Here is a 141,698-nt window from a genome sequence, read left to right on the forward strand (position 1 = left end):
TTCCGCGCCCCCTCCGCGGAGGCTGGGGAGGGCCGGGGGGGGCCGGGGGGCCGCCCCCTCCCACCATTGCTCCGCCCGAGAGCCCCTGCCCTGCGCCTCAAAGGCGCGCAGCGCCCCGCGCAGCGCAAAGCCAGCCGCCTCGCCTCCCTCGGCGCTTCCCGGCCGCTTCCCGCCTGGGGGAATTATTTCTTATCTTTTTTTTTTTTTTTTTTTTTTTGGCCTTTTCTGGTCTTTTGTCTTTTATTATTATTATTTGTTTGTTTGTTTGTTCGTGTGTTTGTCGTCGCCCTTAGTTTTGCTTCTTTTGCTTTGTCCCGGGACGCGCAAGCCGGCCGCCCTCTCCCCCGCGGCAACCAGCGCGCAGCCCGGCTCCGTCCCTTCCCCGCTGCCCAGCGAGGGGACGGCGGCGATGAACCTCAACTTCACCTCGCCCGTGCACCCCGTCTCCGCGCCCCGGCCCACCTCCTTCTTCATCGAGGACATCCTGCTGCACAAGCCCAAACCCTTGCGGGAGGTGCCCCCCGAGCACTTCCCCGGCTCCTTGGCCTCCCGCGTCCCCCTCTTGGACTATGGGTACCCCCTGATGCCCACCCCGACCCTGCTGGCTCCTCACCCGCACCCTGCCCTGCACAAGCCGGAGCATCACCACCACCACCCCTATTTCCTCACCGCCTCGGGTAAGTGCGGCGCTGGGCAGGGGGCACCCACCGAGCTCTGCCGTCGAGCCGGGTGGGAACGGAGCTCCCGGCCCCGGGAGCAGCGGGGACAAGAGGCACAGGGCTCCGGATCCGTCCCTATCCTTCTGAGGGGCTCCGCTCCGGATCCGTCCCCATCCCGCTGCCCGACGGTTTCGGGGAGCCCCGGGCTTCGTTAGCGGGGAGAGGAGCCCCCGGCGCTGCCGCTTTTCGTTCCCTCGTTTAGCCGAGATCCGGAGCTCAGCGACCCCAGGATCTCCTGCCTGTTCGTTTTTTAGTTTTTCAATTATTTCTTTAGTTTTGGAGAGATAACATTTTATTTTTTCCCCCCTCGCATCGCCCACTCCGGATGGAGACCGGGCTTCGCTTTTCCACCTCCGACAGCACCGCTGGGGCCGTTCCGGGGCTGGGAGATGCTGGGATATACTGGGATATGCTGGGAGAGACTGGGGGCAGCCCCTTCCCGAAGCCGGTTCCCCGTTGGGGATGGAGAGACCCCGGCGAAGTTTTTTGGCCGGGCAGCCGGAGTCGCGCAGCGGAGTGGCCGCGGAGCAGCGCTCTGCCCCTGCCCGCCCCCAACCCGGCCTTTTTCAGGGCTCCCCCTCCTTGCCCTGGGTGCTTTTCGTTTGGGTTTAATCTCACGGAGGGCTCCCGTCCTCCTGCCCCGCTCTCTGCGCCGGAGAGGCTGCGGGCTGAGCAGGAGCGATGCGCTCGGCTAGGCAGAGCAAAAATAAAAAGAGAAACAACAATAACAACAAAAATAAAATTAAAAAAATAATAATAAAAAGCAGTGAAACGACCCCAGAAAACGAAATGTCGATAGCCGGGTGGGGACGAGGCTCGGGGAAAGCCGCCCCCCAGCCTCCGCTGCCCTCCGGGGATGGCTCGGGCTGGCCGGCCGCAGCCCGGGTGTCCGCCGCGTGTCCCCCCAGGAGTGCCGGTGCCGGCCCTGTTCCAGCCCCACGCCGCCCCCGAGCTGCCCGGGAAGCACTGCCGCCGCCGCAAAGCCCGCACCGTCTTCTCCGACTCGCAGCTCTCCGGCCTGGAGAAGCGCTTCGAGATCCAGCGCTACCTCTCCACGCCCGAGCGGGTGGAGCTGGCCACGGCTCTCAGCCTCTCCGAGACCCAGGTACGGGGAGGCAGCAGCCTCCGGCGAGGCTGGCACCTCTCCCTTCCCCCCCTGCAGCCTCCCCGTTTCGTTTTTTATTTTATTCTCTCTTTTCCACGCTTATTTTGAATTTTTGTTTATTTTTATTTTTAAATGCTCCTCGCGCTCTCCTCCCCCAGGTGAAAACCTGGTTCCAGAACCGGCGGATGAAGCACAAAAAGCAGCTGCGGAAAACCCAAGACGACCCCAAAGGGGCTGGGGGCGAGGAGAGCCGGGGGCAGAGCTCCCCCGAGCCCGAGCTGCCCGAGGGGGCCGGCGCCGAGCCCCGCAAGGGCCCCCCCGGCCCCTTCCTGCTGCAGGACCCCGAGGACGAGGTGGACATCCTGGAGGAGGGGGACCTCCTGGCCGCCCCCCACCGCCTCTAGGGCCGGCTTCGCCCAGCCCCGACCCCACAAATCGCCCCTCACCCCCCAGCCTCCAGTAGTGCCGGAGCCCAGGGGGATGGAGGGAGGGTGTTCCTGGATGGAGGAGGTGATTTGGGGAGGGGGGGACATACAGCACGACCCCTGCCCGCAGGGGTGAAGGCAGCGGGGGGCTCTGCGGAGCCTCCACCTACCCCCAGCGCCGCCCCAAACCTCAGCCTGGCGGGGAGAAAAAAAAAATTAAAAAGCAACTTTCCATTTAATTTTTCCTTTCCCTTGGAAATATCGGACTTTTCCCCGTTCCCTGACTTTTCCTCGGTTTTCCAAGGAAAAAACGAGGGTACCGGGAGCGGCGGCCGGGGGTACCGCCCCCGGCCCCATAGGACCTCGCCGCCTCCCTCCGGAGCGCTGTGGGTCGGGTTTGGGTCCGGGCAGAGCTTCCAGGGAAGGCGTTTTGCTGGCCAAAAGAATTGTAGAAACGCCCTGCCGGGATCCAGGTAAGCCAAAAGTTACCCTCGCTTTCCTTCCGAGCCGGGGAAGGGGAAGAGGGGAGCAGCAGAAATAGCTCGGACCCACCAGGGCTGCTCCCAGCTAGCAAGAAATATCCTGCAGCTCGGAAGAGGCACCGGCAGAGTGATTTCTTCATGGCTCCCAGGTGTGAACCACCTGCAGGATCTTTTTTTCCCCTCCAAGAGCCCCGGACCTGGCTCTAGGTTCTGCTCCTTTCCCCGCCTGCACCTGCCCCACCGCCTCCCCGGGCTCCGCACTGCAGTCACCACCCGTGCTCGCTTTGCCTTTACCTTTCTGCCAGGGGAATGGTTTTAATTTCCAGGTAATTCACGGATTTTTTAATTTTTTCCTCCCTTGGGGTGAGCTGCCGGCCGGCGAAAGCGCCCCGCTCCTCCTGGGGCTTCCCTCGGCACAAACTCGGGTGCGCTCCGTCGGGCTCTCATTAAGTTATTATTTTTTTTCTTTTCTTTTCTTTTTATTTTTTTTCTCTCTTTTTCTTTCTTTCTTTCCTTTTTTTTTTTTTTTTTTTTTTTTTTTTTAATTTAATTATTTATTTTTATTTTTTTTTTCTTTCTTTTTAAATGGGAATTAGACTTGGTTGGCCGGTGTCGCTAGCACCTTTCAGGGTATTTTGGATCACGGGACATGCGGTTTTGTGAGGGAAAATGCGTCCCTGTTTAATATATAAAATACAGACGACTGAAACGTGTATGTTTCCTTCCTTTCCACGGGTTTCCCTTTATGCTTTTTACATGTAAAATAATAAAGATAAGACGTTGCGGGAGGGGAAAACACCCAAACATCTATGCAGGAAATAGCTTGCTGTCTTTTACGTTTATTTATATTTATAAGTACCTCCAGGACAGACAATTTCATTAAAAACAAACAAACAAAAACCTCTCCACATCTCGGCTCTCGCCTGCCCCGGCCGCAGGCAGGGAGGTGATGGGGAAGGACTGGAAAACCTCGCCATCCGGCACAGCGCTAAAAAAAACCCTAAACCTCCCCAAATGTCAGGTGTTTTGCTCGTTTTGCTCTGTGCTGGTTGCCAACCTCACCTGGAGCGGGTGTTTAATTAGGAGTTATTCGAAGTAAGCTAAAAGAGGAGCCCTGCGGTGACATTTATGTGACGGATCTCTCCTGGCCACCTTTGGGTGCCGCGGTGCGGTGCTGGCCTTCCTGCAGCTCGCATCCATTATTCGGGTGGATTTGCCTCTGGTTACGGGGTCGGGCAGCAAAGTGTTCGGAAAAACACAAGAGGAATTCCTTCAGGTTAGTGAGGAAGAATGTTAGGAGTGGAGTACAGGATCATTAAAAAAAATTGCAACTGAGTGAAAAGGGAGCCTACAAATCCTGCTTCTGTACGTGTGCAGTTCCTTTTATTTGTGAAATGTTCACTCTGTTATTGATGAAGACATTATGAGCCATATTAAGAACATGTAAAACCCTCTGATGGGGAAAGAACACAAAGAAAAAAGGCAGGAGGAGGTTAAGCACAAGGAGTGAAGTTTCGGGGCACGCACACGCAACGCTGACTTCGTCCTTTGTGCGTTTACACCGCGCTTTTGCAAGGCACCCGGGGGATGTGGAGCGAGCGGGGTGGCACCCCGGGCGCTGCCGGGTTGTGTCCCCCCAGCCAGGTCCGAGGGGACAAAGGGTTCTGTGTGAGCGAGGGTGACCCCACTGCGCCGAGCTGAACCCCAAAACCAGTGCTTGCTGCCATCACGGTGGCAGAGCCAAGGTGATTTTGCCCGCAGGGGGCTGTGCCCTTACAAAACCTCCTGGCACTCAGGTGCCTGGCAGCCCCTGTCCCCTGGCTGTGCCCGGTGTATGAGGAAGGGTCAGGATACGACCCCGGCGCTGCTCCAGTCTCTGCTGCCTCTGCCCTGCAGCGACGGGAACTCGCTTCCCGATGCGTTGATGCTGATCAAAAGACAATGTATTAATCCCCAAACGCCCCCCTGTCTTCCCCACCCTAGGCTAACATTTAAAACAAGTGTGTTTAAAACCAAAGCTGCTCGTAACAAATACACACACAACAACCCGACCCCAGAGAAGCCCCTGTCCCAGCCTGGGCGCTGCAGTGATGAGCTCCTTGCGGATAACGGGAGAAAGTTTTGGGAACAGGCTGCTCAGCCCAGAAATCTGGGTGCAGACAGGGGCTAAACAGGGCTGAGGCAGAGGAAGGAAATCATCACCACCCCAAACAGCCCCGTCCTTAGGAGCCAGCTCCTTCCAGGCTGGGATGCAACCCCTGCGACAGGAGGCTGCAGCCTCTGAACTGTTTGGTGAAGCTTTTGGGGAGAGGTTATCGTGTATTCGGAGAGTAGAGGTGGTCCTGGGAAAAAGGCAGGGAGGGGGAAGTATTTTGTTTGTTTATTCCTGAGATTTGCTCTTAGAATACTGAAATGAGCTTTTGTTCCCTGGTCCTGCCTTATCCAGTGAGAGCTGCTGACTTTTTCCTGCTCTGCCTTTGCTGCTCTGCCCAAGAAGCTTGAGGAGTGGGAGAGAGATTGTTTGCAGCTGGATTTATTATTATTATTTTATAACTATTACATCTTTGCTCGGGAATTGCTGTGTGGAAAAGCCTTGCAGGAAAAAAATGGTCTTGGTGGATTTCCTATTTTTCAAGATACCCACCGAAGCCTTGATTTTGATATTTTGATTAAGGATTCTTCTGTGTGCTTTTTGAAATGAAATTGTTTCCTGTTAATTTAATTTACACTTAAGTGGTTAATGTTTGTGGCTGTTTTCATTAAATAAAGTGTAGATTGCTCTATTAAATCTTCCCATGAACTTTTGATTTCTGTTTTTATTTTGAGCATTTTCCCCCCTGTTGTTCTTAACGTTTTAACTTTTTTTTTTGGGGGGGACTGGAAAGCTGTTCCAACCCTGTTATTTTTTTCTTTTCCTTCCTTGTAAGCTGTAGGGGCAACTGTATAGCAAATCATTTGCAAAGTCTTGCTATGAAACAAATGTGTGGTTTCACCCCTGAACGTACTGCTGCTTGTCACTTGGTGTGGGTGTAAAAAACCCATGGCCATGCCTAGCAAGTGATCCAGGCGTTGTGTGAGCTGTGTAAAATTCTTTTTACATCTTCCTCTCGTTGCTTCTCTGCTGGCTAATGGATGCAGTGATTTCTTTCCATCGGCTAGCAGGAGTGAAGTTTCTGCAGGTGGGCCACGAGGAGGAGCAGAGGACGGGGTGGCTGCGAACGTGAGTGCTGCAGCCTCCCAAACTGATGACTTTGTTCTTCCTCTCTAGTCACAGTAACAAACAGCCTCACCCTAATTAACTGCAAACTCCCACTTGGATGGTCTTGCTCAGCTTGAGAAGTGGCTTATTTCTGTCTTAGATTTATCTTCTTTCTATACCATAATAAGCTTAGACGGAACACTTGCAGCTCAGTTGCTAGCAGTGCCATGGGGTGCACTTGGTGATAAAGGCAGGTGGATGCAGAGGGTATGGTTAGGAGAAGAAAGGGTGACCCCACAGCAGACTGCAGTGCCTCTTCAACCTGGCAGTGCACAGTCTTTCAAGGAAGAAGTTGGCTTTAACTCGTGGTAACGAGGTCGCTCTGTGACAGGTTTGTGAAATGCCAGGAGCAAAGGCAAGCTGCCCAAACGCTGCGCTGCTCTTGGTTCAGCTATTGCTGAGCCCACTCACCTTGCTTTCCTGAAGACTCCATATTCTCCACCGCTGTGCATCGTGTTGGCTTTGCTGCGACTGCTGGAACAAACCCTTAAGTGCTCCTAGTGACACACAGAAAGCCAGCACTGTGGCATTACCTGCAGCTGCCCGCTCTGCGCTCACGATTATGCAAAGCTCTTGCTGAGCTGCTGGATGCTTCTTTAGCATCTGCTCTATCCAGGTTTTTGGCTCAGCATCGCTTCTGTTCGAGGCAGGCTGTTGTGTAAGGCAGGCTGCTTTAACTCACCCTTGCCAGCTGTCACTGGTGGAGATTCACTGCATTTACCTGTCACCGTGGTTTTGTGCATCCAGGGTCATTTCTCTTGCTGTGGAAACAGCCGCCAGAATCAGTCCTTCCTTCACACGCCTGCTCTGTCTCATGCAGGAGATCTCACAGGTTTGGGCCACGTGGAAAAGAAGACAAGGCACATTCTTTGTGCTATTATAATTTACTGCGGCATTGATCTCAAAACGCAGATGATCAGCGATCAGATGATTGGGTTGTGCCCCGTTCAGTCATTACAGCTTGTTGATGTCTTTTTGATGTACTCAGTGACTGCAGGGCTGGACACGCTCTTGTTTTACAGTCTTCACCTTTAACAGTTTGTCTTTAGTGCTGTATTGACAGGACATGGCTTATTTAATGCTTTAAATTGGTAAAACCTTTTTTTTTTTTTTTAAGAAATGCAGTGGTGGTGTTATTGTGGTGCTATTGCTCCTAAATAGAAAAATTCCCAGGTTTTTGACTGCTGAAGGTACCAGAGGATCACTTCTACTTGTCTTGCATCCCCGTCCTGATGTCTGGAACTCCTGAACCTCTGCCCCTTCCCTCCCCATGTTGTCCACGCTCCTGTTACAACAGGAGTTGTAAGAGCTGCACTCCTCTCTTTCCCCCTTTGCTGCAATGCTGCTGGTGGGGTCACGGAGGGAACTGGGCCTTGAAGGGAGTGATTTGTGCTCAGGCAGAGCATTCAGGGAGGGGAATGATGGAATTAGGAATCACCTTTTATTGTAACCTCCACCATGGCGTGATGTGCCCCAGTGAAAAGACCCAACACATATCAGAGACCTTGTTTTTTTTTTTTCTTTTTTCTTTTTTTTTTTTTTTTTTTTAGCAGGGTGACTGGTGATGTGCAATTTGGTGGTACCAAGGTGCCTCTGATTTGGTGGAGGAGTTACGAAAGCTTCAAATGCTGTTGCCTATCAGCACAAGGCGAGCCACACCTGCATGCCTCCCTGCCTTGAAAACATTATTTGCCTCTGCCTCTGTACTTCCCCCAGTCTAAAATTTTAAGGAATGGTGGCAAGTAGCAGGGGGCTGCCAAGTAAATGCTGAGAATTTCTGTTGTATGATGTATGCAAACACGTTTCTGCCCCTGTACAGGCAGCCTGTGCTCACGGCGAGCAACGCTGCGCTCTGTGAATAGCTGTGCTGCAGCCATGAGACTACAGCAGACAGGTTCTACTCCAACTAAATCTCTCCCTGAATACTTAATGCAAAATTCAAGGCCTATTTCTTATTTAAATTCCTCGCCTTCCTAATTTGAAAGACATTAAGTTTTGGCCTTTGCTTTTAAGCAGATGGATGCTCATCATTTACGTGTATGGTCCCTTTTTGTGCCACCATATCTGTTAGGTGCAGGAAGAATTTGCATTAGTATTGAGGTAGATCAAAAGATTTTCTTTGCACATATGCTGCAAATAATGTCCTTTCCTGGGGGAAAAAATACAGTCCTTTCCAAATGGGTTGTGAGATGGTTTAAAAAAAAAAAAAATCCCCCCCCCCCAACACAGCATCATATAAATATACATGGCTTGCAGTTTAGCATGGGTTTAGTATTTAAATGTTTCCTAAGAGTTCATTGTTTTATTTAAAAAACAAAAACCATACCACCCACCCACAAAGATCACCCTAATTTACGGGAGCTCTAAAAGGTAGTAGGATGACAGATAGGGAGGAAGGTGATCAATTAAGACATTAAGCATTTTGCACCACATGGACGCATCTGCATGGCAGCCAAATAATAAGGCCATCAGCTCATTTTCAGGGGGCTGTTGCCTACTTCAACTCAATCCTCAGATCAAAGAGAAAATGTCTGCTTGCATTTTCTAATCAGAAAAGGGATGCTAATTTAGGTTCCTTAATGTGTGGTGGTAAGAGACTTCTTCAATTAACTGAATTCTATAGCTCAGAAAATAAAAAAGGGGGATACAAAGGGAGTCAGGCTGGAAAGGCAGAAGTTCTCATTAAATCAAAGGTCCAATATTCATTACCTCCAGCATCTGGGGCTAAACACTAAACATGGAGATCATCAAAGGGGGTTTAATGGGTTAAATTGAGAATATAATCTAATTAAAATATTAGATACGAGTAAATAGCTCTTTGATATTCATCTGAAGGTTTCATTAAAATAGGTACTTGAGGTTTGTATTAAGGGGGGATTATCACTTTTAAGCAGAAACAACAAGTTGAGGTTCCCTAATCAGAAATGCTTCAAAGTGTTACCATTTAGTTTAAAAATAAATCCAGAAAAGCAGCAACTGGCATGGCATGGAAACATTTACCCTGTCTAGCTTGCTGGAGCATACTGCAGGCATGCACGTCCTGCAGAAAGGGGCCAAATGCTGATGTGTCCTGATCCCAAAGGGGAGGAGGAAGGAGGCTGAGCCAGAGGACAGTCCTGTTGCACAACAGATGTCTACTGCTGTACTGTGGAATCCAAAATATTTTCCTTGCAACCCAACCCAAGGCAATTCTTCTACCATGTTTCCCCCAAATATTACATACATCACAAAGTCTGATTCAGCAAAGCACCTCAGCATGTGTGGTGGGAAGCAACCACAGCATGAAGAGCTTCCTATCTCTTAGGTGGGTCAGGAGGGTTTTAAAGAAAGGAACGCGTCTTCTTCTGTAATGGAGAGATGTAATATGGTGAAACGTTAACCCAGAAATCTGTTAAATCTTACTCATTTCTATCTTTACCTTGAAAAGAAGATCTCAGTGCATCTAGAAAAAACCAAAGCCATATCGGAGATATTCTTTTATTCCCCACTTTGCCTTTAACTAATTCTCTCTCCTCCCATACAAACAGGACTTAATAAATCAGATAAAGCAATTACACATAATCACAAGTTTTTTTTTTTTTTTTTTTTTTAACCTATTTTCTAAGAGATTGTAGTGTTTTCTTCAAAATTCCCTCGCTGTGTTTTCTAATCACATTTCATATGTTGACTTATTTCATAATTTACTAACTTGAAGAAACAGAACCATCCTAAGAAACCCATCTGTTGGCTGTTATTTTTATAATTTAATCTGTTAAAAGCTGTTTCCTCTCAAACATGTATCTCTCAATTATCCTTAGTTACTCAATATATTTTCTAACTGCTTCTGGTTAATAACAGATCGTCTGTATGAACAGCCAGTTCTAGCTTCATATTTTCCTCTCCCAAATGAAGCTTCAAAATTTTGGTGTTGCTGTGACAATGATTCACTAACAGAGTAACAGCTGAATAATCAGAATTGTATCACTACCAACTGATGTGTTTGCACAGTTTTGTTCCCTTTCTTAGCAGCAATGGATTTGACTTTATTTCTGGATAATCTGCCGAAGTCTCCTCTGCACTTTAAAAAAGAGAAACATTGCTGGTATCATCAAATGAAAGTGGTGATTATTTTTAATGTTTTACAGATATGCTTGTATGTTTGACATATCTAAAAATGACCCAGCTCTGACAAGCCACTAGCTGATTAGACTCAAGGATGCAACTGCAACAGTTCATTTCAAGGAAAAAACAAAACAAACAAACAAACAAAAAAACAGCAGCAACAAAAAACAGAAAAGAGATGAGTACTTTTAAAATGCTACATATGTAAGTGTTTACGTTTTTAGAAATTAGATACAGTAGAACTGATCCTAAAATTGATTAAACTTAAGCCACTTTATATTTGAATGGAATGGTAAATCAATATGTGATGGTTATAGCTCATAATTAAACAGTTCCTATATTTTTGCTTTGAAGATATCCGTAATCATTTCAAACCACTTATAAGATATGAAGGGTTCTGAAAGCAGCTACAACTTGCTTCTCCTTCTCATGTCTGCTTTGTAAAGTTTCCAGAGATGCAATTTGAGGAAAACTGTCTCCTTTTAAAGTTGGTGGTGGAACTCTTTCCTCTTTCACCTCTTCATCTGATGGTTTTGCTGTGAAAGTCTTTGGTTTCGGAATCTTCTTAGCATATTCCAGTGCCTAAAAACATGAAGATTGCAGAAATTGTGATTAAGAGGAAACCTATCCTTCACTTCAAGAAAATTTGGATGTTTCTATGCTCAGTCAAGTCAGTAGTTCTTCTAATTCCTGATCTTGTTTCTGTCAGTGTTCAGTATTAGACGCCTCAGTGGCAACAGCAAGAAACCTTTCCAATGGGAAAAATAACCCACCTCAAGGAGATTTGCTTCCTGACACTTATCTCTGGAGGCCACCTGCCATACAGAAGCATAGCATTTTTTCTTTAAAAACAAAAAAGCAACACTGTCTACTAAGTCTCTAAACTTCATTAAAAAAAATATATCTCATTAAGCTCCTATTCCTAATCATACCTTGCAAGGTGTTACGTAGGTTAATGAGACAAAGATGGAAACTGAGCATTTTGATGACAAAATCTAAGGAACTGATGTATTGAAAGGTTTTGTTTCTTTATCGGGAACACCCTGTTTTTACCTGAGGTGTCTTTTGGTATCTGTGTTTCAGCCACGTACCTGGAGACATCTGTTAAGTCTCAAGTGGAAGTTGCATTATCTCATGTTGTTGGTGAAAGAGACAGACCAGGAAGTCTTCTGAAGGAATCCAAAGCCCTTTTAACATCTAAAGAATGCAGTTTCATCTCTTTGTGGTTTATATGCAATTTGAAAATGAATGCAAGTAACTGAGGAATGCAACTAATTGTAAACTCAAAAACTTTTTTCTCTGAGGCACGCAGTTCTCGTTTGTCACCTTGGAGAAATACCTAGTGTGCTTTCAGCACCAGGAGGGTGAGCTCCTGCAGAGCTGATCTGACAGAATATGTGGTATTTTCAGAGCTTTATTACTTCCTCCGGGACGCAAAAGGCACTCCCTTTGTTTGTTTATATATGCCATTGTCAAGTAGTCAGCTGTTGCTCATTTAGGTTATTTTTGAAGGCCAGTGAAGGCTAAAGTAATGTTATATGGGCTTGAAAATAAGGCCAATTACGGTAGCTATGCAACTGAAGTGAAAAGAGTTTGTGATTGAGACTGGCAGGCAGGTGGATAATAGACTAATAAGAGGTTATCTGTGGTCCATTGGAAGGGTGCACTGTGTAGTGGCATGGACTCTAACACCGATGTAATAGAGAATGTGCTGCACTGGGGAGTGTTCCTGCAGGGGTCCTGCTCTCCTTTATTCTTGCCCTTTTGCCAGGAAAACATCACTGGCTGGTTAAGCCAGGCTGAGTACTCATAGCTTGGGTGGAGTACTGCTCCACTTCCAATTGGTACATTCTCACGATGACCAAGGTGGATGCGTGGACTGAAGACTGGCAAAGAAATCAGCAGCTCTTGGCATACATCTACAGCAATAGAATAGATGCACAGAGCACCTGCTGAGATCCCATTAGAGTAGAAGTCCTTAGAATTAAAGGAAAATCAATGTAGATAATGTATTTCAGCATACTATGACTTAAATTTCCTGCTTTTCTTTTTCTTTGTGCAAAGTCCAGAATCACTCCTTGCATACATTTGACACGAACTCTAGTCTTACCTTCTGTCTTGACACTGAAGATATGACCTGGGGTTTTGTAGGTAACCTCTGAACCAAAGCAATGTTTTTCATGTTGTGTTCCTTTATTTGCTTTGCATATTCCTTTTGTTGCTTTAACTTCTCTTTCTGACAAAAGAAAAAAAGAGTATGGTTAACTACACATCTCAGTGATCCATCAATGAAACACTTTTTCCACTGGAGTCTTCCGTTTACTCCTCTGTTGCTGTTTAAGCTGGCTACACTACTGGTCATTCCTAAGCAGAACACAATGGGAAACCCTGATGAAAGGCACAGTTTTTTAAGTCATTCTTCATTTTAAAGAACTTTTTCTTGGACCCTATCAAGGATAGAGCTCAACAGAAATGCGTCAGTTCTGTTCTAAAATGGCTGTGCTAATTTTTGTCACCTTTTGGAGAGACTTCTAAAATCTCTGTGCTTACTTTTAGGGTCCTGAATGACAATGCTTCATTTGCTTATCTGATATTCTGCCTCTCTATGTTTCTAGCAATTCATGATGCTCTAATTCAGCAGTATGCTTTACCTTGCTTCAGTTATTAATGTCAGTGACTTCCTTTCAGTGCAATAATACCACGTTGGCATGCCAGGCTCCACAAGTGTTGTGGAGCTGCTAAAGTCACACAGTGCTCTGGGCTATGCACCGCTGTCCGTTTCAATTTGAGTTCTCTGATCTATCTCATTTATGGGAAGGCTGAAGAAATCACAAGAGCTTCTCAATATCATTTGTGCTTCCCGCTGTCCTACAATCTTTCTCTAAAGAATGCCATGTAAAGCAACTGTTGGCAGATTAACAGGGTCTCAAAGCATGCAGGATAGATTCTACAGCACTTTAGATATACAGCTGCTACCAGCAGAGAACAGGTGAAATTATACCAATTGTTCAGGTCCTTGTTCCAAACAATCCGTTTCCATTTCAACAAGGTAATACCTGGCATTTACTTACAGTCAGTAAAGTTTACCCAGCTATTTTCTTTTTGTGTTTACACTACTTACATCTTCTTTTTCTTCCACATTGAAGGGTAGGCAGTATTACTTTCTACACGGGGAATGACAATACAACATATTCATGTGAATGTATAATTTAATAACGTGCAGCTATCCCTGTTGAACTCTTTGAACTAATGCCTATTTTTAGGAGTTCAAAATCAGAGGGCTGAAACTATCCACAATACAGTTGTCTTTCCTTCTATTTCAATCTCCCCTTAGGATCTCAAGCTAGACCTAGAGGAAAGGACAGAGTACAGACAAACATGAGCTGCTTCTTAGTGATGATTTTTTTGCCATTCTCCCCTGCCTAAGCTCATGTTTGCACAACTGAAAAGCAGACTGTAGGATGGGCACCACTTACTTTTTCCTTGATGGCTTCATAGTCAGGTCCGAGGCCTCCAAGCTTCACATCCAAATTCATGTAAGCTTTTGAGCTATATGGCTGAAAAACACACCGTAGTGACAGACTTCCCTTTATATCATTTCATGGAGAGCATAATTAAAACCAGTCTTGTAGTGGACAACAAACATAAGAGCACAATTCAACTTACAGTCTCAGTTCTACCTCTGCCATGTCTCATTTCAAAGATTGTAAGTGACCAAAAAGATTGAGTTAATTGCAGAAATCAAATTACACTGTATTTCCTTTGAATCCAGATGGATAATTGCCAGTCATCCACATCACAAAGCAATACTTTTGCAGTCAAAAATGATCTTTTGAGAGCTTTAAACAGGTTATAGTGACCCAATTGACAGTTATCAGAATGAAATTCCGAAGAAACTATTATAAGAGAAACAGATAAAAGTAAATGATTTTGGCAGCTGCCCTGGTTTCAGCTGGGGTAGGAGTGAGAGGTGATCGAATGGCTGTGTGGTGCTTAGCTGACTGTTGAGTTAAACCACAACAGTGGCAAAAAAATAGGCAAATATTATTAGTAATAGTAACAGTTCTTTGTTCTCAAAACTGCAATGCAAAATTGTACACAGACAGATGCAAAATGTATGCCTTGCAGCACAGCTACAGCCTTACAAATGCATAGGTAAGACAGAAAATGAGTGATGGATGACACCATTTGAACCCTTTATGACCTTACAACAACTACAAAAAAACCAAATAACCTCAATACTTCCAGAATTTTAAAACAATGTTAAGAAGACTAGGTTAATTTTAAAAAAATGACTAAATTTTAAAAACTTGTGATGAGTATGACTGTATTTGTTTATTAGGAAAAGCTGGATCCCTCTGTGGGATATAAACAGTCCTATTCTCTGTGACATTTCTCACATGTGAAGTGTGAGAAAGCTACTGAAAATACAGGACAGAAACAATGGTTTGAACTCAGGGAAACAGAAAGGGAAGGAAATCTGCCCTTCAGTTACTATCATAATCCAGCTAATTCTTCTTAGGGGCATTCAGGCAGCAATACACAAACACCCTCCTAGATGAAGCACATGAGTAATTACTCCAGATTAGCTTGTCTGTCCTGAGACATGGAGCTAACTTCGTAAACATTTAATTTGTCATGGACACACAGGGATATCTCTATTCTCTTCCACTGCATCTGTGTTAACTGGTTACAGCATGAAATCTGGATACACATCAGAAACAGAAAGCACCAAGTTTTAACAAGGACCACAATGGGATTGTCAGCAGACCTGTAATAATGTTTATGCCGTTAGCTTTACAAATCCTCTAAGTTTGGTCTTGTTCAGTGTGATTCCCTAGGAAACCAAGAGATTTGAGTTGGATAGCAAATGAGCATGACCCAAGATAATGGTTTGCTCAGATCTGAAGCCTGGCTACCTGCTGTTTTATACAAACAGCTTTATTCCAAATCATTTTATCACTGGATACCTTAAAGGACAAAAACTGCTCTGTGTGTTCTTAGAGCTAATCAAGAATGAAAGTGACGTAGAGGTGGCAGTGAATTGCCTCGCTCTCTAGATTCAAATAATTTGGTAATAACAATATATCCCCATTCCTTTTTTTTTGAGTGAAGATCTTTGGTTTATCGAGAAAAAAATAACCAGAGGAGGAAGTAAAAAGGCAAAATTGCCCAATCTATGGCTACTTGATTACCTTCTTGTAGACTTTAGGCTGTTTTTGCTTTTCCATTTGCATGAGATATCCTTCAGAGTTGCTTCGGTTTATTTTTGCTTGATTTCCTTCACCTCTCTTTGGATCCACCTCTGAATCACTTTCGGCCTGTGGAATTACTGGTGGAAGTGGGCTGAACAAGTGCCTGTCATCAGCTAAGTGAGCTTCTTTCAGATGAGACATTTCTTGGTGATGTTGCTCTGTGGTTTGCGTAAGCTGGGAGGCTGTACAACAGGCTGCTGGTGACTGGGAAGGCCTCAAAAAAGAAAGAGGGAGAAGATCTATATTTATTTGTATACAGCTGATAGCTCTCCTAGTAGTCTGTACAAAGAATCACTGCTCATGGAATATAATGGGAACATGAAGGTGGACACATGGGCATTTCACAGGGACTGACTCTGCACCCAAGTGAACAGAAACCGTTTAATATGAATGGAAAAAACACAGATGGGGATATTTTCAGCCTGATGCAAAGCTAGCTTACATCAATGAAAACTGCCTTTAAAGGGCTTTGGATCAGGCCTGCTAAGTAGTGAAATAATTCTTTGTCTATTTGAAATAAAACCTTCATTTTTATCAAGGCAGGTGAATCTCTACAAAGCTGGTATTAGATTTTCATGCTCAACATGCCAACAGTGTCCAGCCTTTATTCCCAGCACATGCGCACAAAGACTTTCAGCTCCTACACTAACACAGGACACCTAGAATAACAATTGAATCTTACTGATTGTGCATGTGGCAATCCATGATGGTAAATGTGGACAACTTTTAAAGGCTGTGTGGTAAGCCAGAATTGGCACTAGAGTAACTCTGGATATTCACCCTGTAAGGCAAATTTTGATATAATTCTATGCAGTTATAGTTTAGGCACAATGCTCTTTGCTATTTTTTTTTTTTTTTTTTTAACTTCTAGTCTTTAAGGGAAACTTTCAGTCATAGAATTTTTTTTTGTGCAAGAGAGAATAGAGTATAGAATGGTCCTTTTCCAGTGATATATATATAAAAAATCAATGGTTTGAATGAATTTTAAGTTAGTAGTAATGTATAGTGGTAGGCTTGTTGCAGAAGAATTTTATCCTTTGGATTTTGGGACTAAAAAAAACATTTTCTTGTTCATCTCTAATTTATTTGGGTATTATAGCGTTACCATAACATTGTTTCAACACATATCCTTACCTTAAACTACTGACAGCATAGTTGTGATAACTTTTTTGTGCATAATTGTGCCTCTTGCAATCCTGAAGTGATATATGGTCCTTTACCAGTTCTTGAAAATTAGCATTAAAAGTAGATGAAATATTCCTCTGATTTGGATATGCTTGACCATTGGTACTGCCAACTCTTGGAAACAAATTTGCAGTATCATCCGTGTATAAATGTTGCTGGCCATGTGGAAGTCCATTTGGAGGTTGATGCTGGTATTTCTTGGTCTCCTTGCTGGTATATGCCGGTGACATAACCTCTGCTGGGTTACGTTTATGTGGTGTTGGATGAATAGGATAGGTAGGTGTGGTAAAATCCTGATTAACAGAATGTCTTTGATTTGGGAAGTTGATTAAGCAATTTTTGGAATTTGCTGCTGTATTAGTGTCAGGTCCGACAGAAAGACTGGGGCACAGCCATTTCTGCGGTGCACTGCTGTTGTCTTGCTCTGCTGCCTGTGTGGGAGCTGTCCGAAATTCTGACGTTGGGCGATGCCAAGGCTTTGGTTCTGCTAGTCTTCCTGCTGGCTGTTGGTTATCACTCCTTGAGAAAGCTCCCCCTTTGAGACTCTGGTTGGATTTTATTTTCTTTCTCTGGGACCACTTGTTTTGGTGATCCTAAAACAAGTTATCAAAAGCGGGGTGAATTTCAGTTGTTGCTATTTTGTATGTTCATTAAGATCAACAATATGCAAGCGTATAGGTAAGCTTGCCTGTTACAACACACAGCCCCACCTGAAAGGGATTACAGGAATGTTTTCTATGTCTGAATGAGTATCGGGATGGAAATTAATTTTAAAAGTTAACTCTTCACAGAGTGAAGTGTTAAAGGAAAAGCATCTGTTTCCTGAAGTCTACTATGGTATGGACAACAGTCTTATTTTGTGGCATTTGTTTCTGGATTTGGGATATGGGGTTTTTGAACAAAACATCTTCTGATGAAAGGGCCCTTAAAGAGACCTAGGTATGGTAAATTGTACTAAATTTCATGAAGAGATAGCTATGTGCACATTATTAGACTGGTCCACAGCAGAAAAAAAACACATGTGTCAATGATTTAAATGATTTCACTTCTAAACCAAGCACTCCTCCCTGTCCTGTGTCCTGAAAAAACATCCAAATAGTAAAGAAACAATTTAAAAATTTAAGCACACCAGGACTACTGGGTTCAGCTAAACAGACATACTCCAAATCTGGAGTTTATTCACTGCTTTCCAATTACAGCATCGGGTATGGCCCATTTTGAGGAAAGGCATGGCTTTCCGTCTAGGTAATATACAAATCCATTCTCAGTCCATTTAATCTTTGTCAGCACTAAAATCCTCCATTTCATCCTCCTGTCTCTCTAGGGTTCTTTTGTTAGCAACACTTGCAACCACTACATAGCATATGCACTCAGAATAACTACTTAATGGTAGGTATTAAATCCACGTATAGAGCAGCATGTTTTGGCGAAAGCTTTAGCACTGGGGAATCCTGACTCCTGGTGCCAAGATGATGATTTGTTAGCTCGACCTCTGCTGTAGCGATTAGTGTTCTGGCATACTGTGCCAGCGGTGGAAAGCATCCACTGCTGCCAAACTGACTCTAGGCCAATGTTTTCCCATTTAAATGGAACGAGCAGCTCAGTGAAATACCTCTCTCACTCTGTAATTCCATATTTAGAGCCCATCTCTTAAAATGAACAGCAGCATAAAATCTTGTTTGTAAAAGCACAGCTTCTATTCTTAAATGAATTTAAACCATCTGCTTGGATTACTTCAAGTACATTCGATACAAAGTCAGTAACCAGGTTTGCTAATAATAATTCCAGTTAGCCTGAAGTTCTCATTCTGAACTTCTTGTGTTTTGTTTTGTTTTGTTTTTTTTTCACCAGTGATGACAAACAGGTCTCTTTTATTGTTCCAGAGTACTCCATTACAATGGTTTGAAAGGCCGGCATAAAACAAATCTTCTGTGCAAGTGGAGGTCACTGCAACTTTTTCTACTTGTAATATTTTCTGTTTTATGGCAGCCCCTTAGTGTTCACTGGGATTTTTGGGGACAAGTAATGCAACAGCAGTTAAATTCTATCTCAGAATCCTCATGAATGAGGAAACATGACAATATACTAATTTGCTCTTTTACTTTATCAAACAAATAATGTCCTAAACAGATGTGACTCTTTAAGCTCATAATTTCTTGGGATTTGGAGATCTTTTTGATTTAAAATCATTCAGTATAGAAACCAGCATAGGCCTTAAATTTTTTGTGGTTATCTGCAGTTTTATACGTAAGGATTTATTGACAGTAATTGGCACTCTAGAAATAATCAGCTTGAAATATTCAAACTTTTACTTATATAATTCAATTATCATGTTCTATTGGAAAGGAACCTTGAGCTGCTGTGACTTCAGGTACCACTTGTCTTCAGGGTCCATTTTCACGTTCTGGAATGGTGGGACACTCTGAACTGGTTCCTCATCAGCAGTTTTAGTATCTGCAATCTAAAAAAAACAGAATGTTTATGGCCACACTTAAAGATAGCCCAGACATAGCAAGGATTTAAAAGTCCTGGGAAAGGATGAGAAATAATCTGACTCCCAGTAAAGCTCAAATGGTCCATTTAGGCATTATATAATAGATGGCAAGAAAATTAATGGCCAAAAGAACAAATGAAAAGGAAGGCAAAAAACATCAATAGCAGTGTGGTAGCAGGGAGTATTCCTTCTACTTTTAAGGAGAAGAGAGGAAAAGAAAATTGCAGGAAGCATGCGGCACAGAAATCTACTTGTAACTTTCAAATGCCTGGGCTCCTCAATTTATATGAAAGTCAGTGCATGTACCTAGTAAAAGATCAGCCAGACAATTGCCATTGTCCAGGCAATCAGCCAGTGCACCAAGATACTGGTGGGTAAACATACCGCAGCAAGGTCTTAAACAACACGGTCACGTGGAAGAAGATGGCAAAACACAGCAATGTTGGTAGGAAAGCACAAAGAGTAGCTACAGAAACAAAGAACAGCCAAAAGGGCAACACTATCAAACTGCTTTTGTAAAAGAGCAAGCCCAGAAACAAGAAGTGTATCTTCGTGTGGTCACAGCCATAGTAGCACCACGTCTGGAAACTGGATTTGAGCAATTAATTACTCAAGGGTGGCTGCTGGCTCTGCAGATTTCAAAGCCAAGAGATTCCCATATAGATATGGTAATAATGAAAAATTTTATTGAAGGCATCAAACTTTTTTTTCAATCTGGAAAGTTTCACAAAACAGAATGCTTTCTTACTTTTTATTTGTACTTGTGCTGTCTGAAATTATCCTGCTGTGTTCTCTAGGAGGTGTGATCTCAGTGAAGTGTGCAGTCCCACAATAAAGAGACAACTTTTATAGTTGTAGGGGCTTGCTTGTAGTAGGAGTGGCTGCAGAGTGATGCTGGCTAAAGCAGAAGTTGCACTGGCGAGGCGTTTGTGACTAAGGTCAGTAGTACTAATGGAAAACCATCATGGTGAAATCAGCGTGGAGGAAGTGTTAAAACCTTTCGGGGAGCTGAGACCCACATTTTTGGGGGCAAGAGATTGGGAGAAGAAGATAAAGGTAGGTAGGGTCCATTGCTGAGTTTTCAGGTGCCCTTGCTGCCCCAAATGACCATGCAGATTCTGTAGCTGTTGCTAGAAAAGGTAACAGACAAAGTTTCCTCGTAGGCTTCCTGATGTGGATAGATGCAGCTCTGCAGTCAGGAAGATGTTTTTGGTGGAACCAACTGACTCACTGCACTGATAGTTTACTGGGCAGGTAAAGCATACTTCTACATTATCTCTTTGAAAGAGGAACAGGACACAACCTCTGCCAGCATTTTTTGTGAACTATTCTATTAATACCAATCAAATTGAGAAAATGATCAAATGAAATTGCATTTTGAGCATCATAAGCTGTGTAATGCCTATTCTGTTAAATTGAGGCCCATAATTGCTTCTCTACTGAAAAGATACAACAAAGACAGCAATCATGGCATGTCATTATCCCAGACTAGAAAACCGGCCTTTGCAGTGAGGACTTCAAAGGCTTGTGGTTCTCGAATTGCATTTGGCTGCTATTGTTGAAGCGCAGGCAATCTTGATTAGGTGTTTACACTGAGGTAAGGCGCAGTGCACAGAGAGTCTGAGTGCCTTGGTCTAGAGCCATTAAAAAATTGTACATTATGTTCCTTGCTTTGAAGTAAGGGGCTTGTAGGTAGGAAAGCAACTCAGATTGAGTACAGCTGAGCTAGATTTGGCTGCTACTTCTCTCTCTTTCTCTCTCTCTCTCTCTCTCAAAGAAACTCATCATCGGGTTCTTAAAGAATCAGGCAACACTGCCAAGAACTTGATGCTTTATAAAATGCTATATAAATTAGTAAATATACAGATCGACACGCATTTATGGTATGTTTTGGTACATGCAGGCTGCTGTCTGTATGCACAGAGGTAACATCTGTAAATCTTTCAAGGATGAGGCTGCAGATATTTTACCTAATATTGTGCCAGCTGAATAAACTTGTGTGCAATGCACTTATTTCAGTGCCCACAACCATTTCATTACGACAGTACCTGACACCTAACAGTGACTGAATTGATAAAAAACAGCTTTACCAACCTGCAAAGCTCATAATAATCCAGTTTAGGAAAAAAAAACAAAACCAAACAGTTTCAGAACGTGTTTAATTGCTGCAGAAGAATATGTGTGGCTTGTTTGCATCCCTGCATACTTGCTGGCTTTGCACTTTTGATTGTTTTTCACATGAGGTGACTGGCCTAAGCGAGAAGACTTGACTGTTGAATTGAGCATCTCGAGTCTTGAGATGTTTGGATTTTCTTCTCTGTACTGAAAATTGTCTGAAGACATTTTTTAATTTTTTTTTTAATGGGCTTCCTGCCCTGAAGCCCTGATGGAGCCCTGTGTTTCACTGGAGCACTGTGAGTGAGACCCTCGGCAGTTTGTCTTCTACCCTGTGAAACCGTCTGTTGGATCCTAAGGCTTTGGGCCTCACTTCTCCTCCACTTCAATTGAAATGGAGAATAACCCAGCGGTGTTGCTGCTGTAAAGTAGGTATGAGTTATGTTGCCCTTTATAAAAATCCCTCTTAATTCACACCCGCAGCACAGATAGTATTTTTCCTCATCTCTCTCCAGGTTTCCCCTCTCAATCTCCCTGATGCTGTCAGACGTTCACCCTGGCACTGACTCCACGTGCACCAGTTTTGGGGCAGTGCCAGCCTTAACCTCTCCTCTCTTCCTCTCCTTTGCACCAGCACCAGCAAACTGAGGTGTGCTGGATGGCCACAAGACGGATGAGGGTTATGGGTGCTGCTAAAAACAATACTTCTGTCGTCACATCAGCCAAGGTATTTGCAGTAGAAGACAGAAGTACTGATGCTGTTACTCAAGGTGCTTCACAGGCAGTGCTGGGTTTGTTTTATCACCTGTACTCAACAAAAAGTGGAAGTTCCTTAAACCAGGCAGGTGGGTGGAAAGTGCAGCTTAAGCCTAATGGCTCCAGGAGTGGGGTTTGTTAAGCCTAGCAAGATAAAGGATGAGCACAGGCTGGAAATACCTGGCAAAGTAGGAAAAAACTTCCAGAGGGGAAAAAACATTTTAAGCCGAGACAATGTTGATAGAAGAGCAAACCAGAATTGAATGAATCTAGACTGGAAGCTGGGTTTAGAGGAGTGACGTTCTGAAAGCTTTTCAACAGAGGACAACATAGTAATGGATTTTAGGAAGACTTGGATATAGCCATGGGAAGAATTCTTCAGTGTGCCAGGGGGTAACAGCAGCGGATGGTTTTAGGGCTGCAGGGTGGTTGTTTAGCTCTCAGTCCTGGAGCATGTTCAAACGCTTGGTTTCTGTGAAGCTGATGGTGGTGTCTCTTATATCTTTTTGGAAGATCATGGTCAAAGGTCAGTTTTGGTCACCAAGTGGAGGGATGGATGTCCTCATTAAGACAAGGAGAGGTAAGGAATTCTTCCTATGTCTGTTCCTGGCAAATCCAGAGCTAGCTGACCGAAAATGCTGCTGCTGCTTCATCAACTTGTTGAGGAAAGAAGCACACCTTTTTCACATGTGCTGCCTGGCTCCTGCTGTGGTACAGCTCTGCTATCCCCCAGGCTCCCTCAGCAAGGTGATCTCAGAATACAGCCCTGATTTTAACAGTGCTTTTGTTGTTGTTGTTTGTTTGTTTTTATTTTACATCTCTTTCAATAATCTTTCAAATATCTTTCAGTCTACACAATGAATTCCCGATCCCTGGCTCCGATACTTAAATATGAAACACTTTGAGAATTCTCAAAGAGTAAACATAATCATATCAACACGGCTTTAATTAGTAGCCATCTACACTAATTATTTTTACCATCAACTAAATTATAACCGAAAAAAACAAGTGCTTTTAATAGCTCTGATAGAAAAGAGCTTGCCCACCGTTGCACTCATTGTAATGTAGTCAGCAGATGCCCTCTAGTGTTGTGTCAACTGTTCATTAGCCTTGGAAAATGTGGCACTCGAAACAGAAAGTCTCTGTAGTTTTGCAAGATAAGAATTATTTGTGCTATAACTTGTGGAGTGATTCAGTGACATCCACCTCGCCGTTATGCATAATGTACAGCAAGGAAAAGCAACAAACTCTTGTATAATGTTCATTAGGAGCTGTCATTACATTTCCACTTAGTCCTTAATGCAGGTTGTCTGACATTTCACAGTCAATCATCGGGCCAGGCACTCCAAATCCCCATGCTGCACATTCCCAGCATTTGCTGGCTGAGTTCAAATACAAGGTTTGGGCTGGCTGAGAAAGTATGAAGGGGGAAAGGGCTGGCTGACCACCCAAAACTTAACACCTCTTTCCTGGATACTCCCAGACGTGTGACCCTAAAGGACAGCATTAAGCACGGCCCTTGAAAGCAGTGTGACCACAGCATTTCTCAAGCTCAAATGTAACTTCACATACACGGTTTTGTTAGGATCAGCGAGGGTGGAAAAACACTGATGTAACTTTTTAAGCCAAACACCAAGGTTTCCTACTGCAGTTACATATGTAATTGTGATTATAATACGGAGCACAAACAGGTGAACCAGATTCTCATCAGAAATCTTATGTTATCGGGTGCATGATGGTCCCACACAAACCTGTAATATCATGCAGCTATTCTATTTTAACATTAGACCCCAGTTTATTCAGTCCTTGGTCTACACCAACTAGAAAACTTGTAGAAGTCACCCACCTGCTCTTGAAGAACTTCTCCTTGCTTTTTGCAGTGTAACTGAAGATATGAACTTTTCTTGTCAGTACGTAATCCCAAAGTCCGTTTATTTTTCTCCACGAAGTCTTTTTTTGCTCTTTGGGGTTGATTTTCTTGAATGTGAAGAGAAAAAGCACTGCTGTGTGCACTGGGACTATGTTTGAAATAACAGCCATCTGCAGATTCCTTCCCTCTGGTATGTAACCTAAAAGGCTCACTGCTGGTGAAGGCATCTGGTTCATGAAAGCTGAGTAATTCTGTACCAAACTCAGAGAATGAATCCTGCAACTTTGCCTCCAGTTGATTCTTTTCTTCTGGGGAGCCACTGGAATGGAGGTAAAATGAATCCTGTGAAAAGTCCACACTGCCTCCTCCAGCAACGTGATGTGGTTTTGCTGTCTCGGGAAATTCTGCCACCTCTTTTGTGTTCTTCCAGTTAGGATTATACCTTAGGTTGAAATATTTGTCTACAGGCTGCTGTTCCCTATTTAAAAAACAAACAAACAAACATAGAATGATTTATGTATACACTATAACTCCTACATTTTTCAGTGTGCAATTTGAGCCTACAAATGTTCTGCAAACATGGTCAATTGAAATAGTTCAGTGCATACATTATGACCATTTGTTGAATCAGGAGCAGAACAGTTTTATCAAACATGGTTGAGTAAAAAATTTAGGCAGGGCCTCCTTTTCATTTTTAATTTTTATTATCAGTGAATGATAAATTGGCCTGATGTTCAGATCACAGTGGAATACGGTAGAATAAGTACAAGTAGCACCAATTAAAAGATTTTTCAGGTATTAGAAGACATTTGTCACAATGCCAACAAAGATGGTCTGCCTTACAAATGACACAATCGATCCTGTTTACGATTTATATTCTTATCCAACAGAAGGAAAACCAACTGCCTGAGCCAAATACACACAAATTGGCTCCCGGGAGATGGGTGGTCAGTGGCAGGAATAAGGAGCATGGAAAAAAGCTTTTAACACTGTTTTTTCTTAACTGGACATGCAGTATAGTCCTGGTTTCTTGGACACTGGTAAAGAGCGAGCCTTTCAAAGGGACATTTACAGGTACCGAAAACAGCTGACCCTGCAGCCCCAATCAAAAGAAATGTACTGATCTTGCTGTATTTCTCTAAACTGTGGCATAGTTAATCATATTAATGTTTCCATAAATCATTTATCCTTTCTAAACTAGTTAAGTATATGCCTGTATTTCAAGTGTCTCCTAAGTCATAAAATAGTCTGTTTCTCTCACAATGCTTTTCATTTCTGTTCAGCATCAGTGCCATGGTACCCTGAATACTAGGGATTAGATGATTTACACCAGTGAAAACATTATTATTCGTAGTCGTCATACACCGCAGGTAAACAGAAATAGGTGACCATATTTCGAAATGAGTACAGAAATATGTGATATAATTGTAATGATTCAAATAACAGAGTATAATGCTAGAGAGTTCTATTGTGCTGAAATAAGTGCACAGCAGCTCAATTGTATTATGCAGGCCAGGTCACCGCGAGGGAACAAAATGAGTGTGAAGAGCTCCTTCATCTCTAATCATCTGCAGACAAAAAGTGCACCTTTTATTCCTCCCCCCAACTTGATATAAAGGTTAGATGGACTCTGTACTCATCAACAAAAGTGTTGTACGCAGACAACAGATGCAGCGTTTCCTCTTCAAATTCCGAGGTTAGTAATGGATGTAGAGAGGGGGTTTCATATGCATATGCTGTGATATTTGCTCCGGTTAATGGACTGTGTTTGAGTACTTACTAGGCTAAGTTCAAACAAAATAAAATCAAATTTCCATTTAATGAAGAGCCTCGCATTCAGCATAGTATTCAGTCAAAAAAATTACTAAAAATTAGAGCATGTTTCTAGTACAATTAACATCATTTGCACTCACAATAAAATGTTCAATAACTGGCCATTTTGCCTGTTGAGGAGGTGAATAAAAGCATGCTATTAATCATTTAGCCTTCATTTGTTTGCCATTTTATTTTAAGTAGACAATTAAATTGAAACTGCACATTATTATTACTTCAGGTTTAATTTAATCCCTTTAAATTTGAGAATTATTCCCAATTTATGCCGTGTTAAACCTTTTATGCATATGACAGCAAATTAAATTTTATTTATGTGCCAAGTTAATGCTTTCTAAATAATGTTTAAAGACAATGGTAACCTCTGCTTATTTTTTATTTTAGATTTATGCAGTTTTAAGGACAAAACTGTGGTTTTTTAACCCATCTGTTTTTGCCTGTAGGTTTCCTTACAGGCAGTGGCCTAGTTTGCTCAGTGCAGGTCTTTTTGCAGGGAATGAAAACGGTCAGTGCTTGTCCTTGGTGTCTTCCTGATCCCAGCTACAGAAATCTTCTTTCCTGTCTGTTACAGAGGCAAATAAATAGGCGTGTAGCATTTGCAACTGTACGTAGTGTCCAGTGTCCAGAGCCAGTATATGGGGAGGGTCTGTGAGTGATCTTTCTGTCCCATCTTAACCTCCTGCACTGGTGTTTTAGCCAACATGATAAACAGTTGAGGCTACGCTGGAAAAATGGGTATAATAATTATGAATGAGTGCAAGATGAAGCAGTAGTTTTGCATGTAGCTCAGTGCTTAGCTGTTCTTAACATCACTTTCGCAATCTAAGCTGGTCTTGAAGATGTAATATATATTCTGAGGGATGTAAGGCTTTAAAGTGTTAGAACTATTATACACTTCTATGAAAAGATTATGCCTTACCTTCCATTACTCTCTTTCTCTCGTTTTCCATTTGTATACTGATTTGTGTCATACTCAACTCCTTGTTCTCTTAAACTCGTCTCCTCCAAGCTGTCTTCTTCTTCTAAACTGTCACTCTCCACCTCATCAGCATACAGTCCTACCAGCTCTTCATTTTCATGAATTCGCTGCTGGAGTTCCAGCTGATACTGCCTCTCTTGAACAAGGCTTTCAGAATCAGACTCTTGGGAGTCAGGGTCAAAGCCCCCTTTGCTTACGGATGTCTTTTTCCAACGTGCAGGATGAAAATGTGGTTGTGTGATTACTCTCTGAGGAAAAGGTTTTTTACTCATGCCGTAGGTGCTTGGAGAAGAAACTGAAATATACTCCGTACCTGAAGAATTCATCCTGTGCTTTCCACTGATGGCATGCACCGACCCTGTATTTGGAAAACACGACAATAAGCTCAAAGAGGTTGTTTGCTCTATGATAAGGGTTATATTTGTTAAAAGGTGGTGTTGTGGGTAATATCATTGGCTGAAGCTCAGAACTTGATTTCCTACAGCTAAGACAATTCTTTACTCATATCTGTGACATGGATTTGCCTTCAAGCAATTAGAACCAAGGTCCCTACACTGCAAATCAATGTTTTAGTAAACCAACTTGCCTTCAACTGGTGCATTACTGGGAACAGAGCTAACCACGTAGGAAGCAGCTGATAAAAAGGAAAACAAACCTAAGGCAAGGCAACGAAACTTTGTCACCTTCAGATTTTATTTACCCCCTTTCTCCTCACCTCACCGGGCAGGCTGCCGGAGGGAGCGTGCGCCTGACGGGGAACGCGGTGCAAAGCCAGCGAGCCGTCCGGAATTAGATGATTTCACCTGGCTGCTTTTACATTTTCACAAGTCCCTTGCACCCCTGGATTCGTACAGGGCACCGTGACGGGGAAAGCCACCGTTTAGCCCAGAACAGCTCGCAGGTGAGCGAGAAATTTGCCTGCAACCGGCTGCGGCCCCGCCGCCGCCTGAGGCGAGGCCTTGCGGGCTGCCCCCTGGGCGCACCGGCCCCGGGCCCGACACCACGGACCCCTCCGGTCTCCCCCCGCCGTAGTGGGTTGGGCCGCGCCGTCGCCATGGTTACACAGGGGGACGCGGCGCCGCACGTACCAAGTGTCAGGCCGGAGAGGGGGGGACGCGCTGGACCGGTAAGGTGAGGGGAGAGGCCCTCAGCTACCGGGGCTCCGGTACCGGCAGCGGGGCAGAGCCCCGGGGCTGCCGCCGCTCCCCCAGCCCGGCCGTGGTGTCCCTGGCGGCCCTGCAGGCTGCAGGCCGGGTGGTTATCACAGGGTTTGAGCTCTCCCGGTGCTTCACGAGCCGCTCTTGGAGGCGGGAGCGTTCAAAACGCCGTCGTGGGCGGCGGGCGGTGCTGCTCGGCCCTCCTCCCCGACACCCGCACAGCACCAAAGTGGCAGGATTTGAGCCCAAATTCAGGGCAGATGACAGGCATGGAAGCCTTAGAGGGCTGGTACAGTGCCCAGCGAGGGCAGGTGGAAGCAAATACGCAGCTGAAGGTGGGTTTAGGCCTCCCCAGATGACACACAGGTTACACATGTTTTTAGGGGCCCCTATGTATGGATTATATAGATTTTAGGTACAATTTTCCACACGTTTAATACATTTAAAGGGGTTGTGCACACTTAAAACCGCTTCTTAACCCCCTGCAGGGTCCACAGGTGGCTGCCAGGTCTGGGCTGGAGAGAGCCGTGAGGCTGGGCAGCTGCCAGGGCCCTCGGTTTTATAGGAAACATTTGGGGTTACCGAGTCTGTTTGTCCATGAACACCTGCCATCACCACACAAACCCTACAAGCTGAGTTTACAAACACTTAGGGTGTTTTATATTTCCTTGTGGCTTGGCTGAATGGAAAGGAATTCAAATGGGATGGTTAAACCACTGTTGCAACAGGCTGTGGACTGGCAGTGTTGTGGTGATAGCTGTGTTAAACCCATGTCAAAAATGGGGACACTTTCCACATAAAAATGAAATTAGTTCCAGCATTCGTTTCAAGAGCATTTATTTAATCCAGTATTCAGAAAGAGTTTTCAGCGTTTTTCTCACTTGTGATGAGAAATAATCATCTTTTCCGAGAAAAATAAATACAGCTTTCTGCTGTAGAGGAATGCAAATTTCCTTTGTTTCAGAAAGTTGATCTTACGGTACAGAACCCCAGTATGAGGCTCCTGCAAAAGAAAAGATTTCTTGGCATTGCAGGGCTCTCTGCAGATGAAACATCGTGGCGATGCTCTCAGCTTGCTCCCTCACAGGCAAGTGTCATCCTCGTTGCATTTGGGGTGTCCCAAGTGAAACACTGTCCTTCCTCTTCACCTTTGCCAACCCCTCATTTGAAGACTTCCAAGGGGGACAACTGTTTAGCTTAATACCTTAGACATCAGGATGCTTTCCTGCTTGGTTTGCTAGAACTGGATGGCCAGGTCTGGCTGTCAGAATGAGTTCATAGAAGTCCCAGTTGGTTTGCATCTCCCAGGGTTTCCTCTTCAGCCCTGTGCTTGCAGAGCGGCAGAAGTGTTGCAGGAATATCTCCATATCCTGTGGTCCCCAGGACTAACTGCGTACTTCCTTGCAAGGACCCTAATAGCAATTAGGGTGGATTAATGACCCATAATTCTGGCAGTGGTCAATTAAATCCTCTGAGAGCTACAGCTAAATCAGAGTGTTCATTGCTCATAGGTTGATAGGAGTGCCAGTCCCATCTACCTGTCCTACTGTGTAGAGGAAAAGAGTCCAGACTGGCTCTGGGATTGAGGATAGTCGCTTGTACTCCTGCTCCCTGACATCATACTGATTTGTGAATGCTCTAAGATAAATATTAAAAAACAGTGGTGTTTCTGTGTGTTTGCCAGAAGGACCACGTTGCTATACATCTGTTTCCCTTCCACATGTAAAGAGTTTCTCAGCTATTGTGATGTTTTTCTCTCCTGGATTCTTCTGTGGTTTTTCCACATATCCTTCTGTTACGTACTGCACGTTGGACTTCTGATTGACAGCTGGAAGATAAACACACATTTATTACTGAAAGATAAATACACATTTATTACTCGTTTATTACTGATTTTACCAGCCTGAAATACGTGCTATTTCATCGTGTTATAAAACAATGAACGACCCAGCATATTCAGGACTGTTTAACAATAGTTGAATTCCCCGTATAAACCACTCATAGTATCTTTAATGGCATTTCAGTAGATTGAATTTAGAAACTAGATAAAACCATTGTGATTATCCAGTCTGAACTATCAAATGAAAAGCCATGATTTTATTTTTTTACGGTTCTGTATCAAAGGTGAAGCTATGATAGAGGTAACTATGAGGTGGAAGACTTCAGGTGATGAAAGCCTTGGCTTTACAATATTCAGGTTTAGAATGTCCAATTTGCAAATATCTCTGTACAAAAAAAAGGTGGACAGTGATTTGCTTCTGCAGTGGTTGGTACCAATGCTCTGACAGGAATTTAATTTATATCGGTTGAAACTTTTTACCTTGTTCGTTCTTCTCATGGCCTGGACTTTCTTCGTTAGATTTGGATTTATAACTCTCCAGCGTCTGCTCTGAATTATCATTTTCTGTGCAGAAAACAAATGTAATTAAACACTGAGACTTTTTCCATGACTCTTCCTCACTCTCTGCCTTGAGCATAACAATCCTAGTCTTTCAAAGAGAAGTTAGAAAATAAGAGTGCAATTATCCTGGTCGTTCACAAAAGAGATGCTTAAGAAAACAATTTAGTTATGTGACAACTTGTGGCGGCTGAAGCTTGGCCCCAGGCCATCAGCTGCAGGGACTCTTCAGCAGCTGTTTGCACCAAGCCACAGTCGCTGTCTCTAGAAGGGTGTTTAACCAGAGGGCTGGAGGAGCAGTGTCCTCAAAAAAAAAATATATAAAAAAAATAACAGCGTTATCAGTAACTCAGACAGTGCCATCACTCACCTCTCTTCCACACACCATGAGCTTTTTTCAGCTTCCTCATAAAAAGCACAACAATGATGAGCAACACGAAAATCAGAACAGCCACCAAGCTTGGCAGCAGGACATCCTTCTCCCTTTGGATGCCTTCGGATAGCAGATCTTGCTCTGGAAAAGAGGCAGATGTATGTTTGTGTTGTTAAAGAGCTTTCTGGGAGTTTCTGGTGATTAAAGCAAGAATGATGTCTCACGGACAAGGCCAGGTGAACATGGGGGGAGTGCAGATTTCACCTTACTGGCCTGAGTTTTAAGATATGAGGTTAATATTTTCCCTGGTGTATAAACAAGCAAAACTGTTTGAACTCAGAGAATTTGGTAAAATGTAGCTTTTTTTCTAGATGGTAGAAATGGTTGTGTTTCTGTGGTCTTTCCTCAAGATTGCAAGTTAGCATTACCCTGGTGTGCTGACACTAGGTTTGGAGGTGGATACCTGGTCAGAGGGAGTCAGCTTGATGTTAGAAAGCCTGTGGCATGTTTGGAAGTTGTCACTGAAGAGTATTTATGAGAGCTTACCAAAGGTGATGATGGAAATCTGAGTTATGTTTTCACTTGGGGGTGAGGCTTCTGTCCTGGGAAGTTCGTCTTCTGTGACTGTGCCATTGGATGCTGTGTCAGTGCCTGGAGAAAGAAAAAGAACAGTGTTTCTCTGAAGGGCAAAGGGATGCTTGAGAAATCTTTATTTTTCCAGCAGCTCTGAAGGGCAGGGCACCTGGTAATGCAACAGAAAGGCTTCTGGAGCCCTTGACTTAAAGCACCGTGCTCACTTCCTTGACACTGCATTTCTTTATAAGATAAAGACCACTTAAGCTTTACGAACATAAAATCCTTGGAGTACTTTACTGAATACTTCCAATTTTACAGACTCACAGGAACGTGAACTTTGAATCTTTGTTATCTTTTTAGGCTTTCCCTGCCCCTTAGTTCACTTGAAATACAAGAACATGCAGCTATCCTTTTTCTTAAAGCAGATTCTTTTCTTGTATTCATCTCAGATTATCTTTTGCTGTCCTAGCTCGCAGAAGTGCAGTCATCCAGTGTGAGAATCACTGTCCTGTGATTCACCACCCCACGTCTGATGCTGTAACGTACCGTTTGGGACATGGTGACTCGGGGCACCAGACAGTTCTTCCTCTCCTGCTGCAGCTGATGTTGCTTCGGGCCCTGCAGAAGCAGAGAGGTGAGCTCTGAGTTTCTTACACACATGGATAATATAATATATCTTTGTGTAATTTACTATGATTTGTAAGACCAAAAGGATAAGACACGCAGTGTTTGCCAAAACTTTACATTGATAAGAGATTCTCTTCCTTATCAGTTACGTAAGCACATCGTGCTGAAAGATTTATGCTCCCTCTCAATGTTAATAGAGCTGATTATCAACAGGATGTAGCCATTCTGTGAAGTTTGCAGACACTGATACAGCGCTTTTAAACAAATATAAACAAAGGGTTCATGCCTTTCTAAAACAGGCTGTTGACTTTTCACTGCTTGGCCTATAACACTAAGCAGGTGCCCACTTTGGTGGGTTTTGGTCAACCAGTTTGCACAGTGGAGCTCTTTATTCTTCTGTTGGAAACAGTTCTCCAGTACAATAAATTCAGTTTGCAGCCATTTATATGCACAGATAATCTTTGTTGCACAGTGCCACCTAGTGCAGCCACCCAGAGAAATCCCAGCTTCAGCTCATGCCGTGCTTTTCTGACACATCACGAGAACGCTTGGCCAGTCTGGCTGCTGCCAACCCTGATGTAATTCTGCATCTAACGAGAGAGTTTGTCTGCTTTTATGGCTGTAAAACAGAGGCTCTGCTCACAGGCAGGAACTGCTGTTTTATGTTGTGTGCAAGATGGTAATATAATGACATTCCTGGTGGCATTTCTGTCCTGGTTTGATAAATTCATGTGATTAAGTCCAAACTTACAAGTAGATGTGACAGCTGGCTGGAGGTTTTGCTGGGTTGTAGTTGATGCTGAGCTGAGAACTGCTGGATTCTCTGGTACTGCAGAAGGGATGGTTGGCTGGTCGGAGTCTAGAGGAAAATTCCCAAACACAAGATAAACATCACATGTCACACATTGCTGTTCAGCCCAATCCCAAATGAAAACTGCTGTGGTGTTCTTCGTGCCTGGGCTGTTTGGGTCCCCTGTCTTGAGCTGTGGTTAGATTTACAGTCCTCCCTTCCCACCTTCAGTTTCCCTGTCTGAATATATTTAGCACCGTGAAATGAGTAAAAAATGAAAGTAAAACTCATACCATTATGTTGTGGGTAGCTTGGGGAGAAGTCTGTACTGTCGTCAAGATCTGACTCTGTTGCAGTCGCTGGGGGGAAAAAAAAACAGAGCAGGTCTGAATGCTGAGCAAAATCTTCCTCAGTGCTGTTCTTTTGCAGCCCAAGCTCTACGGAAAGACACTGTACAGCATTTTCTGTGATGGATGCTGTGCTTATCTGACCTGTATATTAATTAGAGGAAGACAATACCTGCAGGCTGCTCATGCTCAGAGACGTGTGTAACCACCTCTTGTGCAGTTGATGCAGGATATGTGTTTGTCACTGAAAAAAAACAACAGTACAACTTTCAGAGCACTTTGTAAGCATTTGTAGAATCAAGCAATCTAACGAGGAGCGAAGTAAGAATAATTAGACCCATCCTAAAGACAAGTAAATGGGCAGAAGGCAAACTGCTCTGAGAATTAAAAGCAGCTTCAGTGTTAATTTGCTATGTTTACACCCTTCTAGCTTTCCATGTGGATGTATCTAAAACACAGAGGACATGGGAAGCTCAGAGCTTTTTGAGAACATACACTCTGCATTACCTTTAAAGCTCTAGGGCAAACACTACCAGAATTCTAGCAGCAGCACTGGGGAACTTAGCCCTGCTGCTCATCTGAGCTGCTATGGTTTAATTTTAATGATTTTTAAGGTAGTTAGGAAGCAGAGAAAAAAAAAAAAAAAGCAAACATCAACAAGTAAACCATAAAACCTTAGTTTGGAGTTCCTCATTTGCCCCAGATAGCCCTCTCATGTAAAAATAGATTTCACACACGGGGCAGTAGAGCACAGCGTTCAGCTTTGCACGCGTATCTGCATAACCACTTGCGTGCTAAAATGAGATAGCTGCTGCTCAGAGCGCTGCAGTACCTGTCCCAGGGAGGTCCTCAAAGCGGAAAGGCACAGCCAGCTTCTCTTCTTTTAATGCTTTGTGGTGAACGAGGCAGCTGGCTGTTGAATTGGGCCCGTAGGCGAGGACTGTCAGCGTGCTGGTCGTGGTCCATTTCTCCCCACTGGCTTCTAACTTGTGCGTGGTGTCACCTATACGCCCGTTGGAAGAACACATTTAAGTGCTTTCTAGTCAAGAGCAATTTAATGAAAAACCTTCCAGGCACAATCTGCATTACTTTGCTCTGCTAGAGCAGCGCACGATTGCTGGGCCCAAGTGGTTCATTGTGTAAATGGATTTACACGGGAGCCCAAAGACAGCAAGGTCACCTTTTCTTCCTCGGTGGCTGTTTAAGTGCAGCCCTCGCTGCACCTCCTGTGCTTAACCCTAACACTCTGCTCCATTTCATGACTCACAGGGGGAAGTTCCTCTGCAGCAGTGCTCACACACCCTGGAAGACTGCAGTGGGATGTCCCAACACCCACCAGCACTTCTGGTCCTTACTGAATGGAACAAATTGCTTAGCTGGGGCCAGAACCCTCAGAGGCAAGGTTTGTAGCATGACCGAGGGCTAAAAAAGTTCAGATTCTGCTTAGTGATAATCTGAGGGTGCTGAATTTGTGTCTCAATAGCTGTACATTTGTTACCCTAAGCATACGAAGTTGTTGAATTTTTATTGATGTGCAATATTTATGTTTGCAATAAACATTGATACAACTCCATTAAATCCTGTACGAGTCCTCCATCATCCCCACAGTACAGCTTTGACTTCCCGTTTTACAGCTGGGGGACATGAAGATTAATTGCTGGGCCATAACGAATTAGAGGCAGTCGTGTGACATGTCTGCTGCACTCCCCAGTCCTCTAGGTAACACTGACTTCCACTCACTAATATTGGATGGAACGATGAAGATGTATTTCATGTGACACAGAGAGACGTGTTTGAATAGCTCTGGTGGAGAGGGAGGTTTTTTTTTCAGATGTTTACCTTAAATGCCCACAGTGGCACAATAATCTCAACTGGCTGCTTCTACTGTAGAGGTTCTCTGGAAACAAACTAATGCTTTCTCTTGACCTGTTCCCTTGGTAACATCCTTGTTTCTTAAATGAAAGAAATTCCTTGTTTCCAAATTAGCCTTTACAGATAATTTATTGTATCACAGACCAGTATTTCTTAGCACTCTTTTCCACCCCTAGTGGGGTCACATGAGAACTCAAAAGGATCTCACAGTGTTTTTGCTAGAAAGGAAATAATCTTTAATTGTCAGCAACAGCTCAGTAATTACAGCTGGTTTGCCCCTGCTGAGCCCTGGTGGAACTGAGGTGTTGCCAGTAATTAAAATGTATTAGCTATTTTCTGATTAGTATAAATATTTGCAGGAAGTGATTAAAGCTGAGAATGGAAGGGGGGAGAAAGAGGTGTTAGTCAAAGGCAGTCACCTGCAAAAAAGGAAGGGCACATGCAGAAAGTTTGAGAGTTGCTGAATTAGGACAGTTATTTTTTCCCTCTCAAACATCATTTGCATCTGCTGCAAACGGGCTGGATGGTGAATCAGCACCTCTTCATGCAAATATCCCTTCATTTAGCCAACCACAAATTAAACCAATCAAGCAAACCCAGCGCAGGCCCTTTGTTGCTTAATTAAGTTCCCAGGTAGCTGTGGGACAGGAGGTGGAGGGCCAGGTAGCTCTCATTGCTATGATGTGCTCTAATGCCTGGCAGGTGGTTGTGCTATGGATCTGAAGGTGCAAGGAGGAGACAAAGGTAAGTGTAGGTTTTTATTGAACTAGCTGGAAAAATGCTTGGTTGGCTTTTTTTTGTATTTGCTTCAAACAATATACCTCATCAGCCCAGAAGTGAGATCCTTTCAAGTTTAAGGACACCCCTCTTTTAGAACAACAGGAAGAGAATATATATAAGCTTAGAGCTGACACATTGCTTCCCTAAACTCTGTGTATCTTTGGAGGGGGTGCTTCTCTAAGCCCTTACAGTCAGACACAGCCCAGCCCTTCCTAGAACACACGTGGAGTTGGAAAATCTGCTTTTTAAAAATCCACGTACTGCTCCAGAACAGCCTTCCCCCTACAACTGCAGATAGTGCTGGCTTTCACAGGGCTCATTTACCAGCCGTGCTGCTCCTCCTGAGTGCAGTTCCTCTAAGCATGGGGTGTTATACAGCTGCATTAATGCCTGTATATCTGACAGCTTGGATTCTCCCCCACCCCCCTGTTTTTTTTTTCCTCTGGTCTTGATTTCCAGCTTTACTCAGGCCAACCTGCTTTCCTGCTGTTTTCTTGAGCTCTTAGTTAATAATAATAAAAAAAAAAAAAGCTATCTTGGGGGGAAAAATGTTACAGGCTAAGCTTTGAGCATGTTGCTTGGTGATGGAAAAAATACAAATAAGTTTGTTAATATGTAAAAGAAAATACATCTGCATCTATGAGTATTTTCCTCACGTTGACAGGGACCTTTCCTCTCCAGTGTGCTACAGTTGCAGCTAATAAGGCAGGTATTATTAGAATGTGGCCTTTGAAGCAGCTATTTATATGGTACACAAGTTAAATTGAGCTGCCTAGAGGCTCCGTTCCCCCTCATCTGTGTCTACCTAGCTGTGCTCAGGTCTGTCATCGCTGCAGGGCTGTGTGGGCTGTGTTTCCTGAGTGCTGTTCGTGGTGTGCTAGGGAACTGCCTGGCTCTGAGCAGCTTAATGAGAGAAAGGCAGCACGTGTGCAGGTGAGCTGCTCAGCAGAGCTAAGGAAAAACCTGTACCAAACACAAAATGGGATTTGTCATGGCTTTGCTAACTGGCTGCCTACGTGGACGTGCAAATTGTGCCTCCAGAGTTCTGGTTTCATTTTATTTTGGTGTAATTTCACTCCAGGTTCTCAAAGGGTTTCGGTGCCAGGTGCTGTTGTTCTTGCACCAAATGTGAGCAGGTGAGATGAGCCATCCTGTGATCTCCCCTGCACAAGCATTTAGTGCTGGCTTTTCTCCAAACCTGTGCCACCAGGGTACCATTTTTAGATGTGCTCAAGGCTGATAAGAAGAAATTGGTTTATAACAGTCTCCATTCTTTTAACGCTTACCTGGAAGTTGTATCCCGTTATCCAACAGCCAGGTAATCTGGGGCCGTGGTTTACTTCCTCGTGTAGAGCAGGACAGCGTAATGCCTCTTTCTGTGTCTTGGGATGCTTCCAGTACCGGTTTAGAAGGAGCAGCTGCAGCAAGAAGGTTTGCAATCAGTTGTAGTAACTCTTTCTGCTCAGTTTTATGAATGGCTGCGTGCACTAATAACGCTACGTAGCGTTGTTGGGTAGGGCTGAGCTAACACTGAGATTACGCAGTGCTAAACACCGTACAGTTGTATGCAAAAATGCAGCCCTGGAGTTAGGGAGCTGGCTTTGTTGTTCTGCTCCTCCGGCACAAAACAAGGATGGGAACTTACCCAACACCTCAACAGTCGTCGTCTTGACTTTGAACGGGGTGCCGTAGTAGAAGCATTTGTAGACGCCTTCGTCGTGCACTGTTACATTAGACAGTCGGATGGATAACTCATCCTTTGAATAATGGATAAGCTTGTACCTCTGATCTCTTAAACCTGTAAAGAAAACACAACCCAGCATGCTATGCGTGTTGGTACATAAGAGGAAGACAGATAATCAAAGCAGTAGTGAGCGAGATCAGTTTTGTTTACTGCAGTTCTTTTTTTAGTCATCAACCTTGACATAAGTGAGCAGTTGTAGCAAAAAGTGTTTCTAGCTGGTGCTGCCCTGGCACAGAGGCAGCAGTAAACTGATGAATGGGGTATGTGCTGCCAGCAGGGAAAACTATTTTTTTTTCTTTTTAACTCGGTAAAGAAGTTCAGTTTGGCAAATGAAAAATCTCCTTCCAGTTGGCGTGTAAGTTGAGTGCAGGCCTTGGCTTTGACCTCTGCTTCTCTTTGATTTTATGCAGGTAATGTCCCCTATTTGCCTCAGTTTCCCCTCCATCAAAAGGAGTTACCACATTATTCGGTGTCTGGGTAGCAACACGATGTGGTTAGATCTATATCCATAGTAAGAAACAGAATTTCTGAGGTTTTTGTAGCTCAAGAGGGGGTAATGCAGAGGTGCAAGTGATTTCCCTCAAGTCACAGACCTGAAAGGTCAAACCCTCTTGTTTTGTTCCTTTTTATTTTTTTGATGGAGAGGAATCAGTGAAAAAGAAACAGTTTAGAGCTGCTTCCAAGCCTTCAAAAAAAAAAAAGAGGGTCTTCGTCCTGTGTTCCCAGGTATTACAGCAATTTGGGTTCCTTAAATATTTAGGTAAATACAAGCAAACATTGGGGTTCAAGGATGTGATCTGTGGTCAGAACACCAGCATGACCCATGAATACAGAACCTAGAGCAAAGGCGCATGAAGCGGTGACCGCTTTCCCTTCTCCATTCCTCAACCTTTAATTTGGCCTTGAAAAAATCCCTTCCCTCTTTGGGTGCATATTACGATGTATAAATGAACGCTATGGTCAGCCCACACCTCTTTATTTACTGCTTATTAATTGGCTGTTTCTTTTCTCCTATCCTTGTCTAATTAGCTAATTTTAATGAGACTGTCACCTAGATGTACTGTGCTCTGCTGTGCAGTCCTACTTCTCTTGACTTTCTGGTGTTGGCTTCATTCCTCCTGGGTGAATCTTGGGGACAAGCCAGCAAGTCACATGGACTTTTCCCACAATCACAGCACAGAAAGTAATGTTCTGCCTCTTGAACTGAACTGAAACTGGGGATGTGGATCAGTCATTAGAGAGAAAACTCTCAAAAAGTGTCTTCATTTTTTAGCTGAGCTCTTTTAAAATGTAATTTGGGAGAGTATCATAGCAGTGCTGTAATTTATGGTAATGATTAAATATTAAAGGATTTTGGTAATACCATGATGTAAGACATATACACAATGAGAGGGGAGGGAACTGATTCGTGAAATGGGTTTTGGAGAAGCAATGTGACAAAGGATCACAGTGACGATTCAAAATAAAAACTGAAGATGTCCCTACCTAGCGTGAAGCTTGGTTCCTGTCTAAAGGACAGTTTGCCTTTGTAAAAGGAAAGCACTGACTTGTCAAGTATCCAAATGGCTTGCAAACTCTTATCCTTGTGGTTGTTATATCATGCATCATGCTGAGACATAATCGTGGGATACTGATGCTGTGGGCTGAATCCTCAGGTAATTTAAGGCAGATACTGGTTTTGTCAGCTCAGCTTAGAGTCTGCACTATAGATACTAGTGGATATGTCCTAAATTGCTGTGTCAGCTCAGCAAAGCTTCAAGCATCAAAAGGGCTATGTCTGTTAAAGGATGGAGATGCTTAAAACTGGTATTGGAGATAACTGGTGGCGAGGGGAATTCATCCTTGGTCTTGGTTCTTGGGTACAAGACCTGACTAATGGACCACAACAAGAGTGAGGAACCCCTGCCATAGCCTGCTGTGATTCCTGGAAGCTTGGATATCCGCACCAGGCAGGTTATAATAAACAAGCAATACTTATTTGTGGTATTCTCTGTTTAGAAATGTTCACAACACTTGTGGGAAATGCTCGGGGGCTGGTTGGATGCAGATAACAGGACCCTGGAGCTGGGATTCCCAGAGTAACCAAAGAGGACGCTTGGCTCCTGCACTGTTTCAGTGGGAATTGGGTTCCTGTTATTTGGATAAATCCCCAAAGGCTTTAACAAGCGTGGATGCTGACTAGGTACTGTAAAAATGGGGAGGGCTAAGGCAGACCTCATCTTGCAGAGCTGTCAAGTTTGGATAAGAGAAAGATTTAGAAGGCATAGTGAGTGGAAGAGAACACAGTGACTGTAATTCTGGCTCTGTCAGCACGTAGTAAAAACTTTTGCTCTGTTATAAATGTTTCCCCTTGATGTGCTACATCTAATGCCCCCGGTGAGGGGGAGAGCACCCAGAGCTTTCAGGCAGGACCCCTCCCTGCCACTCTTGTAAAGCAGAGTGGGTTTTGTGCTGGCGGTAAACACAGCTCCTTGCTAAAAGCTGTAGTGCCAGACCACTCTTGTGGGGGTTTCCATTTCATGAACTTCCTGCCAGAAAGGGGCTGAGCGTAAAACCATCTCAAGCGGTTGGGTAGCAGGTGAGTCAAACTGGCCCTGGGTGGGAGCTGGAAAGCCCACCCCTAACTGACCCTCTGCTCCACACGGAAAGTGCCGCCTTCGGTTTTCACACTTACCCCACTTGGTGTCAAGAAAAATCGTAAACCCACGAGGGTTTAGCCACTGCCTGATGGAGCTGTTGCTACCCCCGAGGGTGCAGCTGAGATTTAGGTCCTCTCCTTCCTGCAGAGTTATGGTTTCACCGCCAGCTTCTGCGAAATCCCCTGCCAGACGAGAGGGGGGAAAAAAACAACCATTAGAACACGACAGTGAAGTGACAATGTTTTGCACTGAGCAATGTGTCAACTTTCCTTTTCTCAAGGTTTTTCTAGATGGGGAAAATTGCCAGTGTAATTGTACTGATTTAATTAAACCACAGTGACTGTGGTGACCTACCTAATGACTAGGTAAGGCTTGTGACCTTTACTGCCAGCGCAGCCAGGTGCAGTTATTCGATGTTAATCCACATGAATCAATGCAGAATTGATAGCACACCCAATTAATGCACATGTTCTCCCTGTAAAAATTAAATTTTATTCCACATTCCTTTCTGGAGCTGTTGAACGTGATTTGTAAGGGTGTGCAACGGAGTGGTAGCTGTGAGTGATTGGTATCTCTGAAAAGGTTTTTTTTTTCATTTGAATGCAATGCTGCAGCTGCTTTGAAGCTTCTTTTGCAGGCAGGGTACACAAACCTGGCCTGGCACAGGTTACTGAAATGAAATTTCACTTACTCCTCCCAGGTGATTTTGCAGACGGGCAGTAAAGTGCGTTTTTCTCTCCAGACATTCTGAGATATGTAATACACTTTGCGAAAATATTTGATGGCCCGGAATGAATTGCCTTCTCCAGAAAAAGCATGCCCTGGAGAAATTACTAAGAGCAGTGCCCTGGTCAGAGTTAAGTAAATAGGCAGTAAGAGGGTTTTATTTTTCATTCCTGTTTTGTGTGTTTTGACTTTATTTTCAGGTAGCTGCCTGCTGCAAGTTCCCGTTGCGTACACGCGCGCTGCAGTTTGGGGAAATGAATCTTCCTGGGCTTCAGGAAAGCTTTTCATTTTCTTAAAAACATTTTAAAATATAACAGAAAAGAAGCTATTTTGGGGCGTTTTTGCTACTAAAATCAGAGGAAGGATTTGTCTCTCTGTAAGAAAGGGGTTGCCCGTGGGTATCTATTGCTGTTGTTCACCTTTGACTTGAGTACACGGGACAATGTAGCCACCTTCACAGAGCACTTAGATTTGGGGGGGAAGGAAATCAAACTGAAAATGGCAGAAAAATTACAGCCTAGGAATAGATTTCTCCATTTCAAGGCTCTTTCTCCCTAGTGCCTCTGATTTGTATTTTTTTTTTTTTAATTCTACCTCTGCTTCTCTGCTGGTTTCTCAGGGTTCGTGCCAGTTGAAGGAGCTTGCAGAGGAGTGGTAGCAAAAAGGAGATTTCCTCGCGTAGGTTCCACTTGTGAAGACCTGTGTCACAGGAGCGTGCTGGTAAAGCAGCAAAGGGGGCCTTGCCTGTGGTTTTTCACACTGCTTTTCACAGTGGCTGTGTGGGGGCTGCTTCCTGCTGCTCGCAGCAGCGTGGGGTCTGTAAGTCGCACCTTTTGAGGTGAGAGAGGCAGGGCAGAGCAACGAAAAGATGGGGGGTGTTGCTTGCTATTTGCTTTTTTAAAGCAGAAAAGAGCAGCCCCCAGAGTGGAGCATACACGTAATTTCCATGTGAGACCACGGCTTCATGCAGACCATGACTCACAGGACAAATTTCTCTCCCTTACGGGGGGCAGCTTGACGTGGCTGTGGGCTTTGAGCCTCTGCACCCACCACAGTGTAAGCACGAGGGGTGCCAGCTCCAAAGGGGCAGTGTGGATCCCAGGTGCCCTGGGTACCTTGAAAAACTGGTCTGTGATGAACTACAGTGATACGTCCACCTTCTTAGCAGGACAGGCCAATAATTTCTTGCTGGAAATTGCAAGATACAAAGGAGCAGAACGGTGCAAGCCTCTGCTGCTCTGTTAGCCACCAGAAAATGCACACAGAAATTGTTGCAAGGATGTGCGCTCACTCAATCATTTCACAATTGTCTTTAAAACTGGAGTCTATAGAGACATCCTGTTTAATCAGTTATTTTTGACCTGTGGCCACAGATACGTGGCAGTCTGGGTTGGTTCTTGAGGTCCTGTGAATGATGGCTGAGAGCACCTAGCGTGGTCATCGCGCAGCAGTCTGACAATAGTGGGGAATTGGGGTTGGACACCCAGAAAGAGTGGGAGCTGCTGCTTTGCAGCAGGTTTAAAGGGCACTGTGAGCACTGTTTCAGCTAGGATATAATTAACGACCTGTTAAGGCCTGAGCTCTGTTAAATACCATCAGGGATCAGAAAATATCCTAAGCGTACTGTGTTAAAAAATGCGTTGTTGCTGTCTGGACTCTTAGATTCGATACGGCCTCTGTTAATGATACCTCGGTGTGTGAGATCACACCGAAGTGTCCACAATGCCACTGCTTTGGCTTCTGCTTTTGCCTTTAAGAAGGGAGAGAGACTAACTTTGGCCAGCACCAGGCTGGAGGATGCGTACCTCCTGCAAAGGGCAGGAATGACTCTTCTGAGGATCATGAGCTGTCAAAAGCTGTTTTGTCTCTTTCCTCACCTAAGTCTTTCCACATTTGACATGGTCAGATGTGAACCTCACGCTCTAGTGTATGAAAGAGGAGATTAGCAAAGCAGGTGTAAGATGCATCCTCTAGCAGGAGTGAGGAGACTGAGCATTTAAAGTGCTTTTCGTTTTCAGAGTACTTTGAGTGCTTTCTAAATTACCCCGGCTTGTTAGATTAGCCTCTTCTTAGAAAAATACCTGAACAAGGGCACGTACAGATATCCAAGCCATGGAAAGTAAGCTGCACATATTTAAGGGAGCCTCTCAATTTTTCAAGGCTTTGCCATCTCAGTGTGCTGCCAGCTGCTGGTAGGCGAATTGGTCTCACTGCTACAGGGTTTAGGATTCAGCTGGAATTCAGCACCCTGTCTGCTGCACCAGCTGCCTTTGGGAGCTGGGTGACAACACAACATCCTCAGTAAGAAAACACCAGCAGAGCTGCCTTGCGTGGTGTGCTGCAGCTCTGGGAACTGAATTCTCTAAGCTGGAGTGCTGTAAAGGTAGGAGCAGGTAAAAAAGAGCAGATTGCTTACCTTGTGTCAGGAGCAGAGCCACGATGTGGAGCGCCGTGGTGAAATTCATGTTGTGGTGGCAGTGCTGCCTGCGCAGACTTCCTCTCCCTGTCGGGGTGAGCAGCAGGTCTCTTTTCAGCACGGGGGGAACAGATTAACCATGACTTCATCACTGCCGGGGTCTCTGCCTCCTTTGCTTTTTTTTTCTGTTGTTCCACTCTTCTTCCCCCCCTTCTCACACGTTTCCTACGTGTCGGTGAAAGCTGAGCAATCGTTGACCTCATGGGGCCCTGAAATGAAGCTAGTGGGCGGCAGGAGTGGGGGCACTTCACCTTGCGCCCCTCCACCTCCATCTCATTCAACCTTTTTTGTGCAGGGGAGAGGGGAAGAGAGACACACAGAGGTAAAGATTAAAAGAAACACATGCCTGGGGTGATCCCACAGGGGCACCATTCAGGATTTAACTCCTGCCGATGGGGAGGCACCCAGGAACGCAGAGAATTTTTGGGTGCTGCTGGAGTGCAGGAACTGCAAGGCTGCTTGAAAACCCAGCAGTGCAGATTTAATCCTTGGAAAACCAGTCTCAAGTCACTCCATACCTTCTCCTGCTGTGTGCGCGGGATGTTTGCATTGCTCTGCTTGCAGGGAACGAGGAAGATGGGGAAGGTGATTTGCTGTGTGTGGTTTGTGGCTCTTTGGGGAGCGAAGAGCCTTGGGAGGTGACTTGCAGGTTCATTGCTGAGCATGGGGCAGGGCTGACTACATCAAGGGGTCCTAGAGAACCAGTGGCACTGGCCTGATTCCTTCTCAAGCAACCTGGGGCATAGCCAAGCTCTTTCCTGGGTGTACGATGTCCAGTATCACCACAAGACTCTGTTGGCAGAGCCTCTTTTCACGTTGTAGTTGTGTGCTGATTTACAAAACGGCCTCAGCACATCTTCCTCTGGCAGGTTTCTGTAGCTGCCCAACGTTGAGTGCAAAAGACTAATTCCCTTTATCTTTAATAAGATAGGAAATATGGTTTAAACCAGTATGCATTTGCAGGACATGAGTTTGAGTGAACTGGACAAAATGGTTAATTATAAACACATTCTGCTTTCCATCTTTAATTCATTAGAACCTATTTCCATTGAATTTTCAGGTGCGTGGAAGTGTCACTCCATTAGTCTATGCTTGATAAAATGTATGGCTTTTATGTTAATCATGATATAATCAGTTTTACCAGAAAACAGCTGTAGGCCATAAAATGTAATGTAATTAGCTGGTTTGAAAGGAAAGAGTCTCAGTAGTTGATTAAAAAAATCTGGATTTTTTTTAATCCAGTAATCAAGGAAGAAGATGTGTATTATGAAGGTAGATAATTCTTTTGTTTAAAAGGTGTGCTCCCAGTGCCACGAACCTGACAGTGAAATAACTTTTGGGGAAAAGCCATGAAGCAGGAGGGATGACACTGAAGCCGTCTGCCTCCAACCCAGAGGAAAAACCCTGTCCCTGTGCTGCAGGAGGAAACCGAGACTTGAGGGGGTTTTGTGCCATCTGCTGTCAAATCGATGAACTTCACCTTTAGTGAAGGGAGGAAAATAACTCGAGTTCCCTTCTCCTTCATTCTTCACCCCAGCAAAGTCCAAAACAAAGAGGAAAACTTAAATAGGAAGGGCCAGGCGTGGGAGCATGACATCTTTATTAAATCATCTATGAGGCATTTTTGTCTGACTTCAGAGAAATCCATTTAATGTAATAAGCAAATTAAAACGCAATGGTTGTTTTAACAGTTGTTAGCACTTGAAGGTGAGATTAAAAACAACCAACCCCTCAAAATAAAAAAAAAATACAGATGTCACAGGTAATTACAGCTATTTTTGGCAATACAATTATTGTTTTTTTTAACAGCAAACATTTTTCTCAAATAAATACAATCTGCTCACACTAAAAAAACATAATAAACAGAATGATACAATAGGTTTAAAATGGAAAAAAAAAAAGTATGCACTGATAACATCAAGTTTTAAGAACTGTCCACAGAGAGAAACTTCAGAAAATACATTTCAATAGGAAGAAATAGAAAGGAACTGGCTGTGTATTTTGTGATGTTGTGTGTATGGTTCCTGGATATTCCCCAGGGAATGAATTTTTGAGGAAGTGGTGAGAACGAGATAACAATTTAGTGATGCAACCAATCACACTTAGTTTTTTAATTCATTCACCGTTTTAAGCATGTTTGCTCCCACCATCTCTGCACATCTATTTTTGAAGTTCAAATAATTTCCCCTATATTTAAGCACTTCTGTGGTTTAACTATTAAACTTTCCTTTCTAAACAGTAGGTTTCTTATGGAATTTCAACGCACTTTAAGTTGTGAAGCATTGCAAACAAATTTCCAGCTCTGGGTTTTAATGAGATTTATCTAATTATGGCCTAACTCAGCTATTTAGCATTGCTCTTTTTGAAATGAGCATGAATATAATCAGACTCTCACCCCACTCTTATGCATTGCTCAGATCAGGACTGGGAGGGCTCAACCCCAAATTGATGTAGGACTCCCCTGTATTCCTTGTGAAGACAAAGGCAGGTGAGGGGTGGGAGCCTGTGGTAGGACCAGGCTTTGTGGGGCTTCATCCCAAGCCTGGGGAAATTAGGAGAAATCTTCCTGTTTGTGTCCCTGGGCTCCGGGTCAGGCATTCTTGAGGACCCAGAGGGAGAAGTCTCCAACCCCTTGTTCCCAGTTCAGCAGCTAAGTGGGAAGGCTGAGTGTGTCACAGTGTCCCAGGCAGCCCCTTCCCCGTCCTCTGACCCCTTCTCCCCAAGAGCTGTGGTGAGCACACAGGGAATGGTTACAACGCCAAAGTCCTTAAGATATTGTTACCCCAGGGACTCAAGGCTGTGGATACAAAATACTACACTGGGCAGTAGCGTTCTAGCATCTCTTGTAGCCTCTTTGTTTTGCAGAATTCCCTCTCATTGCCTTCACGAAGAACAATTCCTGCAGAATTATTTAAACAACCGCTTGTCTGGTGATGTAAATCATCATTTTCAGAGTAACATTGATACTAGAAGCTAACAACAGGAAGAAAGGAGGCTCTTAACATCAGCTGCCTATTCTTTCTGACGCTGTTCAGACTGAGTGAAAAGGGAAATATTTTTTTTTTCCCCCCCTGAGGTTATGACCTGCATCCTCAGTTTATGTAAAGAGGCAAAGCTCTGATTTGAGTATACAGGGTCAATTTACACTTGCTGAGAACCTGGCCCTGTGCTCAGACTATTCAAGCATTTAGCTGTAGCTACCACTGCACAAAATGTAAGGTAAGTTCATGAAACTTTAGACCTGGGATCTGTAGTAAGCTAGAAAGTTATCCACAGCAGAGTTCGAGTCAACGGGGTGGGACGAGCTGCGGTCTCCCCCCAGCTACTTCAGCACAGGGAGATATCAAGTCCAGGGGTACAGGCCCTTTGCAAAGACTTGGTCAAATCTGAGCTTGGTAAAATGTGCCAGTTCTGCCCCTCTGGCTGCTGAGTGCCATCCCATCAGCAATTGCTGTGCTAGAGTTTGATCCACGTCTTTTTCTAGTCCAACCTTTTAAGTTACAGTTTATGGAAATACTGGAAGAACAGTTTATTCTTGGCAGGTTTTCAGCTTTATTCCTTAATTGGTAAAAGAGGACAAATCTAGGAATTGCTGTTTGCCTTCTACGCCCTAGCTGAACTCTTAGGATCCGAAGCAGCTCACAGTTACGGTAAGAAGACTTGCACCCACTTCAGGCAGATCAAGCCTAACATTTTTCTGGGACAAAACCCTGAAGCGATGTTAAATATACATTAATGAGCAGCAGTGGAGTGGAAGTGAAGCAGCAACTGTTTTGTATTCTTAACATCTTAATTAAAAATTGAAAAGGAACATATTTCTTACTTTCCCCCCCCAGTAAGCCCTAGCAACATGAGAACACTTAACACAAAACACCTAGGAGAAATCCAAATGCTGGAAGAAAATAAAATTTTCTTTCTGAGACTTTTGACACCTGAAAAATCTAATGACAGGTAAGACTACAATTGTCAAAATACTTTCCCAAGCATCCAAAAATATATATTTTTAAGAAGAGAGTATTTTAACACATTCTACCTTCTAAAACAGAGTACTTTTTTCTGTATTACTCACTATACGCAAAGATCAGCTAGTACAATACTCAAATTGTGCATTCAGCTTTTGTTCCCTCTCTGTTTCATGCTTCTGTCAAAATAAGTTCTTTGTAATGTGGTTTATCTGCAATAGGACCTAAGTAGCCTCCGCTGTTTTGTATAGGTGATATTTGGCATCCCTACTCACATCTTCCTCACCCATAGCATGAAACAAAAGCCCACCTGGATAATCACACATGTATCAGTAACCAAATCAGTTTTTGTGTGATTGTCACCTATTTAATTTTAAAGAAACTCTTTGCAAATGTGCAGTGAGTAAGCAAGGAGGAAAACAAGCCAGAAGTGCTCTTCACAATGCCTGTACACAGCCAAGAATAGTTTAAATTATAGTTTAAGAACTAAAGTGACAGCAGCGTAACTGCACCGGAGCAGTTTCCTTCTGTCATCTCATAAGTTATCTCCCTGACTTTTTAGGATACATCCCTGGAATCATAATGCACTTATGAGTGGCCTACTGAGCATCACGTAGTCATAAATGTATAAATAACGGACTACTGGCATGGATCGTGACCATATTGCACAGGATGAGCTCTCTCCTGACTCAAAATCTGTACAGTGTTTTCTATACTTGCCCTGGCAAGCCCAAGATTGACTTGTTAAAGCCAGCCAAAAACAAACTTTAATCTGTCTATGACTAATATGCTTTTGCTAAAGCTGGCTGGTATAAACCCCTGTGCCATACAAACACTTTAAATAAGGATACTAATGCTTGCTGCAGGAGGAAACATGGACAGAAGAGGGGAACTCTAGGATGCCAGAATCTTTTCTGAACTGCCTTTGATGTTATTTTGGGAATATTCAGAATTATGCTCCAAACCAAGAAAGGAGTATGCCCAAATCCTTTTTTACCCTATTTACACACAATTTTGAGTACCTTCTCAAAGTTAGCCATACAAACGTCCGCAGGAAATTTTTGATTCAGGACAGAAGACTTAAGGTAATATTGGCTAAAAGAAACCTGGATAAAGAAACTGGATAAATAGCATCTTAATAGGACAAAGCATGCTGCTCCTAAATTTCAGTGTACTGTTTTTTCAGCTCTGCTTTGTCTTTACGACAGATGGCACTTAGGAGTTAATGAAAGGAAGGCAAGCTTGCAGTCAAGGCCAAATTTCAGTGCCGCCTTTTTGACTTTAGCATTACCCACTTAAGAAAGCTGCCTGCTGCAGAACCTTATCAGGGCTGACAGAAAACCTCAGGAGGAGCAGAAAACCACCGCTGTGTAAATGACCAGCACAAGAACCCGGTAGAAAAGGCAAAGCCCCTTTTCAGGGGATATAAATGACACAGACACTTTAGGCTGGCTCTGTGCACAAGAGTGGATTTCAATAATTTAAATAAAAAGGGGAATAAAAAACAAAACAGCCTTTCTACATCCTCCAGGTTTGATTGGAACAGGCTTATTTCATCTCTGCTTAAGAGCAACAGCTCCCAGTCGTTGTTCACAACGGTGCTGGCTTTTGATGTGCAAGCTTCATCTGTAAGTGATGTGAAATTCAGATCTTTCTTCTGCTGCAGATCAGTGTCAATCTTTGCATCCACAGTATGCACGAGCCTAACCCAGGGCTGAGATAGAGGAGAGGAACAATCTGATGCTGCCTGCAGAGGCAACGCTGACCTCTCATTTCCAGCTGGTGGTGATAGGCTTTGTGAACGGTGCTGAGAACTTGGGGGTTGTGAGCGAGGAGGGTGTCAACACGTGGTCCTGAGCAAGCCTGCTAATGCTTTGCAAAAAATAGCAACGAAAAAAAACCCAAACACATCCTGAATGCTCGCCTTTCACACGGTGCTAGTTGTTACTAGCAGGGTGCAGAAGGCAGTACATGGTACTGGTGTTAACAGAGCTCCATTCAAGGTGGGAAAACTTACCCGAGCAACTCACTGAACAGAGATTCCCTGCAGTGCAAGAGGTTCAATCTATATTTTAATATTTTTTCCTCCAAATCAGTCCCTTTTGCATTTGCCTAGTTGTATATGAGCATTTTTGCGTGACTCTGGCCGTGTAAGAGATATGCTAGACGAGCTGTTTGTGTGATCCACGTAACATGGTAGGACTACTCCACTGTCAATAAACACAAGAACGAAGAGACATTCTCGGACGCTTAGAAAGGCCGTGGGTTTTCCTATTCCTGTAGTAAGGTTTCTCTCCAGTTAAAGCCTCCAGTTGGTCCATGTGTGAGAGGGAGGATGGGGGGGTCTGTAAGCTGCCAAACACCTGTATCCCCTAGTTCTTCGCATGAACAAAACCCCAAGTAGGGAATCTGTGTGGAGAGAGAAGGAAATAAAGGCAATAAGCAGGGATTGAGCTGCACATGGAGCTCTTGTGCTCCTAAAGAGAGGCTCTTGTCTCTCTCTCCCTCTCCCCAAAGCCCGTTTGCAGGAGATGACTGTAGGATTCTGGCGTGACAGCCAGATTTCATGCAGAATTGTACACGTAAAACACTGGGGGAGATGGGTAATGGTTTTGTAAGGTAGCTTAAACACGTTCAGTTCAACCCAAAGGTGTTATGTTGGCTGGCGTGGACTCAAACCCCAAAGGCCAGTGCAGGTATGAAGGGGAAATATGGATGAGATTGTTTTTGGGGGTGCTCAGATCAGCTGTGAATATCCCAGAGTGTCCACAAGGCTGGCAGGTGCCAAAGCCATCTCCTTTTGCAGGGCTGGAGGAAAGGAATGAAGGCAGGAGACCCCATTATCATTTTCAGGCTTTTTTCCTGCCTGCTATCAGCTGTTTGGAGCGGAACGAGAAAGGGAAGGGCTGTAGGAAGGAGAAGTGCCCTGGTTGGGGTGCTTTTAGTACTGGATGGCACTCGGGGTGTTCTGTACAGCCCGGTACCTATGGGATTATAGCAGTGGCACCAGGTGCCAGCTGTAGGTGAGCATCGGATCCCCCGCTATCTGTTACAGAAGCGACACGTCAAGTTAAGCCCCTTTAACTGATCTGCTTTCCTCTCGTGACTTCTGAAGTGAGTGAAACCCAGTAACAGGCTGAACGATCAGCCGAGAGGAACAAAGCGTCCTCTGCCTGGTTAAGCAGATTGCAGGCTGCTTTCTCTCTTTTTAAAGCCAGTGAGCTTTACCCCTCGCTGGTAATTACCTTTCGGACCATCTGTACAAAGTCCTTGGAGTTCTGCGGCGAGAGCCCTTGGAGCTGGCAGGTACAGGCCTCCAGGGAGGACGCATGTGCCACTATCAGGATGTTATTCCCTGAAATACAGCGAGAAAAGCGTGCTGAGGTGGGAGAGGAAGCCAGCTTTAGGGACGGGTGCCCGAGATGCAGCTGACCATTTAAAAAATTTCCAAACAGGTTCAGTTCGTTATGTAAAAGCTCATTAAATTATGTGAATGTGGGAAAAGGCATGGTTTAATGACTTGTTTAGAGCATTTCTCAATTTTCAGGATAAGCTCTGTGCTACTGATTTTTAAAATGGCTTTCTGAGGAAAACAGGAATTGCAGTGAGACTCCACCTGTCCTGTCAAAAAGCACTTTTCTTCTATTTAAAAATTAGTTCTGATTAAGACAAGCACTTTAATCTCAGTTGCTGCTTTTTCACCCCATTTGCTTTAGATTTCCATTTCCAAGATCCTTTACGCCCGATGTTGCAGAGTGCTATCAAGGCTTGTGTGCAAACTATTAAAATGAAAGGTTTAGAATTTGGAAACGGATCAGCGAGATGAAATTAATGAGATCCCCAGAATTTTGGAACATCCTGTTCCCATGCTGTGAATGCAAAATAGGAGCTAGAGATTTTTTTATTCCACTGTTGCATTTGGAGAAACGTTCTGCAGTCTTCATGGGTTATATATTACAGAAGAATAGCACAGATAGGGGGTGGCAGATGCCCCATCTGATGCTGGTAACAGACAGCAGGGTGCCAATAGCTTATTTATTCCCTGGAAGAAGACTGTCTGCATTGTCTTGGTGTCTGAAAAATACTTCTGCTACTGAAGCTGAAGGAGCTTTCCTGTAGGCTGAGCTTATCTAAACTCAGCTCTGCCACACACAGTTTCACCTGGCGTTTCCAACCCCTCTGGGAGAGGGGATGGGAGATTTGGTTATGGGGTTTCACCTCCCTGAAGAGGGAAGGACTGGTGAGGAATATCAGCGTTCACATCCCGGGGAGCCTGTCTCGTTCTCATCCCCTCTGGAGCACTTACCTTTGCCTTTACATTCACTGATGATTTCTTTTGTTACTTGGTAGCTTCTACTTATGTACGTATCATAAGATTCAGAAACCACCAACTTGCTGACGGGAATATGAGGTCTGCGAGCAGAAAAACAAGAATGGTAAATTAGGAGAAGAGCTAAAGTTGTAAGTGCGAGTGATGATTCCTCTGAGCGTACGTCTGTATTTAGCTCTTCTAATTTCCCAGGTCCCCAGAGCTCAGTGTCAGGACCACTATGAGGCTTTTTAAACCTCCAGACCGAGATGTTTCCCTGTTTTCCAGTAAGATATTTTTGATTAGCGGGGAAATTAAGAAAATGCTTCCTCTCCTGTGGACAAGTCAGAGGAGGCAGTCTGTAATGTGCTGATTCCAAACGTGTTACTTTGGCAATGCCATGCAGCCATGGCAATAGCACTTTGCATTTACACACTAGATCAATAGATTTCAGGGTTCATCCACCCAAATAAAGGGAGTGAAGGGCAGGAGAACAAAATGTATGGTGCTGCCAGGGCTTGCAGCCTGATCGGAGGGTGGGCAGCAACACCCGTGGCTGCTTCAGGAGAGCCACAGTGCCTGGAGCAGGCAGATGCTGCCTCTCCTTGGTACTCGTGTGCTTTGATGCTGAAGGGCAGGGGCAAGCTGCTGCTTTGGCTGTCTGTAAAGCTGCATTGCTGGGAAATGCCTGGAATTAGCCGACCTCCTCCTGGGCCAGGGTGTTTAAGTGAATTGCCCGATGGGGCTCCAGCCAGTTGTTCCAGCTGAAGCAGGTTGATGTGTGCAGAGCAGCGCAGGATAGGAAGCAGAAAGCTGTATTTTCATGCCATGGTGCAGGGAAAAGACACATCTTTACCCTCCGTTCAGTGACCTGAGATGTGCACAGGTATCACCCGTGTGACAGGAGGAGAGAGCACCTGGAGGATGTCTCCTAATCCCCTACCTAAGCAGCTGACCACACACGAGCAGGCTCTTTCCTTATGCTGAGAATATTCCTTTGTGGAGCAGCCACGCTCCTGGTCCAGCTGCTGTGCTGAGCCTGAGCCACGTGAGAGCCTTTCAGGGCCAAACACAGCGCGAGGACCTCTGCTGAGATACCCTTGTGCTGGAATTTCAGCTGCAGACCAGAGGGATGTAACTCAAGTGGCTTCACGGTATAATTAGGCATGAAAAAAATCAGTTTTTTTTTTAACGTTTCAGCTGCTTGCTTCACTTGAATGTTCTTAAACAGCCGGGTGTGCTGGGACTACGGGAAACACCAGCGGTTCTGGTGATATCACAAACCACAAAAGCTGACACACAAAATGTTTGTCACCAAGCCCATTTCGGTGGAAGTCCCGTGTGTGTACGCTGTAAAGGTTTTGTTTTCACCCGAGACTGCTCAGCCTGTGATCAGACTCGTGCCAAAATAGAAAGGGCTGGTGTCTGCGAGAAGTCGTAGCGACACAGATATTTTGGTGGTGGAGGACTGGAAGCGTGCGACCTTTGGGGAGTTTCTTTTTTTTTTTGGGAGCTCTTCAAGCCTGGCTTGCATAAGTGAATCATAAATTTGAGAGTAGGAAGCCCGAATAGATCATCCTGTCTGTCCTTTACCACATGGCAATTTCTGCTGGGTTTTATTTAGCCTTTTTCGGTGCGGTTTACGGTAAAAAATGTAAAATGTGTGTGCTGGGCTGAGGGCAGCATGGCAGAGCGAGCTGGGGATGTGGCACCTCACCAGGCACCGGGACTGATCCGGCAGCCACAGGGCTGAGCAGCAGAGCTGCTGAGCACCAGGCAGGTCACCTCCACACTGCTGGAGCTGAGCAAATAATCTATATATTTCCCCGAGGAGAGATTGGTGGTCTTTACCCATTCACCATTCAAATGGTTTTTTAACCAGAAAGTAGAAATAATTGCTGAGGAGTGGTGAATCTTTTGTGTTCACCTCCTTGATATCAAATCTCTGAATTCTGATGATTCAGGAGACCCTGCATTCCCGGCAGATGTCAACATGCTCCCCAGGATGTTGCAAAATTTCCAGCTAAGATCCCTCACCAGGCTAATCAGGACGGACAAACAGACAAGCTTTTTCCCCTGGGGAAGGGCAGGGCAGGCGTTACGGAACCCATGATGTGATTTCAGCCCATAAACACGATGGTCAGTGAACTGAGTCAGCAAAACTAGTTCTGCTGTTTCCTCCAGACTCCAGATCAAGACAGCACAGCCTTACCCGGGTTCATCAAACTCCTAAGTGTTAGGAAAAGGGCTAAAAAAAAACAAACCAACAAACTTTGAGGATTTCCTGGGCATGTGAAAGGTGCACAGGAAGGAAGGAGGGCTGGAACGAGAGCCCCCATCATCAGCAATAAGCTGCACCTTGCCAGTGCCCTGGGGAATTTGGTTTATAATAAGGCATCCTCAGGTTGTGCTTAACACAGCAGCCTCCAGCCTGCTTTAAGTTCATTCTGGGAGCTCCAGCAGCTCTTCCAGGCACTGCTTAAATTTACAAATTCAGCAGAATGTTACTCTTTAAAACCAAATCCCAAATATCCATGGATAAATGGATATGTATCCACGTATCCACAGTGGATACAAGGGATAAACAAATCCCCAAAGCAATCCACCACCCCCTCACCCCCCTTTCTGCTACCTGTAGGTTGTATCAACGCTTAGAGTAGCTGCAGCTAAGTCCACAGGGGGTATCCAAGCAGGTAGTGTGTTCCCAGAGACCCACTTGGTCCATTCAAACAAGCCCGGCTCTATTCGGATTTTCAGGTTGTTCTCTTGTTGCATACCTGGAGGAGGGAGAGAAGAGACAGTGACAGCATCTGGGGAGGAAGGCAGTGAGACTTGGCAGCTTTAATACTTAAGTTTGGTTATAAATTATCTTTTCTTGCTAAGTAGTTTGTTTACAGTAGCTGTGGAAAGAGGAAGCAGTTGATCTATGCACTTGGCATACGATGCACAAAGGCGTGTAAACCTCTGGGCTGCAACTTCCACGCAGTAACCTAGGTGTGACTGCATTTTGGAGCCTTTTTTTACAACTGCCTCAATGCCAGGAGAGCTGATGCCCCACCACCATTTCCCTTCCCAGTTTGTGCAGTGCATTACTCCTACTCACGCAGCACCGAGCAGCTGCAGGAGCGCGGAGCTGGACGTGGCCCCTGCACACCCCTGGTTTCTGCAGGGGACACAAATCCCAACCTGGACCCACAGCTGGCGATGGGGCCATCAAACCACTTCAAGCACACCACTTCCCTACACGCCTGGCACACCACGCAATAAGAAAAGGGCTCCTTGCAGACGGGTGAAGTACACTCCCATGGAAATAATCCTCCCCCCGAATTACCATTTGCTCTGTTCCCCGTGCCAGGTTGCCTTTTATCTGGTTGGCAGTGGCTTTTCCCAGAAAGTGAGAAGAATGCAGCCTTTCCTGCTTGATGGGTCCTTACCTTTCAAGATGTTGTGTGCTGTCTGCACACACCGGAGGGACGGGGAGCTGTAGATGTAGTCTACAATGGTATTAGTTTCTAGCAAGGCTTCACCTGCAAGCAAGTTTTAACACCCATGAATAAAAACAGACAAATGGCACCGTAACAGCAGGGTGCAGGTATCTGCCACCCTGCAAGGAGCTAAAGAAGCTTCCCAGCTGCACTGCTCATGTTTTAGGAAGTGAGTGTACCCATGGTATTTTATTGCTTAACCAGTATAAAGAGAAAGCGCAGCAGCTTTTGCTCAGTTTGTCCCCTTACATTTAGCCAAAAAGCAAACAGTGCGCTGAGAAAAATAGTAGCGAGCTTGAATTTCATTTAGTTTCATCTCTAAGTCGTAAATCAGAATGATTCGACTTAATTCAGACCCAACTTAATTCAATTGGCTCGATTCTTTGCTGGTATAAATTACCGTTTCATTACACAGGTGGAAGATCACTGCAAATGAGATAAGAATCAACTCCACTAGTAGGGTTATTAATATTCTTGCAAAGCCTAAGGGAGCCAAATGAGAACGGGACTGCTGAGCATTGCACGGACTTGCAGTGAGTTATGTTTTTGTTCTGTTTGAAGAGGCAGGGCACAAAGGTGGGAGTGAGAAGGGGTTATTAACCTCGACTCCACGTGTTTAACGATGGCTCTAACCACGTCAGAAGGAGCTCGAAATCTCTTGAGAGAAGTGGGGCAATTTAGAAAGAGCGGCGCGTGCAGCAGCCTCCTGGCACGGGGATGCTGCTCATTTGCTTTGGTCGGAGGAGGAATTACGCTTCCAGCAGCCATCAAGGTCAAGTCCACGGTGCTGCAGTGGCAGCGGGTGCTTGCAGATGGCTGGTGGTGCCCGGGTCACGTACACGGCCGCGTGCTTGGCCCCGTGTAACAATAGCAGCAACGTGTGCTGTGATGGCTCCCAGATTCGCCTTCTGTTCCGTGCACGCTGCCAGCCCTGAAGCCACACGGCCCGGGGAGTGATCGTCCTGCAGCGCTGTGCGGTGATTTATTTTTGTTTAAAGAGCAAGGGGAGTTTTAGCTGCCCTAGTTTGAGTGTGACCAACGCGAAGGATTTGAATTTGGGAAGATGCTAAGTGCTGCTCGCTGAAGCTCACATCCTTTGAGGGGTTTCTTTAATCCCAGTGCTCAATATCTGCTCCTTCACTACTGAATAATTTTCTCTCTATACACAAACCAACAGGCTCAGGAGCCGGGGACAAGGATGGGGAATCGGGGACACAAAGGAAATAATTTGGACTGTGTTTTTGCCATATCTACCTGAAGCCAGAGAGGCTGCTAAAAGTATATTGGCTTAGCAAACGACAGATCAAAATTCAGATTGTCACAATCAAGGAAAGATATTCTGCACGGGGTGACCCTCTTGTTCAGAGCTGCTTTTAACAGTGGCATCAGCAGTAGCAGCATTTCCAGTGCAGCCCGTGTACAGGGCAGTAACAAACACCGTGGCCGTGATTTGATAGCATGGCCCAGATCTCCTGCTTTGTCTTCTCTTCAGCTGCAGCAGCTGAATCAGACAAGGTTTTCTTTGAAAGAGGGGACTTGCCAGGGGAGTTGAAGGGACTTTGCGGGTGTTCTTGAAACACCTCAATCCCGTTAGTTTGGGGCTCCTGATTCATTTTTTCCGCCTTGCACTTTCTCTTTCTTCGGCGGGGTGTGTGGGAGGAAGAGGGCAAAGCTTCCTGGGCAAACTCCCGTCGGCTGGGGACAACTTACCAACAAGCCTTGCCTGCATGCAGCCCAGCACGGTGATGGGCGCGTCTTTTTCATAATCCCTGAAACCGCCGCTTCTTTGAGGTAAGCTGTGAGGCATATTCAGGTTACTACGCATGTACCTTCCTGCGAGGGAGAGGTGAGAAGCAGTTGCTGGAATTATTAGATAAAAGAGAGGCAGAGAGCATCACGCCTCTTTCCACCCTCTGCCACCACAACATCTGCATATTTACAGCCACGGGCTGTCGAGCACTTTTTCCCATGCAGAGCTATCAAGAAGCTGGCAAAATTAAGTTAAGCAGATGTATCGGGTTAAAATCAGCAGAGAATGTTACTTATCCTTTAAAGTTAGCTTTAGGACAGGTCTTTAATCACCAGAAGCAAAATAATTTCCATCCCACACCAAATGAAACCCCTAATTTTATGCTCTTACGGGAGGCACAAACATCAGAGCTCTTCAGATGTAATTTGGAAAGAAGGCAGTTGTAAAATCATCCCTTTTTCCAAGAATGTTGGCTACAAGAAATTGGTGTTTCTCAACTAGAAAAAGGCTTTGTTGATAGATTTCCAGTCAGATCTAAAACCAATGGAGCCTGAAATTATGGTCTGTAGTTGTAGTCCAGAATTCAAGCATGTGTATGCGTGTTGAGGCTTGTGCCAGATTCAGCCTTCAGGACTTGCTTGCAGTCTTATTATCAGCTTGCAATCTCCAACTTATGCCCTGAAAGGCTTTCTGAGCCCTTTCCTAAATATCAGCAAACACAGTGCGTACTCCCTGGCTTTTGTTTCTGCTCCTGGCACAGCCCTACCAGTGCTCTAACACTCGAAGCACCACCTGAGGTCAGGAAACCACGGCTCCCATCCAGGCTTTGCCCTGGGCACTTGCCGTTCCCTTTCCTTTCCCTAAACCTGCAGCCTGAGAGACCCGCAGGAGCTGACTCACCTTTGGCATCAAAGCACTGTGACAACCAGTACTTCCCAAAAACGACATCCATTCTTTCCCCGTGTCTGCAGACGAAAAGGCAGCGCTTCTGAGGCCCTGGCTGGCTGCTTATTCTCAGCGGCTGGAAGAGAAATGACAGGATGTTTGACCTGCGTAAAAGTGCAAGTATTTTTCTGAGGTTTGGTTCACTAACAGCACTCAGGGCCAGACAGCCCTTGCTCTAAGCCTAGTGCAGATGCAGGTACAGGAAACTCTTCTGAAGTCGGTATTTAGGCTGTTAGAGAACTGCTAAAACAAGCAGAGGATGGGGCCCTGCCTCTCCCTGTGAAGAGCAGGTTTAGGGACGGCGATGTCTTCTGTGCTCGTGGTTTTTTGCACCATTCAAAAGCTCGTAGAGAACCGTAAGCTGAAACTTCCAAGGCAGGCAGCGAAAGGAGACAAGAGGATAAGTTTTTTGGGGAAAAAAAAGGGTTGCTGGAGGCTTGCCATAAAAAGCGTGTGATTTGTGTGTGCGTGTGGGTCCCTACCTGCACGTTCTGGCAGATGATGGTGAGTGGCCCCGTGTCCCCAGGCCCTTGGTCTTCCTGCGGCCTTCTCTCCAGAGCTCCGTCGCTGAAAGCTTGAAGGGACGGGGAAGATGTAGTATTCAGAATCGAGTAGGACCTGCCAAAAGCAGAAAGATGTTGGCATTGGGACTGCTTCATGCCCTCAGGCTGCAGCAAGGACATTCCTGCAAGCAAGATTGCTTTTTGGGGGCTATTTCCAAGGGTAAATAAAACTGGAACATCCCTCTTGGTACTCACAAGATACAGGCTGTGGGGTGGAAAGAATGGGTGTGCAGAATCCCTGGCTACCAGCTGAATGGCACCTCTTGTTTTGGCTGGGAGCAGGAAGGAAAATGCCCGTGCTTCACTGCTTAGGAGATACTGTCACAGCCCTGCCTGGCGTGCTGGGCACTTTTCAGGGTTCCAGCACACAAAATAGCTTGGGTTGTCTTGTAGGGATGTGGCACGTTCAGTCTGGGTGGTGGTTTCTGCATTTTTCAGTGCTGTCTATTCCATTTCCCATCTACAGTGGGAATTTGTTCTCCCCAGTGCTTCCTGGTAAATGCAGCCAGAGGGAGATAATAGATCCCATTCTCCTTCAAGATGCTTATCTAGTGATGCTCTCTGAGCAAAGCTCTCATGCCCAGACATTCAAGGACTTTGCCCAAGACCCTGGGGAGTAAACTGACAGGCAATTACAGAAGCTGCAGTGACCCTCTGCTGATTTGCATGCATCGTATGGGCTACATTTGCTTAGTCATTAAAAAAAACCTTGTCAGTTAATGTATATGGTCATTGGCTTTGACAGAAATAGTTGCCTTTGCTTGCACTTTGCAGTGCCTTAAAAATGTCAGAAGTTGCTTCCTGACTAGCACCTAGCTGGGATAAAATCTCCGAGGGGTTTTTCCTAGCTGTTAAAATAACACCCATGCCTCTACCGAAGGAACAAAAATAGGTCGTCTGCTTTTTCGTCGGTCCCTTCTCTGGTGGAATTTGAGTGCAAGGATGAGACTGAGGTACCGGCTGTTCGGTTGGGTGGCGATGCTGCATGGGGGAGCAGGAGGTGGGTGCCAGCCCCATCCAACAGCGAGGAGCAGCCCCCTGTACTCTTTCAGACCCAATCCTCTAGGGTTGAGGTTCTTATAAATGTGGTTGTTTTATATTCACAGTGTTCCCAGCAAGAGCTGAGCTTGCTGCAAGGAAGGGTTCCTCTCCGGGAGCTCGCTGCCCAGCTGCAGGCAGAGCAACGGGGTCAGGGCAGCAAACCCCTGTGGGTTATGCAGGGAGCAGCTCCAAGGTGTAACGGGGGTGGTAGGTCTTGAAGAGGAGTTAAATACAGGCAGGAGATCTTTGTGGATAAGCTGAGGGAAATATTACCAGGTGCTGGGGTGAGAAATCCAGTCTAACCCTCCTCCTTGGAGCCTGTCCATCTGAAAGATTGTGGGGAGCACAACCAGACCTTTATCCCTGTGTGAAGTGGTCAGCCTGGGGCGCGGGTGCGACCAGCTGCGCGGAGATGCATCCTCCCCGACCCAGCCACTCGAATATCTCTGCGTGAGAAGGATCTGGGTTTCTTCCCGACGTTGTTACTGCACAAAGTGGATCCTGAGCCTGAGCTCTTTGTCTTCATTTCCGCTTCGCTGCTTCCAGCCCCCTCCTGTCTCAGCTCTTTTCTCCTTTCTCCACGTGACGGTCTTCTAAGGACACTGGCTGGGAGATTATGAAGGATCTGTTTGGCTACCTGTCTTCCCTTTACCCTGAGGAGCTGCTGCACAATTTCTGAGACTTAATTTCTCTCTAAGCCCTTACCAAAAGGCCGTGGATGCTGTGCTATTTATTTATAGATGCTAGGATTCACTGCAAATGGTGACGAGGCAAAGGCTGTGCCTGGAGGAGAGCCACCAGCCTGACTCCAGTGGTATCTCCTTGATGCTGCTGGAGAAGAGGAACCACTGAAGCTGTTTCAGCTTAGTCATCTTCTCAGGCTAGGTCATTGCTCGGGAGCTTTTCCCAAAGGCTCGTGGTTCCTCCGCTTGGCAAAGAGACAACAACATCTTCTGTCTTCTGCACGGGGCAAGGGAGGCACCGGGCCTTCCCGGCTCTCAGCAACACGCCGTGTCCTGGAGAAAAGGATCTCTGAAGAGTGGAGGTGCTGGAGCAGAGGATGGAGAGAGGCTGTATCATGGCACAACACTGCCAGCCCTCAGCTGTGCAAAGACCCCTCTGCCTTGCCACTCGGTGCTGCCTGGGGGAGAGGGGTCCCCAGGGAAAACGAACGGGAAGGAGACAGAGTGGGGAAAAACCTCCCGAGGCACAAATACAGCTTGAAAAATTTGGGCTCTTTTTCCTCCCCCCTGTTCCTTGCACCAAGCCTGATTTCTCAGGCTTATTAAAGGGGCAAGGAATAGCTCTGGCCTCTCTCGGGGAGCTGAAATAGCCTGCTGTGTAATATCTGTAGTGCTTCTAGCCATTTGGGGGTGGAGGAGGTGACTATTTCTGGCTTTGCTGGTAATGGAAAAACAGCGCAGGGAATCGTGGCAGGTTTTAGCTTTTGGGTAGCGCTGGGTCCGCAGATACAAAGATAGCAGGCTTCCTTCAGCCACATGCCTTTAAATGTGCAAGAGACCCGTGGTGTTGTGTGCTTGGTTTTCGTGGCTTCTGTGGGGCCGGTCGATGTGTGTGCCTTCGCTGGGCTTCCCACTTCCTCTGGGCTCCATGTGTTGAGGGTGGAGAATTTCTTCTTTTGACTTGGTAGCCCACTAATTCACGGGCATGGAAAGCAGCTTAGAACATATTCAACGGTTTGCTGGGGAGGTTTGATTTATAAATATATATATATAAATATACTCTACAGACTGGATCCGTAGTTCAGATTCATTCCCAGTTGCTTCAACCCACCAGTAGCTTCTGCTGCTACCGGGAGAATTTTTCCAGCTTGATATCATACAAGGGAAAAAGCATTTTGTTTCTAGCACACCTATGGCCAGGTCCCCTCCTAGGCTCAGTCGGAACAGATCTAGTGTCATTGGTACAAATTTAGCCAGCTTCACCCCAAAGGAGAGTCTAGTGCTGGCTTCAGAAGGCTATTTTTCACTTGCAGGACTCCGAACTAGCAGCAGAGCAGCCACCAAGTGTCACAGACTCTCAGGTCCTAAGATTTAGAGCAAACCAGTTCAGCTTTCCAAATGAGCACCTTCAGTTCATGCTTTTTGCTTTCTGAAGCTGTCTTATCATGGAAAAAAAGAAAGGAACAGGAAATCAGCTGTTCTTTTTGCATAACCTCATAGCTAAAGCTGGACCTGAAAGCACTGCTCGGTGCCTTAACATCGCCCTTCCTGCAGGGGTTACCCGGACTTAGGATCTGGGTTGCATTGTGTGGGACACTAAAGCAATTTGTCTTCCATTCTTTTCCAAGCAATAGCACTGATCAGAGACCAAATGTTTCCCCTCATTGTCCCTAGCAGCTCCAATCTCTGGCATGAGCAGAAAGCACACCAGGAAGTGCCACAGCCAGCAGAGAAGTGCACTTTAGGTGTGTGGAAAACCCTTGGGGTCTGCAGAACAGAAGTGATTCCACTCCGATTTTAGAAGCCAGGGAAAAAATTCAGCCCTGGAGTCTCTCAAGACCCAACCAGGTTTCATGAGCAGAGCCCTTTCTGCCCGATTAAAAGGCTCGCCAGGCTTGTCTCCTGGTGATGGCAGCCTGTTGGTCTGCAGCCGAGGTCCAGCCCTTACTGCAGGGCAGGGATGGCGTTTTGTTCTGTGAGGTGCAAGGTCTGTGCTGGGCAGAGCTCCTGAGGCACCACTTGGACATCAGCCATAAAACCACGTCCTGCAGAGGCCAGGATTCAGCTTCTGCATCCTTTGAGTAGTGCAACAGGGAAACCTTTCTCAGGAGAAATGATCAAAAGCCAGTCAGGTGCTGGCAACCTTACTTTGCTGTATGCAAGATTTGATCAAACATCCCAGAATAGCACTTTGCCTGTCATTTCTCCTGCGTGGTACAAGCTGCAGCCCGGAGTGAGCTGTGTTTCCGTGATGAGCTCAATAATGCGTGATTTTCACTTGAAGAATGCAGTCTCTTGTGCCTAGGAGGGAAAGCTCAATGGCTCTTCTTTCTTTCTTTCTCCCTCTGCAGGGATGAAGCTGGATGTGGCTGTGTGCACAGGAGCAGCACAAACCAGCCGCAGCATCCTCGGTGCCAACTGGATCCCATCTCCCCCACCACAGCAGCTCCCCTGCAGCCCCGGTGAGTACTGCCACGCTTTCTTTCACGTCTATGAAATGAAGGTGCTTGTGCCCCGTTCTTCTCCTACCAAGAGGATCCTGCTGTGAATGCCTTGGCCTGGGCGTCAGTGGGGCTTAGGTTGTCCTTGGCTCGCTCTATTGTTTTGACCAAATGACATTCTGTAACCTAATATTCCCCGCGGGAAGCTGTTGTGTAAAACGAGGCTGTTTCCGGGTATGTAATAACGTTTTTGATAAATGCGCCGTATTGCATGCTCCTGTTCCTGATTTATAGTCCTTAGTGGTGATCAGGGAAGGGGCATTTCCTTTCTTTGCTTGCCTGGAGACAAAGCGGTCCTGGAGGTACAAAATGTTTGGCTTTCCTTTTAGTCGCTGCTGCAATAATAGTTCTTTCCCATGCTAAGTCTCTAGGCCTCAAAACCCTTCCAGGTACTGTTAGAAGAAAAGCAAAATCCACGAGAGCAGGGTGCCTCGCTATTTGTGGACCTGAGGCTATTCTGGCTGGCAAACTTTAGGGGAAGAAAGGACAATTTTGCTGGATTGCAGATGGGAGGGTCTGGATTAAGTCCTGCCTTCAAACAAACTTGCTGATTGTCTGGTTGTGGCAAGAGGGGCAAACGAGCGACCTCTTGCTATGCTTGTCCCTGCCTGGCAGTTTTCTGGGTTGGGTAGGATTTGGGGTTAAAGCAGGACTGGTTTGTAGAAGGGCAGTGGTTGTGGCAGCCACATCTGGAGGCCAGCCTGCAAGCTACAATTGCCCCGTGTCTGCTTGCCATCTGCCCTTCACCACGACGCGTGTTAAGCCTGATGAGACACAGACAAAGGCTGCACGTCAGATTTGCTCTTTTGTTTCCTGCATTTTGCTTGGTTTGAAGAGTTGCTGGATCAGTGCGCTGGATCAGTGCGCTGTTTGCCAGGGGGCCAGCAGGCAGGAACGTGCCTCTCCGCTCCCCTTGCCACCTCGTGCTCCTGCATAGAAACTACTCCCTGTTCTCCAGATGGCTTTAGGTGCTTTGGGCTGCAGACAGCCCTGTGGGGCCTGCAGGAGTGCCCAGACCACAGCTCAAGCACTAGGTTTTTACTGCTCTTTGATTAATTCCCACCAAAAGCAAGAGGCAACAAGGCAGAACCTTGTTCAGAACGAGCTTCTCGCTGAAGCCAGTGTCAGGCAGGCGACTAACCACTTCTGGAAGCCTTGCTAAGTATCTTAAGAAACCTTGCTGACCCCCAGTCCTTTTCTCCTGGAATTATACACAACACACCTCGCCTCCCAAATTACTGCTGGGATTTAAACCTTCCTGATCCTGCTGCCACCACCGAGGTGCCCACACAGCGGTGGCTCTGCAGTGCCCATCTGCTCCAGCTCTGCAGCGATCCCGTGAGTAAGAGTTGCTGCAATGTCTTAGCTAAATAAACCACATCACCCTCCAGTCCCATGCACTGGGCTGGCATCTGCTCTCCCTTTGCTCATGAGATGGGGCTTTGTGTGCCCAGTGTTTCCCCAAGCGACCTTCTCAGCAGCCCTGGGAGACTTTTCACTTGCCCAGGTGAGATCCCGGCTGCTGAGCCCCCTTTTTACACTGACAGAAAGTGAACTGAGCGGCTTTACCTACCCATGAAACACCCAGGTCCCACATTCATCCGCCTTCGTGATGTAATTTTCGGGCAGCAGCCCAGAGCAGCCAGTTGCAAGGGAAATGCCATAAATCCAGCCCTCACTTGTACTGGTTTGTTCCACTGGCGACATGAAAATGAAGTCCCCTGGGACCAGCTCGAGTTCATCATCGTTCTGGGGTGTGTAAGGATAGATCACTTGCAGAGTCTGGGGGAGAAACAGAAGCACAAATGAATGAAAGGGTTGTTAATGGCAGGGAATCTTCAGCAGAGTGGGGCAGGAGAGCTCCTGTACCAAACCTTTAAAGTGGCCAAGGTGTAAACAGCTCTCCTTAAAATGCATCACGTTGTGCTTTGTCCAGGAAAGCTTCACTTGGAGGAAATTTCTACTACTTTTTGGTGTTGGAAAGCTTTTCTTGGTATTGACTCCTTCCTCCCTCTGATTCCAGCCACGTCTTTGATAACCAGAAGGGAAAGGAGGGGATGGCTTTTTAGAGGGAGCAGAAACATGACCGTGTGCTTAAAGTGGTCTGTTAAAAACAACTGAACTCACTGTGAGCTGGAATTCACACGGTTCTTGTGGTCAGTGGCCACTGTCGCTGTACCTGCTTGTGCTAAAAGAGCAGCTCTCATTGCTGCTGCTTTTGAAATCGAGGCAGAGCCAGTCAGGGGGACAGCAGCTCTGAATGTGTGACACGAGGCTCCAGAGCTGTGTGTGCAGGTGTGAGAAGTACCGAGTTGTGGCTGCCTGCTTTTCTTTGTATTTCATAACGTGAGAAAGTTAAAAAGTGGGGCAAAGCTCAGTGAACGTCACTCTGTAATCCTTTCCTCACTAGGGTGTGAGGAATCCACATGTATTAAATGTTAAATTTAATCCCCATGTATTAAATATTAAATTAATGGCAGTGGCTGCAGCAGGCTCTCAGTTAAAAGGAGAACAAATGTGTCCCTGGGCCAGTCTAACTTCTACAACGTATTGTGTGCTGGGCTAAAATCACCGTTTCCCACTTTGCTGCAGGTTTTCTTTGTCTAATTCTGGACTGTGCGTGTTGGTGGATTAATCACCCCAGCCTTAGGAGTGTAGGTAGCCACCAGAGACTGAGCAGGCAGCTTCTGGAGGTTCCCTCCTCCAGGAGTTGATTCATCTCATCCCCAGATAGACATCTCAGATGGGACAGATGATGCTCTTGTGGAGGTGCCTGTTTGTCTGCACTGACTGCGAAGGGAGCCTCGGGTGACTGGCTCAGGCTTGGGGGTATTTACAGGGAGGTGGGACAAGTCTCACCTGTAATTTCTCTGTGCCCAAGGTCCCAATTTACAAAATCTATTTTTTTTTTCTTCTTTTTGTATATTGTGTTGGAAAACAATATTGAGAAAACTGTGGTAAGAGACTTCGGCACTGCAGCTGTAGAATCCATGAGTACTTGAAGTATTTAGGCCAGGAAGGTAAAGGTTTCTTGGATGATGAAACCAAATGCTGTGATTGATGGCTAGGGTTCAGGTTAAGATACACTGGCCTGGCTCTGGAGAGACCAGGGCAATTTACAGCGAGCTTAGAGGAGAGTCATTGTTAGAAGGAATTAATCCAGCAGGAAATCATTCCTGCTAGAAGCAAGAAATGAGATGGGAGGGGGAAAGCAAGTCTAGATGGCATGAGTAAAAGCAAAACAGGCAAGATGGTCTTGGTCCAGCTGACTGGTGGGATGTGGGAGATGTGTTCTTGTGGACTAATGGAAATTCTTTAATGTCTGGGTAGTCTGCTGCTTATCTGTGCTCTGTCAGCTCACAACCTGCATTTGAGCCACAAATGCAGCTGGAACAGCCTGCAGTTCTGCTAGACCCTCTTTCTTTTTTTCTTTTTGGACCCCAACAAACTCTAGGAAGCGTACCTCGTGGTTCACGAAGCGTATGTCTCGGGAGAAAATCGCAGCGACCCAGTCGCAGCCCAGCTTGACGTCGATGTTCTGGGCCAGCTTCTCCAGCGTGGGCAGGTGGCTGGTTTGGAAGTGGTAGGCCAGCGTCACGTGGAGCTGCTTCTTGTGGGGCTCCACGTGAACATCTGCAACAAGAAGATGGTTATCAACAAGGGAACTGCCAAGATGAGAAGCTTTTCTAAGGCATAAGGGTGTCTGTCACCTCTGAACAGGAGCAGAGCTTCTCGAGGTAGCTCAGGTGGAAGAAATTGTAGGTCAGTTTGTGGAAAGGCTTTGGGGAAGTCAGATATGGGTGCCCTATATATGTTGTACCTTGGGGTCAAGTGATTGGATTTGTGGCCTGATTCAGTCCTTAGTCACACCCGGGTGGTAGACAAAGGCATCCGTGCTAAAAACTCATCTGCATTCTGAAAAGAAAAGGGGTTTCTGGATGGTATGATAGCAATTACTGTAATTTGGGGTCTTCTGCGAAAAAAGAGACTTTTCCAGGTAAGGGGTAGCCTTTCTTTCATTGGCAGCTGAGGCTTTCTCCAAAATAAGGAAGTAAATTTGTAATTTTTACTGTCCCTCCTCTCTTCTCTCTCTTATCGTATATATCAGAAATCCATGGAGTTTACAAATTCATGCAAGTTGATTAAATCTTTTTTTTTTTCTGGACATTAACTGGGTTACCAGTTCACCCACTGAGGGTAAGGTGTTCCAAAATCCTGAGAGCAGAAGTTGGTAAGATAATTACTGACTGATTACAAAATGATCCTGTAGACAAACGAACCTATATTAGGAAGAGAGTCAAGGAAGCAGAAAGATGAAAATATGTGAAACATTGGGACTCTCCCAGTGGATGTGCAAATCATAGGATACATTGTTTGCATGTAATTTACTCCTGCTTATTCAACCAAAAATTGCAATTAAATTTGACTGATTATTCAGTCAGAATTGCAGCTATTCAGAGGCTTGGCTCCAAATGCCAGCCAGGGGTAGCTTTGCGAGCTCATCCATCTTTTTTTGATCAGCATGAAAAAAAATAAGCTGTGGACCTCTGAAGAAGCCCCAGAGACTTTAATGTGGACTGCAATGCAGCAAAGAGCTTCTCCTAAGGAAGAAGTGACCAGTTGAGTCCGAACTGGAGCTGTTGCAGGGCTCGAAGTCTGCTGGAAGCTGTTGGTGCCTCCTTCTCTTCTGGGTCAGCATTTTTGGGGTACGGAGTGCGTTTGTAATGCTAACGACTATTTCCTGCCTCTTCTAAAGGGAAGGGAAGTTCTAGGTCACCATTAGGCAGAAGCAGTGCATTTCAGAGGTGGGATGAACCTACAGCACCTCTGTACTTCTTCCTCTGAACCAGGGCAGCCGCCTGGAGCTGCTCTGCACGGTGTCACAGGCTGCCTGTCTAGGTGGAGACACTCAGGGGCTCGGCCGTGGCTGTGTCTTGATGCATTTAAGCTCCGGGATCAGCCTGCGAGAAGGAAGGACCAGGTGTTGTGGCTGGGCCACGAGGTTTGGAAAGGGCACCTCGGGTCTTCTCGCCCTGGGTGTGCGTCTCAGAAATGCAGCAAAGACCCAAAGGCAGAGGAAAGTTTTGTGACAGCGGCTCGTGCTAGCGAAAGGAGCAGGAAACGCTCAGCCTCGCGGGCTGTGTCTAGCTGAAAGGTTAAGGAACCGCCAAATGTCAACTTCCCCTTCAGGAGATAACACTTGAGACTAAGTGCGAGGTGATCTTTAAACTGAAAAAGCTCTGACAAACAAGGCGCCCAGCAGGGTGCTCCTCTCAGGCTCTTTGCCCTCAGGCCACCCTTTCTGTAGCTTGTAGGTATCGCTGCCTTTCTGTGGGCAGCCCTGACATTTAGCTCCCGGTGTGTATTGCATTAATTGGGTATTCTCCCTTTGCCCAGTCATGGCGAAGCATCACAGCACTGATAGGGTAGTGAGAAAGATGACCTTTGAAATGGCCACTCTGAGAGGAGTGTGGGCTTTCATGCCACGCAGCATCACAGTCCTCGGTACCTCACGTTAAATTACACAGCTGGACAAAGACGGCTACGTGCTGGGTGAGTGGTCACTTAATATATATTTTTGTAATAATAAATGTAGTTCTTGGCATGAGCAAAATACCTCAGTGCAGTAAAATGCAGCCGATTGGGATTATTTTTCTGACGTGGCAAAGAGAAATGTAATTTTTTGTAGTAAAAGGAGCCCTGTATCAGGGCTGGTACATCAGCCTGGCTTGGGAATAGCTCTTTTAGGAAAAAAATTATTCATCTTCTCCTCTCCTCTTCCTCAGGAGCAGTCTGTTAGGAGAGCCACTCGTGCTGGGGTTAATTCTTGGGGAGGGAACTTTGCAAGGGTTTGCAAGAGCGAGCCCAGGCCCTGCCCAAGCTGCGAGCACTCGCTGGCTGCCTGCAGTCACTCACCTGCTTTGGAGGCTGCCTCTGCAGCAAAGTCTGCAGCAAACTTCTTGAGCACCTCAGCACTTTCTTCCTTGACGAAAAGCCCGATGAAGTTTGAGGACGTGTAGAGCTCCAGAGGCAGAGGGGCAGGGAATTTGCACTTCCACCGCATCACGGTGGCCTGCAGAGCTTCAGTGAGAGCATCGACCTTGCTGTCCTCGCACTGCCGAAGGGAAGAGGACAAGCATTGCATTACGCCTGTGCTTAGCTCTGGAGTGCACTCAGAGAAAGGAAGGGCTTGGGTGGGTGAGCAGGAAGGGTAGAAAAAGCCCCGGGTCACAGAAATAGGGGTCAGGCATCATCTGTCCCCCCCTTGCCCCTGAAGCAGGATCAGCTGCCCCAAAGCAACCTTCCTAACCTCACCCCAGCGCTGCCTATTCCCATGTTAACAGTCACTGGAGGTTACGAGAATTTGGTCTGCTGCTCCTCCCTGAAAACACCTTGCTAAAAAACCAATTACCTCCTCGACAAGCCCAGCCAGCAGACAGTTCTGATGCCAACACCCCCAAACTCTGAGCTCAAAAACCCGCCTGCAGCGACTGAACCAAGTGTGCAGCACCTCCAGCCCGAGCCTGGCGAGGGCCACTCATCAATGCGTGCATGAAGGCAGCAAAAAGAGGAGCTCTGGTTTACCATAAAGAACTGGCAGAGGGTGATATGTGGGAAAATGTTGTGAGCTTTGTTCTTCCCACAGATCTGCTTTGACTGCTGCCAGAACTCGGAGAGCTTCTGAGCCAGGGGGCCGGTGGGGCGCAGGTAGAGGACGTACTCCCGGGGCAGGGTGTCATCGAGGAATGGGTCACCCACATGGGAGAACAGCCTGAGGGGGAGAAAGAAGTGTTAGACTGACATACAAAGGCATGTTTATTTTACATTTTTTCCAGCAAAATCTGCCTGCCCTGTCCTCGCTCCCTTTCCTTCTCCCTTTATGGAAAAAATCAGCTCTTACGGGTCAGGCACAGAGCTGCGCTGTCTCTCTTGCAGCCCATTACTGCTCCTAAGTAACGCACAAAATGGGTTTGTAGTTTCAGACCGAGGCTCTGAAGATCTACCCTCCGTCACTGCTTCTGCCTCTCTGACATTCGAGGTACAAAACACGGCAGGGAAAGCGCTGGAAATTGCTCAGCATCTTTGCGAAGGTGGCTCTCGGGTTGGTGTTTGGGCACCAGGGTGGAGAGCAGCAGTTCCTCCTCTCACCTTGCTGTTGCTATTACGTGTGATCACAACCTCCCTCAGCCAAGGCTTGCTTCTTGGTTGCTTATTTGCAGCACTTAAATAATAGCTCTCTAATTTTGCTACTGCTTTCCAGGCAGTGCCCTTGTTAAAAGAAAACTTCTGCCATAACATTTTACATCCTACTGGCTAAAATTGTAGCCTTTCCATTCACTGATTCCTTTTTCTCTTTTGAACATTTATTACTTCATACCAACCAGTCGCATGCTGCTTGAACGCTTCTTCCACCTGTTGACGCCAGCGCTTTTTGTCTGAAAAGAAAGCAGAAAAAAAAAAAGACTATTTCAGCTGGATTGTATGGACATAGCCTCATCTATTGTTTGAGCCGAGCAAGATAGACATCTTTAATCTCACATTAGGCAGGAGCTAAGTTCTGCCTTAACTCCCTCCAAGCAGGGTTACATGTTGTGAATACTCACAGAAAAACTGAGTCAAGTTTTGGGGTGAAGCCTAGGATAATTAAAATAATTACAGCCGTACACCCAGCATCCAAACCAAGCGCACCGTGTGTTGCCAGCCTAGTCCTGCAATGATTTATCTGAACCTCTGGATTTTCCCTGGTGCTTTTCTGGATAGTGAAGAACCTCCTAGCAGGCTTCTTGCTAATGGCATCTAATGGCCTCTGCGCTGGGCATTGGCTCAGCAGGGAAACGAAAAGGGTTGGCTCTGAGGTGCAGGCACTGCAGTGGCACCGAGGACCAGAGAAATGCAGCTGCCACCAGGGGGCACAAAGCCGAGATTTTTCAGGTTAGAGTAACCTGCCAAAATTTGCTAGCACTCTTCAGTCCTTATTGCATGAATGTGCACTTCTTTTGCTTTTTTTTTCCCCCTTCGGGATGCCTCAATATCCCTTTTCCCCCAGCTTTTAGCACCAAGGTCTTCTGTTCAGCAAGTTGTTCAGGTGCAGAACAACCCAGTGCGACGCTGCCTTTTTATCCCAGTCGAGTTTTCCAAAATGCTCAGCATCAGCACCGAAATGCAGCTGGGGATCAGCTCAGCTTTGTGACGCCAGAGACTGCCAAAACGAAGAATTCACCCAGAATCCAGCAGGCAGAAACGTTTAGCAAAAAAATATGAATGAAGGAGGCAGAAAAGGATAGAAATTTTAGGGCCTTGAGGCAGAAATCAGGCTCAGGTCACAAAGGGTCACAACTGCAGGGTCCCAGGGCCTTGGCTGTAGGATTAGGGCAGCAGGGACCCTCTGGCACTTCTTGCTTCTGCAGGGCATGTGCTGAGCTTCCGCTGCCCTTTCTGTGTGCAGCGCTGACTTTTGAAAGCCCTCTGATAACCAGGCGGGAGGGCGAAACGTTGCCCGCTTGGTCAGAGACGCGTGTTGTTGACTCAGCTGTGTTTCGGCTCTGCCATTGGCTTCCCCACCCCGTGAATATACATATTTCTGTTCATTTGGAGAGCAAGAGGAAGGCAGAAAGATAATGCTGCAAAAAAAAAAAAAAAAAAGAAAAGAGCTGTGTTGCAAAGGGGCGATTATGAAAATACTTCCTCCTGAGGCGCTTTGCTGCCCTTATCTGCCAGCATTCATCTGAGCTCAGCGGGCTGCTGGGCCAGGCACCTGCCTTCTGGAAGGATGCATCGTGCACGGTCAACATCACAGCCTGCTCTGTTTTGTCAGAGAAGCTCTAGGAGCAGTTTCTCCAGCTGCAAGGCGAGGGCAGACAAGCTGGCTCTCCTCCTCCTTTGCTCTCCCCAGACCCCGGAGCAGAGCTGCGAAGGAGTCAAGCACAACCTAGCGAGACGATGGAGCTCTGCTGGATTTCCCTGCAGCTCCTTCTCCGCTGCCTTTGTACTCGCAGGACCCCAAAAAGCATCAGAAAACATTGGGCTGGGCCCCCCATGCTTCGTTCATGAGTGCTTTCAATAGGTGCCTCTCTCCTCCACAGGGACAATAAAACTCCCTTCCCAATTTAATTTTCAGTGCAAGGAGGAACTGCTGCATCAAGCAAACAAAGGGCGAGGTATATTTTTATCACGGGGCCTGAAACGGAGAGAATTTTATTTCTTTTTTAATTTAACACCGGGAATGACGTTGATGGCTGATAGCTCCTGGTTAGGCACGGAACAGGGCATGCCCCAAATCCCTCCCCAATACCCATCTCCGCAGGCAGAGCTGGGAGAGGAGCCACCTCTGGGTGCCCCGCTGTCAAAATCGACTTTTAAAAAGCTGAGCACTCGAGGCCGGTCACGGCTACGTTGGTCACTTCAAGAAGTGGCCTGGTTTTCACGACTGCTGAGTGCAGTGGGAGCGGGGAGCCACAATTCAGCTCCGGAGGAAACCAGGTCACTCAATGAGGTGACGAGCTACGGCTTTAGGTGCTCAGATTTCCTCGTGCTGGGTAGCAAGTGTTGGCTGGAGCACTGCAGCTAGTGGAAAGAAGCGGTTTGGTGACACAGATGCAGCAGAAAAAGACAAAAGGCAGCAAACAACTTATTTTTCAGAGTCCACACAACCGCCACTGCGCAGCAACCACTTCTGGTCACGCAAACGTTGCAGCTGGATGCAGATCGGAGGTGAAAGGCTTTGTGCAGCGTTACGAGCCCCCTGAGCCTCCCGAATCCTCCCGTTCTTAATTGCAGCTGCCTCCGAGATGAAGCACAGGGCGCTCCTTTAACGATGCCAAGCAGCACGCGAGAGCAATTTGGAGCAGAAAGCGAGGGCGAGGCTACGGCCGACTGCAGGTGGGTGCACGGAGGCTTTGGAGAAGGAGAAAGAAGATCCCAATAGCAGTGCCTGCCAAAAGCACCGCAGGTATTTTAGCTACCACAAAGGGGTTTTTGGATTTGATCAACCTCAAAAGCCTCCCTGTGACTCTCTTCAGTCGAGTCACAAGGAAAATCTTCCTCCACTGAACCACTGGTTGCACGGCGCTGAATATTGCTAGGATGTGTCCCCGCTAAACACTTGACCCCTTATAGCAGGACTGGTGTTGCTGCCCTGAAACACACATATTAATGTGTAACTGGTGCCCGTTTTAACCCCAGCCCACTTAATGCACACAGCTCTGCATGCTCCAGGATTTAACTCAGTACTCTTGAAGGATTTTTGGCTTCCTGCAATTTCAAGGTAGAAAAAAAAAAAGCAACAGGGGAACGTCAATTCAGCTAGGAAATGCATATCAATAAACATAAAGCATAATGGCAGGATCCCATTTACTTCAGAGGAAATGGCTGTAATGGGGAATGATGCATTAACCATAGAGCCTTCAGTCTCAGCAGCACCACGCAGAAATCCTGCCTCTGTAATCGCTCAGCTTTCTTATTCCAGCCCAATTTAAAGAGGAAGGTGAGCGTTGCTGCCAGAGCAAGGGGCAGGAGCGACCTGTTTGATGCATCTCTACCTGCACCCACGTTATATTTTATCCCTAAAAAACTGTGCAGGCTTCGGGGTGGTGATGCCAGGGCAGCGATCGGCTGATGTTCTGGGGCTGTGAGTGTGGCTGTGCCCACGTTTCACCAGGCTCCATCGCAGCCAGGCTGTGCTGCCAGGGCTGAGCCCTTCCAGCCCTCGGAGGTGGCCCCTGGGGCACCCGGAGCTGCTGCCACCACCATGGGCAGCCTCCTCTCCTCCTCCTCGCGCAGGCTGAGTCACGCAGCAGGTTTGAACCCTCGGGTCCTGAGAGCTCGCATGTTCTCCAGAAGCAATGCCTAATTCATAAAGGGGTCGCCCTTCTGCCTGCTGCTGCTTGGGGCTGAATTTTCCCTCTTTCTGCTGTCTCTCCTTTTGCTGCGATAAGCAGAGATGGAAACCCTGCCGCGGGCACCGCTGACCCCGGTGCGTGTAAGGAGCTTGCTCTGCTGCACGGCGCTGCCCACGGAGGCAGCAGCAAACGCCAGCAGCAGCCTCTACCTCAGATCCACCTACGGCTTGTCTGCCTACGAAGGCACCAGGGATTTGTGAATGAGCAATGGAAGGAAGGAGGCAGCCTGTAAAAGAAAGGGAATGACTAAATCTTCCCTTTCATTGTGTGCCTCGAGCCCAGACAAACTTCTCATCCCGCAACGAAACCCCTCGGAGGGATGAATTCATCATTTCAAGTAGCCCCGAATCTTTGGCCCATAAAATATTTAGTTGTGTAAAGAAAGATTTGTTGGAAGCTGCGTTAAATGTGATGGAAGAACTTGGCTCTCCTCGTCGGGAGGTTCAGTTTGAAGCTGCCTGACACGATAAGGGAGGAATTACGGATCGTAATTTATGCAAAAGGAGTCTGATAGAGAAACGTTGTCACACGGCGCGGTTTTGTTAGGATTATAAAATAAGCAGTTTTAGTTTGGCTCATTTGGGGGGGAGTGCATAAAATATGCAGTTATGCAAACGGTATGCAGATAGGTATACGTATTTATTTCAACCCTGACTTTTTTTTTTTTTTTTTTTTAAGTCTGTGTACACTTTGCACACAGTAACATTTGCAGCTTTCTGGTCTGCGTTTCCAAATTGCCCCTGCAGCGACATTTATAGGTTCCTTCATTTTTGCAGTTTTCAGCAATTGCTTCTCCCGCTCACAGCACAATAGTGGAAATGTCTCTGTTTTGGGCTCTCAATGAACAACTGCCCATTGAAGAACGATTTTGCTAGCAAACCTTCTGTCCATCGGATTAGTTGATTATTTGGTGTAGGAATACCCCCGTTCCCCATAACTCACTGCTTTGTTGTCCCACAAGCACAAACGGCCGTGGTGAGGTGTTCTGCTCAAATGCTTTTTGTTGTGGGCTATTCAAATGTGTTCCTCCGAATCCTCAATATTCAGAACTCAGTTGGTCACCAAAAATCATATGATACCGTTTCTGTTCTCATTCGGGTGACCTTCCTTCTATAAATAGGGTCAGGACAGGAAGATATCACTAGGGATCAAGTTCCTGGTTGTGGGGGCGGGTAGGTTCCTTTTCTACACTTTGTAAGGAAAAAAAAAAAAAACACAAAACACCCAGGAGTTTTTGCAAGGAAGAAATCAGTGTAGCATCAGCGCGTGGCAGGGGGAATATTTTTTCTTCCCTTCAGCGAGCTTTAGCTCAGTCCTCCAAGCACTACCTTAGCTTATCCTTCTGCTGCTTTCCCCGTGTGATGGAGGACATAAAGTCCTCGTTGTGTTGAACTGTGTGACTCCAATCACAGCTACATCCTCAAGATGTGAGCTCCTTGCTGTGTGCTGGGATCTGCAGAGGTACCCGTGGTTTGGTGCAGCATCCCCAGTTCAGGTCAGTGCACACTACAAGCAAATCCCAGCTACGTGGAGCCCCCCGTCTCGTCTGAAATACGGGAAGAGGAGCACAGGGAACCGCACGACTGCACAGTGGCTATGGGGACTGCAAGATTTCAAACTGTGCTGTATCCTGTAGGTCACATAAATATTTACAGAAGGTGCCTGACAGCATGACAGGGCTCAGTGCTTCCCTTCCTCCTCCTTCCTGAGCCGTGCCTGCTTACTCCCAGCCACTGAGTGCCGAGCTCTGGTAATAGGAAAGAGAGAGAAATGGGAAACCCCACCAGAAATCAGTTTGGGAAAAGCGCTGCTATGTATTTCTAGTTTCCATCACTTAAAATGTTCTTTCTTTCAGAGGAGAGGCCAGCTGGCAAGCTGCAGGCTGACCACACGACGATGACAATTATTTTTAAGTGCAGAGAGCGGGGGCCTGGCTGGCTGTGGCTGTTTGGTTTTTTAAGCTGTGTAAGATTTTGAAGGTGGATTTTTTAGCACATGTGCACTAAGTCATTCCCTTAATCCTCTGCTTAGGCAGCTTGTTAAAGCACAAGGAGAGGGAAGTACAGACTCGTAAAAAGTGTCCGGGATAAAGACAGGAATGTAGCAGCCATTTAACATTTTTCAAGAGATACACAGTTTAGAAAGGAAACAGGATATTATTTTCTTTAAAACAATAACAGCAAAGCTTTTATGTGAGGCACAGGCTCGGCCGTGCAGTCGCCAGCCACCCCACCAGGTCCCATCGGAGGGACAGGGCTGGCTCGAATCGGTCACACACCGTCACCTCCTGCTAGTCCTAGGGCAGCTCCAGGTACAAAAAGTTGCCCTAAGTTTTCTCCCACCCCAGCTGGGAGATTGAGGAAGGCGCAGCTTTTTGGTGCAGAGCAAGCACTGGGAAAAGGGTGTAGGGATGGTAAAGATAGGCAACGACTGCTGCTCTTAAAGGCTTGCAGAACTGCGAGGCTTAACAAAATAATCAAATACAGAATCAGAAATAATCAGATATTTCGAGTCTAATTCAAAACCATTTGAGAATTTCTATTTGAATCTAAATTCAAATCTAAAGGAAATGAAAATCTAAATGAAACTCAAATCTAAATGAATCTGAATTCAAATAGAAGGTGTTTACAACTAAGTCACATTCAGCAGAGGCTCGTCCCCTTCAAACACCTCGCTTAAATCCTCGCCAGGATGCTGCCCAATGAGCAAAATGTCATTATTCAAGCACTCTGCGCAGCACAGGGGAGCAGGAACTTTTATCCCAATCCTATTAATACACTTTTAGCTAACCAGGAAGACGACGTCTTTGTATGGAGCCAAGTTAGAGGTTTGAGTACGCTCAAATGTACCATCTGGAGTTGCAGTGATAGCCAGAAAAGGAAGCAGTTGTCATGCTGATTGGAAATAAATAAGTTCCCTCGCGGTGTTCAAGACAAACACGATGCTTTCTTCGTTCTAACTGCTCTTCCTAAACAGCAACGAGCTGGAGTGGAACAGAGATTTGCAGGGGCTGTTTTCTACATCCCGCTCCTCCCGTGGCTGGGGCCTCTTTTCCCCATCCCGGCTGGGTTTTGGGGCACAGCGTGGATCTGCAGGAGGGGAGGACGGGCCAGGTGGCTGGAGATGGCACATGGTGATGCTGCTTCGCGAGCACCTGCCTCTCCATCTGTCACCTCGCCTCCTGCTCCGGAGCAGCACAGCTTGCCTTCAGCTGGAAGCACCGGGACCTGCTGCCAAAAAGCTTGGCACGGTGATGGAGAGCACCCCGTACACCCTAATGCATGGAGGTGGGATGTAGAAAGGGAATGAGCTGCCGAATATCACACAGCAAGTCGTGGAAAGAGGGCATGGTTTTGTTGGGATGCTCTGCTCTGCCCAGGGCTCCCTGCAGAGACGTGCTTGCTTTTCTGCCCCCAGTTCCTTCATGCAGACCCGCTCGACTCCTCTGTACGTAATTTTTTTTTAGTATCATGTCGATCTTTAGGAAGAAGAAAAAAAAAAAATGCCACAACTAGCACTTTAAAGTGCCGGTGTTAACATTTTCCAGCTTCTTGGGGTTTCAAAACAGGAAGTTTGGGGGCGGTGCAGTTGCACAATTTGCCAGCAAGCTGCTGTTCTGTGAAGTCGGTGACACTGGGCTGTACCAGGAACTCCAGCCCTGCAGCCACCGAGCCTTCACTTTCTGGGACTACCACTCAGTACGATGCGAGGAGGTTTGGATGTGCTGCTCCCAGGAGTAGGTGGGAGCCTCGTGGTGTCAGCCAGCGGAGAGCTGACACATCCTCTGCAGAGCCAGAGCAAAGCCCAGAGACAAGGGGAAGTTTTCCCAGCCCAACAGAGAGCAGACGGGTGGGGATAACACAGGCCAACGCCAGCATGGTATAGCTAAAGACTGAACACCAAGCTTTGAGCTACTCGGTTTGGGTCTTGGGATGAAGCTTGAGATGCAAACTTCTTGCTAGACCGGAGTCCAGGTCTGTGTGTCGTGCACATCCTCAAAGGGGGAGTCTGGAGGCCCTTCTGAACGTGCTGACTTGACAAAACAGAGGTTGGTAGCGTACCAGCCACCTGTGTGCAAGCAACAAGCACCCTGATTTTTGTTCAAAGGCAGTGGAGCATCAGCTTGGGGCCTGCAGAGCCAAATTCACTCTTTCAGTCCCTTTCCATCTTGGTAGACGGAGGAAAATACACCACAATTAAACCCCTCTGGGGGCTCCACGGTAAGGCTTCATGGGACTATGTGTAATAAACCCATAATGATGATCACTGTGTGAGATGGGCTAATTTTCTACTAAAAGGAAAGGCAGCTGGTTTTCTTTTTTTTTCGTGAGCTCTGTCTGATGGGGGGATCCTACCTGTTGTGTGCACCACTGGACCTGCAGCTTTGCTGAGAAGGCAAAGCCCAGGGACAGAAAACGAGAAGTAGATGCCCAGCGAGAAGCTAACCAGAATCCCACACCTAAAATAGCCTCACGCAAAGCAACGAGAAGGAAGTCTAAGAAATTAAGGAAGGTGGAAGGAAGAAGGGTGGGGTGCTGAGATAGTTGGGTTAAAGGCAAAAAGAGACGCTCAAAATAGCCTCCTGCTCTAGACAGCTCTGTTCAGGAATTTTTTAAAGCTTGGTTGTTTTCACTAGCACAACTATTTCACAACTTTTCAAGCAAGTTTTCCTTGCCTGCTGTTTCTTGCCACCAAGGTAGGTCCAAGTCAGGCCACTATTGGGGTGGAAACCCGGGTGAGAAGCCTGAGGTGCTGTAGGACATGGGGGAAAGGAGGGGTGATGGAGCAGAGAGTGAGGCACACTTGCCACTGACTCAGGGCTGAAACAGCCCCCAGGTGGGGCTGGCAGCACCATGGTGCTTGAGGCTCCATCCTTGGGTGAGACATCACGCAGAGGTCTCAGTTTTTGGCCTCAGAGAGTTTGAAGTGTGCGGTTAAAGCAGTGACTGAGGCTAATGTCAAAGTTTCCATTAGAAATAAAAAATAAATAGCAAGATCTGGTCTGAATTTCAATGTGGGTAACTGTAGTGGGTCTCAAAACATGTAGTCCTCAAAACACGTAGTCCTCAAAATAAACACGTAGTCCTCAAAACATGTAGTCCCCAACTAGAGTGAGTCTCTGCTGGATTTCAAGTGAAGCTGTACCTAGCGCTGTGATGGAGGTTTTGGTTTGCCTGTTCAACTTCTTGTTGTCAGAGGAGCAAATTTAGGCAAATGTGGATGCTTTTGAGAGTCCTGCACACCAAAGTAAGGTGGGATACCTGAATCAGAATGAGGTATCGCTGTGTTAACCTCTGTCTTATCTCACTTTACCAACTTCAGGTGTCAGAAGCTATAAAAATGACCAGTGTAATTATTTTGCTGTTACAAAATCAGTTACAATGAGAAGTTATAAAGTCCCGGCAGGACTATTATACCAGATTATGTATTAAAAATTCCCTGTCGTGTCCAGATAAACGATCTGGAATTTGTACAGAAGAGTATCTGAAAGGTTTAACCATTAGCTATGGAAGGGTAAAAAAAAAAAAGCCACATGAAGTATCTAGGTTTGATGTCTAAAAGGGAACAGGAAATGGAGAATTGTGATAAACTGAGAAACACTGAGATAAAGGAGGAGCTGAGAACATAATGAAAAAACTTTATCACACACTCCGAATACTTCCCCACATACTTTTCTGATTTTATACAGCCTGTCGGTCCCCCCTGTAGTCTTTATTCCTGTACCTGATCATATTCTTGCAGAATAAATAAGCGAATTGCAGAAGGAAAATAGGAAGACCTTGGTACCTGCATTTAGTGATCATCCCTCCACCAAAGAGTGATTATGCATATGTTTAACTTCAAGCATGGACTGAGACACTTCAGGGAGGTACGAGCATATGGCAGCTGCTCTCCTGCAAAGCACGTGCTGGAAGGTCATTGCAAATCAAGGCTCCGGGTCCGTTCTTTCTTCAGGCAGGATTTCTAAGGATTTTAGCATTTGCCAAGATAAAAATAACTTTTTTCGGTTCTCTGAAGCCCTGGGGATTTGATGCTAGCAGGTAACAACTGGTTGTGTATTCGCTGGAGCGGTGCTGTACTGAAAACCACCACCACCACCCCAAAAAAAGCAAGAAACCAGACCTGACCAAAGATCTGCTGCAGCCCTGCTCTGTCCTCGCCCCGTGGGGCTCTCCTTGACCCAGTTCATAGCCTTCAACGAAGGGCTCCCAAATCCAGCAGCTATCGTGCACTGCTGGATACCTGCCAGCCTCGCAGTGCTGACCTTGAGGGTGCTGAGCTCCTGCAGGTGCACACCGAGAATCACGGCCAAGTGAGTCCCACCGTGATCATTTCAATTCCACCATCATTTTAATTCTGACACCTCCGGTACTGGGAGCAATGGACTGGGAAAAAAAGAAGGCCAAATCCTCACTCCTGTTTCTGAGCAAAGCCTGTGCTGTGTACCTGTGCACGTGTTGTCTGAGAACCAAGTGTTTTTTCTCGTCGGTTTTCCTTTGCCAGTCACCAAGGACGGCTCGCACCTCGCCTTAGCACTTTACCAGAAGCATCTCCCAAGTGGAGGCACACCTCATCCGAGTGCCAGGGCTGTGTAGGAGGCCAAGTCTTGGATGCTTGCCTTGCAGACCTTGTTATCCAGATTGATCTTTTCAGGCAGGTATTGTAAAACAGGCAGACACACACACACCCCCCCCGGCATCATCTCATTTCCATAGCGGAGCTCTCCCCCGCACTGGAGTACACGAACTGATGTGGGGGTGTATTTCTAAAATTATTCACGATGCAAATCGTCTACAACTGATCCCCAACTTCTCTAGTTTGCATGCGTGTCTGCTATCTTGAAAGCATACTCAGAAGTGCATTTTTTATTTTATTTTGTTGTAAATGCAGCAGGAATGGCAATAGGATTTTGGTCTTTCTTTCCATCAGGCTGATGGAAATCTGTGCCGTGCTGCACGGCACCGCTCCGCTTCTGCTCCTGCTATCCGGCAGCTGTCCCTAACAGCAGCTCTACCAAATATGCTGCATCACAGGCAGTGCCTGGGAGGAGCATCCTGCAGTGCTGGCACTGCAAAACGCCAGCCTTGCTTGCAAGCCCCCCTCTCTCCACCCTCTCAGAGTGGGCTCTTGGGGAATGGAAGGAAGAAGAGCTATAAATTAAATGAGTGGCAGGTGCTAAGGGTGGAAAAGGACTGGTTGTGAAGTCCCCTTGGTTTTAAAGACTACTTTGCTATGCAGGCTGCTGTGAGTACGGAAGCTTCCTTCTTGATAAATATTGAAGAGCTGCTGTGTAAAAAGTAGGCAGGAAAGGAGAATAGTAGATACTAGCTAAGAATAATGATTTGCTGTAAATTTCAGAGGCTGATACCCAGCCGTGGATGGTAAATGGTGTGTGTAAGTGTGCCGTAAGAGGTGGGAGAGCCCTTCTGGAGTCCAGAATCCCATTCTTCCTAGAGGCAAACTCACCCCAGTGCATGTCACAGAGCAGAAACCTGCAGCCCAGCGTTGCCTTCTGAAAGCAGACCCAGCCACGGAGCCGCTGCCCTAACGTGTGCAGCCCGAGCCAGCCACAGCCTTGTCATCCCCAGCCAGGAGCCAGGCCTGGAGAGCCTGAGGTTAAGGCAAAAAGAGAAAATACAGAATAGATACAGAACAGACAGCCATAAGAAACCTCAGGAATACACCAGCTGGATGAGACTAAGGTGAGCTTACTTGCTACTAGACATCAGAGGATCCTTACAGAAGCAAGCCCTAAGAAATGCTGTGGTCCTAAGAAAAGCATCAGCCATCAGACAGAGGTGCACAAAACGCAGCTCTGTGAGTTTGGGCATTGCTGGAGCTGGTCCTTCACAGACAGAGCAGGTTCAAAGCAGCTAAGGCACGCTCTGCACGTTTTTCTGCTGGAGATTCATCAGGGTAGGCAGAACCCAAGCCCTGTACCCGAGTTCAGAGCTGAAAGGGGATGAACTGTACCAACATAAGCACTTTTATATGGCTGCAATTGCAGATAGACTGGGAAAGCTTTGTGGAAATGATTATCCCGGGGAAGCTGAGAGAGCAGAACGTGCATTTTGACGAGACACATGTGTCTGGGGGATCCCATGGCGAGAGGAAATCCCCAAATATTTCAGGGCGATGGCCTCCCAGCCTCAGGTCTGCAGGATCCCGTGCTCCCAGTGCTGGCAGCTGCTGGTTCGTGTGCGTACAGGCACAGGAGGTAACAAGCCCCTGGCCTCAGTCTTTCCCCATTTTCCAAACAGGCCCGCTCCTGCTAACCTTTGCCTCTCTCCGCAATGTCACAGAGCCCCTGGGGAAGCACAGATAAGGAGGCTCGATGAAACCTGAATTATTGTGTGCTTGCAGGAGCGGTCTCCAGCCCCCTGCATCCCTTTCACCTGCAGCAATGCATGATTTCGTGCTGAAAACAGACGTTTCTCAGTGCCCCCCTCTTGGCCTCTTCTGTAGGTTAACTCTTGATGCTTTATCTCTGCAAAGCACGTCGGCATGCAAATAAACTGCAAGCAGTGAGGCTGAAGTGAGTATCAGGGCAAATTCTGCTAGAAGGACACAGCCCTCGGTACCTTTTGCTGCTGCTCAGCACTTATTGTTCCCTACGTTAAGGTTTTGGGATATCTGGGGGCGCTGAGCCCGGTTCTGCTTGGATTCCTGTGCATGGAAATTATTCCATCCTGTAAGGCAGATAAACCTTCGGTGTGCTCAACTGCAGCAAGAGCACCAGGCTTTCAGAAGAGCTCAGCAGTAGCCTGATTTTGCTCCCAGTGGAATTGAATGAGGCTGAATTAGGCTGGAGCTGAGCTTCTGAAAGCTGTACCCTATCTTCTGCTCGCTCTAGCTGTCTAAAAATAAGGAGTCCAATTAAATCAACAGCAGTACAAAGTATGAGGGAATGTATAATTAATTAAAAAAAAATCAAAGGCTGTCTTAAAGCATTGATCAGCATTTAGCAGTCCTGCCACTAGCTCTTATTCTTTTCCTTCTTCCTTTTTAATCAGTGATTATTGTCATATCACTTCCCTTTTACCCTCCCCTACTCTAGGAGTATTGCAACGTAACTGCCTTCCCCGGGAGCAGTAAACTTCGTCCCAGGAGAACCATAAACTCCCTGAAAAAAGGAAAGGGGAAAACCTGTTACCGGCTGACCCTGACACCCAGCTGGAGCTCTGATATCAGCAGAGATAAATGTTTGTGAGCAAGCCAGGGCCTGCATTCACAACACAGCCCTCAAATAAAACTAAAGCCCACGGGGCAAGGAACTGCATGCCCAGAGCCATCTGCCCTGCAGCTCTGTGGGGAAAGGAATAAGGGGTGGTGCACGAGCTCAGAGCTATCGCCTTCCCTACTGCTATTGTTCTGGCTTTAACACTTCCAAAGAATATTTTTGTGCAGTCTATCCATGAAGGTGGCTTTGTCACTTCCCAGATGGGTGTCTCACACTCTTCCAGTGCAGCGAGAAGGGAGCTGGGCAGGAATTGCTCCTCTGTTCCCCTGGCAGCAACCCCAGGAGCTGGGCTGGAGCAGGAGCAGGACCTGCCTTGGGTTTCGAGTGCTGGCAGCTGGTGGGGAACTGGGAAACGGCACGGAAGGAGAATGTGTATCATGCATTTCTGGGTGGTTCTCCGTTGGTTTTTGCCTAGATTTCTCCATCTTTCCTTTGGTTTTCCACTTGAATCTGTTTTCTAGTGGTAGGAAATGTGGACGGTTAAAAGGCTCATGAGATAGATGCACGAGGATGAGCTTTAGCTTCAAGTAAAGTCTGAGGGGCTTTGCTCCAGAGCCGTGGCACCAATTGCTCACTCTGTGGGTGGTTTCAGTGAAGGGCACGGATCTCGTAAGGTGGCACCCTTCCTCTTACACGTCGCAATTCACGGCGTAGGCACCTGCGTCTAGCGTAGGAACCTGCGTTTCCAATAGGTCAGATGAGCAATGCTCTACAAGTACCAGTTTCTCCCCATTAACTGGAAAAAAAAAAAATTGAGACTGCTGGTCCAGATGTGAGCATCACCTCCTGACATCAGAGGTTAGATGAAAGTGCTCCTCTCATCTCTTTTCCTGTGCCTATGGTCGGAGAGCTCTGTCCTTTCTGGTGTAGGCTCCCCACGGCCCTACAAACCCCTGGGCGGCGTGCTGTCGGTGTGATGGTATCTGGGGATCTTTCGACAGCACCGTCACAAAAATAACAGTACAACACTTTCCAGCTAGTACGCAGAGAAAGAAAAAAAATCAGCTGTGAGAGACGAACTAGTCATAGTATGGTACCTACGCTAGCAGAAGAGCCGAGGGGGAAGTTCTTCTAAGTTAAACCGTGGAAGCGTCTTTTACGTGTGACTCACAGTTTCTTTATCCTCACCTAAATCCCCTTCTAAGCAGCCTGATAGAAATTATTAGTAAATCACCCCTCCCTGCATTTCAGTGAAGGTAAGCAGGAAGACAGAAACCTGCCCTAACGCGTGCAGAACAGCTTAAGGGGGACTGAGAGGGCTGGTGCCTGGAGAATTCAAAGCAATGGCTTCAGGATTTTTATATCCACAAACGTCTGCCCTAGGCTGTATTGTAGCAGCGTGTCTGCACCAGGTTTCTTTCTTTTCAGTCTGAAAAATAATTTCAGACGGCTCAGATCTGCAGTGTCCTCCCCACCTCCAGGCGGGTGCGATGGGAGTCAGCACTGCCAAGGCAGCTGCCCCGAGAGCAAGGCTCAGTTTTCTGTTTTGTTTAGGGTATTTCTGGATCACCAGGCCCAGATAAGTCCTCCAAATAGATCCAGGATTCCAGGATATAGGCCGGCTGCTGCCGAATTTAAAACCCCAAATCTCTACCAGTTATTTTACGTAGGGAAGAGCAGTTTTTAATCCTCTGCTGCCTTTGCTGACTGGGCACTCCTGGCTATAGGCTGCTGCTCTGAACGATGCATCCGAAGTTATTTTTGAAACGCATTATTACCCTCCAGTTGCATCTCTCCCTTTTTTTTTTTTTTGATGCATAATTTAGATTTTAGCCTCTTATAAATCATACGCCTAAGGAACTGCTGATGCTTCTGGGGAAAAAAAAACACAACACAACAATAGTAAAACTGTGCAAAGTGTTCTTTGTGGAGACTATTCTGGCTATAAACACATTTCAACTTCTCTTTGAGTTTTCCCTATTTTTGTCTGGGGGGTGTTTGCAGGAGTACAGAGCCTCTGTTGTCTGGTAATTGAGCAATGTGGGTGAGATCTCGTGCATTCCTGCTGCACATCATCCACATCCCAAAATCAGAGCACTTTGGGGTACCCCGATGGATGCTGGGTGGGGAGGAGGTAGAAGTGGCTTGTTCTCTAAAGGAGAAGCTTTGCATTGCAGAGGAGGAATGCCAGGCAAAATTTGGAGGTAGCCAGGTCTCCAGCTGCCTCTGCTATTCTTTAGGGTCCCACAGATTTCTTCCCAAACCCACTGAGGCCCACAGAAGAAAATCCCAGAGGCTTCCCAATGCCTTTGGGACCTCTGCACCAATTGGTGTGACCCTTACAGGATGAGAGGGCACTGCTCCCTGCTAAACCTGGCTTAACGTGAGTAATTCCAGTTCCAAAGTTAATTACAAACACAGAAAAATAAGCTCTATGTTGAAAAACAACCAGAAGGACCAAAGATTTAAGACAGTTCTGCGTTGTATGTGGTACCTAATTGTAACTGAGTTCATCTCTGCTGCTCCTAAGGGAAAGAAAATAAAAAAAACCTCTTTGCCTGAAATTATCTATTGAGGTAAAATAGAGATACTGTGGGGGGTGGAAAAAAAAAAAGTCTAAAGTGAGATGTTTTTCTTGATATTGGAGGCAACATCAGCAGGTTTTTAAGCATGTAATTTATAGGGGAAGTGACTCAAATGAAATTATGCACTTTAAAAAATCAGCAAAGTGTCGAGGGCATAATAACCTTTGAAAAAATTTAAAAGCCCTTTCGTATTCCTAATACTGGAGTTCCTCACTCCTGTAATTTTCTTTCTTTCTTTTTTTTTTTTTTTTTTTTTTTTTTAATGGCACAGCTCCTAATATCAAGTGATTATTTCAGAATCAATGAGTTTCATTAGAATAAACAGCGTCAATCAGCTTCCCGGCTGGGGAGAAAAGCTGAAGAAAACAACCAAAGTGTATCCTAAAACCTTAGAGACCACGGAGAAAAAAGTTATTTTCAAGTTAATGTTATGTTTTTTAAATCCGACTGCCTTTAAGCCAATCTCGTGATCTTCTGTCATTAGTCTTGAGCCCTAAATTCTGCAGAGCTCTGTTGGAGAAGTTGTGAGATGGAGTCCAGAAGGGTCAGAAACTGCAATTCTTCCATCCCACAAGCTCTGTGGCTGTTCCCCACAGGAACAAGAAATGTATAGTAATTTATGGTGGGGATGTGGCTAATTATCTGTAGCCCTCCAGCCTGTACATCCATTAACAGGGAGCCTGGCAAAAGCATTTTTGGATAACCCACCACCATCCGAAGATCTGCTCTCTGTATTAAAACCTCCAGCGTGTTCCTCTTCTCCCAAACCAAGGTGGCTTGAGTGAACTCAGACATTATTCATACAGAAAAGGTGAAAGGCTGCACTCGCTGGGAAAACCTTCACGGTGAGCATTCTAATCCACTGCAGATTTTTTTATTTTATTGATGAATTTGGCACCTGATCTGTGAGATACTAGAGAATGGTTAAATTAGATAAAAGGCCGATGCAGACTATTATTTTTCCCATTCCCTGGCGAGCAGTGAGTGCCTGAAACCAGTATAAAAGCAGGCATACAGCAGCTGTCTTCCTCTGCCCATAACCTTGCACCTTTCTTGAGCCAAAAAGTGCATTTGAATTCCTGTGCCAGGTGACCGAAACACTTTTCTTTGCCCCCTTTACACCACCCTGGCACCCCTCAGTTACTTGGTGCACAAAAATCTCATCCCTTCATTGCTGGAAACCTTCTGCCTCCTGTCCCAGCCCCTCAGCAGAGGAGCCAGGCTGCCCCATACATCGCTCATGGCCAAAGGGATGTACAAAATTCGAGCTGGGATCGATGGTGTAATGCATGGGGAGCTGCAGAGAAGTGATGGGTGACGTTTAAGACCGGAACACAAAATCCTGGGTAAAAGCCAAATCAGTGACAGCTCCACACCTTGTCCATTTCCATGAGGACTGAGCATTTATGTAGTCTGAAAATCAACTCTTCTTTTTTTTTTTTTTTTTTTTTTTTGGGTCTGCGAACTGCATGTTTGCAAACAAGACATGCTGGCGTTGAAAATTGCTGAAAACACCCTGCTTTCCCATCAGGATTTATTTTTAGGGAGTGGGTTTTCTGATGAAAATAGAAAATCCTGAGCTGCTCTTCTGCAGAACTTCCTTACGATTTCAGCTCTTTCATGGCCTTTGTGGAAATTATGGGGTCATTTCTGAAGGGTCACTGGAATGCAGGTTAATTATGGGATCCTCCTGACTATCTCTGGTGGAGCAAAGGTAACACCACTGAAAATCCCCTTCAGCCTCTGCCCCCAGGACTGCAAACACCCTCCACAAAGGGGATGGGCTTTGCTTCAAAAGGAGGCAAACAATAACCTTGCGAGGGATTCCATCACTTCCCTAATAAACAAAACACGATTCCCTTTCAAGCTTATCATGTGCCAAGTTCTGTGGTCACAATACAATAGCTGCATTGTTCCCGCCTGCTGCAGGCTAAAATGTATTTTGGTAACTGCTGCTCTTTATAACCCAATTGTCTGGTGACAGTTATTGTGGCTTGCCATTAACTCCTTCTGCATGGGAGCACCTCTGGAAGCCCCAGGAGCTGCTCTCTGCCCCCCAGCACTGCCCAGAACGGACAGGAACATCAGCCCGGGGCTCTGCCTGTTAGATAACATGTAAATCGTGGTGACTCAGAGTGGAAAATCAGAGATGAAAATTACACAAAGGCTTATTTAACCACCAGCTGATGATTTTTTTTCCCCCGGTACGGTACGTGAGCGTGTGAGAGGTACTCACACTCCAGCATAACACTATTATTTCTCCTCCTGCCCCCTGCTCCCCCCCAGCTGCCTTGGCAGATAGGAGGTACAGAATAAAAACGTGCATGCAAATGCACATTCACCTCACATTCCCCGTTTAGGAATGAATGAACCCTGGAACAGTTTTAATCACCAAATATGTTAATTCCCAGCTACGCTCGCACGAAAAAGCCTGCTGGTTTTTCTTAGGGTTATCAATGGGATATTCCCACTTAATGGAGCAGAAAACAGGCAGGGGGGGAAAAAGCAACTTGTCTGGGGCCTACCCAAGATCAGAGCCACCTTGTACCCCCTCGAATAAGTCAAGGTGATCCTAAGCAGTGCCAAGACTGGGGGCAGCCTCAAGGTGATGGCTTCCCACCTTCCCTCATGGAGCTAAACTACAGGCACTACCCAAGCCCACAGGGTCTGGTTGGAAAGAAGGCCAGAGCAGGCAGAGGATCTGGCTCTTCACGGCAGGAAACACTGAGAACAGTAGTGGTGTGGGTTTTTTTTTTCTCTTTTTTTTTTTTTTCAGTGTGTGCATGTGGTATTTTTGTAATTCAAGATGAAGTCACAGCCAAACTGAAAACAAACCGAAAAGAAGAGCCAAATCCGTTAGCAAGGATCGGAGCCCACTTCCAGCAGTGACTGAGAGTTTCAGGACAGGAGATATTTCTTTCTCCTGAATCAATAAAGCCTCTGCTAGCATCCTAAACTGTGCCACAGAGACATGCCAGTGAGGAGAGGGAAAATGGCTTTGCAAAAACTACCAAAAAAAAAAAAAAAAAAGGTTTTCAGTTCTCAGGGACACAGGTTCCTGAATAAAGTGCCAGAAGCTGTGCCTGGGTTTCCTGAGAAAGACTGAAGAAGTGCATTATCTTGTCGAAAAGGAGTTTCCATATTACTCACCCTGCCCATCTCCCAGACAGCACAGCACCGTTCCCAGCAACACGCTCTCCTTTGCTTTCCTCAGCTCAGTTCTCAAAGGCTGAAGGAACGAGGCCAGCCGACCTTCCAATTAGAAATGTTCTTCCTAATACTCTGCTGTAATTTGTCTCTGCTCATTTTCATGCATTAGCCTTTATGAAGTGCACAAGGCAACCTTAATTGCATTCCCTTCTGGCTGCTTTTTGCAGGGATGGAGGCAGGGATGGAAGCCAGGGTCCGCAGAGACAGAGCACGGAGCTTTGGCAGCCACATCAAGGGAGGTAACAGCACCGGGCTCCTGGAGGCCCACATACGGCCACTTTTGCTAGTCATGATGCTCTGGCAAGGGCATGAGATTCATATTCACCACTCAGCCAACCCAGGTTATATTCCTTCCTTTCATCCATGCTGAATTTCCTCGCTCTCTGCTCTGCGTCCTTCAGCAGAACAAAGCCTTCCATGACTTTATCTTCCTGTGGATGCTGGAGCACCTGGGATGGGATTTTAAAGGGACCCCAATGTGTGAGATTAAATATGGCACATTACCAGGGCTAATCCTGTCCTGGGAAGCTCTGTGGGTAGGTGAGGTGGGGTCCTGTGCTCCAATTTGCCTTGCAAATCCCATCTCTGTATGGGGTGCTGAGCTGGGCACTTCTCTCTGTGCTACAGTCCCCATCTTTCCTTGCATTTTCTCTGTACTCACACGGTGTTACCTCTCCAGTGCTCGGGTGGAGCTTTTTGTGGGGGCATCAATATATTTATGAGCAGTGCTTCCTAACTTGTGACCTCGGTAGCAGAAAGGGGCTTTTGGGTTCTACCAGAAGATGCATTATTAATGCAAATATCATAAAAACTAGTTGAGAGGAACCAGAATTTTCTTCCCTTTTTCAGTGGTGTATAAAGGTCTCTGAGGATTGATCAAGCAGCTTCATTTAAATCTGCTGAGTGTAAGCTGGATGTCCTTAGAAGGACTGGCATTTTGAAAACTTCAGTAGATCTCTATTGACTTGAGAAATGGTTTTTAAAATGGGTGAGCATTTTTTACGTCCAGTCACCAAAATCTGACTGCGGTCGTGCTGTATGGGGGCCTAACAGATTATACCTGCAGGGAGAGACAGAAAATGTATGCTGGGCTCGCACTGAGCTTGAGGGAGGCAACTCAGAAGCAAGCACACATTTAGAGGCGATTACAGGAATGATATATTCAGCTCTCAAAATGTCAGGGTGTGTAACTGGCCGCAGCGTGTGAGGCTGTAGTTTCTTCTCAAAGCAGATCTACACCGACTGCAACTGCATTTTTCGATCCTGTATCAACCTTTCTGATCAGTTTTTTTTTTTTTTTTTTTTTTTTTTTTTTTTTTTTTTTTTTTCAGGGAATCGTTGCTTTTCATTTTCTAGCACTGCTGTTTGCTTGGGCCTCTCTGAACTGAAACCCTGTTCATGCGAAATCCAGCGGCTAAACTTTTTCTGTTGGTGTTGAAATGGCAAAGTTGCCTTGCTAAGAGTTTTGTCTAACCAACAGAGGAAATACAAGGTAGAGAAGAGTGTCAAAAGGGCAAACTCGATATCAAGGTGTAGGTAATTTGCCCTGCCTCCTGCAGCAGGAAGGTTTGGTACCTGGGTACCGCTGTGTCTGGGTGGGTGATAGACAGGGAGGGAGATCGGTGTTGAGTTTTGGGTTCATTAAGGGACATTTACGGGGTCATAATTCAGGGTTAGGAGCTCTTTTTGAGTTTTTGGCTCTGGACAGATGAAGTTTTATGCAAGAAGCCATTAGGACCTCATGGAAATGATGCATTTTAACCCTTAAATAAAAAGAACAGAAGCCGGGAGCCTGCAAAGCCACGTGAAGCATGAGGTGTGTGGCTGCAAACCGACAGCTTCAAGGTGCATCAGCAGGCCGGAGAAAACTTTCAAATTAGGCAAAAATCTCACAACCCCCCCAAAAGTTTGCTCCAAGCCAGCTCGTTAGTCTGTATCAGCCAGGGGAGTTAAAAAAAAAAAATAATGCTTGTGCAAAAGCGGGGAGAAATGTAAAGGCTAAAGGCTGCTCTAACCACCAAGTAGCAACTTCAACTCCCACCCACCTCCCACACACAACTAGAAATAACTTTAAATAATTTATTTGTGTCTGTATTCCAGTTACATATTTAATGACTTAAAGAGACAGGGGCTCGCTTAGGCATATAGCAAAATTTTCCGTAATTCAAAGGTAAATATTACCCTGTGCACCCCTAAGAAGTCGCTGAGACTTTCAGAGTGCTTTACAGCTTGCAGCCCACAAAATTCAACAGCGTCAGCTCAGGCAGTCACTGTTCACAGAAAGAAAACCACGGCACAAGCAGGTTTAGTAGCTAAACTTAGAACAAGACAGATCCAGGGAAAGAACAAGGAACAAGCTAATTCTCCTGTCCCGCTCGCTGAACATTAGAAGAAAAAAATCTTTCTCATCTTGCTTCTGCTCCCATTGTTGCCTGAAATTGCCACATTTTGTCTTCAAAATTTTTTGATGCAAGAATCATCTTTTTTGTAGGTAATAATTATGTTTGGGGACTTGGAGGGCAGAAATTTAAGCAGGAATGTCAGCGGTTGCACGGTCGGGACATCACTTACAAAGGAAGGAAAAAAAAAGGCAGCATCTGCAGTAACATTTCATGTTGGAATTATCTGAGCTCATTAGAGATGAAAACATTATCTAAGCTCATTAGGGATGAAAACATCTGACTGAGTCATGTTATGAATTTTAATAATAGTGGTAAATAGTTCGTGTCTCTGGAACTGTCGATCCTTTTCCGTAACAAACATCACCTTGGTCCAGCTCCTTCCAGGGAGTTCTGGGTTTCACGTGTTAAGCACATTAGCAAAGCAGCATGCTTATGGGGAGTCACCTCTCTTATTAGGGTGAGAATAATCCTGAATGCCTTTATGGGTTCCCAGTCTTTTTCACCCTACAAAGGCCTCTCACTGTGCTGAGCTGATGAAACCAGGTTCGGGCTCGTTTGCTTTTTCCCCCGCAACTTTTTGACTGCTTTAGATTAGAGAAAAGGATCCCAAAATACCCCAAACCAACAAGCTTGGCTGGTCATTTCTGTCCATCCGGCTTGCTGGGAGCAGCACACCTCCAGAAAGGGGGAGAAGATTTTAGGGCTGGTGCTGTCACAGAGCTGTCCCAGCCCAGGGGACGTCCCCGTGCAGTGCCACGTGTGTGTCCTTCCACCTCCAGCTATGGCTGGAACCTGGCAGCCCTCTGGAGAAATAGAGGAAAGAATCACAATCTAAATGTGCAGCTGTTTATAAATTCGTGGGAGGTTCCTCTAAAACTCCTAAAGTCCTATAAAACTCCTTCCTTCTTTATCTAAATGCTGTCCCTGCTCACACCGATCCCTTTTCCTGATGTTACAGAGACCCAAGTGTCCCTTCTGCTTTCTGCCAGCAGTGAATCCACCTGCCTAGTGTAACACTGCTTTTGTTAGAAGGAAAATCCTCATCTGTAAAGCACGGTTTTCCCCCGTCTAAATCCATGGTACTGAAACGCCACTTTTAGCCCCCGGGCTGCCAATTACCGATGGTAAACACAAAACCCCAAACAAGCCTGAGTTACTCGTGTTCAAGAAGTTGTCGAAATGCTCTTTTATCGGCGCGATACCCACACTTCTTTTTGGTTTTCTGTTCTGCTGACGCTTACCTAGAACAGAGCTCTGTTCAGTGGGAAAGAGAAAGCAAAGGAGAGGTTGTCAAGCCCTGGCAGCTGTCTGAATCTCAGGCATCTTGCTTTAATTTCCTTTCCTTGGTGGCAGATGGTAGCTTTGCAGGGGTGTTAAATCTGCTCAGAGCTAGTAGGGAGCTGTTTCTTCGAATGCTCCATCTATTTCCACGAGAACAAACCATCGGTTCTCACTATAACACGGCACTACCCCAAAGACGAGAAACTAGGCTTTGAGTAGGAAAAAAAAAATAAATCAAACCACCTACATCTCAAAAACCCTGTTGAATAAACGGCAGTAGCAGAGGGTTGTTTACTATACATTTTCCCTTCTCATAGTTAGTTCAAGAGCTGAACCCAGTGTGCCATCCCCCAGAGCTTCCACAGCCAGGCTCCTCGGGCACGCCGAACCCTAGGAAAGGAAAATCAGTCAGGGCTTGAGGGCTGCAGGGAATGAAAGCAGAGCTTGAAGAGGAGCTCCTGGGGTCAGGCATATAGGGCACATACAGAGCTTTGTCCCCTCTCGGCACAAAAATCCAAGGCGCGCAGGATGTGTGATTGTGGCAGGCGGAGGTTATAAAACTCTCTGATATTTGGTCATTCACGTGACTTTCGGCTTGGCTCCAGAACTCAGAAGTGACCTGTTTGTGTGAAGCTGTCCCCATGCCACCAGCAGCTGAACCTCCTGTCACCTACCACCGCTGCACCGGCGAGGAGAACTGCCAGAGATCGCAGCGAAGGAGCTTTCAAACACTGCTGAGCTTGGAAGTGGCCCACGTTCAGATCTTCTTCTGCCTTCCCAGGTCCGTAGGGAAAAGTTTCCGTTTTAATCCCAGCATCTGGTGTCCATTTGATCGCAGAATAAAGGTTCATTCATACAGTGCACGCAGATTTTGGTCTTCGTGGTCAAAGAGCTTCCGCCCAAACTCCTCCGGGAAGAGTCCTTACCCCGGCAGCCCTGCGACTGTCCCTGAACCTTTTGGCCGGGGTCTGTTTTTCCTTGCATACAATACCCAAGGAAAGCCCTCTGGCAGTTATAGGGGGCTTTAACTCTGAAGAAAAGTGCAGCTAACATGAAGACACAGGGGGTCACAGCGTGATTTTAGGGCCACGCTCACCTGGGCACCCGGCCGAGGGTCCGCAGCTGCTCGGGGGCGAGCCACAGCTTCGCCAGCAAGCACCTGGGACGAATGAATGGAGAAAAGAGCCACCAAACAAAAACAAGGAGCTTTCCCACCCACGGAGCAGATACAATGGCACCTTCTTCTGCCACCGAAAGATGGCCCAGCTGTTCTTAGACTTGGTCACTTTTAAAACGTGGAGGCTGCGACCTCTGCATTCAGGTCTAAGGAAATGAATGGCAGCGATCCCAGTGATTTCACAAGCTGGCTCTTGTTCAAAATGTAGGTTACGGTGACTGCAGGACAAATTCGGAGGCCTTCCAGTTGTGCACACGTAAGCTCGCATGGGGGTACTTCCTGCTGGAGAAACTGCACAAAGGAAAAAGGGGCAGATTTTGCTTCCATCTATTCCTCTGTGGTTTCCCTCCAAGTTCAATTAACTCGTAAGCAATAAGCTCAGCTACAAATCAAAGGAATTAGGCACCAAGATTTGCTTGTTTCACACTCTTACACGATCTGGTAAACTGGTTTATAATTCTGCTCATCCCAGAGCTGCTCAGAGAAAAAACACAAAACTTTAAGCTTTTTTTTTTTTTTTTTTTTTAATCTAGTAGGGAGAAGGGGGATTTCCCACTTCTGCTGGATGCTTTTTGGCTTCCCAGTAAGAGAGGATGCAGAGGATGCAGCTCAGTAACAGCCCCCAACCTCTATTTGGCTGGACTCTTGCAGGAACTTACATCCTCAGGTTCTCTCCATTTCCTTCAAAAATCAATACGATCGGACTCGTCTGTGCTGTATTGGCTCTGATTTGATTACAGCCCGTAAGTGTGCTCCCATTGATTTTACCGTGGCTTCGCAGTGCTCTCTTTGAAACCTCTCCATAATACGCCGGTGGCCTTAGTGCAGCCCTTGATGGAGCTACAGCAAGCACAAGAGCTGTGGGATTGTTAACACACGCTGAAGGCCAGGATTAAAACGTATCTGACCCAATGCTCAGTCCTTCTGTGCTGTCAAACCCTACACTAAGACTAAGAGCTAATGTCTTGCCAAACGCATTTAAAAGAACTAAGGGCTTGCCTTGTCTATGCTTTTTTCCCCAATCTATCAACTCTGCCAGCCCCAGTGGGTGATGAATGAAGGGCTTGGGCGTCTTTTGGGGAGAGCAGATGTGCAAAACTAGGCATGCTGAACTCAGCTGCCTAAAACTGAAGCTTAGGAACCTTGGGCACCCTCTGGAATAGGTTTAGGTGGTTATTTGGGGAAGCCAGACCTGAGCTTAGGAGAGTCAAGGTCTTCTGTGCTTAAAAAAAGTCAAAGGAACTCAAATACTTTCAGGGTAATGGACTACTTAGTGCTGGAAATCACTCCGTGTTGTGGAGGCTGAAGTATAAATGCTTTAAGAAAATGAAAACTAAATGAGGACTGGCTTAGCGGTGGCCTTCAGGCTATCTGGGGCTGAATGCAAAGTTTGGCTCCCTCCATCTCCAAGTGACTGCTGGGCATAGGCTAGGAAAAGAACCCCTTAGAGGCACATTCAGCTGGATGAACCTCTCATCTGATGGGCACTGCTCACGGCGCAGTGAGCAGCGCCGAGCCCATTCATTTCCTGACCCCAGTGGCTCACATCCTGTGTGTTCAGCCATGCAGTGGGGTGCATCTTGTAGACGAAACCACAGAGGCAGGCCTCGCAAGACAAAGCAAAGGCAGCGCTTTCCCCAAAGCACTGCTCATCTCCACAGGGGTCTGTGGGGCTTTGCTGGGTGTCCTCTTAGCACCACAGGAGCTGTGCAGGAGCTCGCTGCCTGCTTGGGGTGGGGATTAACCCCCATTTGAGTGGTGTTTTCCAGGCCCTGTTTTTTTTTTCCGAACCAGCGAGCTCTCCCGGCTTCTGCTGCTGCTTCTGATGCTTTGGTTTGTGTTATAAAGAAAGAAAAAAAAAAAAAAAGAGAACCACACAGTGGCCACAAATTGCTGCCTCATGTCAACTGTATGTATCCTGTATGGTTCATTGTGTATATTGTAGGGGTGCGTGCTTGCATACGTGCATATAAATGTGTGCCTGTGCCTGGCCATACGCACCTGGCAGCATCTTCAGCATCGTAGACTAACTGCACGTGAATGAGATAGTTGCAGGAATGGAAGAAGCCCTCTCCTTCTCTTCCCAGCTGCAGAAATACCCCTGGCACAGGGAACAAAGTCCCCACGGCAGCAGGGGAGGCCGAGCAGCACCAGTAGCGGTGTTTGGCTGGAGGACGGGGCCTCCGTTATTTCCTAGATACTCTGTGCTGCTGGTTTGGCTTGTAAAGGTTACAGAAACAGGGGCTAAAGGAGGGGTTGCCTAGACCTTGGTGAGAAACCCAAACCACTCTATGATTCTGTGACTTAGAAAACATGATAGCAGTTTTAAAACTCGCAGGGTTTGGGGGAGGGAAATTATTTTTTCTCACCTTCGAATGCATCATACCTAGGAGAGGAGAGGAAGGTGCAAAAAATCCCGTATTTCAACATCTCCTTTCACCTAAGGTGGTACAGCGAAATCACCTGTCACCAGAGCCTGTGTCTGTAGGTGAAGCTAAGGCCAGGGGTGGCTGCTGGTGGCAGATTTATAGCTCCAGATTTCTGCCCTGTGCCGTGCTTGGTCCCACACGCTTTAGGAGCAGGAAGGGACGCAAGGGAGGATGGATTCTGCTTTGTGGGGTGAGCTAGCACGTGATGGGAATCTGAGGTTCTGCAAAACGGAGACGCTGAGAAGGAAAACACACACACAAACAGCCCCAGGACAAGCTGCTGGTGGAGCATGCCTGGAAAGCATTATCTCTCCGGGGAGGAAGGGTTTGCTGCACTTGCACTAATGCTGAGCGACCTTTGCAGCAGGGAAGGGAGGATGGGTGCGTGCTGCAGATGGGCAGGAGGTCAGGATGGGCACGGCTCTCCCCACGTCTGCTCGCAGAAACTGACTTCTGCAGAAACGTCAGCTGGCACTGAAAGCCCCGGGGGGGGAAAATGGCCCAGAGGTGGATGCGCAGAGTGACTCAGAGAGCTGCCCCCAGTCCAACCCGCTTGTTCCTTCGGTGCTTTCTGAAAAGTTCAACCAGAATCAGTACAGCACGCTGCTTTCTGAAACCTGGGGGGTTGTGTTTCTACTCTCATTTGCTTTACGCAGCCATTTTGAACACATGCAAAGTGGGGGAAACACTTCTCTGACAGGCACCGTGCTCAGCCTGCACAGCAACAGAGACAGCAAAACGTTTCTGTACCTCTGTCCACCCCATTCACTGGGAGCAATGGGATGTAAACGCCTGCTTAGGGTTTTCTTGAATGGGAACCTGTGTCCTTCTCCACGTCCTAACAGAGCCCGTTCAGCCATTAGCATGAAAGATTTCCCATCACTAATTGTGAACATTTACACCTTCTCATCTCAGCCTGGTGTCCTGACCTGGCGTGGCTACGCCAGTCTCGCTGGCCAGGCTGAGCACATTGCCTGGCTGAAGCTGGTTTATGGATGGCTTGGATATCACCGGCACACAGGTGAGGGAGGGAAATGAGTGTCTGCAATCCCATTCAAAGGTTCTTGAATTGATGGGAATGATTCCTCTTCTAACCAGTACGCTCCGACTGCGGCAGGACAAAAGCAAGCTTTTACAGCGAGTGATTTCGGAGGGACAGGAGCCGTGGCTTTGGCTCGGTTGGAAAACGACTCGTTTAAAAGTCAAGGCAAAATCCACGCTGCCTTGGGAGAGGTGATGGTGGCCGTGCAGGGGCTGCAATGATGAGAGGCAGGCAGGCTTCGCTCTAATGAACTGAATGGAGAGGGGCTGTGCTGGGTACACAGAAGTACTCCACTGTGAGAGAGGAGACGGTGAGAGCTGATAATGAGACCGAAGAACTTCCTTTGATTATTGCCTCTCATTTCCTACAATGCAATCTACATCTTTAAAGGAAGCTCCTCTTTTAAACGTTACATCCCCTTGTCTCGGTGTGGTTAGAAGATCTTAAGCACCAGCATTGAAAAAGGAAGGTTAACCTGAATAAGGTAGAATAGGAGGGCTCTTTTTCTTCCTATTTCTGTGCCACATGAATACCGTGGGACACCGCAGGTACGAGCAGAGCAATTTCAGCCGTAGAGCAGAGGCTGGCGGGCAGATGCAGGGCAGCACACGGCAGGTGCTGAGATGGTGCCGAGAGAATTGCTGAGGATGAACGGGAAATGAAGGCTGAGCCCATCCTGGGTTGGTCCCAGCTTTCAGGTGAGGACTGGGGCAGGATTGTGCTCAGGACCTGACTCCAAGCTATTTTTGACCTAGCTCTGAATACCAGGGCTGTGGTCGGACAGGCTGCTCAGCCAGGGTGCAGATGGTGGCTTTATTTTTCAAGCGTAACGGGGACTTGGAGCTGTGCCCCCACTCCTACCCAGCAAGGCAGTACGGCCAACTGCACGTGGACATAACGTCCTTCTGGATTAAAAAAGAGCTGAAGCTGAGCTTTTATAAGGCTGGACCCACCTTGTAGGGTTTCAGATCTGCCCACCTCTCATTGGCTTCAGCAGGACCTGCAAGCCCCTAAGTGCCAGCGGCACCTTTCCTTTTCGCTGTGCTCATGCCCCAAAACTCCTTCCCAGGGCACACTCACGGACCTCCAGAGCCAGCTAAAACATAAACCCATTCCCTAGGAAGAGAAGAAAAGCAAAATGATGGCATCCCGTGGGTTACTTGAGACCCTCTTCCCTTCCAAGTGCTGGATTAGGGACACGAGCAGTGGCATGGAAAGGGGGCATGGCAATAATTAGAGCCAGCTACTGGAATTGCGCATTTCAGAACAAACAGGATGCACGCACAGACAGAAGAGAAGAAACCTCCTTGATCTAAAAACAACAAGGAAATGAAATTAGAGAGACATTGATACAGATAGCCAAACGGAGCCACGCTAACGTGGGCTGGCAGCGAGCTCACGGCTACAGCAGCAGCAAGGGACGAGCGGCAAAGCTCCACCCTGTGCCGCCGTGTTTAAAAACAAAACTAAATTGTTCCAAAGCCGCCGTGCATTTCGGCACCTGAGTGAGATCCATTCAAGCCAACGGAACTATTTGTGCGTTTGATCTTAGGCAACACGTTTACATCCTCTGCCAGCTTGGCACCTAAATTCGTGCCAGTTTGCTCCTTGAATGTGGGGCCCAGAGGGGGAGCCGGTGGAAATGTGCGCCTTCAAAGGCTGCAATTCCCTCTGCTGTGTACTGCTGCAAAGCTCTGCTTTAACTCTGAGAAGCTCAGGGGTGTTTGTACACCAGGCAAACCTTAAACTCCCCTCCAGCCGCGGAAACAAATCTGCCCAGACCTGGCAGGGTGCTGAAGGGATGCTGCTGGGATTTGCTGATTATTTGCACCCAGACCACTGCTAACAATGAAAAATGAGTGAGAAAGATGTGGTTTTCAGGAGTCTTCATTCCAAGCGAAAACTTGTGTCTGCTGTGACGCATACCTTGAAGCAAGGGGACAATTATCTAATCACAACATTCAATTCCATTTGCATAATGTCAACTAAATTGTTCAACTGCTTCAAATGCTTTTGTGATTAGGAAGATACTCCACAAATAAACCGACTGCATGTTCCTGACACTCCAGTCTAATGTGTTACAAGTAAGAGAAAGATAAAGCGGCATGGTAAAAGGATTCCTTCCTCACCATTACTTCCACTCAACCTAGGAAATCACAAAATGTCACGTCTATTACTCAAATGAAAGTCACATCAAAGGTCCTGGAGGACTGGGGGATATGCTGCAGCAAAATGGAAATAGTATTTTGCAGGTGGAGAGTTGAGCTGGATGCCTGGAACAGTACCTAATTGCCACAGGAGAGTACATTTGGGTGTTATTTATGTCCTGATGGCAAATCCAAATTACCGAGATCTAAACCCAGCAGTGCGAACGACTCCCTTTGTGTCCCCAGGCAAATACCTGGTAATGCTTTCATGTCTGCCGGGGTGTTTAATTTGCAGAGACACTGAGCATCAGTTAGCCCAGACTTTCCTATGTGGCTGCTGACTGCAGGTAATCCGTTTTGGACCCCTGGAAGGTTTTTAGAGAGCTACGTACAACTTTCCCCCATGTGCTGCTAAGTAAGGCCTTGGTTATTTTGGGGTTTTGGCGAGTCGTGGGGAATCACGCCCTTTGTATGGTCCATACACAACCCCCGTGCCCCATCACTGGTCCAACTCTCACCTTTATATTCCTGATCTTTTATGTTCCTGTCCCCCAAACAGGGAGTTGCCATACTCCTCCAGCAATGGCACCCGAAGGCACCTGCCCTGAAGCTGGGCAAGGAACTGAGGCAGATGTTTTGCCTCAGCCTTCTGCTTCCTGAGGCCTGACGAGGTTTTCCCCTGACCTTTAGAGGAAGGATGGTGAGCAGATCTCAGTGCCTGCATCCTCTGCACTGCCCCCCACACCCACAGAAGTACGAAAGGGCGTTAGGTGCATGGCCCATACCTGCATAACCCCACTCAGGACGGACCGAAATGGATGGACCAACCTGTGCCTCGAGCTCTCGCGATGCATTTCTGCGTCATCCTAAAAAAAATATTCCTTTTTTTTTTTTTTTTTTTTTTCTCCTGTCCCTCTGCACATTTTAGCTGGGCAGCCTTGGCTGTGCCCTTTTCAAGTTCACCGTGCAGCAGATGGGCCTATCTGAACACCAAGCACAGGCGAGGAAATCAGCAGCTGGTCGCAGGAGTTTCCTAGGAGAAGATGAAAGGATCGCAGCAGGCTGCCCGGTGCCCGCGGTTCGGCTGACTCACACCAGAAGCCTGCCGAGACACAGTTCCCAGGTGCTTGAGTCACTAACACAAAGCCTGGGCTAAAATCAGAGGTGATGATGTGCTGGCAGGAGTTTCTCTCCTTGTGATGCACTTTTGGAGGGGTTAAAAGTTGTGTGAGTGACGGCTGTCGGATGGGGGAATCAGAGAAAAACCCACTCACGCCACGCGCCTCTGACACACCGCTTTCCACTTTGATCCAAACATCAGCAGTTTTGGGACAGGAAGAGGTGGAAGTCAGAAAGATACAGCGACCCCAAAGCCAGGGGCTTCCTAGGAGGTTAATTCCTCCCTCAGAGGTGGCATCTGATGAACCTGTTTGGGAAGCTGGATGATGAAACGGAGAATTCTTACAAACACTGACCTGCCCGTGGGCAAGCAGAACATTGTACTTTTGGGAGAAGACCAGATGCAATGTGTGTGTGTGTGATTTTTCTCTTCTAAAATTGCACTATTATTATCAAATCGAAGTGAGACTTAAAAGTCCCCCTGCTGCTGCTCTCAGGTTGGGGTACAAGGTCCCAGTTGCGCAGGCAGCACGCGGGACTCAGGGCTCTGCCACCCATCCTGACTCATCCTCCGTAGCCCCAACAAATAAACGTGCTGTGAGCAGCAAATGTAAAAAAAACAACAAGGTTTCAACCCTCTTTGTGTTACCTGAATGGTGTAAAGAAACTATTTCTCTAAAGGAAGCTCTTGAAGAAATGAAAGCCGGGTTGTTTCTGGGTGAGATCCTCAGCTGGTGCGTATTAGCATCGCTCTGGCAATCCGGTGGTGCCGGGCTGCTTTACGCTACCGGAAGGCTTTGCCTTTTAGGACGTGCGTGCATTTATGACCCAGCCACTCTGTGGGAGGGGGTGAAGAGGCTGCGAGGAGAATATAAACGTGTCTCGTAAGGTGCAGCTGTAATTTACATTTATTCCGAGGCTCGCTTCCGTCGCCCGTTGACTTGTGTAAATACGAACCAGATCCAGTCCTTGTTTAGCTCGAGATTTCTTTGAACTGCGCCTGGGAGAACTGCCTGCAGCGTATCCGGGGGTAATATATTGTGATTTGACACTTGCTAAGAGCTGGCAGCCGTTCTCCAAAAGAAACATTGATTGCAAAGAATAAATTCAATGCAATAGCAGAACAAGGGAGCAGGACATCATCGACACCATTTACAGTCTGCGATTGTGGAGCGCCCTTTGTCTTGAGGAGATGGCAAATGTTAATTAAGGTGCCTTCCCCGGCATCAGGCGATTGATGTGCTGTCTCATTTTACCTCTTGCTGTCTGTAAAATGGGGAGGATGCTGGTTTCGGAGTAGCAGTGCTGCGAATTTCACCCATCAATCTAGCTCACCAAACCTCTGGGTAACAACTTGGCAGTGAGAGATTTCGGAGGCGATGCTGAGACCAGAGCCTGAGACCCGGCGACGATGCTGTCTGCTTCCTCACGTGGCCTCTCCCTGTGCTCACTGCCGCTGGTGAGGTTGCAGGGTTCATGTTTTCCTTTTCTGTGTGTAGGGCCCCAAGCTCGCTAGGATCGTGGTGCGTAAAAGTCAGGCTTCTATTCACTGGTGCCATACAGGGAAAAAACCATACGGGGGTTTCTCGTCAACAAAAACTGGTTTAAAATTTGGGTTTTGATTCAGCCACTCTCAATAAAAAGAGGAACAGCTTAGAAACAAACAAACAAAGAAAAACCTACACCATGCTATACATTCCTGGTACTGCCAGTGCCATTTAATGCATCCCCTTCATACTCAGGAGCAAAGAATCCCACATCCCGATGTCAGCCGTTCAGGAGAAGCCCCTGCTCGAGCGCTTTGCTGAATGGGGCCGTTAATGAGGTTTCAGTGCTGTAGGAGCTCACTGTGTTCCGTTTGGGAGAAGAAAAAGAAAATAGTCATTTTTACGAGCCCAAGATGAAAAATCTCTCTGAAACACACCCACCTCTACACCGGCAATTATTTCACAGCCACCGACGGCGGATGATTAATTGGGCACTATCAGGAGGCGCAGCACCGGGCTGACAGTACACAAAAGTGCAAAAAGTGGCGTTCACCTCGCGTTTGGTAATCGCCCTGGGGTGATGGGTGTGAGTCAAATACAGTTAAAACCTAAGGCAGATATCCCAACGTTTCTCCGGGCTGCTCTTTGCTCAGCCCACAACCTTTTGGAGCGTTTTCATGCTAATCTCCCATCGCCAGGGACTGCGAGGTATTCGTGCTGGCAGACAGCAAACTTCAGTCCCGAGGACTTGAATTTGGTGTCTGGGGAAAGCAAACACCTCAGGCACGGCTCCTGCCACTCACGGCAGCTTCCAGTTTCTTGTTGCTTGCTTTCTGTGCAAATTTTACACCGCTGCGTGGTGGGCGACAGAAACTGCTCGGGTCCTGACACCTGCCAGATATTGTCACGTCTACACACGCAGCTCTGCTGTCCGTCCTGATCCCAATTCTTTTGGGATTTGTTGGAAAAAGGGGAATGCTGGAGCTTCCTGGCAAGCAGAGGAGCCGTGGCTCCAGCCTTTGTGCACGCCCGAGCAGAATAGGAGACGGTGGGGACAGGGTAATGCACAGCAGAGCCAGGGCCTCTTCTTTCGGGTCTGTTTATCCAGCGGGTGAGTGAGACACAAGCGCCCTGGTGCACCCCATTGTAATGCACAAAGCCTGCAGTGAGTCCCGGTGATGGAATCCAAAACGCTGTCAGCTGCTCCGCTCCAGCTCTTTTGATGACTCTGCTTGTTGAGGATAATTAGACGGGCGCAGTACAGACACACACACGGATGTCTCTATTCTTTTTGCAATTGCACGGCGCACGCTCTGCATCCTCTACGAGCACCGCTTAAAACCTAGGGCAATATTTTCAAGTGTGTGCAAGAGTTGGGAGCCCAAGGTGCACTCTCAAAGGTGACTTGAAAAACTGAGGCTCATCAGGAGCCAGCAGGGTTAGCAGCTTGACATTTAAAAGCACCCTTTTTAATTTTTTTTTTATTTATTTTTTTGAAACTTCTGCTCAAGATCTTTCAAAACATGGAATTCCCCCCGGCTTCTGTCCGTGTGTTTATTCAGGAGGTCCCAGGGGCTGTCGGCACCCTTTGAGCATGGGCTCTCACCCAGACAAGTGGCAGAAGTAATCCCAGGGTAAACTTCCAGATGGCTTTATAAGGAAGCACTGCAGAAACGGGCCAACGTGCTGCCACTGTCACCAAGCCTCCAAGGGGGTGAATAATCAGTATTTTATGCAAACAAGGCTCCGTTCAAATAGTCCGTGCTGGGTATCTGAAGTGGTGAGTTGCTCTGGTGAGCCTTTGACCCCAGAATCTCCTCCTGACAGCAGCACTGGGTGAGGGGGAAAGGGATGCAAAAGGAAAAGGTAACCCTGCTACTTCTGCATCGCTTCATAACCAACTCATATCTTGGAGGGGAATTGGAAATGAAGGCTGGAGTTGTTAGCACGATGGGGTTTGGGTTCTGTGAAGTGGAGGTGACTAAATGAGCTGCCGGTGATGGGGGGATCTGGGCTGCCCTTTCTGCAGCCGCCCTCCTTGCTCCGAGGACCGAGCTCAGGCCCTTTGCTCCGAGACAAAAAAATCATCACAGGGCCACAAGAACATGCAAACATTTTGTTGTCACCATGTCATTCTAATACCCAAATGAAGCATCTACTTGGGGACCAGGAAAGTTTCTAACAACCCTCGCAGCTGAAGCCGGATAGCCCCAAAACACACAGCTCCACGGGGACGGCTGTCCTCTGCCTGACTTGCCACTGACCCAGGAACTCGTTGGACTGATGCTGCTACTTAGATATTTAAATATGAAATCCCCATGAAGCACAGTGGGTGAAGGTTCTTGGTTTTTCTCCTGGACATGTGCAAGCTTGCTTTCTGGGCACTAGCTCCGGGTATCGCAGTGACACTGCGGGCAGTAAGGGATGCTCTGCTCTCACACAGCCCCCTCGATGCTTGTGGCAGAAACATTTTCTGTGTTGCTATCAGTCCTGAATGGTTCCACTTTCCACTCTCAGACACGATTAACGGCAGTGGTGTGTACCGAGTCGCAGATCACCGGGGCAGTTTGGGGCGCTGCTGCCGTCGGTATAATTTTAGACCATGATCTGATCGGAGAAATGACTTCTTCAGCCCCTGGTAAGGGAAGAGCTCTCTCCATTTGCAAGCTTTACACAATGTAATGGAAATAAATGTTATTCTTAGACCAGATATCTAAGCCTTGTGGTTAAGCTAACGTCGAACCTCGACAGACTGAGGGGCAAATGCCAGCCTAAGTGTAGGTTTCGCATATATATATATGCACATATATATATATATATATATATTGGCTGCTGTGCACCTCAGCTCCATTCAAACAGTGGAAGTGAGGAGTCCTCTCTGCTTTATCACTTCAGATCTTTAAAGAAAGGAACAACCTGATAGAGATCTCACCCCGCTGAACACCACGGCCAAACCGTCTGAGCGCTGCAGTAACGAGCTCTGGCCTGCAGCAGAGCCCTGCAAGAAAGCCAAAGGAAAACAAATCCAAGTGCAGAGCAGCCGTGGGATGTGGTCCCCAATGGATGGCTTCTCGAGTGCACCTTCCTGGCAGCTGCTAACTCCATTCACATCCCGGCCCTGCGGTGCAGACCTGTTGGACCCCCTCCAGCACAGATGTAGGGAATTGGTGAGCGGCCTCAGTGCTGAGCCCAGCAATTGCGAGAGGCGACCGAGGGCAGCTCATTGCTCAAAGTGTTGCTCAAGTCCCCCTGCAGAGTCTCTGCCGGGTGCCTCCCGGCGTCCTGCGAAGCTCAAACAAGTGCCTGGGAAGGCAGAGCTCATCCCAGCCATCTGCCAAAGGGTGCCTGCTCTTCCCCTTCCACTCTATGGGGTGGAAAAAGGACAGAAGTGCTTCCTGTGAAGCTCCTGCTGAGACATGCCTGTTGGTCTGTTGGTTCAGTAGCTGCAGATTTCCTCCAGTGCCCATAACAAACCTGGAAACACATTCAGCACAGCCTTCAGAGCAGTCGCTCCTAGAAACATTTGTGTCCATCAACTTCTTACACGGAAACGAAGTTTCCCTCCATACCCCAGGCCAGCACAAGTCACAGTGAATCACGAAAATGCTTCTCAAGCTTGGGCTTAAGTGGGACTTATGTGATGCCTACGTTTTGGGCTGGTCCTTTGTAGTACGATGAATTTCAGCCAAGAGTATGTGCAGAAAGCTAATACCCTGAAGGCAAGGTCGTGAAGGAACAGAAACCACTTCAAAATCCAAAGATAATCTGCAGCACTTTTTCTGTGTGTGCAGTGTTTTCCCAAATACAGCTCAAACCCTAGAGGAAGGAGAGATTCACAGCCTCTCTGTGCTGAAATACTGCTATGTTGCTAAGTCTGTTACTAGGCAAAACATGTTTTAGCAGCCTCAAAAACGTTTTCAAAACACAAGGGAAGATTTTTCTGTTTGTAAACTGGATCTGAACTTCTTTTCTTTGAAATTAATGGAACTATCGCACTCCTCAATTCTCGTAGCTACCGAGAAACAAAATCAAACCAGCTTGGCTCTGTGCATGGCCAGGGAAAAAAGCAGTCCAGCTTTGTGCACTGACTCCTCTTCATGCCCATGGTGCTGAGTTAAACCCAGGTGATCTCTGGTGGCAGGGAGGAAGAAAAAAACGTGCCGCCCAGGGGAAGTGAAGCTGATTCATGGCTAACTGCACGATATTCCTGCCTGTCCCCTCTCCAGGGGGGGAGCAGTGTTTGCAGTTACGTCTAGCACCAGCAGATCTCCCCAGGAGCAGGCACCGCACACCGAGCCAGCATCAGGGGCCTGGCTGCAGAAGATGGCTCAATTTTTTCAGGCCGAGATGCTGGGAAGGAGAAGTGGTTCGGTTTTGGAAAGCTTTGCCACGAAGGGGCACAAACAGCGCTTATCTCTTACGCTTATCACGCAGAGCATGGCAAGCAAAAACACGATGCCTATAATTTAAGTATTCTGCTTGGGGATGGTGATTTACCTATCTGGAGTAACATCATGAGCCAGACACTTATCTTCGTATTTCTAGGGCTGGATCTCTGCTGAAACATCACCACGGGGGCTGTGGCTTCAATTCAGAGTTGAATGCAGAAACATGAGCAACATTTTAAATTTTGTTTATTTATATATTCATGCACATACGCACACCCAGCATTAAAAGACAGCAAGCGGGATTTCTACTGGTGTTAAATTTGCAACTTTCTGGTTTTGAGGATGTTTTGGACGAGCTTCAGTTCCAACATGAAACTTTTAGTTTGTGCATCCCTCAGCTCCCAGCTCCTGGAGCCACCCTGACTTCTGCACCACGCAGCCAGAGGATTTCAGCTGCTTACCCCTCTCTTACTTCCCATAGTGTTAGTTCGGTCAAAGGCCTTCCTCCATCGAAAAAATGGCAGTCCACCACTACATTTTCCTATATTCAGCATTATACAGAGATAAAAAATAAAAATCTATGCATAATATACAAGTACGTGTACATGCATAATAGTTTTAAGTGTTCCCCTGTGGTTTCAATGAGTTGTAAACCATAGCGTGCTTCCCTTGCACTTGCTCTCCGTAAGGCTAGCAACACGTATAAAAGGATTATCACAGAAAAATGAGACACGCTGGCAGTCCGACTAGATCTGTGGGTGCAACCACTGCCAGTAAATCCATAGCAAGACGGGGACAGCATTTGGGGTCAACTGGGAAATGCCAGCTGCGAGAAATCTTTTCCTAGAGGAAGATCGTTGTTGTGTTTAGGGTCTTGAGACAGTGGGGATCTGGTTAGACTTTTGTGCGACCTCGGTAAAACGCTTGTCTCAGTGCCTGAATTGCAAAACGGCAATCATAACATCACCTCTGCCTTCCTTCCTGGCTTAAAGCAGAAACTATTCGGGATCGGGACTGTCTCCTCCTTTGTGACTAGACAGTACGTAATATAATGGGCTAATTACAAAATTAAAAAAAAAAAAATAATGAGCCTGTGCTGACACAGAGCCCCAACAGATAGCTCTCTGCAGTCCAAAACACCGACACACAGCTCGGTGGCTTGAGCAGTTCCCATCCATAGAGAAAGGCATCCACAGGTAGCTCACCCAGCCCCGCATCAGAGCCCGGCTGAACTCTGCAGGGTGGACAAGTAAAGGCTTATTTAATAACATCCTCATTTCAGCAAGAGATCCACGGCAGTTTAGCACCCGACACCCAAAGCCTAAACATACGCGACATCCTCTCTTGCTTTCCGCCTGGCTCGTACCATTTTCCACCCCTAACAGAGCTACTCTGTACTAACCAGCCAGGAGTACTTGGAAATCACATTGAGCCTTTCACCTCTGATTATTTTAGCATGCGCAGGGTAGAAGTCACTTGCCTGAAGAAACCCAGAACTGAGAAAATGAAATGAACACAGGAATCCTCAGCTCCCGTCAGCAGCGCCAGCTCGGAGCCAGGCCGGCCTTCTGAGCTCTTACTGCTGGCAAAATCCCGGAGAAGAATCATCTAATCCTAATTATTCTGCTGCAACAAACGCTGACCTGTCTGCTGCAGGAGTGGAGTTGCCTGAGCTGGATCAGACGCTGGAAGTTAGGAGAACTGGATACCCGTGAGTGTCCCCCTGCTGTCCCAATAGTGTCTCCCCGAGCAGCGATGGCATTTAGTGACATCCCTGACAGACTCGTCTGACAACTCGGGGCTTTGTTTGCAGAAGCCATCCCAACAGATGGCCACCACTCGAGGCATCAGCCTGCCTTCTATTTATACACAGGACCTCCAGGCGCAGATCTGTGCTCCCGGCCTCCCCGTGGCACTGCGGGGAGCAAACGGGGCTGGGAGAGCTTGGGGTGAAGGCTCCAAGGGGCTTTCTGCTGAGGCTACTTTGCACTTTACGCCTTGAGAGACGGGGTGCTTTGCCTCCTTGGCAGTTCAGTGAGCAGATGATCCCAGCAGGGAGCATCCCAGTGCCGTGCGGTCCCGAAGCTCCTGCTGCTGAGCCCGCACGCTGTTCCACAGCGTTCCCGAGGTGGAACATCCTTGTCTGGGCTTTTACTGGTTTGCTGCTCATCTGAATTTTAATGATAAATTGTTTGGAGGATTTCTAGCAGGCTGGAATAGGGTGCCAAGAGCTACTTCAGGCCGGGCCAGCAGAGGACTTGTCAAAGCGTCCTGAGCTCAGCACCGAGACAGCCTTACCCAGCTGGCGGGATACATTTGCAACAAGCATTCTTTGCACTTAGGATATTTTGCCCCTCTCTGTCTCACTTTCTGCCTTTAACCTTCCCTATCTTGCACACCGAGGCTTTGGTTTCATTTCTTGTCACACGTTACTTTTCTCAGGCTAGAATATGAACCACAGACATTGTTCCTCAGCGAACGGTGAGGCGAGCCCAGGGCTGACAGTCAGCCTCGATGGCACTGTCATACAGGTGAGGACGAGTTTCATTCATAGCACCAGGCTGCTTTTTCCCTCTAGCTACTCTGAAAGGTGCCCATCTGTCTCTCCAAACAAGCGCAGAGCGTGAAGCCACCAGGCTCTTACCATCTTCATTTGCAGGCATCATGTATAAAAGTTAAATGTCTGTACGTAACTACAGATCACCAACAGACTTAAGGAGCGTAAGTAGGACAAGGGGAAACACACAGGGGATTTTCTGGATGTGCCAGTGGCAGTCTGACATCTCTCCCTAGACCTGCATGTGCGTGTCCCTGTATTTATGGAAAAACACAGCAGCGAGGCTGAAAAGCCACCGAGTTCTGACTGATATCAGCAACAAAAGGGAAACTTAGATCAGGAAACCTCCAAATGCCGGCTGGCTGCGTTTGCATCCTAAAGCCCACGGTCCCACTTCAGGAGTCACCATGCTCCAAACTGAACCATTAGGAAGTTACCCGTGGGTTGCTGCCTAATTCATTTCCAGCATAAGCACACGCAGGGCGATTACACCGGGGCATTTCTCAGCTGGACAAAACCAAACCTAATGCTCTGCACTCCTGAAATTCCCTTCTGTCCCCCTTTCTTTCGGAAAGATCAACTCGTGCGTGGATTCAGGAGGATCTCCCGGGTGACCGAGTTTCGCCCCGGCGACAGCACCGAGCGCAGGAACGCCGGGCTTTGATTTCAGCTTGGGGAAGGGGGGGTGCCCGGAAAATCGCCTTTTTGGCGACCCCAGGCTTTGCCGGGGGGGCACCTGCCGCCCCCGGGACCCCGCAACCTCCCCGTGTTCCGTGTCCCCGGGGCGGCTCCGGGAGCGCATCCCCGGCCCCTTGGAGCCGCGCATCCCCCTCCGCGGCCGCGCATCCCTTAACCACCCCAAAACGAAACGAGAGGAGGGCAGGGGGGGGGTCAGAATAAGAAAGAGACCGAGCCGCCACTTACGCCCGGGCTTTGGGGAAGCCCATGGAGAGCAGGATCTCCAGCGACGAGCCATGTTTGATGGTCCCCGCGCGGTGCTGCCGGTTCCGCCGGGGGATGACTTTGCTGTACAGCTCCTCTTTGGCAGCCATGGCGTGCGGGGCGGGCTGCCCGCGCTGGGCCATCACGCAGCCATCGCCACCCGCGCAGGGCCATGCACACCCGCAGCGCCCCGCCGGGGGCCGCGGCCGGGGCAGGGCCGAGGGGCTGAGCCCTCCTCCGCTCTTTTCTCCCTTCCCCTCCGCTCCTCTCCCTTCCCCTCCGCTCTTTTCCGCTCCTCTCCGCGCCCCCCGAGCCCCGCCGCCGCCTCCGCCGCCCGTGCGCGCCCCGCGCAAAAGCCGCGCAAGCCCCCGCGGCCGCTCGGAGGCTCCGCAGGAGGCCCCGAGAACCCCCCCCGCCGCCGCCCCCGCTCTTAAAGCCGCCTCCGGGGCGGGCGGGCGCGGCCCCGGCACCGGGCTGGAGCCGGCTGCTGGAGGAGAGCCCCAAAAGGGGGCTTTAAGGGGGGCGCAGCGCAGCCCCCGCTCCCCCTCGGCGCTCCGGGGATGCGCTGGGAGAGGGGCAGGGTACGCGGCCAGCGAGGTCGTTGCCGGAGCAGGGAGGGGAAGGGCAGGCTGGTGTTGAAAAAAGCAAGGAGGACGCGCACACAAGCCCATATTTTTGTTTGTTTTGGTGTTTTATTTATTTATTTTTTTATTATTATTTTTTCTTAAGCTCGGCACAGGATTGCCCTAATGGAGGGGAGGTCGGGCACCCTGCACAGCACTGGGGCTCCAGGGGCTCAGTGTGCAGCTCGGCACGGCTTGAAATGGTAGCACCGGTGGTTAAACTACACCTATTTAGAGGCAAAAGAGTCGCGCTCCAGATTTTCCACCTCCATCCTGCCTTTCTGCATCCTCCTCGGCCCTCTCCAGGCCACCAGGCGGAATATATGGCCTGAAAGCTCTCCAGTTGCAGGGCAGGGACTGCTCTGCCCCGGTTAAAGCCCGCCGGGACACAGCTCTGCTCCTCTCCCCGCTGCCCTCCCACACAAAAGCTGCGTGTTCCTCCGGGCTGGGTGGGACTGATGCTGCTGCTGCCTCCCTGGTTGCATTTCGGTTCAGATCACGGGTTGATGTGGTTGAGTTCAAACCCAGGGGTTTACACGTGTGCTCTCCTGGCAAGAGACATCCTCCTGCTCTCACCTCTCCTTTGTATGCCTCCTGCCATCCCCTCCTGCCTCTGCTGCAGCACACAGCCCCCTGCCATCCCTCCTTTGGACAGACAAGCACATCTCCCCCTCATCTCCCCAGAGCAGGCCCAGCTCGCAGGGCTGTAGAGAACAGCTTGAAATCCCATCCCTGCACATAAATAAAAACAATCAAGAGGCCCGGCTTTAAAACACGGTAGTTTACGTTGGGGAAGGAAGCAATGCTGGCGACAACAAGCCTAGCACCGCGATTATTAGCATCAGGGAAAACAAACAGCCCGCTCCCATTTTGTTGTGTCGGAGGCAGGAACGTTCCCTCGCAGCTCCAGGCTCGTTCCCCTCCTGTGCTGCTGCGGATCCGTGCCCAGTGCTTCTTTCTGCTGCCTTCCCCAGAGGTGCAGGGAGGGCAGAGGTCGCTGTGAATTCCCCTGGTGTTGCCGAGACACTTCTTCTTTCCTTTGCCCCCGCTGTAAAGTCGGTGGGTGAAAGCAAGGAGCATGCAGCTTCCAAGGACTTTGCCCAGATCCAAATCCCTTTCCTTTAGCTGCTACAGATTCGTACGATCAATTAAAAAAAATCACTTTCTACAAGCTAAAGTATTGAAATTCTGTTGGTTGGGCCTGAAGATGAATTGCCACAGGAAAACCCACGGGAAGGATCAGCAATGCTACAAGACACGAGAAGGAAAAGAAATAAGATGTTTGCACACCTAGGCTAGCCGAGTGCATCGCTGTAGTTAGTCCACCAGGTAAAGTTGGATGGAAATGATGACACCTGATGGAAATGTTTTTTTGGGCCTGCTGAGAACCACCTCTGGTCGTTGTGACTTTAGTGAGTGCCTCTGCGTTGGATCTGGCTGAGCTTTTCTGCATTAGAATGCGTTCGGTGAGATAATGCTGCCTCCCACTTTTTTTCTTTTTTTTTTTGATTGAAAGCTGAAAATGAAAGCTGTCTTAGTGATGAAATAGGAAAAAAAATGAAAGAAATTTAAAAGTGGAAAGCAGTTTAAAAAAAGAGAAACACCTGGAAAATTGAGTTGCAGTCACCTAGAAGAAGAATACTTTGCGTGAAAAAATGGCAAGGCGTGAAAACGCTGTGCATATAAGCAAACTGCAATGTGTGGTTTATTTTAAAATACTGTCAGGTTTCTACACAAGACCTTTTTTTTTTTTTTTTTTTTTTCATGTGGCCTTCCCTCTGCTGGCCTGAACCCAGCGATCAGTCTGGGTGCTTAACTGGGTGCTGTTAATCATTTTCCCGACTTCATGGCAAGAGCTTCCGGGTGCCCCGAGCCGGGCGCGTGTGCCAGTCCCTGCGGCGACAGGCTGCTGGGGGCTCTCTCTGCTCTTTTTTTACTCATTTCCTTGGTGAAACACAAATATTAGCCCTTTACCCACAGGAGAAGGTGTTCTTAGGGCATTCTTTGTATCGCTTCCTTCGTGGGTGGAAGAAAGGCAACGCAGAAGTGATCGGAGGGGGTGCAAAAAATGCCCCGCTGGACAGCGAGCGGGAGCCGTGCCGTCCGCTTCAATGGGAAGAGGTCAGGCTCCGAGGGAGTTTGAGCCAAATTTAGCTGCCTTTCCAGCCTGATGCTACCTCCTCGCATTGGCATGCGAAGGGTTTGCTCTCCAACAATGGAAATACTCTGAAATAAACAGCACAACAGCAGGAAACAGGAGCCGAGGCTTTGCTTTCCTCCTTCACAACTTCCCTCCCTTAAAAAAAAAAAAAAAAAGGGGTCAGATGCTTTCAGAAAGTCCTTGCTCAAGAAAGGGCGGCTGGATTCTTAAGGGTGGAATAGTGCTGGTGCCCTGGGGCCAGGATGTGGGGCTCCTTTGGGGCCAGCACCCCTGGAGAAGCAGCGGGGACGAGCCTGCCCCTTCTCCTACCCAGCCCCGGAGAAGAAAAAGAGCAAAGAAGTAAGGCAAACACTGAGCAAGAGCTGCAGATAATTGCAAGATCGCCGTTTCCTAGACTTCGAGCCTGATCTTGCAATTATTTGCATGCCTAAGTTATTTTACATACCCAGGTCCCCCGCATGGCAGCTTCAGACCCATCTGCAGCTGGGGGAGGAGGGCGACAGCCGGCAGCCTCCCCAGGATCTCGCTTTGGTCCTTGTACTATTTGTGGTGTTGACACACCTCTGGGGCCGAGCATCTGAAAGCGTTAAATAATTAAAAATAAAAAGAGTCTACCCTAAGCACTTTTTCCCCTCTTTTTTTTTTTTTTTTTTTTTTGGGCCTCCCGAGTTTCCAAACGTCAAGAAACGGTGATTTATCGCAGAAAAAATGAACAGCTGCTGTACACTTGATTCGAAACTGCATGAAAATTGTGCTGGAATTGTTAGTTGGGTTTTTTTACAGAGCGAAGACCAAGGTGACTTCAGCAACCTTCGGCCCATCTCCTCTGCAGTTCCTTATTGCTCCCTGGCAGCGCTGTGACCGCTCGGGCTTTGTGCTCAGCACCCATCCCGGCATGTTTGGAGAGCATCAGGAAAGTGGCAGAACAGCATTCCTGAGAGCAGCTTAATCTTAAAGCCTAAAACTCCCCTGTCCAGCTCTTTTACCTGGTTAGGCTTCGGTCATTGGGCTGGAATAAGCATTTAGCCGTGGCTCTGTCCCGCAGGGATGGTTTCCTTCCTTCGCTCAGCATCCATCTGCCTAGGTACTTAGTGAGCCTCCTCTCCTCTCCTCACCGCAACATCTGAGTCCCTCCAGAGTATTAAAAAACCAGAAAGAGCAGCTGGCTTGGGGGAGAACAGGATTCTGGGTTTTGTCCAGGAGGACAAACGCTCACCCTTCACCGCGTCTACCTAACCTCAGCCCTCCGCCGTGAGGTTTGGGCTGTGGGATCACCCCCTGAACCCAAACCCCGTGGTTATGGCCCAGGGGCTGCAGCCCCTCGCTCCAAACCCCGCTGGCTTCGGCAGGGAGCAGCTGGGGCTGGGCCCTGCGGGACCCCAGCTGGCCGGAGGGACTGGAGAATTTGCTTTTCTGGCTTGGATTTTCTTCCAGCCTGGAGTGTATTTTCCTCGTTACAAATAAAACCCGCTTTGATTTCACCATAAGCCTTTCGTTTGTGCATGGAGTTGTGGAGTCGGGCTGGATGGCGAGGCACGAGCCAAGAGGCGAGGTGTCCGTGCAATATTTCACGCGGAGAGCAGAGGGCAGGGGTGACACCTAGTGCAGCCCGCCTTCCTCTCAAGCCCCGTTCTCAGTGTAAAAGGCAGGCAAAACCACATGTATTTGAAAATGTTTTGAGCTACTTCTGGTTGGAAGGCAAAGGGGGATTCTGTGTGAGGACGACCCCTGGCTTTCTCGCTGGAGGTGCGTAGGAAATGATTTATTGTGCCAGGCCGTCTCCTCTGGAGCCCCGTTCTTGTGCTTTGGTGGCCCCATGGAGTGAGGACACTCCGAGTACAGGACAGCAGAATTTGCCTGCAGGGATCACATCAGCTTCCTTTGGCAGTGTGAGCAGAATGGGCTTCTGTGGGTCATTAAAAACCGAACAAAACAACACTGATGTAGGAGCAGGGAGTGGCTGAGGCTTTGCAAGGATGGAGCTCGCCCTCCCCTAACCTCTGCAGCACCGGGTTCTTCATAGGGATGGCAAATAAATGCAAGCAGCAAAGCTTCCTTTTCATTTCTCCTTGCAGACGTGCTCATGGCAGCCGTGCAACTGGCTGGGGAAGTGCTGAACCGCCTGCTGTGCGCGGCCGCTTGCAGAAGCTCTTCACTGCCATAGGTGGGATTTTCAAAGGGAACTAAAGCCACCAGGAAATCAGCATGCTGCTACCAAATCCTCCGAGGCTGGGCTGGAGCAGCATGGTTAGCTGGTTCCCGTCATGGTCTGCGCTGTATAATCCTGCTCGCTGGTAGTGGGGAACAGTTGAGCAAACAAAAGATTAATGGGCTCTGAGCGTCTGGCCCATGTGCAAGAAACATCTTGAGCCCTGGCTATCTTATCTGTTGGATTTCGTGTCTGTTCCTGCTACACTTGTATGAATCTAGTTTATTGCTATGATTATTTATTTGCTTGGGTATAAGCCAAGAAATAACGAGACACAATAGAAAGCTGCTGGGATTTCCCCAACTCCCACACACAGTAAAATATGCTGATGTGCTGGAGGTTGCACAAAATCTGCAGCGTTCCTGCAAGGGCCTTGCTTTTTGACTCGTCTTTCTGTCGCGAGGAGCAGTTTTGTTGTGATTTGCATTCCTGTGTCATTAAAAAAGGGGCTCTTGTCAGATTACTCCAAGGAAAAAACGTATTTGTTTGATTTAATAGTGATAAGGAGAGGAAGGGGGGGGGGGGGGCTTATCATCGTTTGAAATCTTCCTAAGTCTTCTGTGGAATTATTCGATGAGATAGAAAGTTTGGTGATTTGGTTTGTTGCAGAGACAGTAACAACCTAAAAGCAGCCGAGTGATTCTAAGGATTGCTTTGCTTCCTTTTCTCATTTTTCTTCAGTTATTTGTGGTTCTTAGCTTTCATCTTTTCGGACGCTGCAGCAGCCTTTCAGTGGAGAACAGAGGGAAAGTGCTTACCAGCAAAAGTGAAAACGGTTAATCAGGTTTTGTGAGGTTCATTGAAACAGAAATAATAAAAGAGCAATAAAGCAGGAATGGTAGAAATAAGCAAAAATTGAAGAAATGTTAGTAATGTACTCATCAAACATACCTGGGAACATAAGAGGCTATTTTTTAATATTTTTGATAACAATTTTATCTGGAAGACAGCACGTTAATAATGCACATCTTTGTGTTACAGAAGAGGTTTATTTCATGTGTATGTGTACGTCCACTGTAGCTGTATTTCTGTGGCGTGATCCTCCTTCAAGATGTAATTTCAATGTGAGCGAACACAATCCAACCTCCTGCTTCAGCTGCAAGTGTTTGCAATTTGCTTCATATTTAAATCTTCATTATGCGAATGGCTAAAAGATAGAGGCTGTTCTCTGCAAATTAAATTCCACCGTGTGCGGCTCCATGTGTAGCTCCTTGCAATCACTTACTAAAACGTTGCATTCCTACTTAGAGCATAAATTTACATGATGCTTTGATTTCAGCTGCTACTGTCTTTATCTGGCTGAGCAACGCAGCAAATTAAACACGCTCCGTCCTTTCGGTCCAAACTCTCATATCTGTTAATGACACTTAGCATAAACCTTGCTCGTGTCATCTGCAAGAAGAGCAATTAAGATTTACGAGTTAAGGCCACAGTTCTGGGAGTGCACACGTTTAATTTTTTTTCTTTTTTTTTTTTTGTCTTTCCTGCTCATTGTAGCCTCTCTGCACTCCCAGCAGTGAAATCAAGCCCGTGCATCAGCCTCTGCTGGACGGGGGCCCGAGGTAAGACTCGATGCTGTGCTCAAAGCATCACGTAAAAATCAGTGCGTTGCTTTGTCAGTGCTTTGTAGTTTTGTTTACCCAGCCCTGCTAGTAGAAGTAGCTTGCAGCCGTATCATCCTCCTGGTGTTTCTGGTTAGGATTTTGAGGGGTAAACAAAACAAAGCAGGCCAACGAGGAAAGAAAAGAGTTCCTGTTTGCAAATAATTTCCCATCTGTTTCTCATTCTGTTTGACTCCGGGGAACATTTCCACACTGTATACATCTCATTTTAAAGAACACGAAGTCGAGATGAATGCTTTGAGCTTCCTACTCCTGAGCTGGATCCCTCTTCCACTCGGTGTGTGTAAACGGCCCCCGGCCCTGCAGGGATCCTGGCTGTTAGGCTGGGCTGAGAGCGACCCCGGAGTAATCCCAAGCGAGCTCCAAGCAGCTGCCTAATAGCAGAGCTGCAGGGAAGCGTTGGCTGGCTCAGAAATCAGAAAGAGGAGAAGCTGGAGGTGTGATTGCTGTAGGGCTCGGTGGCCAGGACAGGAGCCCAGGGCAGGAGGGAGCTCAGAGGCTGGTGAATATTGTGTGTGAGAGCCATCGATGCAGCTGCGCAGGAGCTTTCAGCCCCAGCAAACTCAGGAGCAATGGCCCCTTTGGGTTGTGGCCGAGGGAGATTTTTCCTGGGTCCATGCATCCTTGCAAGGGGAGGGAGGAAAAGGCGCTACCATGCAAGGACCCATCTCTTTTCCACCAGGGTGTGATCACAGACCTCCAAGCCAAGGCTGAAGCAAGACTGGTGCTCTTTCCCTGCGATGGGCTGGATTTTGGTGCTGCACTTCCCTCTTGTGTTAGCTGCTAATACTGTATTTCCTCTCCTCTGCGTGCTCAAAAGGCTTGGGGAGAGCCTCACATCCCTCCAGACTATCCCCCCAAATCCCAGTCTGCTGAGCTTTAGGAACGGTGTACAGCTCGTGTTTGCGTTTCCTTGATTTTCTTCTTCCCCAGAGTTGCTGGAATACTTGAACAATTCCCCATTCCATTTTTTGATTGTTTTATTTCCTTGAGGCAGGAGCCCTATTTTCATACACCAAATATAGCAAATATGATTCTGGCCAGCCTGCAGACCATATGGCTGAGGCCCCAAGAAGAGGAGATGCCCTGAGACAGTGACATTTGGTCTTTCTTATGAAAGAGAGCTCCACGTAAGGACAGATTCCTCCCAGGAGGGCAAGGTCCCGCCTGTCCTTTCACGCTCCATGGAGTTTAAACCAGCCTGCAAACAATATTGGGCAAATCAGGGTCCGCTCCCAGAACTATTGGGTCTGAAATGTGATCGCACACCTCAATATTTTCCAGGCAGGAGATGGAAGTGATGAGGTTTTCTGTCTGCAGCTGCATCCCAGCACATTCTTCTCGTTTTTGCTTTAAAGAAAAATCATGTAGTAGTGAAAGCCCCAAAATTACAGCCAGTCCAGCAAACTATTTCTCACTGGGGTGAATAAGAAGGTCAGAGCTGCTCAGTTACAGTGGGACTAACCCTCTTTTCTCCTGGTCTAGCTGTTCCTAAGCTCTTTGCTAGAGGTTAAAGTCTCCGACCCACCAATATACCCACAGAGATATTTCAAAAAGGGGAGCTGCTATGGCACGTATGGAAATTCTCCTTTATTGCTGAATGATTTCACTGCTCTCTGCACAATATTTGAGTGCTTTTTTTTTTTTTGACAAAGCAGAGAAACCCAACAAACCGAAACACATCGTGGTGCAGCAGATGGGGCACAAGATGAGGCATCCTCATAGCGTATACAGGCAGATGCCCGTCTTCCTCCCTCAGCTCTGCGTTTGACACCATAAGGAAGGCAGACGTATGACTTCTGATCAGCTTCCCCTGACTTAGCTGTGCTGAAAGGGACTTCTACCACCGAATATCGCAGGGAAATGTTTTCCAGTCATGTCTTCGGGAGGCTGAGAGCCGCTCTGCTGAAACGTACGTCTCCATGGTGAGATGCCTCTACCTGTTTAGCAAAAGGTCCCCTCAGGCATGTGAGTATGGACTTTCTGTTTTTTCCATGCCAAGTAGGGTTGCTTGATGCTATTTGCTGTGCACTGTGCTATTGATTTGGTGCAGAGCCGAGGAAGTTTGCAGCAGGTCAGGTAAAGAGAGATGAGAGCACTTGGTTTTAATGCAGACCTCAAATGCCTTGTTTCCATTTATCCCTCTCCTTGAAAACTTGGCAATTATGTATTACAAAACAAGGAGGGGAAGAAATGAATCAAGGTGCAGTATCGGCAGGCCAAGCGTGTGATGGAAGATGAGGTTTTCAGACATGACGTGGGACCTTTAAAAGGGCTGCAGTAGTGTCCTTAGCTGGAACGGGATCCTGAGCCAAACGCTGCCTCTCGGAGCGCCTTGTGGGGCTTTGGCAGTGGTGGTGGAGACAGGATTGGGGCTGGTTGGTGATGGATGGCCATCCTCAGAGGTACACGAGAGCTTTCAGCACAGAAATAATAAAGCCGAGCTAGTCTGATCCACGGCAAGACAAACTGAATGAACCGGCTTCATTCATTCCTACGTGCTCGGATTCAGTTTAGGGGTTAGCTTACAGCCTGGTTGCTGTCTCATTGAGTTTGGGCTGAAGACGTCTTATTTTCTGCCTCGAACTTATCCCCACAAGAAGGTTAGCACACTTCTGACCAGGGGCAGCTGCATTTCAGCAGCAATTACAGGATTACAGCAAGCCACCTCTTTCCATTTTGGGGCTGAATCAGACTTTTCCATGCAAGGAGGTCATTTTCAAGAAATCTCTTGGAAGTCCTGAGTCCCTGCAGGCCAGGGGAAGCCAAAAGTTAACTTCTGTGCCAGGCTCTGCACAAATGTTTGCTGTTAACAAGCAATGAGCCATCAGGCTCCCAACAGACACCTGGCTACCCTATAAAAGCAGCTATGGGGACACAGCAACTGCTTTGGTGAATCAGATCTTCCTGGCTGTGGGGTGGAAGAACACAGTAACTTGAAGAGAGGTTTGTTTGCCTTTGCTTTGTTCTCACCCCCCTCCTTAGAGCTTTGTCAAGTTTAATTTCTTGTAAACTGGTCGTATTAAAGTGCAAAGAAGAACAGAAGCTTTCCAAGGTGTGTGTGTGGGGGGGAATTTCATTAATCAGCTGGCAATTCTGGGTGTGGGGTGATGATTTCTGTTGGCGAGGAGACTTGGTGATCAGCAAGTTCCTTTGTGGTGTGTGGTTACAGCAAATAGCAGTGTTATTTTGGTATATACAGACTGGGGTCCAATGTCCCCTCTGTTTGTTGCAGGAATTGCTAGGAAGAGAGATTTGGGATGAGGGTGCCTGTAAAGTTTGGGTTTCTGGTTGCTGGTCTGGACTGGATGGCTTGGAATTACAGTGTGATTGTAACTGGGATTTCAGCTGGTAAAACTGGTACCTGCCTTATACCTGAGCTTCATCCCCTGGGTATTCTTCAGGAAAGCTTTTGGAAATGACCCTCCCAGCGTGCATGGAACCTTGAGGTTTTTTTTTTTTTCTGGATGCCCTATTGGAGCTCAGTAGCAGCTTTCCCATCATTCTTACCCATTTTTAATGGATTAATGGATCCTGGGCTCCTGGACCTGGAGGTGACAAAAGCAGCTCAGTATCCAGACACCTTCTGGCTGGCCTCCCTGCTCAAAGAGCACAGCAGTGAAAGGAAGGCCTGGAGACCTTTTTAAACCAGAATGCAGCTTTTTGCCCCATCTAGTGGGTACACCACGCATTGAGCCTGCATGCGAACACTTTATAATTCCAGCATCCATCCCTCCTGATGCAGTTCCCAGTCCCTGAGTTGAGTTTTGCTTTTTGGCTGTTTCTGAGCAGTGCTTGCATGCGTTAAGCACGGAGATCCCAGCTTTTTGGCTCAGGGGCTGCCTTGGCAGAGGACCCGCAGGAGGAGACCATCCTGTTCCCCTACTGACAGCACGTGGTCCTGCGAGGAGGAGCGTGCAGGCGCCTGGGGAGCCTGGTGTGGGATGGAAAGGGAGAGAGAGAGAGGACAAATCGGTCACCTCGGATGGAGCAACACTTCTTTGGTGCCTGCTGGTGTTGTAGCCTGGCTCTTGAATTGATGCTGCACGTTGTTTGCCCTCCTGTGATGGGCTGGGGAGGTCTCTGCCCTTCTCCACACCCTCCATGTGCAGGAGGTTCCTCCTTTAAAACCCAGTGCTAACAGGTTTGCTCCTGTTGCAGCTTTAAATGGTGCAAGGGAACTCCTCAGAGTGTGGTGAGGATATTTTGGGCATTTATGAGAATAAGTAAGGATAAGAACTTTTTATTGTTAAGCAAGTTCACTTGGCCCAGGGTAAAGCATTAAAATGCTGGCACAAAATTAACCTCACTTTCTTAGCGATGCTGATGAGCTTCATGGCTGATACCCTGGCTGATCTCAATCGATTTGATTATTTTACAACGCCATTACAGAGCTGATATCCAAGACCTGAAGGCTCCTTCCCATCTTTCTGTGTGTCACTGAGTGCCTCCAGACTGCCCCGTGAGGCTCGTGGCAGGGTGTGAATTGTAGGGCAGCTCTGCTGTCTGCCAGCCGGGACCTCTGCAGAGGAGGGCATTTCTTGCAAAGAGCTGGGTTTGTGCTAGGCAGCCATCTGACAAGAGGATGAGCAGGGGATTTGGGATGGCAGAGCCTACACCGTCAGCGGGGTGCAAGAGCTGCGGGTGGCTGAGAGGGGCTGGGGTCTGACCAAACTTCCAGGAGGGTGTTGAGGACCCCACTGCTGCTGGAAAATAATGGGAACTAAAAGGTCTTGAGACACTCTGAAACCAGAACTGAAGCTCCTGGTTCAGCTGGGTGCTTTCCAAAGCTGCTCTGCTGCTGGCTCAGTAACACTTGCAAACCCGGCATGTTTTCCACCCAGCAGAGCATGCAGCGCCTTCATCCTGACGTACCGTGGCTGACTCTTTGTCTCTTGATTCCACCAAGGGGTGAAATTTCCTACCTTGCAGCAACTGCGTCTTAATTTAACACCTGTAAAACATTATTACAGTTCTTGGATAAAAAGTCTGAGTGGTAAGGGAGCAATTATTATTTCATTTACTCTAATATGCTAAAACGGACGGTCTTCTTCCAGGCGTGCTTTTAATCTGGTTAAGCATTGGACACAATACGCCATGAGGGTAATAAAAAGTGTTTCAGGAAGGGAAGAGCTGGAGGAACGAGGACTTGGCACTATAAAGTGCAGTAACTCTGAATTTGTTCTGGTTATGTTAATCTTGCCTTGCTACTTAAGTCGTTGCCTCCTCGTCTTTAGATAGCGGTAATTTGCTGACAATGACCTGTGCGAAGGATGGCGTCTTCAATCATTGCCTAAAGGAATAAGGAACTGAAATAACAATGTTAAGTCTCTAGAGGATGAGAAGAATTTATAGGTAGGCCCTGGATGCGTTCTGCCTTTCCTTTCTCTGTTCCTGTGCTTGCTTTGCAGCTGCCCAAAGGCTGTGTTATGGGGAGGGCGTGCTGACCCTACAGCCAGAGCGCAGCCTGGTCCTGGCAAAAGTGCCATAAAACCTGCACAGCATCCTCTAGTCCAGAAGAGAGAGCAAGATGGGTATGGGGAGAGAGGAGCAGCACAGAAAGCACTACAAGGATCCTTGCAAAACTGTTTCATGGATGCTGAGCCAGGATGGAGCGCTGGGACCCCCCAGCCTGGAGAGGGGACCCCCTCTTTGTGCTGCTGTGGGCAGCAGGGGGATAAAGGGGAGGGGGGCTGAGCCCATCTGTGGGCACAGCTCCCTGCTTGGGCAGAGGGGCTTGGCCAGGTTCACACATACCCACGTGTGGCTGTGCCATGGGGTTTTTGTGCATCTCCAGGCATGTACAAAGGAACCGCACGGCGGTTCCCCAACTTGCAGGGGTCTGAGAGCAATGATTAATAAGTGATTGCGGAGTGCTTTGAGATCTCTGGATAAAAGGAGCTATAGAAATGCAAACTATTATTATTTTCTAGGTCAGGGGAAGAAAGCAATTAGTTGTAGGCTGGTAATTTTCTTTTTCTATTTTATCTCTGCAAATGATTGTGAATAGAGGACAGCAGCAATTACATTGATGGGATGGAAAAAGGCCTTCCAACTTCTCCCGGACTATTTGTTATTTTTATAGCACTTTTTATATTCACTTTGAATTTTCTTTGAGGTGGCAGGAGCATTTAGTCTTTAGATCCTGGGGAGGGACCAAGCAAATCATTCTGGCAGTACCAGGAGTCCAGTCAAAGGGCAGACTTTCAGAGCAGACGACCTCACAGCTTCCAGCAGCCTGGCTTTGGTGAATGCAGGAGCCCTTCTCTTTGGGGGTGCCTCGGAGCATGGCCAAAGCACAAGACTGCTATTTTTTATTTTTATTATTTTCCCCAGGAGGGCACACGTAGGCTTTGATAGGGAGTTTCTGTGGAATGTGTTTGTGGCAGGGCTCCAGCTCTCAGGAAGATTTCCAGTAGCTGCAAAAGGTGACATAAAAACTTTGCAGGCTCATCTGGGGCAGGGAGAGGTGTCTCAGGAGGGGCTCTGTAGGACCGATGTGTGCAGGGGTGCTGGTGGCTGGGAGAAAGGATGGTCATGGAGCTTTGTTTCCTGGTACTAAGTATATAGCCATGCAAGAGCTGCCCTGTTCTGCTTTAGTTTTAAGCTGGGGCAACCTCCAACTGAGAAAATCCCATCAGTGGCTGGAAAGAGAGTGGGGAAGGATCTCTTGGTGCAGATCCTGGTCCCATATTCTTCCCTCAGCACCGTGGCCAGACAGGTTACTGGATGAGACCAGCTATTGATTGTACACACAGCAATGTGCCTGCCTGCACTGGGGGAGCCAGATGCAGCATCTGTACAGAGCTGCCTTCAGCTCAACCAGCTGGAAGTCCTTGCTAAGAAACTCCAGATATCTTCCGTGCAAACCTCGCTGCTTTCCTGTGCTGGAAGTTTTGAGGCAGAAAGTGTTGTCCTGTCTTAGGATTGCTCAGCACCAGCTGCTGGGCTCTGGGTTAGGATGTGTTTATAAACTGCTCACAGGTGGGTGGAATTGCAAACCATCATCCTTTGGAAAAGGTAATAAACATCCACACTGGGCTGGACTTCAAGAATGACAGGTTGCTTCAAAAAGCCTGAGGTTCTGTCACTTTCTTCCATCCAGGTGTGAGGCTGAGCCATGAGTTTTAGGAAGCTTTCACAGGGAAATGGAGCAGCTGCTGGCCCAGTGGGCCAGGTTCACACCTGGCATGTGGAAGGTTCCAGTCCAAGTCTGAGTCAGAAGAGATTTGACCCCAAGCATGACATTTTTCCAAGTAAGACTCAAGTCATGAGGGTATTTGGCTGGCTAGAGCACGGAGTCTCTCTGAGACCACGGTCCGTGCTTTGTTTTGGTCCCAGCACAGGGCATCTGACCCCAAACCCTTCACTTTCTTTTTTCTGTTCTGACAAACTAGTGCATCTCAATGGAGGCTGAAATAAAAAAAATCAGACCAGCTGCAAGAGCTACTGCCAACCACTAATTGCCTTGCTAGTTTTGCTAGGGACACAGCTGCTAACAGCAAAATCAGCAAGGGAGCAGAGGCTTGACTTGTGGTTGATTTGCATCTAGCTGGGGTCTGAAAGAGTGATATTGGATTTGGACCAGTTCTCACATGTTGGTGGACACTGGGGTTTAGGTCACTACAGATAGCTGTTGGGATTTACCAAGTGTTTGGTGCTTCTCTGTGTACTTAGGCATCCCGTGAGCCTGAGCCATGGCTTCCAGCAGTTGCAGGGGACGTGAAACCAGATAGCAAAGCAGCTTACAATAATAATAACAAAACCCTCTCAGTTCCGTGGTCTGATAAAAACATACAAGACTCACGGGATCTCTTCGGTCAAAGTTCAGTTCCTCACACTTCCAGTCAGCTCTAGGACGGAGGTGGAGCTCAGAGGGCTCCACGAAACATCTGGATCATTCCCTGTCAGTTGCAAAATATCCAGTAACAAACTAAAGGGCTGCAGTGAAGACATGAAAAGCCATAAAGGTCAGAAAGAACTATGGAAAAAAAAAAAGGCCAGAGGAAATCAATGCCATTGCAGGTGTCCTAAAGCCTTACCTTAGGTGGTATGTGCATGAAATAAAATTCCCAGTTAATAATGAGAACTGGAGCATGGTCTGAGACAGGGTGAAGCAGCAAACCCAGCTGTCCCTGACAATTTGAGCCATGGAGAAAATTCTTCCTTGGTCTGAAACTGGCCAGCAGTTCAGGGCTGCACAGAGAATCCCTCTGAGAACGGGGTGTCCTCAGGAGCATAGCACAGAGTGCCAGCACCTTGTCTTCACCTCTCCTCAGATGCTAATGCTTCAGAGATCCCTTGTCCCCCAGGAGCTAAATGAGATGGTGTACATGAGTAGAAATTATCTCCTGGCCTCTGGCTGGGAACACAAACCAAATATCCCACGTTTAGTGTGCGTACAGCACAAACAGAAGGATGTCATTAACATCGTCGTGGCATGGTGTGCCTCTTGTCTGTCCTCGAAGCTATACGAAAGCCTTCAAACCTGAAGGAAACAACAGAAAGAGTGGAAAGGAAATGAATTCTCTGCTCAGAGCCCAGCAGATGGGTCACCTCTGTCGTAGGTCACTTCTCCTGTTTGTGGGCAGCGTGAAGGCTCACAAATGTCACTGCGAGGTAGCTGCGGAGCTGTTGCAGGCAGCCCCAAATTCTTTTGTCACAGACGTTTCAGGCTTTCCTTCTGTTTGGCGCCTGGGCTCGGAGATCCATTGTAACCGGCTTTCTTGCAGCACATAACAAGAGACATTGTCTGCTCCTAGGAAGCGGAATATAAATAGCTCGGAGCAGCAGGCACTGCAGAGGCAGCAGCCTTCAGTCACCGGTGGGTAGCGGAGGAGCACGGAGGGGCTAAGGGTTGCCTCTTGAAAGATATAACTGCAGACACCTCGTCAGCAGGGACCTCTGGGATTTATTCAAGGTCATGGAAGGAGTTTGAGGCAGAGCCAGGGCCAGCATCCAGATCTGCCGGCTCTCAGTGTGATGCCTTAAGAATAAAGGCTATCTTTCATCTAAATGAAACCCCCACCATTTTATAGAAGCTTCAGGGCCTCTGTCTAATCTATTCACACAGCATTCATCACCATGGCATCTAGGTGCCACTCTCCTCGTCTCTTAACCTTGCCAGCGTCTATCATGAATATTCTGAGCATCTACACGGCTTTCCAAAGGAGACAAACGCGAAATTTCCCTCTCTGCAGCGAGTTCCCCTTACACGCAGCCAGGCTGTACGGCTGCTAAACAGCCCCATCCGTTACAGCCTCGGAAAAAAAAATAATAAAACACACACCAAGAGGATGTCCAATTAGCAAATATCGCACTTAGCCATATTTTGGAGCTTCTCTTCTGCCTTCCCCATTCGAGCTCATGCACTCTGACAACACAGGCCTGTGAGTCTGTCACCATGCAGCCCGCCAGCTGCATAAAATCAAGGCATCAGGCTCTTTTAATTGAATGCATAATGAGTTGACTGGCAGGTTTAATTAACAAAACTCATCCTGTGTATGCACCTGGAGGTGAAAATAAGTTTAATCAAGAGGAGTTGGCAAGTGCCAACAGCTCTGTCATGGGTTTTTATTTTTTTTTTTCTTATTTTGGTTTGTTTCAATCAGGCTTTGTATTTGCAAAAACGGCTCTGGGTGCTGATTAATTATCTTTTGCCCAGGATTGATGAATTGTTGCAGCCTGCCTTGTAATGAGAACTAGCACTCCTGAATAAACTGTGCTGAAAGCTTTAATAATCAGCCTGCCTCGGATAAACTACTTATGGCAAACATTCAAGGTGTTTGAACACGTCCCTATCATGGTAACCTTTGAGGTCCTTATTCATGTGAGTTAAAACCTGTTCTTAAAATGGGTTGGCTGACGTTATTGCTAGGAGAAGATGGGTTCCTGCTGAAGGTGGTGGTGTGTGGCTTTCCGAGAAGGTACAAGACTGAGGCAGAAACTACAAGGAACGTAGTTGCTTAGGTTGAAACACCAAGTTTCAAAACTTCTGTTTGAAACACCAACTGGAGCATCTCTGGTGGGACCTCTGTGGTGGTTTCCAGGTTCTTAGCCAGATGAAGAAAATGCCTTCCCTCCTCCTGAAGACAAGGCTAGAGGAGAGATTCTCACGTGTAACGTCAACCTGCGGTACCATTCCCTCTATCCACAAGACAGGACATCGTGCTGTGTTCGACATCCACTTTATTCTCCTGAAAACCCCACTGAAAGCTGGGGGCGTGGAGATGGAGAGATGCTCCCCAGAGGTGCCTATGGATGCTGCACATCCCCTGCCTACAGAAACCAGCCCCTGGCAGCCGAGGCCTCGGGCTGTGCCTGCGATGGATGTATCGAGTCCCTATCTCCTCGCCTGGCACACAGAAGGTGTCTACCAAGCAAAGTTCTAGCAAAGGTTGTGGGCGTTCAACGGGGAGGTTAATGCATTCAAGCTGTCAAAATATTCTTCCTGCTATTCACCCAGTTAACATGCCCTCTCTTTCTTTCGCCTGAAAAGGCATTTGCTATGGTATTCTAATACATGGTCTGTGTTCAAGATGTTAGTGACAGCTGTTGTATGACTACAGGAAGGAAATTATGACTCCCTAATGATAACATGTCACGGCACGTCTCTTTGCTTTTCTTCTCCTTTAGACGTACATTTCTTCTGCCAATGTCTCCGTCATTGCACACATGCAGTTAATTGTGTATCAATGACATGTATACCATGTGTCGAGGAGAGGGCTTTAAAAAAGAAATGGAGTGCTTCTACCTTGTCTTTAAATAATGTGGAGTTGGCAGAGGAGATGCCCCATGTGGAAACCTGAGCTTTTGTACTTTGGGATGCTCCAGATCCGAGCATCACCGCTACCATCCGGCTTCCTTCAGGGGTGGCAGAGCTACAACGTGCTCAGTTCAGGATCCAGCGCTCGGAGTAATGAATGTATGCGTTCAGGTGTACTGTCAGTTTAATATCTTACAAGACTTTTATGGCTTCACCCTGGGAAATTCTGGGAAGGCTGATAGCTGTTGGGGAATGAGCCTGTGAAGCACATGGGGCTGGCTGGACCACCAAAAGGCTGTGATCGAACACCTCCAGCCTCTGCAGGGAAGCTGGTCGCAGACCTCCGATGAGAGGTGACCAAATGAGGTCTTTTTGCAGCTGCTTCAAGGAACTTTCTGGTGTGACAAGTATGTGTAACCTAGTTTTTAATTCCCTTGGTATGGGAAAGTTTCTGTGCCCAGGCAGAAGGCCCGGAAGGGTTATGCATCATTTAAAACCCAGTGTTTGAAATGAGGGGCAGGCAGGGAGTGGAAATGTAGGTTTATAATTCTCAGCTCAGCAGGAACCACTGCTCTGTACAGGGCCAAAAACCCAACTGATTAACAGCTTCTGGCATGGGCAGCAGTTCTTGGTTCCTCCAATCTCCCACTGGCACAGCAGAGGAAGAAGCCTTTCCCTATGGCAGGTTATGGCTATCGGCCAACTGTAAGTCCATACAGCTTCCAAGGTGGACCTGCAGGGCTTTGGGAGGTTTCAGGGTCATCCAGATCTGTCAGACAGATTTAACTTTGCCCTGTGAGCCCCTGCTGATTTCTCATTGTCATCCAGGATGCAGCTGGAGTTCACTATTAAAGGCTCCTAACATCAGGCTGCTTTTTAATTTTTTTAAAAAAATTTTACGGAAGATCCTCAAATATTTGAAACCAGCCAGGAACAACAACAAGTTTCTGCTGATACCTGGAGGCAGTAGGCTCTTTGGATAGTCAAACTGTTCTTGGGAATGTGTGAGGCTCCCAGGAGCAAGGTGGTGCAGGGTCTGCTGAGCATCCCTGGTGGTACCCAGGGGGTGGCTGAGGCTGCCATCAGCTGCTTCTGCCCAGCTCAGCTGTGTAAATAGGCTTACCCCAGTCCTGAAGGGGGAAATCCAATGAGGATCTGCTGTCTCCTTCCTCCTGCAAGGTTATCACAGAGCACTTTTTCTTCTTGGGCTCTTGGAAAGTTGTGGCTTGGGACCATCCTATATTAGTCTGGGGTCTTTCCACTCCTGATGTGCTCCAAGGCAGAGCCAGCTGGAAGCAGAGCTCTGCAGGAACAACCTTGCTTGCAAAACTAAGGCAGATGAATGCAGGCCTGGCGTTTTTGAGAGGGACTTCGATTTTTGGAGTCTTTTACCATGGCGACCTTTTAAAAGCACTTGGATTTGCTGCTTGATTCCTCGCTTCTGGGAGCTCTGAGGACAGTCAGCATTTGTGGACAGTCAGCATTTGTCTCCCAGAAGGGATTTTCAGACTGCCTGGGGTAAAAACATAAGGCTGTGGGAAGGAACCACACGATGGAAGCTGTCTCAACACCTGGGAGCTGTGATAAGAGCCCGAACACGCTGCCTCCCCGCTCTGCTGTGCAGGAGAGTGGTGTCTGTGGGAATGATTGTACATCCTATGGTGGTTGTATTACGACTGTACATTTTATAGGAATGGTTGTATATCCCGGTCAGACCCCTTCTGACCCAGGCACAGACCAGGTTTATCTCCTGAAGGAAGCTTTTGTCTTGGGACTGATGCCAGGAGTGGAGTCAAGGCCAAGCCGCCCCTTCACCTTCGGGCACCCAGCGGACAAAGGGAGCAGAGGGGTGCGCACAGGGGGGATTTGCCGTGCCCCTTTGCTCGGATTTATCAAATAGATAATGTCAATGGTCACCTGGCTGCAAGGGGAGGGGGGAAGAGGCCCCTGCTCGCTGCTCTTGGCAGCTTGAGGAGGGAGCAGCAGCCACACGAGGTCAGTGTTGCACTGTGCATGGGGAGCCCGCCTGGCCTTGGAGGAAAACTTGACCCAGAAGGGAGGGTTCAATCGGCTTGGGCCCTTTCGGCGTCGTTTGCCACTGTGGTTTGCTTCTCTGAGCAGCAAAACCCGGTGCTAATGAGGAATGCAGCCCTGGGAGAGGAGCAGGGGGGTTTAACAAGTGTGGGAGAAGAGCTGAGTTTGGGGAGGCTGGGGGGCTCATGCCCGAATCTGCCAAGGATCTGCAGCCTGTCCCCTCCACCCCATGGCTTGATTTGGCCCCAAAATCCCCTCACAGCCCCAGGTAGGTGGAGGTGAGGTGGTTTGCAGAGGGCACCCAACGCGCGGGTGGCCTCTAGCTACCAATCCCAAAGGGCATCGGTGCCTCAGCCCGGCTCCTCCACCTGCATTTCATCCTCCTGGGGTGCTCCAGGGACAGGTCGGTGCTGGAGATGTGAGGGAAGGACTCTTGCACGGCTACCATCGGGGTTGTGTCTGGCTGCTGATGGTGGATTTGGATTCCAGGAGCATTTGGCCACTGCCTCCTCTGGGGCTTAGGTCCTGTACTGGGCTCCAAGGCTCGCTCCTGGGGAGCTGTGGCTGTGTTTGATGTGGTGGCAGCACTTCCAGGGGACGGCCGGGACAATGCCAAGTGAAACTCGGATGTTCTCCAGTAGGCTCTGTGGTGCCTTCATTAAAAACAGACAGATAAACAAACGAATTGCAGCCCATTAGGAGCGTGTCCTTCAGTTCCTCTTCAAACGGCTTTATGCTGTTTTAAAAAGCCTTAAGTAAGGGCCCGGCCTCCTGAGTCTTGGCTGTAAACCGTTGGATTTAGGCTTTCCTTGTGCCTCTAGGTCCGTTGCCTTTGCTGTCTTCTAGCTGTCTGATGTGAGCTTTTCATTTGCTTGGCTTTTCCTGGTGAGAGGCTTCAGAACAAGATTCCTTGTGTGCAGTCTTTGATGTTGCACCACAAAGAATCGCCCCTTTTTCCTAATGCTCCGCTGAACCCCCATTAGAAAAAAAAAAAAAAAAAAAAAAAAAAAAAGAAATTTAATGTATCTGGGCTGGGAGGAAGTGGGGTGACCCATGGAAATAGTTTTTGTGTCAGTTACAAAGGCTCAGATGCTACAGTGATGGGTTCAGCGAAAAGACCTGAACCCATTCAGACGGGGCTGAGCTGGGATGTCTTTGCACTGCACCGCCTGAAAGGCAGAGGAGACGCAGTCAGGGATATAAAGGCATCCCTGCCAAGCTGGGCTAACACAGCCCGTCCTTTCAAGAGCAGTGTGCAGACCCGACCAGTTTGCTGTCTCTCCTCTGCACGCTCGTGGCTACGCTCTGGTGACACTGATTTTGTGGTTGCAAAAACCCTACGGCCCCCAGACTTGAAAACATGGTGAAATACGCTGTGGAAATTCAGCCAGAATTTTTCTTCCTTCAGAAGTGGATAAATAGCTGTTCTGCTTCATTCGACACTTGGTGGCTTCTGCTTTGTTGCTCTGTTGACATCAGGCTCCTGATATTAGGGCTCTGTCCTTGTTCTCCCTGACCTATGTCTTGCGTGCAGGGGGCATCTCAGATTCTTGCCATGCGTGGTGTTCTTAAAGCCGAGGGAAAGGGAAAAGGATTTTCTTCATCAGAGATTAAAAGAACGCTCTTGATTTTTATAGTTGGTGTCTTTGCCTTTGCAATCTGGTGCTGGCTGAGGGGGGCGTGGGGCTTGGGGAGTGTTTGCTTTGGGCCCCTGCCTGTAGTTTAAAAACAAAACAGGTGCCATCCGTGTGCCTTGTGAATCTGTAGCTTCATAAAGAGGCTTTGTTGTAAGTGTGTTTTTGGAGAGGAAAAACCTAGGCACTGACCCTTTTCAGTATCATCTGATGCATGCACCATGATTAGAAAGAGTAGAGGAAGTTAAAAATAACCTGTGGAGGAGGCATTCTAATGAGCAATTATCATTCCTTTCCATTGACTTTTGCAGCAAGACTCTCCATGTGTTTAGTCTTCTCGAAAGAACATGCCAGATGTTAGAGTGAGTGACTTGTTAAGTCCCTGAATACTATTCTCGCTGGCGTACTGAACCATTGTCAGTTTTTTTAATAACTATTAAAATAATTGGGCCCCGAACATTCTGACCTGATAATGCAAAAGAATCTTGGCTGCCTTTCCTAGGGGTCACGTTTGTGAATAGAAAACGCGAGGAGTGTTTGCCAGAACAAAGAAATGTTTCTGCATGCAAAGATCTTCAATAACTTAATCTGAGGTGGAATCATCTGGCTTCAGAAATCATGCCTCCTGGCAAAATCTGACTTTTGCATTTCAACATCCTGAACTTTAGTCTTCAAGGAAGCTTTTGTGCTTGTGGGGCTCTGCTGCTCTCCCCAAAGAGAGCTCTTCGGAAATGATTGACGACAAGGCCGCTTCTACCTTTGCGAAATTTTAATATGGGGAGAGCAACGAGGAAAGCAGCTGTCTCTTTACAAAGTGACCGAAGCACTTTGCTATCCCTTCTCACGCGTAGGAATCTTAATTGGATTAAAATACAAGTCTGTATATTGTGGTTTTGCATGCCATGGATCCCACCCTCCTGTTTTTAGCCACATTGGCCAAACTCAATGAAGTGCACGGTCAATGTTTTAGCTTTGCCTTTGGTGTCCCTCGGTTGGAGCTCATTAAGCATTCGAGGGAATAATAATTCTGGGACTTGAACTTTGATCTGAGGAATCTGGGAAAAGAAAGGGCCGGAAATTGCAGCGGCCTGATTAGCTACCCCAAGTTGATCAACTTTTCTGCCAGATGCAGGCAGAGCTCCCAGAGGCTGAAAGATGACGGCGAGGGCGAGCTGCCTCCGCCGTGTTGTGTCTGCGCTCCCATCGCATCCCGTTGCCGTCTCTAACGCAGATGGTGGCTTGAACCACTTCGCGCACACCCGGAGCCAACCAGAAGCTTTGTCCAAAATATCTGCTTGGCAGAGTTTTTTTTTTTTTTTTTTTTAACCCTAAGTATTTGTTTGCTAATTTTCACACATTTGGGAGTCGCGTGGTTTCATCTAGGACTGGAAACATCAAAATATCTTGAGGGAAGCTCAGCCAAACCTCTGAGGGAATGGGTATCTGGTGTCTGCCTCTGAATTTGGGGGAATTTCAGAGGGACAAGGTTGAGTTACAGCGTGGCGAGGCCAGGACAGACTGCGTGTGCCAGAGTTCTCTGCTCTGAGCCGTACTTTATTCCTCAGGAGGAAATCTAGATTGGGGTATAAAACCTAAAATGCTTGTATTCAGAACGAGGCAGAGTTTGTCATATATTTTCATTTTTCCAAAAATACCTTGAGATTTTCAACTCAAACTCAAATATATGTTTTGACAACCTAAATTCGATGACGAACCAGCTTCAGCGCTCTGCTGCATCTGCCTGGAAATCTTCTGACAATGGCGACTGAAAACTCCCAGCTCTAATTGAGTGAAACGTGGAATAAGTTTGAGACTCTGCTCCCTTACCCCTCGTACAGTGGGTGTACCTGCCACCTTTCGAATACCTCGAAACCACCGAAATGTTGAACCCTCTGTCTCTGGAAAGCTTACCTTATCGTTTTCACTTTCTTAAGTCTTTTTACACCTTCAGTTTCTGTCAAGAGACACATCGAATGTCTACCTCGGTACCGAAGGGAAATAAATACCCCCAAGCAAGTGCTGCCTAGTGCCATGTTTCTGGGTGCTCGGCCAGCTGGCACAGGAGGAAGGGGATGTGGAGCTTTTCCAGAAGAGCTTCTGAGGAAGACGTTTTTTTTGGTTCCTGCTAGAAATCAAACACTAAATATTGTAGTTGAAAACCCAAATGATTTAGGTTCCAGAAATAAGATATCAGGAAGCGTAATTCCAATGCTGCTCGCTCCCCCTTTGTAGGGGAGGCGCTTTGCTCCTTCTCCCCCAGTGCTGCCTGGCTTCTGCCCCAGGCATGGAGCAACGCGGCGCCTGTCAAACCGAAACGTACTCGGGATGTTTTTCGGCAGGGGAAATAATCACTGTCAGTGTGAGCGATGTTGTTTGAAAGAGACTTTCCTTTTCAAATGAAAAATGTCTTTTTGGCAAGCTCCCATCCGTTTTCCAATCCAGATACTCCATGTTGTGGTTTTGGGTAGCATCAGAAGGTATTTCGAGCGCAATTTCAGATGCTGTATGCCAAGTGCCCTCGGTTTTCCTGATGGAGAGGTGTCCCATTGTCCAAGAGCCAAACACTCTGCTTGATAGCAAGTTTTCTGTCCCTATGTGAAGCTGAATTTTATTTGGAGGCAGGAGGCATGGGGACTGAGGAAGCTGACACCATTCCAACATGTTGTTCATATCCTTAAGTCTTTTAATTTCCACTGGCTGCTGCTGCAATGGCACCATTTCACTGCATAAATTAATCAGAACACAAGATTTGTTGAATATGAGGACAAAAAAAAAAGGGGTTACACTTTAGTAAAGCTGCTATAGTCGGTGGTTAGTCCTTATTTTTCCCTCTATGGGTGAAACGGTTACACGAACCTCTGCTATTGTTGCAAGAAAAACTGGCTTCCTGTGATATAAAGTAATTTTTTTAAATAGGAAACATATGGCTGGGGCCCAACAACAAAGTAATATTCAGGTGCTGATGGCATATGCCTCCAGTCGTATTACAGGAAGCTATCTTGGAAATCTGGTGGCAGAGGCTTACACACTAATTTTCAGGAAGCGGGCTGGGGGGAGGGAATCCGAAACTGGTATCAGAAATACATTTACATTTTTAATTTCACTGCAAGTTCTTTGCTATTCCTATTTTAAAAGTCTGGGAAGTTCGCTCCCTGTTAGCTGCAATGAGCAAATGCTGTGCTGGGTCTGCTCTGCTCCACTCAATACTCGTATGAGAAGGAAAAAGGTGGTTTCATAAAGAGAGCCCCTCTCCAGGCTTGGTGACTCCCATGATTTCACCTCTGCACCTACATTTGCCACCTCTGCGTGACGGAGGAGCTGAAATTGCTCTACAGACCTCAGGGTTGAGGAGATGCTCCCCAGGGGAGGGTCTCAGGGTCCGGGCTGCCCCTTGGCACCTGGGTTCCCCCTTCGGGTTTTGCTGCAGGCTCTGCTGAACCTGTTGGTGAGCAAATCCCATGCTCCTTGTGCTGGCGATAAATCTATTATTTTAAGTGACTATTATTGTCTTCCTTTTTGTGCCAACCTTGGAGGTGTTTGTAATTGTGCATCCCACCTGCCCTACCACTAGCCCCCAGCCTTCTTTCTTGAATTCATGCGATTTTTTTCAGCCCAGCAGTAAGTCATTCAGGCTTTTCTTGCGTGTCATGATTTCCAGGCCTCTTCTAATGCACATGTTGACTCTTCCCAATAAATCTGTCTCTTTGGTGAAGCAGCATGCCCTGAGCTCAAGATGGAGCAGCTGGGCTTTTCCGCAGTGCAGGACAGTGGAAAAGTTCCCTGATTCCAAAGGATTCTGCCCTAAAAGTGACCAGCTGTGGCCTTAAAACTGCAGTTTGGGGTGTTGCTGTGTTGTAAGGTCTTTCTCTGCATTTCCCTGCCTCTTTCGTAGCTTGCTGGAAGCCCAGAGGTGGCTGCCACCGTGTGTGCTGAACAACGCTGCTCTCCGTGTGGTTCTTGCGTTAATAGAGCCAAGCAGCAGGGAAATCAGGGAAGGAACTTGGACTGAGCTGTAGCTGGGGATTTTATTTTTATCTTCCCCTGCTGGTATTTCTGCCTACCTGCTCATAATCATTAATAATATTTATCTTTGTTTCCTCAGAACTGCAGAACCTGAGCCAAACTTCAAACTTCTTTTTTTTTTTCTGGGCACTGGCTGAAAACCGCAGCTGTGCGCTCCCATCGCAGCCCCGGTGCCTGGCTCTGCTCTCAGCTGGAGGCTTGGCTGGGGCTCGTGACCCCAAGAACCTGAGCTGGGTCTGGAGGTTTGCCCTCCAGGTACTTCTCGAGATGTGGCAAACAAACGTGGGTGGGTAGAATTGGCCCTGGTGGTGGCATGGCTCTCCTCGGGCTCAGCAAGGATCGTGGGGCAGCATCAAGCCACTAAACTTTGTGGTTTTAGTTTTACCTCTGTTCACAGAGCTTGGCGCTTGCAATTGTTGTGTCTGCTGCGAAATAATCCGACCCTTTCCACCATCCCCTGTTCTTGCTTTCATTATTGTTCCCTTGCCCAATTAGTGCACTCACACCTGCACCGTTGTCTTCATCCACAACTGTGCCATTGCTTTAACCCTTTGGAGGGCCACAGCTGGGGAAATGTGGACGTGAGGAATCAAACTCTGGGCTTGCAGTGGCTTTTGTGTCAAGAAGGGACATCTGAATTTGCTTTATCGCTGTATTTTGGGAGCTGGCACCTCAGCAAAGCAGGGAGTGGGTTTTATTTGGGAAAGAGCTCTGAGAAGGGGCAAACGGCGCTAGGAAGTGTCTTAACTTTCAGCAGGAGAAAATCCTTAGGCAAGCAGAAGTCCCAGGGTTTTCCAGTAAGGAGTGAATTGTGTAAGATTTTTTTTTTTTTTTTGGAGTTGCAGGAAGTTGCAGGGAGACATCAGAGCTCAGCAGGATTGATTACGGGTCTGTGACTACACGTCTTGGCTAGCGCCATAATAAAAGTGACAAACGAGGACGAATAGCACGTCTGCGAGGAACTTAGCATGAGTGAATGAAAAAAAAAGCACGGTGTAATTTATTGTCAATGAAGAACATCGGGAGGAGAGAGGGAACCTAATTCATCCCGCTTAATTAGGTATGGGACTGAAACCTTGGGCTTCCAAGCTCCAGCCACGGAGGTGCTTGGTGCCTCGGAGGGCTCTGCCTACGAAATCCGAAAATGAATTTTAATTGATCGGTTCAAACGTCTGCCAGAACAATAACGAAAATAAAAGCCCGCTGAATGTAGCTTGTATGGGAACGTCACCATTAGCAGCAGCTTCCAGAGGCTTCACCTGGGCCTCGTTCTGCATGGCCGGGGCTATTTTAGCCCTACAGCTTGTGCTAGGAGGCTGGTGGCCGGGCTGCGTGGCCTCACATCCCTGGTGCCCCAGCTGGAGAATATTTGCTGGGGGGCACTTGCAGGACCCTGGGTCAGCCTGATTTGGCTGTGGGCAACTCCTCAGAGCCCCCAGGTAGTGCAAGAACCACCCTCAGCCCACCAAACAGAGCGTCCTGCTGCTAACAGAGCAAACAGCAGGCAGTCCCCAGGTAGCCTTCCCTTTTACCAAGCTGTAGGAAACACTAAATCTGTGTGCAGGGATGGGGAAGGAGCCAGGGGATGGGGTGAAAAGCAGCACCTTCTGCACGCCTGGCCCGAAAACCTGTCCTCGGGCAGAAAGCACAAAGGATGTTTTTGTGAGGCTGTGCCAAAGGGATCCCACCGTGCCACCACCCGCTGATAAAGGGGAAATTTTGGGTGGTGTAAGTCCCAAGGTGTGCCCTGGTGAAGCTTCAGGCCAAAGCAGCGTGGTCAGCTTGAGGAGAGCATCCCAGAACGGGAATGTTTTCACAAATAAAGGAACCCACCCCCCAAAAAAACCCACACCACTACAGCTCTTCCTCCCCTGACAGTTTGTCGGCAGTGCCTGGGTTGTGTGTGCAATCTCGGCGTGAGCCAGTCGCTTGTCCTACAAAAATGATTTGTTAGACAAGGAGAGCCAGGGCTGGGAGCAGGGGGAGGCGGAGGGAGCCGGGGTGGTGGAGGGGGAACCTTGGAAGGGATTCAGGAATGACTGATGGGCTCGGCTGAAAATGCGAGCCGCCTAATACCTTACGGAGGGGGGCTGAGAGGTGGAAGGGGGAGCAGGGAGAAAAGGCAAATGCCGCGCGGGCTGGCTGCACCAGCAGCGTGAGATTTTTATTTTTTCGCTGCTAAATGCAAAATTGATTTTTTTAGATGCATAAAAAGAAGGGGAGGTGGAAGGAGGGATGAAAAAATGGAGCCTCTACCTCTCATTCTACCTCTGGTAGTTCGCAGACAAAGAAAGCTGGAGCAGACGCCCCAGACAATGGCTCGTCCTTTCTGCCGTGAGCATTTGCCTTTCTCAGCAGTAAAGGTTTGAAAAACAACTACAAAACAAACCAAAAAAATAATAATAGTAATAATAAAAATAAAAATCCACGAGAACCAGCAAAACCTCCCTGAAAGAATGAATTAAAAAGATGACCCCGGCAAATGCGGCAGCCTTTTGATTTGACGAGGAGCCGAGTTGGTGCAGCGTGTCAGCAGAGGTGCTGCGGTTTGGGCTTTTTTATTTGTTTCCTGGCGCTGGGACCGCTCCTTTTTAGCCTGCTCGGCTTCTCCCTCCCTCCGCCTGTCCTTCTCTTCCTCTTCTCGCATCCCTTTTCCTTCCTCCCTTTTTTCTCTCTCGCCCCCTCGCCCTCTCCTCCCTGCATTCCCACATACATTACCCCTTCCTTTCATCTCGGGGCTGACCTGAAATGACCTTTTGCCTGGCACTAGACGTGACTTAACTGATAATAGCAGATCCTGGGGGCCTCGAGCGGTGGCTTGTCTGAGCACGTAGAGGGAGGGGAGGGAAAGATGAAAAAAAAAAGCTTTTTTTCTTTTTTTTTTTTTTTCATGGGGAAAGCATGGGTTTCTCTTTGTAGCAGCGTTTCCTGCGAGGTAGCAATTAATGCCACTTTGTGCTGCTTATTGCCTCCTAGATAAACTCCTTCCAAAGCTGTGTCTATCCCCAGGTGCTTGTAGGAGCCCGGGAGGGACGAGAAAAGAGGGGCAAGCGGTGCAAAACCCCGCGCCACCATTCCCATGAGCGGCTGCCCGCACTCTGCATTGCGTCTCCGCGTCTTTGTGCTCCTGCTCCAGCCACAGCCTTGTTGGAACAGCCCAACCATCCTCCTGCCTCAACCAACCACCACTTCTAGGTGACTAATCTGGGCGAAAGGTTATTATTTGGCCTCTTCTCGTCCCCCCAGCGCGGTGCAGATAAGATTGCAGCCAGGCCCGCCGGGTCTCTCTGGTTTTCTTTTTTTTTTCTTCTTTTTTTAATTTTAACTATTTATTTGGGGATTCGGCGAGGTTGGGCGAGTTTCCACAGCAACGCCTGCGAGTCTCGAACATGAAAGGGCTCTTATTGTGCCATGTGGTGCCTCGGAGAGCCAGAGAAAGGAGGAGGCGGGGAGGAGAATTCCTCTTGAAAGCAACAATAGCGAGACACTCTGTGAACTTCGGGGCTTTAGAATAAAGTTTGGAGAGGGGAAAAAAAAGGGGGCTGCAGCGGTCTGCGGTGAAAAAATGTGCTGACTTACGGAACTTGGGATAAAGAGGTGTACGTGTTTATAGAAATATGAATTAATTAGCTGTTAAATAAGAGCTTAATATATATACGCGGATGGAGTTCTTTTCTCTGGCAGATCATTTAGCTGCTCGGGCTGTCAGACTGCCCAAGCAGATCAGAGCCTCGGGGTCAGAACCCGAGATATGGTTTTTATTTAATTTTATTTTTTTTTTTGAACTTTGTGCTGCTTTTTCTTTCGAGAGAAAGGAAAAGGGGTGGGTGTTAAAATGTCAAGGAAGGTACCGTAGCCCGGTCTGTTTTCCATTGTCAGAAATAATGGGGCGACCGAAACCCCAGACAATGAGGAAACGGGGATAATAGGGTCGCTAAAGGATGCAGAGCAGAACTCCATGAATGGCTGCACGCAGAGCCGAGCTGGGTCCAGGGGAGCTTATTAGTTCAGATTTTCCACTGCCTTGCCCAGGCCTGGGCAGGGAGTGCACGTGGTGCCACTCGAGCGTCCCCGTGCTGGGTCCCCAAGGGGTTTCTCTGCTCCAGACCTGTGTTGAGCCCCACATTTGGGCTCTCCCTCCCTGAACTTTGCTGCTCCTGTGTGGGGCCAGCTCAAGGTGCCCCTGAGCACGCTCATAAGCCCGGAGTGGCTGGGTGCAGATGCGTCCTTAAATATTTAGGGATTAATGTAAGCTCTCAGGCCATGAAGGGGCTCCCATTGCAGAGCGGGGCAGTGCTTTGCTTGGGTTAACACGCTCTGGTGTCTCTTCCCCAGCAGGTTTGAGTGTGCATTGCAGAGCTGGAGGGCACTGGCACCTTGTCACCTCCTGGAACCGAGTGAGAACGCGTCTCCAGCTCCGGCATCCACCAGCTCCGTGCGTTCTCGGTACATGGGATGAGGGCAGAGTGGTGGGGAACAGGGATGGCCCACCTCGAGATCCCATCCCAGCAGCTTTCTGGGTTCCTTCAGCTTCAAAGGCACGCTTTGCTCAGTGAGATGTGAACCACCGGGGCTGGGCAAGCCTCAAAACTCCACGAGAAACTTGGCCGCGTCTCCCGGGCTTTGATGTGATTTATCTGGGGTGATCACGCAGCCTGCCGAGAAATTCAGATGGTTTCCACACCTCAGTCATTACTCCTAGAACAAGGTCTTGGAGTTCCCCTGGAACTTCATAGGAATATCACCTTTTGGCAGAGGAGGAAAGGAAAAAAAAATAAAGGACTTCCCTGGTAGTTAACATTGCCCTAGCAATTTTAAATCAACCACGTGTCGTTTGTGCAGTGCTTCAGGTCCTCTTTTTGCTTTGTGATATGCAAATCCTAATGCATTAATTTGTCAGTAATGCTAACAGAAGGCAGAAAGGTATAAAAATATATAAAGATGTGGCTGAATTAAAACAGTGGGAGACACAAATACCGGGGGAGTCACTGTCTCTTTGTGAAGTCTCTGACTCCCGGGTGTTTAATCTCCTGATCTTGATACACGTTTGGAAGTGTATTGTGTATGCACACAATGTTTGCTGTCCTGGAACAGTTTTTATAACCCGGTTGCTTTTTCCCAGCATTGTAGTGCACGCAGTTTAGAAACTTTAAATTTGGAATAATCCCATACAACTACTTGGGGCGCTCTCCCTCTCCAGTCCAAATTCACGCTCTGTTCTTAATTAATTACTTGGGTTTCCAGCTCCTCTTTTTAGAGGACAGTCACTAAATTGAGTGAAGTGGATTAAATTACTGATGCAGGTGAAGGGACAAGGCAAATCATGGTTTATTGCCTGAAAAGCATGACTACCTGAAGTGATGATTGTATATTCCTAAGCATGTTAAAGCGTCAGCTGGCTAAATGTCTCTGGTGGTAGTATCATAAAAGATTTCGGGTTTCTTTCGTACCTAGGCTGCCTGGAAGTTGGGCTGAGATCTGTCAGGACAGTATTGGCACTAAACCTTCCTCTAATTTTTAAAGGATACGTGAACGTGAGAGTAAGTTGGGTTAAATCTCTGCTCTCTTTGTCAATAAGAAAAAAACGTTGTGGTGAAAAAGTGAAGTGTGTTTGCCTTTGATGGCCGGTCAGGTTAAGGAATAATGGCATATTATGGGTTAGCAGCCGATGGAGCTGTGCCTGTAACTCAAGTGGCGGTGGCTCTGCTGAGTGTTTCAGGTTCAAAGGCTTTCAGCGGTGCACGAAGGACACAGCACGAAAACGCCCGTGTGGGCAGCCTGTGGCAGTGTCCCTGTGCTGCAAAGGGCAGAGCCTTGGGGTTTCACTGGAGGCCACACGAAGGCACCCAAAGCTCCAAGGCTCACCTCGTCCATTGCCTCAGGTTCCTCTGAGCACTTGAAGCCAGACAAGGGGGAACGGTAAGCAGAAAGTAGAGAGAACATCACGAGTAGTCTCTGCTCCAAAAACTTCCAACCTGTATTTGGAGACCCTCTCACAGCGGGGTAACAGGCGCTGGGTAATGGGAATAAAGCAGCATATGGTGTGCCAGAAGCTTTACGGTGTGGTGTAGAGATGCTTTTGTACTCCGTGAGCTACCTGTGGGGCAGTCACTCCTCGTACAGCGAGCTTCACAAAAGTGGCTGTCCTCTAGGACCAGACAGGGGAAGGGGCACAGTGTCCCAGCAAGCTGACAGCAAGAGCCCAGTGTGCTCCAAAACGATCCTCACATCTACCCAAACCAGAGTGTCTCACAGAAAACTTGCTGCTCGCTTCTCTTCTGATTCAGACAGGAGCTCCCTTGATGCTCTGAGACTTGCAGGCTTGTGTCGTGCCCGACACCAAACCCCGTTGGTTCCTCTGTGATCGGTGGCTTAGCTTCGGCACGCTCACGGCACCAACAAAAAGGGATTTTTAGATAAGCTGGGCTCATTAGGAAATCCTTTCAGAAACTGTGGAGTACACTGAGCACATGGAAATGGCTGGTAAAGGCATTTGTATTCCTCAGTAATTTGAAAATCGAGGAACATAAAAAGGAAACGATGTCCGCAGCGAGCTGGATGGTGTTGCTGCGTCTCGGGAGAGGCGAGCTGGAAACTGGAGTGTTACTTAAGAGTTTTGACCCCTGAAACTTGGGTCTCCTTCCAACTGGCAAGCGAGCAGCACTAACCATGCAGCAGGGCTGGGTCTGTCTCACCAGGTCCTCCAGCTGCTTTCAGCAGGGAAAGAAGAGAGAAAGCTTCAGAGCCTCTTTCCTACCCATGTGTCCTCTCCTGACTGTGCCTCCTGCTGCACATGATGCAGCGTGAGCTCAGTGGACACGGCTGGTGGTGGTGGAGACACAGTTCTGGTTTGGGCTCTCATCTCTTTTGTTCATTTAATCCCTCCTCTCTTCTCTTAATTTCATCCCATAGCCTTGGGCACGTGAGCAGGAGTGGAAGCGCTCGGGGTCTTTCTGCAGCTCACAGCCGAGTGCTGGAGGTTGGTGCTGGTTGGTTTGGAAAAAAGCGGTGCCATTTCATCACCTGATGCTCCTCCAGCTCAGGAGAGGGGCCCGCAGCTGGGCTGAGCATTGGCAGGCATCAGAGCATTGTGTCTGCATGTGCTTTAATTAACCACAAGCATTCGGGAAAGATTTTCTTAACCGAGGCTTACGCAGCAGGCTGGGATCTGCAAATTTTAGGTACAACTTGCAGGCAAAAGTGGTGTTGTACTGATCTTGTGACACAAGGCAGGGGTGTTCAGACTGAAGAAGGCTCCTTGATGAGGAAATCATTTTCCCCTGGAAGTTTCAAATAGAAAGAAAATAAGCTGCTAATACAGAAGAAAGGCAAAGACTTCTCCTGATTTTTATTTATTTATTTATTTTTCCCAGAAATTATTTTCAATGAGAGCTTTTTGGTTTGAGTTGACTGTGCTCTGCCTGCCTGCTGCCAGCACCTTGCCTTGGTTTTGTCCCATGGCC

General features: G+C 47.3%; 4 protein-coding genes across 5 annotated transcripts; 1 reads left to right on the forward strand and 3 right to left on the reverse strand.

Annotated features, from left to right (window-relative positions):
• Positions 1 to 409: 409 nt before the first annotated feature.
• On the forward strand, positions 410 to 2,287 carry BSX (brain specific homeobox; the record flags this gene model as incomplete). Its single annotated transcript, XM_082778108.1, has 3 exons — positions 410 to 677; positions 1,628 to 1,824; positions 1,983 to 2,287. The coding sequence occupies 3 exons, from the start codon at positions 410 to 412 to the stop codon at positions 2,226 to 2,228; spliced, it is 711 nt and encodes a 236-aa protein (XP_082634234.1). The 3' UTR covers positions 2,229 to 2,287.
• Positions 2,288 to 9,822: 7,535 nt separating this feature from the next.
• JHY (junctional cadherin complex regulator) lies at positions 9,823 to 26,847 on the reverse strand (the record flags this gene model as incomplete). Its single annotated transcript, XM_082777790.1, has 8 exons — positions 9,823 to 10,673; positions 12,202 to 12,327; positions 13,568 to 13,648; positions 15,287 to 15,560; positions 16,481 to 17,124; positions 18,882 to 18,992; positions 23,743 to 24,244; positions 26,516 to 26,847. The coding sequence occupies 8 exons, from the start codon at positions 26,845 to 26,847 to the stop codon at positions 10,470 to 10,472; spliced, it is 2,274 nt and encodes a 757-aa protein (XP_082633916.1). The 3' UTR covers positions 9,823 to 10,469.
• A 1,752-nt stretch (positions 26,848 to 28,599) lies between these two features.
• CRTAM (cytotoxic and regulatory T cell molecule) lies at positions 28,600 to 43,069 on the reverse strand (the record flags this gene model as incomplete). The annotated part of the gene is made up of 13 exons (XM_082778017.1): positions 28,600 to 29,560; positions 30,053 to 30,136; positions 30,501 to 30,644; positions 31,050 to 31,154; positions 31,626 to 31,697; positions 32,458 to 32,565; positions 32,790 to 32,855; positions 33,016 to 33,087; positions 33,676 to 33,846; positions 36,782 to 36,913; positions 37,141 to 37,293; positions 39,914 to 40,060; positions 43,021 to 43,069. The coding sequence occupies 13 exons, from the start codon at positions 43,067 to 43,069 to the stop codon at positions 29,430 to 29,432; spliced, it is 1,434 nt and encodes a 477-aa protein (XP_082634143.1). The 3' UTR covers positions 28,600 to 29,429.
• Positions 43,070 to 44,693: 1,624 nt separating this feature from the next.
• On the reverse strand, positions 44,694 to 109,957 carry UBASH3B (ubiquitin associated and SH3 domain containing B). 2 transcript variants are annotated; one of them, XM_082778093.1, is made up of 14 exons: positions 109,147 to 109,957; positions 69,702 to 69,755; positions 68,905 to 69,091; positions 68,236 to 68,434; positions 65,783 to 65,952; positions 63,893 to 64,101; positions 58,014 to 58,149; positions 57,487 to 57,607; positions 56,547 to 56,669; positions 54,786 to 54,878; positions 53,984 to 54,128; positions 51,349 to 51,455; positions 50,288 to 50,397; positions 44,694 to 49,451 (listed from the first exon to the last, which is right to left on the reverse strand). In XM_082778093.1, exons 1-14 carry the CDS (start codon positions 109,833 to 109,835, stop codon positions 49,314 to 49,316), a joined length of 2,481 nt encoding a protein of 826 aa, XP_082634219.1. In that variant the 5' UTR covers positions 109,836 to 109,957; the 3' UTR covers positions 44,694 to 49,313. The 2 variants fall into 2 exon arrangements, with proteins under 2 accessions (XP_082634219.1, XP_082634220.1); XM_082778094.1 differs by having other exon boundaries at positions 69,698 to 69,755.
• Positions 109,958 to 141,698: the final 31,741 nt, after the last annotated feature.

This window comes from Aythya marila (genome assembly GCF_965140915.1).
Source record: "Aythya marila genome assembly, chromosome: 23".
Lineage (NCBI taxonomy): Eukaryota > Metazoa > Chordata > Aves > Anseriformes > Anatidae > Aythya > Aythya marila.

Coding starts and splice junctions, on each gene's coding strand:
- UBASH3B (XM_082778093.1), bottom strand. CDS start 109,835: ATGGGCTTGTGTGCGCGTCCTCCTTGCTTTTTTCAACACCAGCCTGCC. Junction 56,670..57,486: donor ACAGTGCTTTGATGCCAAAG/GTGAGTCAGCTC, acceptor TCTCCCTCGCAG/GAAGGTACATGCGTAGTAAC. Junction 49,452..50,287: donor TTGTACAGATGGTCCGAAAG/GTAATTACCAGC, acceptor CTCTCCACACAG/ATTCCCTACTTGGGGTTTTG.